At 40.0% G+C, this 144,179-nt stretch overlaps 8 protein-coding genes across 10 annotated transcripts; 4 read left to right on the forward strand and 4 right to left on the reverse strand.

Moving 5' to 3' along the window:
- The first annotated feature begins 22,709 nt into the window (after positions 1 to 22,709).
- LOC112196957 (zinc finger CCCH domain-containing protein 40) lies at positions 22,710 to 24,958 on the forward strand. Its single transcript, XM_024337460.2, has 3 exons — positions 22,710 to 23,139; positions 23,227 to 23,450; positions 23,843 to 24,958. Exons 1-3 carry the CDS (start codon positions 22,765 to 22,767, stop codon positions 24,726 to 24,728), a joined length of 1,485 nt encoding a protein of 494 aa, XP_024193228.1. The 5' UTR covers positions 22,710 to 22,764; the 3' UTR covers positions 24,729 to 24,958.
- A 785-nt stretch (positions 24,959 to 25,743) lies between these two features.
- Positions 25,744 to 33,167, reverse strand: LOC112196958 (uncharacterized protein At3g49140). Of its 3 annotated transcripts, none has more exons than XM_024337463.2 (13): positions 32,939 to 33,167; positions 32,388 to 32,511; positions 31,638 to 31,857; positions 31,353 to 31,455; positions 31,195 to 31,259; positions 30,450 to 30,566; positions 29,720 to 29,815; positions 28,929 to 29,082; positions 28,489 to 28,598; positions 28,105 to 28,254; positions 27,142 to 27,237; positions 26,217 to 26,362; positions 25,744 to 26,075 (listed from the first exon to the last, which is right to left on the reverse strand). In XM_024337463.2, exons 1-12 carry the CDS (start codon positions 32,970 to 32,972, stop codon positions 26,249 to 26,251), a joined length of 1,383 nt encoding a protein of 460 aa, XP_024193231.1. In that variant the 5' UTR covers positions 32,973 to 33,167; the 3' UTR covers positions 25,744 to 26,075; positions 26,217 to 26,248. The 3 variants fall into 3 exon arrangements, with proteins under 3 accessions (XP_024193231.1, XP_024193230.1, XP_024193229.1); XM_024337462.2 differs by having other exon boundaries at positions 25,744 to 26,092; positions 31,638 to 31,869; XM_024337461.2 differs by having other exon boundaries at positions 31,638 to 31,869; positions 32,939 to 33,166.
- Positions 33,168 to 37,188: 4,021 nt separating this feature from the next.
- LOC112196960 (tropinone reductase homolog At2g29290) lies at positions 37,189 to 38,909 on the reverse strand. The gene is made up of 5 exons (XM_024337466.2): positions 38,760 to 38,909; positions 38,381 to 38,591; positions 37,983 to 38,202; positions 37,783 to 37,889; positions 37,189 to 37,647 (listed from the first exon to the last, which is right to left on the reverse strand). Exons 1-5 carry the CDS (start codon positions 38,858 to 38,860, stop codon positions 37,459 to 37,461), a joined length of 828 nt encoding a protein of 275 aa, XP_024193234.2. The 5' UTR covers positions 38,861 to 38,909; the 3' UTR covers positions 37,189 to 37,458.
- A 16,350-nt stretch (positions 38,910 to 55,259) lies between these two features.
- Positions 55,260 to 57,717, forward strand: LOC112197082 (protein WHAT'S THIS FACTOR 9, mitochondrial). Its single transcript, XM_024337644.2, has 2 exons — positions 55,260 to 55,398; positions 56,058 to 57,717. The coding sequence occupies exon 2, from the start codon at positions 56,156 to 56,158 to the stop codon at positions 57,431 to 57,433; it is 1,278 nt and encodes a 425-aa protein (XP_024193412.1). The 5' UTR covers positions 55,260 to 55,398; positions 56,058 to 56,155; the 3' UTR covers positions 57,434 to 57,717.
- On the forward strand, positions 55,262 to 63,183 carry LOC112197081 (2,3-dimethylmalate lyase). The gene is made up of 9 exons (XM_024337638.2): positions 55,262 to 55,398; positions 57,967 to 58,357; positions 59,501 to 59,712; positions 60,110 to 60,391; positions 60,888 to 61,010; positions 61,672 to 61,822; positions 62,173 to 62,390; positions 62,835 to 62,871; positions 62,975 to 63,183. Exons 1-9 carry the CDS (start codon positions 55,387 to 55,389, stop codon positions 63,091 to 63,093), a joined length of 1,545 nt encoding a protein of 514 aa, XP_024193406.2. The 5' UTR covers positions 55,262 to 55,386; the 3' UTR covers positions 63,094 to 63,183.
- A 16,866-nt stretch (positions 63,184 to 80,049) lies between these two features.
- LOC112197083 (2,3-dimethylmalate lyase) lies at positions 80,050 to 83,452 on the forward strand. The gene is made up of 7 exons (XM_024337646.2): positions 80,050 to 80,308; positions 80,451 to 80,662; positions 80,829 to 81,110; positions 81,619 to 81,741; positions 82,400 to 82,550; positions 82,901 to 83,023; positions 83,131 to 83,452. Exons 1-6 carry the CDS (start codon positions 80,116 to 80,118, stop codon positions 82,984 to 82,986), a joined length of 1,047 nt encoding a protein of 348 aa, XP_024193414.1. The 5' UTR covers positions 80,050 to 80,115; the 3' UTR covers positions 82,987 to 83,023; positions 83,131 to 83,452.
- A 322-nt stretch (positions 83,453 to 83,774) lies between these two features.
- LOC112197080 (clathrin interactor EPSIN 2-like) lies at positions 83,775 to 90,511 on the reverse strand. The gene is given in 15 exon segments (XM_024337636.2): positions 83,775 to 84,363; positions 84,366 to 84,626; positions 84,748 to 85,660; positions 86,128 to 86,318; positions 86,745 to 86,971; positions 87,066 to 87,155; positions 88,074 to 88,109; positions 88,331 to 88,687; positions 88,791 to 88,936; positions 89,059 to 89,142; positions 89,369 to 89,447; positions 89,522 to 89,601; positions 89,716 to 89,767; positions 89,928 to 89,991; positions 90,264 to 90,511. Coding segments are annotated over 14 exon segments (2,772 nt in total). The 5' UTR covers positions 89,963 to 89,991; positions 90,264 to 90,511; the 3' UTR covers positions 83,775 to 84,142.
- A 14,773-nt stretch (positions 90,512 to 105,284) lies between these two features.
- Positions 105,285 to 110,880, reverse strand: LOC112195718 (mitochondrial import inner membrane translocase subunit PAM16 like 2). The gene is made up of 4 exons (XM_024335912.2): positions 110,725 to 110,880; positions 108,658 to 108,745; positions 105,726 to 105,859; positions 105,285 to 105,629 (listed from the first exon to the last, which is right to left on the reverse strand). The coding sequence occupies exons 1-4, from the start codon at positions 110,725 to 110,727 to the stop codon at positions 105,498 to 105,500; spliced, it is 357 nt and encodes a 118-aa protein (XP_024191680.1). The 5' UTR covers positions 110,728 to 110,880; the 3' UTR covers positions 105,285 to 105,497.
- Between the last annotated feature and the right edge of the window lie 33,299 nt (positions 110,881 to 144,179).

A 144,179-nucleotide genomic window follows, 5' to 3' on the forward strand; every position in this document is an offset into this window, starting at 1 on the left:
CTAGTCTGTTGGGAACACTTGAAGCATCTTTATGCGATCAAGTAGCATATTTCAACTGCTTTCCAAATTTCACCACCAGTTTGAAAGATGCAGCTCACTGTCTACGATTGAGAATCAAGACAGATGACATATCCATGAAAGAAGATATGCAAGAACTCGCAATAGTATATAGAATATACTATAAATTGATGAGCACTACAGTAGCCCCCAAGACCAAAATAACAAATATTCCGGGTCTTACTACTGATTTCCTCACCAATCAGAAGAACCATTCACAACAGATTCACAAAGTTACTTGGAATGAAGTGACTTTTCCTCTTGAGTGGAAATTATCCGGTCCAAAAAAGCTACCGGAAAGAGCAAAAGCAAAAATTTATGAAAGCAGAAAAACTGGAGAAATCAGTCTCAATTTTGACAATCACAGAAAAAGTGATGTCTGTCTTGAGAACCTCAGGGTACACAAGAATCTTCTGAGAAGAAGCTATAGCACTAGAGAAGCTAGTGTTAGTGGTACAAAACCCACTATTGAAGAACCAATATCTGAAGAAGAATTGGAAGCTAATCTAAACAGACCAGTCCATATGTTCAAAGCTGAGAGGCTCTATGAACTCTATGAAGAAGCAGAATCTTGTAAAGATCCTGAACGATTATAAAAACTAATCGAAGAAATGAAAGAATTCAAAATCAGAAAGACGATAAAAGTCTTTCCTTATCAAGATATTGAAATGGAAGAAGGAGAAAGCTCCAGAACTTTCATTAGCAGAGAAAAAGGGAAAACAAAACTCCCACTTCAAAAAGCCCCCACGGGTAAAAAAGGGGAAAGAAATTCCCGAAGATTTGTCCCAGAGGACAATATGCCCAGAGTTCCTATCACGAACTATGGCATCTGGTTAAATCTAGACAAGAGTCTAGACAAAAGAAAAACTATTGACCAATGGGTAGACAGCCTGATGATGGCTTCTGCACTTACCCTTGGAAAATTTGAAGCACCAGATTTGCTAATGTACTATGAAACTACTCTTACAGGTGTGGCAAAAAAGTACTATCTGTCTTTCAAAGAAACTGCCAGAGGAAGAGACTGGCTTGAAGAAATCAAAAATTCAAAGTCTCCGTATGATTTTGCAGTACCCCTGTACGATCAGTTCTGTGGAGATCTCTCAAATCTGAGTGAAAAAGCCAAAGAAATGGTAAAATCGAATATCTATGCTCTCAAGACATGTGACATGAGATATTTTGAAGAATACTTGAATGAATTTCAAGAATATTACTGTACAATTGGTGAACTAGAGAATACTGATCTAGTTAATCTATTGCACAGAAAATTCCCTGAACCATGGAGAACAGCTGTGAGAGAAAGCATAGCTGAAAAACCAATTGAAAGATTTTCAGTTGGAGGAATTGCCGACAGAATCCGGCAATTACTAAAAGAGCAATGCAAAGCCAATCTTAGAGCTAAGCTGGCCAAGAAACAACTCAAAGGAGTTGAGAATTTCTGTTATGGAATACTGGACATGCCAACCAATTGGGGATGTCATGAATCCAAGTTCCACAGAAAAAAGAAAGAAAAATATTACTCTAAAAAATTCAAAAAGAGTAATTAGAGAAAAAATTGGAAATTCAAGAAAAGTTCCGATTACAAGAAGCAACAAGATGAAGATCCTAAAAAGAAATTCTTCAAGAAAAAGAAGAATACTCATCAGCATAAACAACCAAGCAAGAAAGCTTGCAGATGTTGGTTATGTAAAGCTGAAGGGCACTATGCCAATGAATGCCTGGAAAAGGGTAAAAGATCTACTAAAGCTCTCTTTGAAGAATATGAGCAAATAGTAGAAATAGCAAATATGAAAGGCTACGAACTAGCCTATTCTGATGATGAAGATGACGACAGGTCAGTTTATTCTGCCTGGTCTGAAGAAACTTCATCTGAGTTTGAGACAGATTCTGAAGTAGAGTACTTCGAATCCAGACAAATGAATGTCCTGAGAATCAAAAACTGGGAAGAAAGCAAGACAGAATCATTAATGTCTTCTTATCAGGTGAACCCTGGTACATTCGTTTGTGACTACTGCTTATGTCATGAAAAGAATGGTCTCCCTATGTTTTGTGAAGAGTCAAAAAAGACTTATCACAAAGAATGCTTCATAGTTGAAGCAAGAAGGAAAACCAAGAATGGCATTGTTAGCCAATTTGTTGAACAAGAATATGAAGAATATTTCTCTTAACAAAAGGAGAAAGAAGTAGAAACTTTGTTCCAAGAAATCATGGAACCATCTTCCTCAAAAACAAAGGAAGAAATCATCGATGAAGAAAAAGTCGATGAAAATATCGAACTGGTTGAACCACCAGAAATTGTTCTAGAAGAATGTAAACCATTCATTCCAAAGGAACAAGCTCAAGAAAATGAGCTTCAACAATCGAAAGTCGTCTCTACTAGTAGATACAGCAACTACATAGAGATTGGACTAAAATTCCTTGATCACAAAAAATATCATCTACATGCCTTTGTAGACAACGGATCAGGATTTACTGTGGCAAAGAGATTTGCAATTCCAGATGAACTCTGGAAAGAAGATAAGAAAAAATCTGCTACTGGTGTTACATTTGATGGAAGTCATCTCACCATGAATAAAGTAGCAAAAAATGTTCATATCACCATTGGTGGAGGAACATTTATCATCCATAATGTATGGCAATCTGAAGGCCAAGCCTCAGATTTCTTGTTGGGAAATGATTTCATCCTCCAACAGAGATTTATTCAGGATGAAGAAGCGATAGGCTTCAGAAAAGGAGAACGGGTGTTCTGGGCCGACCGACTCACACAAGCAAAAAGTGTAGTAGGTCCTAATTTTACTACGCAGTATCAGAGATCGCAACAGAATAGTGGTGATCTTACCTCCTACAAACCCAAATTTGAGCCTATACTCCAAATCAAACAACAAGAAGGATTACTTGTTGAAGAATCTTCTGAAGAAGAAGAAGAAGAAACTAGTGAAGATGAAGAAGCTAGTTTCATCCATGAGCATAACCTCAAGCACTTTCAGAATAAGCTTGAGTCTCAGAAAATTCCCACTCTTGATAAAATCAAGAAATTACTTGAACAGAATATCGATGTAGATCCTCAAAAGTTTTGGGAAAAAGACCCAGTGGTCTGTGAATTGAGATTGCATGACATGAATGCTATCTGTCATGTCAAAGCCATTCCTCAATACAAAGAGGAAGATCAAAAGGAATTCAGAAAAGATATTGAAGATCTCCTAAACAAGAGATTAATTCAACCGTCCACTAGCCCTCATCATGCTCCAGCATTCTACGTGAGAAATCATGCAGAAAATCTACGAGGAAAAGCTAGAATGGTGATTGACTACAGAGATGTCAATAAGAAGACTATCAAAGACGGTTATCAAATTGCTCAATTAAGAGTATTGATCAACCAGCTCAGAGGAGCTAAAGTCTTTTTGAAATTCGATGCAAAGTCGGGTTTCTGGCAGGTCAAGATGCATCCTAAGAGTGTACCTCTCACTGCATTCGGAACACCACAAGGCCATTATGAATGGTTAGTAATGCCTTTTGGTCTAAAGCAAGCTCCCTCAATCTTCCAAAGAAAGATGGACAACATCTTCAAGCATGTGGCGGAGTTCTGCGTCGTCTACATAGATGACATCCTGGTCTTCTCCAAAAACAGGGAAGTACACATGAAACACCTTCATGAGGTAGTAAAGCTGATAGTTCAGCATGGAATTATCCTAGGTGAAAAGAAAATCTTCTTTATCCTCGATGAAGTTGATTTCCTAGGAATAAACATCAAGAATGGAGTCATAAAGCTCCAACCTCATATCCTTGAGAAGATCTGGAAGTTTCCAGATAGAATTCCTGATGCTAAGAGTCTAGAGAGATTCCTTGGTGTCATAAACTATGGGAGAGATTTCATTCCCAAAATCTCAGGGTTAACAGCAATGTTATCTCCAAAGACAAGTTCCAAAAGAAAATGGAACTTCACAGAAGATGATGAAAAGATTGTGAAGCAGATAAAAAATCTCTGCAAAAACCTCCCTCCTCTTCAACAACTAGAAGAGAATGATGAAAGTATCCTCCAAACATATGCAAGAGATAATTATTGGTCCGGTGTGGTTCTGGCAAAAACGCCTGGAACTAATATTGAAAAGATCTGCAAATTTTGTAGTGGCAAGTTCAGCCCTGCAGAACTAAATTATCCCACAGGGGAAAAAGAAATTTTGGCTGTCAAAAAAAACAATTTTAAATTCTCCAGCTTTTCTTGGAAAGAAATAATTGCCCTTTACTGTCCGCACCGATTGTGCTAGAGTAAAGAATTTCAAAAATTTCAAACTTGATAAAGCTGCTGATAGAGGAAGATTAGCAAACTGGCAATTATTTCTTAACCAATATGATTATACTGTTGAATTAATTGCAGGAAACAGGAATTATCTTCCAGACGCATTGACCAGAGAAATGGCAATGTTTAGCCAAAGAGAAGACGACGATGGTCGTAATCCCAGAAGCAGAAGAACAGGGAAAGAACATGAACCTGAAGAGGATCCCAAAGAAACCAAAGAAAAAATCCTTAAAAGGTTTCTGCTAAGCCCAAAAGGCTTGGCCTCAACTGATCAATCCCAGGGTAAAGGGTTGGCTAGCCCGTCTCAAACGGCAGACGGTAAAGGCTCATCAAGATCGTTGATGGCTGCTGCTTTGCCAAAAAGCAGACCAACTCCAACTGGAGTTATAAATGTTTTTAATTATGAATTAAGAACCTTTGATGCTCCTGTGTTCAGAACTGGCAGGAGACTAGCTTATCACCAAAAGGCAATCCTGGATAATCTTTTATTTACCTTTCAAGAAAGAAGCAGTGGTCTGATGTTCCCAACTCTCTTTGCATTAGCTGAAGAACTCTACGAAGATGGTAGACCACAGTTTGAAGAAATTCATACACAGCAGAGTGCTATCAGAAAAGAGAAAATTCACTTCCTTGAAAGTCCAGAAAGTGCTAGGGTCCCTATCATGACACTCAATGAATCAGACTAGCATGAATTCTACAGTCTGATAGGAAGTCATAATTCTGAAGATAGAGTTCCTCCAACCCTCTTTATTATTGCAGGACCTTATGTTGGAAGATACTTAGTCAATGTTCAAAGTGAACATCCTCAAGAACACAAGCTCTGGCTTGTTGAAAATGGTTTTGTCCATAATCTGTGGACTAAAACAAATGATGATCTGAAAGGTTTGCCGCCTATCATTGTCAACACAGTCAAAAACATTAGGAAGAATGACTGTATGCTTCGTCTGAAGTTCAGATCCACTCCTCCAAAATGGATCTAGAAGGCAAACAGTGAGGTTGAGTATATTTCTCCATACCACTATGTGAGAATTATCCAAAGGAAATATCTGCAGCCTGCCTGTGTTGGGTACAATGGCCAACCAAACTCAAGCATCCCATGGATGAAGGCCATGACCCTGGAGTACATCAAAAAGATCATCTCTGAAGATATCAATAATACCTTCCTGGCAGCTGGAGAAAAAACCATTATCACTGCTTACGATCATCCTGACGTAGTCAGCAGTGACCTGTTCCTATCTCTTACCAGAAAAGAGATAGATTCGACACTGGCATGCTTACAGTGGGTGGAAAGACTTGAAACTGACAACCACTATAAAATGTGTGTTGATACAGATGTCGAAGACTATGCAACAACTGCTCGTATGGCCCAGGCAGACAACAACTCCTTTGTCCTTGGCCACAATTCTGAAACAGACGAAAACATGTGAAGCTACAGGTGAAGAATTTGCACCAACTTTGCAACTGAAGACTTTTAGACTTTTCTAAAAGCTACTTTTGCTTTCGAAGTCAAGAAAGAAATGTTTCACCAACTACTTTTCTGCTTTTCCCAACCAACCTCCATCATCAGGAGCACTCAGAAAAGCTGGAAGGTCACGGAGTTGTGCTGTACATTTTTATGTTTTCAATTGTAATTTGAGTTCCGCTCCCTATATAAGGAGCTTTAGCTTCTCTTTAAAGACATTCGAAAATTTCCATATTAGTTCAAAATTAGAAAATTGAGCAGAAGAGTCTTCTCTCAAGAAGTAGTAGCAGTGTGCTTCCTTTCCTATTTAAGTGTGTAGTAGTGTAGATCCATTACAAGTAAGTACCTGTTCTCATTCTTATGGATAGCTAAACAGCTTTTGCTGTTTACCTGAGAATGAGGCTCTGAATGTTTAGCATGTATGTATATTTGAATAAATAAATTCAGATGATTGCTCACCCACTTCTTCAACCAATATAGTTGGCATTACATTTTCATAATTATAGTTGTTGTTGTCATTATATTTTCATAATCATCGTTGGCATTCATGTTTCTAAATGCATGCATCCTATAGAAATCCAAAGTTCTAATAGTATTTTTTACCTGGAAAAAATCAGTCTTAGAACCAAAAATTAAACCAAGCAGCAGTGATTCCGCATGTTAAAGTAACCGTTAGGCAGGAAGCCATTAGGTGAAAAACTTAGGCATGTTGAAGGCTAGTCTTGTTTGTATTTTTGTCCTCTACGGCGAAGTTTCTTTTTGGTCAAACAATATTGTTAAAACCAAGGGTCAACATAGGATACAAAAGGCATTTTTTCAGAAAAACCATCTCTTTTAGTCTTTGTCTATCAGCAATATTGTAATACAAAAGTTTTGGGCAATTGAGAAAAATACAAGAGCTTTTTGGGTATACAAGAAAAGACCCAAAATTTTATAAAGGGTTAATGCTCATACACCCCAAATCCATGAGAATACTTCTTTTACACCCCAATGTCTTATTTTTATTCCTCTTTACACAAACTTTTCTCCCTTTCTTTCCTACCTACCCATCTTGTCAAATTTCCTACCATCAATACCATTCCTTTCGGTCTCTAGCAAGTTTTCTTTATTGTCTATGTATGTTAAAGTCTGCATATTAATAGTTTTGTTGAAAACGTGGTGGGCCCATCAGAGTTTCGTTTGTTTAAATATATATGCAGGTGGTAACAGATATCCTTATTTCAAAGGTAAACAGTACGTTTTACTATTCATAATTTCGATCTTTATCGCAGACAGACTTGAGTTAGTTGTTATCTGTAATAGTACTAGCAAAGAATTGAAAAAGGAAAACGAAAAGTTGAGAAAATTGAAAACCTATAGAGATAATCTCAATAGAGAAGCTCCCAATTATTGGGATATCATCTATAGACTTCAATCAAGAATCTATAAAATAGAAGAAGAGATTGAAAACCTCTTATATACTCTTAAAGAGGAACAAAAACCTCTTGATTATTTGAGCATTAGTTAGATCCGCAAATCACTGGTATCAGAGCTTGTAAAGAGCTCAGCAGGGGAATCCCTGATGGAGACAATTTCTGATTTAATAATAGAGAGACTGAATTCTCTATTAGAATCTTCTGATGAAAAATATCAGATCCTGCAGTAAGAATTGACTAGATGTCAAAATCATCTAGTAAAAATACCTGCTATAATCCACCAATTAGAAAAATTGGAAAACAAACTGGATTATATCAAGGAACTTCCAAAAACGGAAGAAGAAAAGCTAACGAGTGTTAGCAAAAAAATCAATGAACAGCAAAAAACGCTGGATTCTATGAAGAATATACTGAGGGACAAAAAGTGCCTACAGTAAAAAAGAAAGCTAATCGATTTAAACCATTAGAAAGACCAGACAAGAATCCTGTTCCAACCATGATTTTTCTGGATCCATCAACTAGTTCTACTAGTATTCGGTATGAAAATCCGAAAGAAACTCGAGATGTTAAAATGATGAGCATCTTCGGAAAAAAGAAAGGAGTACAACTCCTAAATGCTGAAGAATTCGAATATAATGAAATTGAGCATGAGGTAAAAAATGCCTCAATTCCAAAGCTAGATTTCAAACAGATCTACAAAAAGGGAACATTTGACCTGATGGATAGCCATCATTTCAAATTGCTTGAATTCACAACCCCCTCTACAACAGGAGAAACAGATCTCTTGATGATCACTCCTGCTGAAGTCGCCAGAGCACAAGCAAAGAAGTATCAATTTATGCACATCGGAGCAGTCCAAGTAGGCATAAAACTTCTGGCAAGAGAAGGCATAAACTGTTCAGTTCTATGTGTCCTACAAGACAATAGACTAACAGATTTTCAAGCTAGTCTGTTGGGAACACTTGAAACATCCTTATGCAATCAAGTGGCTTATTTCAACTATTTCCCAAACTTCTCAACCAGCTTGAAGGATGCAGCCCACTGTCTCAGACTGAGAGTCAAGACAGATGGTATATCTATGAAAACAGATATGCAAGAATTGGCGATAGTATACAGAATATACTATAAACTGATGAGCACTACAGTAGAACCAAAGACACGGATATCAAACATCCCTGGTCTTACTACTGGATTTCTAACCAGTCTGAAGAACCATTCACAACAGATTCACAAGGTTACTTAGAATGAAGTAACTTTTCCTATTGAATGGAAATTATCTGGTCCGAAGCTACCAGTAGAAAGTGCAAAAGCTAAATTTATGAAAGTAGAGAGATTGGAGAAATCAGTCTAAATTTCGACAATCACAGAAAAAGTGATGTCTGTCCTGAGAACATCAGGATGAACAAGAATCTTCTCAGAAGAAGCTATAGCACTAGAGAAGCTAGTGTTAGTGGTACAAAAAACTCTGTAGAACGATCAGAGTCTATCACTAAAGAAGAACTAGAAGCTGAACTAAATAGACCAGTAAATATGCTTAGAGCACAAAAGCTCTATGATCTTTATGAAGAAGATGAGAATTGCGAAAATCCTGAACAATTAGAAAAACTAATCGAAGAAATGAAGAAATTCAATCCAGGAAAGGAAAGAAAACTCCTTCCCTATCAAGATATCGAAATGGAAGAGGGAGAAAGCTCCAAAACTTCCATCATTAGAGAAAAGGGAAAACTTAAACTCCTTATACAGAAGGCCCCTACGGGCAGAAATGGAGAAAGAAATTCTCAAAGATTTGTCCCAGAGGACAAGATACCTAGAGTACCAATTTCCAACTACGGAATTTGGCTAGATCTGGACAAAGCTCTAGACAAGAGAAAAACTCTTGACCAATGGGTAGACAGCCTGATGATGGCCTCTGCTCTTACCCTTGGAAAATTTGAAGCTCCTGATCTGTAGATGTACTTTGAAACTACTCTCACCGGAGTAGCAAAAAAGTATTACTTCTCTTTCAAAGAAACAGCCAGAGGAAAAGAATGGCTAGAAGAAATCAAAACTTCGAAATCTCCGTATGATTTTGCAGTACCCCTGTACGATCAGTTCTGTGGAGATCTCTCAAATTTGAGTGAAAAGGCTAAAGAAACGGCCAAATCAAATATCTATGCTCTCAAAATCTGTGACATGAGATATTTTGAAGAATACTTGAATGAATTTCAAGAATATTACTGTACGATTGGTGAACTAGAGAATACTGATCTAGTCATCCTGTTGCAAAAAAATGAATAAAGTAGCAAAAAATGTTCATATCACCATTGGTGGAGGAACATTTATCATCCACAATGTCTGGCAATCTGAAGGCCAAGGCTCAGATTTCTTGTTGGGAAATGATTTTATTCTCCAACAGAGATTCATTCAGGATGAAGAAGCGATAGGCTTCAGAAAAGGAGAACGGGTGTTCTGGGCAGACCGACTTACACAAGCAAAAAGTGTAGTAGGTCCTGGTTTTACTACTCAGTATCAGAGATCGCAACAGAATAGTGGTGATGTTACCCCCTACAAACCCAAATTCCAGCCTATACTCCAAATCAAGCAACAAGAAGAATTACTTGTTGAAGAATCTTCTGAAGAAGAAGAAGAAGAAACTAGTGAAGATGAAGAAACTAGTTTCATCAATGAACATAACCTCAAGCACTTTCAGAATAAGCATGAGTCCCAGAAAATTCCCACTCTTGACAAAATCAAGAAACTACTTGAACAGAATATCGATGTAGACCCTAAGAAGTTTTGGGAAAAAGACCCAGTGGTCTATGAATTAAGATTGCATGACATGAATGCTATCTGTCATGTCAAAGCCATTCCTCAGTACAAAGAGGAAGATAAAAAAGAATTCAGAAAAGATATTGAAGATCTCCTGAACAAGAGATTAATTCAACCTTCCACTAGCCCTCATCATGCTCCAGCATTCTACGTGAGAAATCATGCAGAAAACCTCAGAGGAAAAGCTAGAATGGTAATTGACTACAGAGATGTCAACAAGAAGACTGTCAAAGACGGTTATCAAATTGCTCAAGTAAGAATATTGATCAACCAGCTCAGAGGAGCCAAAGTCTTTTCAAAATTCAATGCAAAGTCGGGTTTCTGGCAAGTCAAGATGCATCCTGAGAGTGTGCCTCTCACTGCATTTGGAACACCACAAGGTTATTATGAATGGTTGGTAATGCCTTTTGGTCTAAAGCAAGCTCCCTCAATCTTCCTAAGAAAAATGGACAACATCTTCAAACATGTTGCAGAGTGCTGTGTTGTCTACATTGATGACATTCTTCTCTTCTCCAAAACCAAAGAAGAACACATGAAACACCTCTATGAGGTTGTAAAGTTGATAGTTCAGCATGAAATTATCCTAGGAGAAAAGAAAATCTTCTTTGTCCTTTATGAAGTTGATTTCCTAGGAATAAACATCAAGAATGGAGTAATAAAACTCCAACCTCATATCCTTGAGAAGATCTGGAAATTCCCATATAGAATCCCTGATGCCAAGAGTCTAGAGAGATTCCTAGGTGTCATAAATTATGGGAGAGATTTCATCCCAAAAATCTCGAGATTAACAGCAATGTTATCTCCTAAGACAAGTTCCAAAACAAAATGGAACTTCACAGAAGATGATAAAAAAATCGTGAAGCAGATAAAAAATCTCTGCAAAAACCTCCCTCCTCTTCAACAATCAGAAGAGAATTATCCTCCAAACATATGCGAGCGATAATTATTGGTCCGGTGTGGTTCTGGCAAAAACGCCTGGAACTAACATTGAAAAGATCTGCAAATTTTGTAGCAGCAAGTTCAGCCTTGCAGAACTGAATTATCCCATAGGGGAAAAAGAAATTTTGGCTGTCAAAAAAACAATTTTAAATTCTCTAGCTTTTCTAGGAAAACCCTTTACTATCGGCACCGATTGTGCTAGAGTAAAGAATTTCAAAAATTTTAAACTTGATAAAGCTGTTGATAGAGGAAGACTAGCAAATTGGCAATTATTTCTTAACCAATTTGATTATGTTGTTGAATTAATTGCAAGAAACAAGAACTATCTTCCAGACGCCTTAACCAGAGAACTGGCAATGTTCAGCCAAAGAGATGACGACGAAGGTCGCAATCCCAGAAGTAGAAGAACTGGGAAAGAACATGAAACTAATGAGGATCCTACAAAAAAAATTCTCAAAAGGTTCCTGCTAAGTCCGAAAGGCTTGGCCTCAACTGATCAATCCCAGGGTAAAGGATTGGCTAGCCCGTCTCAAACGGTAGACGGTAAAGGCTCATCAAGACCGTTGACGGCTGTTGCTTTGCCAAAAAGCAAACATACTCCAACTGGAGTAATAAATGTTTTTAACTATGAACTTTGAACATTTGATGCTCCTGTGTTCAGAACTGGCAGGAGACTAGCTTACCACCAAAAGGCAATTCTGGATAATCTCTTATTTGCTTTCAAGAAAGAAGCAGTGGTCTGATGTTCCCAGCTCTCTTTGCACTAGCTGAAGAAATCTATGAAAATGCTAGGCCACAGTTCGAAGAAATTCATACACAGCAGAGTGCTGTTAGAAAAGAAAAAATTCACTTCCTTGAAGATCCAGAAAGTGCTAGGGTCCCGATCATGGCACTCAATGAATCAGACTGGCATGAATTCCATAGTCTGATAGGAAGTCATAATTCCGAGAACCGTATTCCTCCAACTCTCTTCATTATTGCAAGACCATATGTTGGAAGATACTTAGTCAATGTTCAGAGTGAGCATCCTCAAGAACACAAGCTCTGGCTTGTTGAAAATGGTTTTGTCCATAACCTGTGGACTAAGACAAATGATGATCTCAAAGGCTTGCCTCCCATCATCGGCAACACGGTCAAAAATATTAGAAAAAAATGACTGCATGCTTCGTCTGAAGTTCAGATCCACTCCTTCAGAATGAATCCAGAAGGCAAACGGTGAGGTTGTGTATATTTCTCCATATCATTATGTGAGAATCATTCAAAGGAAATATCTGCAGCTTGCCTGTGTTGGTTAAAATGGCCAGCCAAACTCAAGCATCCCATGGATGAAAGCCATGGCTCTTGAATATATCAAAAAGATCATCTCTGAGGATATCAACAATACCTTCCTGGCAGCAGGAGAAAAAACGATTATCACTGCTTACGATCATCCTGACGTAGTCAGCAGTGACCTGTTCCTCTCTCTTGCCAGAAAAGAGATAGATTCGACACTGGCATGCTTACAGTGGGTGGAAAGACTTGAAACAGACAACCATTACAAGATGTATGTTGATACAGATGTCGAAGATAATGCAACAACTGCTCGTATGGCCTAGGCAGATAACGACTCATTTGTCCTTGGTCACAATTCAGAAACAGACGAGAACATGTGAAGCAGTAGGTGTAGAACGCACCGAAAGTTCTTTTGGACTTTTCCAAAAGATGCTTTTGCTTTTCAAAAGGTGGGTGAAAAACATTTCACCTAAAGGAATCTGCTTTCCCCCATCTGACCTCCACCAGTAGGAGCACTCAGGAAAGCAGGAGATCACGGAGTCGTCCTGTACATTTTGTTGTTTTCAATTGTAATTTGAGTTCCGCTCCCTATATAAGGGGCTTTAGCTTCTCTTAGAAGGCATTCGGAAATTTCCATATCAGTTCTAGATTCAAAAAACAGAATTAGAAAATTGAGTGGAAGAGTCTTCTCTCAATAGTATAGCAGTGTGCTTCCCTTCCTAAACAGCAAAAGGCTGTTTAGGTATCCATAAGAATGAAAACAGGTACTTACTTGTAATGAAAGCACACGCTTTCATTACAAGTAAGTACCTGTTTTCATTCTTATGGATACCTAAACAGCCTTTTGCTGTTTACCTGAGAATGAGGCTCTGAATGTTTAACCTGTATATATATTTGAATAAATAAATTCAGATGGTAAATCTCCCACTTCTTCAACAATATATAGTTGTCATTAAGTTTCATTGTCATTAAGTTTCATTGTTATTAAGTTTCATTATGTTCCACTATCTAGATGCATGTATCCTGTAGAAATCTAAGGTTCTAAATTTTACTATTCACCTGGAAAAAATCAGTTTTAAAACCAAAAATTAGGACAAGCAGCAGTGATGCCGCCTATTAAAGTAACCGCTAGGCAGGAAGCCGTTAGGTGAAAAACTTGGGCATGTTGAAGGCTAGTCTTGTTTTTGTTTTTGTCGTTTTAAATACTTTTTTCTCTCTGAAGAAGACTGCAAAAAACCACGGGTTAACATAGGATACAAAAAGCATTGTCTTGAAAAGACCATCTCTATTTGTCTTTTCCTAAAAGTAATAGTGAAATACAAAGTGTTGGGCAGTTGGGCAAAATACAGAGGCTTTTTGGGTATACGGGAAAAGACCCTTTTATAAATCATATTTTCTCTATGTAGGTTTGGTATTTAGTTTTTTTTTTTTTTAGTTAAATAAATTTCATTAAGAGCAACCTTAAGTGTGTGAATTACAATTAAAGTTGTAGGCATCCAGAATATATTCTGGTACCTCATTGAGCCAAAAGGAGCTAGAGCTAGCCTTATAAGCAATACTTGTTAATCTATGAGCAACTCCATTACAAGTTCTAGAAGTGTGGCAAATAGTTACACCATGCAAAGACCCTAGAATCAACTTTATATCATCCACCAGATTATCTTCAGCCAGAGCTTCATGAAGGGGGTTGTAGACATCTTGCTTGGCTTGCAGACATCTTTCAACAATTGTATTCCCTGCATTCAATGATTGGAGTAGCTTCACTCCATGTTTAATGGCATGTAGTTCAACATGTTTTGGACTGATAGATTGAAGATGGGAATTGCAAAAGCTGCACAAAACTGGCATATATCATCTCTCAGAATACCTCCTACACCCCCATTATGGCTATCAGGTAGAAAGCTGCCATCAACTTTGAGTTTTCAGCTCCCATGAGGATCTAGCTTCCAAACTGCTCTTGTTTTTTCCATAGTCGCTTCCACAATACCTTAAAAGGGTCACCATTAGAGGAGGATGCTAACACATTTTCTAGCACTTTTTTACGCGCTATCCAGTATGCAAATTTTACAAAATACAAACCATTGCGTTCTGGACTCCAACAAAGGCGGTCCTGGATGGTTATTTGGCTAAGAGGGATGCATGTAATCTGCCTGACAATTTCCAGACTGAAACACATATTGATGATGGGAGAACTCCACTGCTTAGAAGTTGGATCAATTAATTTAGAAACGTGCTCAAAAGAATAGTACTTTTCTTGACTCGTAAGCAATTGGTTGTAGCGTACATGAAGGGATTTTTGTTCCTCATACAAAGCAAGATGAATGCGGTTGTCCCATCAGGTCCCCTAACTTCTCTTGAATTACTCTCACCTCTACTTTCTGTTGATCAAAGTCTGAGACATGCCATTGCATCAAACTCCTTCCAGTACAAGCCATTTTATGCCCTAGCTGCCTGAGAGCATTACCTGTTGTAGGGCATGACCATTCTTGCTTGATTATAGCATCACATTCCGGTCTTCCCCACCAACATTCCTCAAAACGAAAGCGTTTTACGATTCTTTTTTGAAATAGTCTTTCAGCCTAACCTCAATCAGAAGAGGGCAGTGATCAAAGTTGGAGGGATCAAGCGTGATAACTCTGCTCATTGGGAAGAGGTGCCTCCATTGTGAAGTCTAGAATCCTCGATCAAGTCTTTCCCTTGTGTATCGATTATACCAAGTATACCTACTTCCTACGTATCCCATGTCAATAAGTCCACATCTAGCCATAGTCTTTCAGAATTTTGCCATTGCACGAGGCATTCCTCTTGTTTTGTCATCTTGACACATGATTTCATTAAAGTCCCCAGCCATTAGCCAAGGAAGTGAGCATGGTTGCACAGCCAATGTTTCAATTAATCTCCGGGTCCGGTCTCTTCCTCCCCTAGCAGCTACACCATAAATATCGATGAATCGCCATAGATCGGTTCCTGGTTTGCCTATTACTGCATCGATGTGGTTGGCTGAATACGTACGCAAATCCACATGTGTTTCATCATTCCAGAATAGCGCCAATACTTTAGAGTCTTCCTCATGAGGCACACAAAAACCTCCCTTGAATCCCAGGCTGTTTTTCAAAGAGTCAATCAAACCCTTTTTCGTTAGGGTTTCTGAGAGAAAAATAAGTGTTGGCTTCTTTGCATGCACCAGATCAATGAAAGCACGCTTAGTTTCGTAGTTGACTATGCCCCTGCAGTTCCACACAAGAACGTTTCCCTCTAATATGCCGGCGGACACGATCCGGTTTAGGGTTTGGTATTTAGTAATCATACTTAAATTAACTATATCTCAGAGCATCTCTAATGGAGATGTTACAAAGAGTGTGTCAAATTTGGTTTTGACAACTTATGTAGCAAATGTCAAATTTACATCACTCTCTCCAACTAATATGTCAAAATGTATATTATTTTATGAGTTTTTATTTTTGTTTATTTTATTTTATTTTGTTATGATTTGTTAGGATGTAAATGTTGATTGATAAGCTCAAAGCAAGCATATAATTTAACCCTTTAAACATCATTAGTAGTATAAGCAAATAGGGATCGTTCTATTCCGGGGATTGAGGGTACACCTGTCAATGTAGGACAATTTAAACAATTAAAATAAAACAAAGTATAATATTTACACAATATAAACACTATTCACGAAATTAGGGGGGGTTTTAGGTTTTTGGTTTTTCGAAAATTAAAACTAAGTATAAACAAAAACACAAATACAAGAATGAAATGTAAGAAACAAAGATTGAAACCGATTTTATCATTGAATTTGAATAAAACCCTACATTGTTCTTCCAAGTCATGTGAAAAGAGTTGATCATGTGAAACATTAGAAAGCAAACGATTTCCCATATTTTACTTTCAACGCTAATTAATCTAAGTGAAAGCACAAAGACTAATCCTATCAAACATGTAATCAAGCCCTAGAAAGCTAGTCAGTCATACATGTTCAACGCAAGAAGTTCAAGGAAAGGCTATCAACTCAAGTGTACAACTTAGTATGAATAAGTTCATCTAATTGCAATCCTTTTCAATTGAATTTGATTTTTGTCCAAAACCTTTACTACTTTTGATTTAAGTTCATAACACAAAAAGTTGAATCATGTTCTTAAATCTATCACCACTCATACATAAACCCTAAAAGTTTCGAACCAATTAAGATTAACATACAAGAGATATCTATAAAGCAAATTCAATCGAACAATCACACATAAGCAACTATGGAATCACAACATAGAAATCGAAAATCCTTTATTCAATCATAAAATTTCAGATTATAAACCTTGTTCAAACATCAATGTTAACTAGAACAACATCCAACGAAATCAAACAAGGAGAATCAAAAGTGATTACAAGAAAGAAGGTTGAATTACACCGTGAATGGAGAGATGGATGAATGATTCGAATGATGAACTAATGAAACTTGAAAGCAAGCTTCAAAGTGCACGGCTTCAAGGTGGAATGGATGATGATGCTCACGGCCTAAGCTTGCTTCTTCCTTCCTTGCTTGAAAACGCCAAAAGTTGAACTAGAGAATGGAGAGAGCTTCCGCGCGTAGAGAGAATTTTCTGAATTGTAAAGTGGTGTGAGACGTCTAGGGGTGTGGAGTTTATATAGGGGACGGCTATGATTGGTCTCCAAGCAGTGAATTTCTGATTTTCTTCCAAGGAATTAAATTAATAATTCCACATAGCTTCCACCAATGAGAAATTGCCAAGTAAGCCCTATTGTGTCATCCAACCAATCATAAAACTCCAAGAGGATACCCTAATATATTCTTGCCGAAATTCCTTGAATATTTTCTGATTTTCTTCTTGATATTTCGGCCAAAGCATGCTTAGGGTTTCTAGGAATGCCTTCTTTCCATAAACTTCACCCTAGAAAATCTCTTGCGTAATCTTTTATTTTTCTTTTGATTTTCACGCCACCTTCTCTCTCTCCCCTTTGGTTTTCACGGCAATACAACCCTAGGGTTAGGGTTATGCGTCACAAACCCTAATGTCATGGGCTTTGATGGGCCTTGATCCATTTTGCCGAAAATCCAAAGAGTTCTTGGGCCTCGTTGCTTCATCTTCAAGCCTTCTCATCTTCTAACGCAAAACACATTATTTTTCCATTTCTTTTTCATGGTTGCATTGGAAACTTGCTAGGGAAGCCTTCCTCCATTTCGCAGGATTTCCTGGTTGGACTAGGAAAGCTTATTTCTTCATTTCTGCTCAATTGTGTGACCCTTTTCGTCTCATATTTGTTCGCCTTAACGTTCGCAAGCTCCTCTTTCCATTCGTGAGTTCATTTCCACTTTTTAGCTCGGAGGTCCTGAAAATAGAAACTATACTGAAAATAGAAACTTTCTAAAAATGAAAATAGAAACTTACTAAAAATGAAAAATAGAAACTTACTAAAAATGAAAAATAGAAACTTTCCTAAACTGAAAAATGGAAACTTGCCAGAAATGAGAAATGAAAACTACAAAAATGGAAACTTTCTACAATAAGAAACTTTCCCAATCAAAGAATGGAAACTTTCCAAAACAGGGATTTTTCAAGGAAATGGCGCAGAAAAATGTAGGGAAATGCAGTTAAAACGTCGCATTAAAATGCTCCTATCAAATTCCCCCACACTTAGCTTTTGCTAGTCCCTTAGCAAAATCACAACACAGACACGACTACGACTCAGCGAAAATTTAAGACTCGATACATAAAGACTCTATTGCCCTTTAACTTTTTGTCTCAGCAATCTCTTACTTTCACAACACCAAGATTAGCACTTCACCAAGATTCAATGTTTAGGCATTCGAGAGTTAATTAAAACACATAATTCACATATACACAAGTAGGACTTGGTTGGAACAGTGGTGATGGTTTCTGTTAAGCATGCTTCAAACAAGTATGATTCAAATCCTCACAAGGTATATCTACTCTTTCTTCTCTCAGATCATGGCAATGCTTAAAAGCTTATACACTCAAGTATATGTGAAAGATTGCAAGTATATCACATAATGCAAGAAACGAAAGCACAAGTATATTTTTTTCTTTTTAAAGATCTCATGAAGGATATCAACTATTTGCACAAATGGACCCAAGCCATAGGTTCAACTCTTGTAACTCATCTCCACATCAAGGGCTGTCCCATCTTAAGGATCAAGAAGGTCTTCTCAAGGGTTGTAATGGGGCCATAGCTCAAGGTTTAAAGAAACGAAGGGTAAAGAATTTAACAAAGTGTCCTAAAAACCTAGTAGAGCTCATGTAAATGTAGAGAGACTTCTAGAAATCCACCAAGTATGCAAAAACGTCACTTTCCCATGGGGGTGTTATAAATGGGCCTAATGTCTTCATGTTGGGCCCAAACTTCACTCTAAACTTCCTTTGGTCACTAATGAGTTGGACAAAGGCCAAATTTTTTTGTAATGGGCCTTCAAATCAAAGTAAACTCCAAACTCACCAAGTATGGGGGACTAAAATCCATAGATATTTCATCTTTTTCTTTCCTTTTGTTTTCTAGCCGTACACTTTTTCTTTTTCACTTTCTTTTTCTCGGCTTTTTCATACATTTTTCTCTTATGGACAAGTCTACCCCCACACTTGAGCTTTCACCTCTTCTTATTCTTCATTATGGACGCCAAAAATCTTCAAGTAAAGTCTCAGTTTAGCTCCACTAAGTTCTTAGAACAAAGGGTAGGGTTATAGCTATACTAAGGTTTAGGTTAAAGATTTTTAAGGGTGATGAAAGAAAAGGTTTAATGTAGGCTCAAAGGGGTTTATCTAGGGGAGTCCCACGACGGGCACAATAAGGACACAGGTTTATATGGCAATGGTGGTAGTTCCTAGGTTGCCTCTATCCTTTCCAGAATCAAGGCCATGTATTGATATAACGTCTCAACAAGCACAAGAGTGAATTCTAGCATTCTCTAGTCCATCAAACTTAATCTATGGCAAGTAGTCAATCAAGATAAAAGAATAATGATATCATCAAAACATCGCCAAGAAAATAAGAGTATATTTTTCATTTCACTCCAAGAAAAAGGGACATGAGTTCAATTATTTCACATGGGTTTTTATGAATCAAAACTCATCTTAACATGCTCATATTCTGTACCAAAGTTCACGAATTCCATATCCACTACAAGGCACACATTTTTCATATATCTCAATTAACCAAAGAATACCATTTTAAAGTCATCTCAATTTTGTGATCCTCTTTTAGTCATAATTTCAGAGATATAGAATCATCCTAGACAGTTGAAAGGGCATCCTAAGACTCAAAACAAAAACAAAAGCAACGAAAATTTTATGAATTTTTGACATTTTTCGATTTTTTTTGTATTTTTCAATATATATGACTCAAGATAAAAGTGTAAATCCCTTCTCCCACACTTAAATATTGCATTGTCCTCAATGTAATCAATCATAAGCATGCAATGAAACACTTAAGCATATAGGCTAGAGATTTACGAAAAGAGAGACCAAGTACAAAAGAAAACATGAAAAGAAAGAGAAATAGGGAAGGAGAGATCAAATCTGCGTGTGTAGACTCCTCCATAGCTATTTCGGAATTGGGTTGCCTCCCAAGCAGCGCTTAATGTTTATAGTCTTTCAGCCTAGACTTGTACCTCCATTTAATTCTCAGGTTGTGGAGCGTTTTGGAGGGGTACATCCTCCACATCATGCTCCACAAACGTCTCATAGTATGGCTTGAGGCGATGACCATTCATCTTGAACTCGTTACCTGTTTGTTTACTCTTTATCTGCACAGCTCCATGAGGAAACACATGAGTAATAACAAAAGGTCCAATCCAACGAGAACGAAGTTTACCTGGAAAGAGTTTAAGACGAGAATGGAATAAAATGACCTTTTGTCCCACAACAAAAGTCTTCCTACGAATCATCTTATCATGGAATGCCATAGTCTTTTCTTTGTAAATCTTGGCACTCTCAAAGGCGTCATTCCTAATCTCCTCTAACTCTTGCAATTGCAATTTTCTATGAAGCCCAGCCTCATTTAGATCCATGTTAAATTGCTTCACAGCCCACCAAGCTTTGTGCTCTAACTCCACAGGTAAATGGCAAGGTTTGCCATAGACAATTCGATCTGGGGACATACCTATGGGAGTTTTATATGCAGTTCTGCAGGCCCACAAAGCATCCTCCAAACGCAAGGGCCAATCCTTTCTGTTAGGATTCACAGTCTTCTCCAAGATCCCCTTGATTTCACGATTAGAGACCTCAGCTTGCCCACTTGTTTGGGGATGATAAGGGGTAGAAACCTTATGTGTCACATCATACTTCTTCAAGAGAGACTCAATCGTTCGATTGCAAAAGTGGGAACCACCATCACCAATAAGAACTCTAGGCATGCCAAACCTGCTAAAGATGTTAGACTTGATAAAATCTGCAACAACCTTAGAGTCATTAGTTCGAGTGGCTTTTGCCTCCACCCATTTCGACACATAATCCACAGCAAGCAAGATATAGAGAAATCCGAAAGATGAAGGAAAATGTCCTATGAAATCTATACCTCAGACATCAAATATTTCAACAGTTATGATATTAGACAAAGGCATTTGATCTCTAGAGCTTAGATTTCCGGTTCTTTGGCATCTATCAATATGCATATGCATCCTTAAATAACGTTGGCCAAAAGAACCCAGACTCTAACACTTTAAACGCAGTTTTCTTGGACCCAAAGTGACCCCCACATGCTTTAGAGTAGCAAAAAGAAAGTATAGCATTATGTTCATGTTCAGGCACACATCTCCTAATCAGTTGATCAGAGCAATATTTTCACAGATAAGGTTCATCCTAAACATATTGCTTAACAGTTTTCTTAAGCCTATCTCTATGAGCACGTGACATGGTATCAGGAATCTTCCTAGAAACAATGTAATTCACAATATCCCCATACCATGGTTCACTTACCTGGATTCCAAAGAGTTGTTCATCTGGAAACGTCTCCACCAAAGGGAGAGGGTCTCCTGTGTGCACCAAACGACTCAAGTGGTCAGCTACCACATTTTCACTACCCTTCTTGTCCTTGATTTCAACGTCAAACTCTTGTAAGAGTAGGATCCATCTAATGAGCCTTGGTTTCGCCTCCTTCTTGGTCATCAAGTACTTCAAAGCTGCATGGTCAGTATAAATAATCACCTTGGTACTAAGTAAGTAGGAACGAAACTTCTCAAGGGCAAAAACAACTGCAAGGAGCTCTTTCTCTGTAGTGGAGTAGTTCAGTTGTGCATCATTCAGAGTCCTTGAGGTGTAGTAGATGGCATAAGGTCGTTTGTCCTTTCTTTGCCCCAAAACAGCTCCAACTGCATAGTCAGAGGCGTCACACATCAACTCAAAGGGCAAGGACCAATCTGGAGGTAGCATGATAGGGGCAGACGTCAATAGTTCCTTGAGCTTGTCAAAAGCCTCTTGACACTCCTTGTCAAACACAAACGCCACATCCTTTTGGAGTAGTTGGCATAGAGGTCTCGAAATCTTGGAGAAATCCTTGATAAATCTCTTGTAAAACCCTGTATGGCCAAGAAAAGATCGAACCTCTCTCACAGATGTGGGAGAGGGTAAGTAACGCACAAGGTCTACTTTAGCTTTATCAACTTCAATTCCCCTAGAAGAGACAATATGCCCTAAAACTATACCTTGTCTAACCATAAAATGACATTTTTCCCAATTTAGCACAAGGTTAGTTTCCACACAACGCTTTAAGATAATTTCCAGATTATTAAGACAATCATCAAAGCTTTTTCCAAAAACAGAAAAGTCATCCATAAATACCTCTATGATTTTCTCAATATAATCAGAAAAGATACTTACCATACACCTTTGAAAGGTACCTGGGGCGTTGCATAGTCCAAAAGGCATACGACGATAAGCAAATGTTCCAAAGGGACAAGTGAATGTCGTCTTCTCTTGGTCTTCATTGGCTATGGCAATCTGATTGTAGCCTGAGTAGCCATCCAAGAAGCAGTAGTAATCATGTCCAGCCAATCGCTCAAGCATTTGATCAATGAATGGAAGAGGAAAGTGATCTTTCCTTGTTGTTGCGTTGAGCTTTCTGTAGTCAATACAAACTCTGTGGCCAGTAACTGTCCTTTGGGGCACCAGTTCGTTTTCTGCATTCTCAACCAAAACAAATTAATACATTTTAAAGATTAAAAAGGGAAATTGGTCCTTACGGTACCTGAACTTTTGCTCCTTATAAATTTCGGTACCTCACGTTTTGAAAATATCAGAACGATACCTAAGGTTATGACTCCGACCGAACATTAGTATTTAGAGCTGTTAGCATGTTGCCAGCTGACAATTTTTCAAGAGCACTTTTGTCCATTCGTATTTTAATTATTTTTTTCTTTAACCAAATACGATTTATCAACAGATTTTGAAAAAAAAGAATTGATATAAATAAACGTCATATTTACTACGCGAGATTAAAGTAGTAGTCAAAGTGTAGTCTTTGGAATTTGGGCTTAGGTCATATCTTCGATGGCGCACAGGTTGCTAAGGAATGTGGAGGCGGACGGTTGGGAGCGATCGGACTTCCCCATCATCTGCGAGTCATGCCTCGGCGACAACCCTTACGTTCGCATGACCAAAGCCGATTACGACAAAGAGTGCAAGATCTGCACCCGCCCCTTCACCGTCTTCCGGTGGCGCCCCGGCCGCGACGCCCGCTTCAAGAAGTCCGAGATTTGCCAGACCTGCAGCAAGTTGAAGAACGTCTGCCAAGTCTGCCTCCTCGATCTCGACTACGGCCTCCCCGTCCAGGTCCGCGACACCGCCCTCGCCATCGGCTCCGACGACGCCATTCCCAAGAGCGACGTCAATCGCGAGTTCTTCGCCGAGGAACATGACCGCAAGGTAATTGGTTTATTTCAAACCCTAATTCTGAAACTGAAACGCTGGTTTAGATTTTTGGATTGGGTTTAATTGGATGGATGATATTAGGCTCGGGCTGGGATTGATTATGAATCGTCGTACGGGAAGGCGAGGCCGAATGACACGATTCTGAAGCTGCAGAGAACGACGCCGTATTACAAGAGGAACCGGGCGCATGTGTGCAGTTTCTATATTCGGGGCGAGTGCACTAGAGGTGCTGAGTGCCCTTACCGGCACGAGATGCCCATCACTGGCGAGTTGTCACAGCAAAATATCAAAGATCGATACTACGGGTATACATGCTTTTCCTAATTTTTCATTTTTATCCTTGTGCATGATTGACTATATAGTAGTTACTTGAAGCTTGTAGTTACTTGAAACTTATGCTTTCGTGTGTGGCGATGATCATTGTCTCTAGTTTTTAGTGTTGTTCCCACTCGAAGAAATTGAAATTGCAAGTGTCAAATAGTAATAGTTACTTTGCATTGTTAACTGATGAAGTCGTCTTTTTATTCAAAGTTGGAGATATGCATTTGAACATAGAATCGTTTTTAGGTTTGGTAGGTGATAGATGTGAAGCCTGCAGATGAAATTTGTATTTGTAATATTGCAGTCACTTTTTTACACGCACTGTTTGGATTTTTAAATATTATGGTGTTCACTTTTAGTCTTAATTTATTTGCAGAGTCAATGATCCTGTGGCAATGAAGCTACTTAACAAGGCTGGAGAGATGCCCTCCCTGGAACCGCCGGAGGATGAAAGCATTAGAACCCTGTATGTGGGTGGGATTGATGCAAGAGTCTCTGAGCAGGATTTAAGGGATCAGTTTTATGCTCATGGCGAAATAGAATCTGTTAGGATGGTGCTCCAACGAGCGTGTGCTTTTGTAACATACACAACAAGAGAAGCTGCAGAAAAGGCCGCAGAAGAACTCTCCAATAGGCTGGTAGTGAAGGGTTTGAGGTTGAAGTTAATGTGGGGTAGGCCGCAGGCACCGAAACAGGACTTGGAGGGCACAGATGAGGCTAGGCAACAGGCAGTGGCTCATAGTGGCTTGTTGCCTCGAGCGGTCATATCCCAACAGCAGAGCCAATTACAAGACCAATCTGCACCACCAGTGCAGCACTACTACAACATTCCACCTCCAGCTTCGCAGGAGAGAACGTATTATCCATCCATGGATCCTCAAAGAATGGGTGCAGTTGTTCGATCGCAGGATGGAGCTCCAAGTGGCCCCAGAGGGTCAGGTGAGAACAGTTCTGGTTCCGAGAGGCAGCATTATGCTTTTCAAAGTATGGCTCCCCCACATGGTCAATATAATCAGCAGTTTTATCCTCAACCATACAGCGGTTATATGCCTCCACCACCTTATCAGCAATACCCTCCGCAATATCATGCTGCAGTGCCACCACCATCATCCTTGCCAATGAATCAACATTACCAGCATTCTGCAACACCAGGGACTGCACCCTCAGGTTCTACATCGTCTGTACCTGCACAATCAAATTCTGGACCTTCTGAGTCTGGCTCTGGCTCTGGGCCTGTGCCAACAGGGTCATCACAGCAGTGACAGTACCCTTGTATTTGTGCTTTAATATCTTCGTGTAAACACAGTTATGTGGGAAAAAGTGGCCTTTGTCTTCTGGAATCATTTTTTTGTACGATTCTTCAGGGAAGTAATCTGTTTCTTTCTTATACTTTTTACCTTTTCCAAGTTGAGGATCCCCTGTCAATACTGGTGCATTTACTTGATTCTACGAACTACATATGATTTGGGAACTAATTCTATATTTTATTGAAGCATCCTTCTCCCTAATATGAAACAGAATAACTCTTGAATATCGGTATGTACATATTGGTAGAAGCTTCAGTAGCGGATTCTTTACATATGATTCTTCTTAATAATGTTAGTTGACTGGTAGTTTATATACGCTTGACGTTGGCAGGGCGGCTTAACGAACTGTGGAGTTACCGTGAGTGAACAACTGAGCATTGGAAGCCGTTGTCTGGAATGCATGTGGTGTAGATAGTCCGGTGGCTTTGCAGGCACTCCGTGGTGTCTCTCCTTTTACGGCCGAGTTATTTGCTTTAAAAGCATGTCTTGAATATCCATGGATGAGGGCAACTCGGTTTTTATAGTTGAGACTAATTCTTTAGGGGGTCCAGGCTACCAAATATTAATGTCATCTCATTCTTCTGTGGGAAAGTGAGGAGTTCTGTTGCCTATAGCTTGCTGTCTGCTTGTACATTTTTTGTTTTGTTTTTTTGGGCAAAGTCTACTTATACTTCAGAGTTGAAGTAATACTTATACTTCAGAGTTGAAGTAAAATGTTTCATATTAGGAACAAATTAAGACGCGTCTCAAATTAGGATTAAATCTTAATTTATTCTTTGACGAAACAGAAATTTGGGATGACAATTATTCTCAAGATCAAAAAGCATTTGTAATTAAGCCGATTTCTGATCAGTTAGCTGGGTCTAAAATATTGTCCAGGGTTGAGGCAATCATATCTTCAGACTTCAGGCATCTAGTAACCTATATTCACTTAAAAATAAATAATAAAGGTTGCCCTTCTCATCTTGGATGTAGATAATATGTCTGGGTAAAACTGAGCATTAAAAAAATTGTTGCTCGTAAAATAATTGATGAGCAAGATTGTCTTCCCTCAATGAAAATGCACCATTTCTTTGATGAAAAATAGATAAAAGAATAAATACAACAGTGGACAAGATTATTGTTGTTTACATTGTCGCGTTTTATTCTGTGATCTCTTCCAAAAAGTACCTGGACAATCTGCTATCCCCATTTTCCAGCTTTGCCTTCATTTTGGTGTAGATTTAAGCAGATAATCATTAGAGCATTAACAACGGTGTTCCAGGTCAAAGGAGCTACAGGTTATTTATCATCTTCTTTTCCCTATGACCAAACATTTTCTGTGAGAAATAAGATTTTCTTGTCATGATGCTAAAAATTGAGAAAATAAATCAAGGCAAAGAGACATACCCAGAGTGAAACAGCGAGAAAAAAGATATCAAAGCTAAGAGAACAAATAAATACCTTTCATTCAAGACTGAAGCACAATGATCGAATTAGTACGACTCCACACCCTGAAAATTATTTCCTTGACTTCTCAACTTTTTACGGCGAGAGCGTGGGAACAAAAGTTGCTCAATCTGTTTTTCAGCTGCAACTTCAGACTTGGCCTGCACATCCATGCAGACAAACCCTTTAGTGATATGTTCAGCTAAGTTCGATACTATTTTTTCTTTTTTCCCATCCTTTCTAGATGAACCATCAACCTGGAGTTGAAAATTTTTGTTTAAACTGTATGTTCAGTGAATGTATATGAGTAATTGGGTTAAGGGAGTCCTGCATACTACAAGAGTGGATAATAAATCCACAATGTTAAAGATACATTTGTAACGCCAAAGATGCCATTCCCACCTCCCTTTTGTGGGGATCATATTAATCAAGCTCAGAGTTCTTAAAATATCCTTGAAAGCAAAAGGGTAAAAGGCTTTTAAGCTATCTCTGAAAAAATAGTCTTCACCCCAAAAAAAGAAAAGAAAAAGAGTTTATATATGACAAAATCAATGAGATCTTTCTATCATGAGTATATGCCCATCACAACTAACTGAAAACTATTGTGACCCAAAGTGAGATGAGAAATGAGTTCAATTTCCAAGGGAGAAAGGGGGTAGATAAATAAATTGAACCTTCTTTGTTGTAAATTTGTATTGAATACCAAGTATTTCAAGATTTAAGTAAATAAAAACTTAAGCGCCCACCAGGATAAAGCTAAGTCAGTAGTCAAATAAAAATTGCATGCATAGTGAGGAGAAAACAGCATGATACCATTAGGATCAAGTAAAAAATCAAATATAACTATTAAGCCGAGTGCATTACTTCAAGTACATAGAGCCTGACGTGCCCATGTACAGTATGTACCTATGTTAAATACGATTAACTGCTTACTGCTTACCCGGACTCTGAAGGGAAAACGATGAGTTTGTACTTCTGACCCTGAGAAGACTCTAACATCCATTCCTAGACTGTCAACCCCGATCAAGTGAGCTCCCTACAAAAGAGTAGAGTTATTCAACGACCACCTCAATTCAGTTATTTAAATCTGAATGTAGCAACTAAAGAATCTTTTTAAGAGTTTTGGTACAAATATAAGATATAAGTACACAGTGAGTCGGAAATCAGCAGAGACATTCTTCCTAAAATCCAGTAAATATCAAGCAGCCTCCATTATGAATATTAGCAATAAGAATGCAGGCGTACTCCTATTCAAAATGACTGTTTCAATTACAAACTTCAACCACTGAAGATATTCTAGGTATAGGGTTGGAAAGCTTGGCTGATTGAGACTCTTCTCTACCTGTACATGTTCTTGTGCTTTTTTTTTTTGTTTCAAGTTGTAGAAAAAGATACCAATTAGTAACCCAGAAAAACACAAAAACAGAAGCAATCAGAAAATACTAAAAGCCAGCCCCACTTCACAACAGCCAACTGATTCATCATAATAGAAGAGATGGACTGGTTCCTAGAATAGCAGCAACTGGAGCCCATAATACACTTGATCCTAAAGCCATTCCACTCCCAACCTCTCTTCCCGTTTTCTATCACCCATTTTTAGGTAATTCATAATTCCAGACATAGTCAGAAGTTTAGGGCATATAGACTAATGTTCTCTTGACTGAAACCTGGAATGTTAAGAGGAATCCCCTGGTATTTCAACATTAAGGTTTCCTAGTAAAGTTCCCACAACTTCAATTAGTATGAATAAGTAAAATGAACAGGTTTGATTAATTTGACTCATATGTGGAATCCATCACACATTAATGGTCAATATATACTGTTTTTCAATAATTTTTTCCGTGTATACTAAAACTTTGACCCTAAATGCAGCTTATATACAAAATAGAAATCAATTAGTTACCTCAACTTGAAGTCCTTTTCTTTTGCATAAAGCTTTAAGAGCAACATCGCATCTAATACCTCTTTCGTTGAACCGTTCTACAATATCCGAGATAGAGTTTATAAGAAAATCAGGTTCCGCATCTTGAAAATCTTGTAGGTTAATTGTGGACTGCAAAGGTCATAAAATGAAAAATAACATAAGAAGACTTCAAACTATCTCAGTTCAAATTTGTAAAGAAAAGTTGCATATTTGTGTCCAATTAGCCAGCATAAAACACAGGCAACATCTTTTTGGACTTCAATTAAAAATGAAGATCATGTTATTAGCAGAACTTTCATATTTAAATATAAATAGAAAAAGTGAGAAAAGTAGAATAGATGGCAGTAAAAAGTTCACACATGCCTGAACACCATATACCGAGAACAACTCTATTCTCATTATCTCCAACCGGTAGAGTGTTGAGCAATTCTTGCTTCGGTCACTTTTGGAACTAATGCTCACTCCTTTTCCACCTAAACAAAAATTTAATTTTGGTTAACTTGAAATGGCCAGCTAATGTCAATTGTAAGAATGAACACGCCAGAACAAGATTTTCTCCTGATTGCAATTCATCAGCAGACTGATTGACAATGATACTCATCTAGTAATGTAGAAATTAAGACCACAAATATGGATTTCATGATACAAACGAGCAGTCGGAAAAGAAAATGGCAACAGAAAATACCAAATTGTTCACCCTACCCATCTAGAGAAAAAGCTCATTTTACTCAACCCACGGTCCGGTGTATGACCGTGTATCAGTTTAATTAGATACGCATTCCAGTACTAAAGAAAAAAAATACCTTTCTCATCCGAGTTGTAATAGTCGCTATCCTCATAATGAAATAGTCTTCTTACATAAAATTCTTCATCAGCAAAAGCAGGTATGAGGCATCCTAAAATAGAAACACCATTTGATGGGTGATCCATTTTTCTGTCATGTCTGATATTGATGGCCTGTGAAAAACATGCCTAAAGGTAAATGATCTATAATATGTGAAAGCAATGTCAAAAAGACCCGAATATTAAATGATTTTTTTCCTATATCATATCAATTTTTTCATAAGAGTTAAGACCATATCTATTCTATGAGCATATATTTTGAAACCAGAGTGTTTAAGTTCGTTCCAAATAGCCATAACTTCACCCAGCTTCTAAAAGTATGTTCCCCGCCATATAACAAAGAAGCAAGCCTAATATTTATTTATTTACAATAATAATAATTATTATTATTACTATTTTATATTTTTTTAATTTTTTGTAATGAGCCACAGAATATGGGATTTAAAGCAAGTCAAGATAGCACTGCTTGGCTTCAGAGTACCACTTATAGACATACAAGTGACTACAAAAACATAAATGGCTCATAAGAAAGTTCATAACTTTAGAACAGAAGGCCCTTGGTCCGAGTGGCATCTCCACAGGGTCCACACCATAGCTGAAAATGGAGCTACAACAACGGCTATAGCAAGCAATGATGAACATTATGCAATATGATCTTATCCAAATCCCTTGTAGAATATCTGGAACTACTCGCTCATGATTAACAATTTCAATCATCATACATCTACTGATCAAAACGCAAGGTAATCACCTTTGTTAAGCACTTTGCAAAATAAATGGGATGAATCAAGGTAGAAGCATCAGGTATCTCCCAGTCTAGAACATCAAAAGCTTCAGATTCTACAACCTACATGAGCAAAAGAGGCATGTGAGCATGAACTATAACTTAATATTGAAATTTAGAAATTTAAGCAACAGATTTAAGAAAAAAAAAGATAATTCTTAACAAGGAATCATGCACAAAAGTTTTGGTAGCCTTATTTATCCTGTAAACTATGCAACTATGTATTTGAATACCCAGGAAACTCATCCAGAGTTCTGTGTCATCAAAAAAAGACTACATGGTTAATGGGGTCAAGTTAGCCATCCAGCCCTAATAAAATTTATAGTCTTTGGCAGGATTTACGTTGGGGGCTGAAAATGCCCGGTAATCCACGTAGATCAAATTCATAGACAGATGTTTGGCATTATTCCTGCAATTTATCTTAAGTTTATTTGTCATTGTTAAAAGGGATTTCCTTGCTAACAATTTGAGGTCCAAGACCAATCACATGAACCATAAGGACATTCAGAATTTGTTTTACCATTACACTTCAACAGTACCATGTTCTCTTCATCAAACCAAATAAGTAATAAATTCTACTTTTCTTTTCTGCCCCCAACACCCACCCCCCCTATCTTCCATTCTGGCACCTCCATCCAATCTAAATAAAAGGGAGATTGTCATATTTGTTCTAAAACACACGACTATCTTTGCTAACCTCTAGATAATCATCATCAAAAGGAATATCGTCACTGTTCTGGTCATCTAGAATGCTGAATCCTCCAGTTATTCTTCCATTGTTGTGTACAGGGATATCCATTCCAAACAAAGCATTCTGAAGGCAATGCACTCATCATATTAGAAATGTCCAATTATCCAAAAGCATAAGTATTGATATGGGAAATATAAATGAATATTTAAATTTACAATCTCAACCAGAATAAGTCCCTATCTAGGCTGATATAGATGTTGACATAGAATTTCTTTAACTCCTATTGAAGCAACTTTTTTGCTGCACTATGTAAAATGCATATAATTAAGAACATATCAGTACCAAAAAGGGAAAATCCAGGATTTATATCCTAGAATAATTTTATAAAATTGACTTTATGCAATTACCTATAGCAGTCAATCTAAATATTTACTTTATATCAATGAAAAACTATGGTATTTAAAAATCTCTCAAACAACCTAATGAAATACAAACAAATGCAAACTATTGTGTATGAATGTCACACACTAGCCAGACACACACACACACACACACAGATTGCTGATCTAAGACCTAGAACTGGCACCAAAGAATATTTTACTAAATCACTTAAAACCTTTTTCCTTTTCCAACACACTTGAGGAGTGGAGGGTAATTGCCCTAGTTAAGAGTTACTCAAACTCTGAAAGAATTAGACCTGAAGGGTTTCCATTTATGTGAGAAAAAAACATATAAGCAAGAAAATGCTCACCACAGGGTTACTTGCTGTAGGATCTTCTAATATGTTCGCATCATCAAACAGTTCAAAATATAAATCTACAAAAGTAATTAATAAGATGGAATTAAAATCAAGAGTACAACAAAAACAAAATATAAAGTTATGCACTTCAAGATGAGGATTCACAAGACCTCCATAATCGTCGATAACATATTGAAACTCAGCCCAAGAAATTTGTTCATGTGGTTCAGAGTGTATCTTCCCAGGGAAAACCAGCAAAGCACTGTCGTTAGCCTAAGGCAGAAGGAAAATGTTTAACCATGGATGGTAATGACACCAAGTAGATTGATAGTTGACTCTAGGTATTTTGTCCCGCAAATAGATATAATACATATCATCATCATTGACCAACTAACTGAGATTTTGGAACTCAAACTATAAAAGTAGTAAACGGCCTTTCTCTAGAAAACAGAGACCTCGACTGTTGTTCTTGCTATTTCAGCAAAGGTGAGTTTAGTGTCTCGGACCATTTTGCACGCTTTCAACTCCTCAAGAGGATGATAACCCTGGTTAGTCATATAACTAGAAGATTCAGGAGCAGAATCCGAGAAATCCGCAGCAACCGAAACTTTGGAAAGGCAAAGACCATGTCCAATAGACAGCCAGTGGAATTGTGTTGGTCCAACTAACGGATTCCTGCACTTCAAACTGTAATAGAACTTAATTTTCTTTGTAACAACTAAAGGGTAAACTTTGTAAAAAAAAAAAAATGGTTTAAGATTATGACATACGGATGAAAATCTAATGAAAGTGTAGAAAATTTTGCTGCCAGGTTATGGACCTATGATCAGAGACTCACTCTTTTAATTACTCATAATTCCTTCATTTTCAATTTACACCTAAAACTCCATTTCTAATTTTAAAAACTTCATACCTAAATGCTGGTTAAATTTGTACAATATTAGGACTAAAGGAATGAAGTTCGTTAATCCCTCCATAAGAAATAAACATGCACCAGAAGATAAAACTCATGTTCACTCAAGTAGACTTAATTTCATCTAAAGGAAGGCATTCTTTTCATTCCTCTATTTCTCAGGCAACAGTTACATTATACTATTAAAAGCATATTATACTCGGTAAAGACTACCCCAAAACATACTACATATTCTGTAAAAAAAAATTAATGAGTCTGTAAATAAGAAAAATCTTCATAAACAAAGCTATACCTTACACCCAGAGGATCAGGGTATCTTCGACCATCAAAAGGAGATTTCATCCAACTGCTTGAGATCCCATGTCTTGTCGAACAACAAACTCCTTCTGTGTGGCATGAATGGCAATGCGAATGACCTGAAAACACCAATTACAACAGTTTCAAAAGTGTCCCGCGCTGGAAAATTGAAGGTTTCAAGTGGGAGCTAGTGCAAACAAGAAACCACTTGGTGAAAATAATTTACTATTAAATCAAGTATCCGACATGACAGTAACTATTAACAGAACAGGGCATGATTAACAGCATGAAACTAGTACTTGCAGCAATCAATCATTTTTTGCATGTGGTATTTCTTCAACAACTATAGCTTCCCACAAGCATTAAAGCTAGGCACTTTGGAAGCAAAAGGCGAAAAATCGAAATGGGTGTTGTGAAAGGCATGCAAATCGAAAAAGGGTATTTCAGGATTGGTGGGTTCAGTGATTGCAGTAAGGTATGATCCGACATATATTGAGAGAAAAAACAAGAAACCCAAATGGAAAAGAGGAGTGTGATCGTGATTACCCAAGGGAAGAGAAGAAGCAGCTGCAATTGCCATGAGAGAGACGCAGAGTGGCGGAGTGTGTCGTATGATGAACGGTTATTGGTGCCTGAGTGTGTCCTATTGTCGTTTGCTTGGATGGATTATACTTTATGCCTTTGACATCTTCCTCCTACCAAAAACTTCTGTTTTGTTTTCTCTTTTTTGTTTTTTGGGTTAAGAAAAAACTGATTTCGCTCCCGAAATTTTATTATATGCTAAATATTGAGTCTTAAATAGATTTGGCAAATTTCAACAAATTTTAGTTCATTTTGAATCCGGTGGAATTTCTGGAAAAGTCATTGTTGGTGAAGGTCTTGTTTCCTGGCAGCAGAATTCGACTTTGGAATATTATTTGGACAAGTATTTAGTGTTATTTTGACTTGATATTTTTACTGTAGATACTTGAGCATATCTAGTTTAATCCTATAAATTTTTAAAAGTTTTGGTTAATGGTCATAGCAAGTGAGATTTTTCAGTTTGACGTAGGTCAGGTTATAACGTTCTAGTTCGTGTCTCATTTTGAGTTTTTGTTTGCTTTAGGCCGAGAAACCGCAACTTGAGACGTTGTACCAGTTGCTTGTATTTGTATAGCTTGTTTAGTTGAGGTAAGTAACTTTTGTTTTCTCTAGAACCATGATAAATATATTTGATACATTCAGAACGAGTGTCAATTTAAACCCTGAAAAGAAACATTGTTAGTATAGACTAAGTAGGGATCGTTCAAACTGAGGATTGAGGGTATTTACATGCTATATTCAATAATAATCACACAACAATTGCACACGATATAGAGACAAAGAGACATAAAGTAAACGGCAACAACATATATACACACATACAATTCGAAATTAGATAGAGAAATACAACATAAAATGGCTTTTGGAAATCCTACTCCTACTTATATACATTTTACAAGTCATAGTTACATTAGGACTCCACATATAACAAGGATTACTAGTCATACGCTAATTAGGAAATCAAATACACATAGGAAACAAAATCCCTAAGAAACACCAAACAAAATCCCTAACAACATACAATTCCTAAAAAAATCACACAACACATTCCTAAAAACCACCAAAACAATTCCTACAAAACACCAAGTTAATTTTCGGCCAAGAATTAATACTAAAACAATATTTATGATTTATTAACATTATTTTCAGATTACTCAAAGTAATATTCACGGTTTCATGCTACCTAAAAATCCTAAATCGATTTTACATATGAACAAACACATAAACGTAAAAGATAGGGGGTTTGAAGATCAAATTCGAAATTTTCAGAAAACATAAAGTGAAGAAAGCATTTTTATTTACATAGGTGGGAAAAGAAGAATCTTTGGAAAGCAATTCATCAAGAACAATTCAAGATCAATCCATTCATGCATCCCTTAATCTTTATTTGTTACCATGGAAAATTATCAACCAAGAAACACGATCAAAGCAACCAATATCCCTTTTAACTTTCTTTCTTAAACCAATTGAATTAGCAAAGCACCAAGAGAACATCTTTCGAAAAGTAGACCTCACACAATCAAAGCAATGCAGTTTTCAAATCATTAAGTTCAAGAAAGAATTGATAAACATGCAAATCCAAGCACTTAAAGCAAGTCAATTCATTACATGCATAATCTGATTTCGACTCAAAGCTACTTATTTGAATTAGGGTTTACAAAGCATAAAACCTAATTACTAGCTAGCTCAATTACATGCAAGTATTCCTATGTTTCAAACCAAGAGAATAGTTAACATGCGTTAATCACAAAATCAGATTATTTATCCAAGCTTTCGGAAACTAATCAAGATCAAGAACACATAAACACATCAAACATTAAAAAGGACATCAAAATTGAATCCAAAAATCAGATTGTCAACTCATAGTTTCGGTTTACAAAACATAAATTCCAAAGTAGATTTTCTAACTACAAAAAGACTAAACCGTGAAAAATACATGGAAGAGGTGGTATGAACAACCCTTGATCACGTCCCAAAGATCCAAAACAGCTCCAAGGTGTCGCAACAAGTGATGATCATGGCAAGGAAGGTGGATGGTCACGGCAAAGCTCCTTGAAGATTGTGAAAAACCTGAAACTGGAGAAAAGACAAGTGAGAAACCGAAATTGTGGAGAAAAGTTGTAACTTTGGAACGTCAAACACACTAAGTATATATAGCGAGACGTCCAAGGCTTCTCCCAATCCGTTCCCAATTGGATTCTCCTAGTTCATGTTGATTCAGGCTTTCCTTCTAATTTTTTAATTGGTTGACACATCCCTTGACCAATAAAATAATTCCACATCACCAAGAACGCATCACATTCTCTAATCCTCTTTGCCTTTGTTTAAGTGTTGATATCAAGAACAATGTAAAAGCTTCATGAAAATCATGGCAAAATCCAATCCAAAACCAACTAGAAATCCAAACTCCACATTGCTTTGAAATCTGAATTCCTTGTGTATTCCTCTAAGTGTGCACGGCAGATGATCATTCATGCCACTTCTAGATGCTTCTTGAGTCTTCCAAGACGTCTTCTAGCTTCCACAGGACTCCTAGTGCAAGTAGAACTCCATATGCAATCAGGTTTCCTAGTTGAATACAAACTTCTTTCCCGAGATGCTTCTACACTCTTCCGGAACCTTCTTGAGTAATCCTTATCCAATAGGGACTCCTTGTCACTCTAGGTTTCCTTATCTGAGTAGAATTGAGTTTCCTTATTCAAGTAGAACTCTTAGTCCAAGTCAGCTTCAGACTCCTACAACAACTGGGATTTCTTTTCCTAGTCAAACTGGGAGAACTTCCATTTCTTCATTTTTCTCCATTTTCACGTCATTTGTGTCTTCCTTAGTCATTTTTGAACTTTGAGACTCCATTTTACCTATAAAATACTAACTAAGTTAAATTGATCATGTTAAAGGAAATAACTTAGCAAAATATAAGGTTTAAACATTATAAACATCGCATTTTATGCTCCTATCAATATTATGGATGATATATTACTATATTTATTATACACTACTTATGATTTTGAGTGCACCATTTTTGTTTCTGTTGTGATTGCTTTGGCTTATACTAATACATGTGCATCATGCAAAATTTGATACGTTTTTGAAAGAGATTGCCGCTAGGTACTCTCTTGGCATATCAAGACCAGTAGGCTGTCTAAAGAGAAATCTATTTTGTAAGTATAAGTTATGCACTATTCGATCTTTGCAGGTTATGCATTGTCTGTTATATGGCCCACATATTGGTCGTCATCGACGGGTCATATCTATCTCCCACCTCTGATAAGTTTGGGTCTTACTAGTATGTTATGTCCAGAGGGACCTAGAAAGTTTAGTTTGATTTGTTTTGAGTGCACTCCATGTATTATGCATTATACTATATTGTATATAAATATGAAATGCTTCTCTATTTGTTGCATGTGGTGTGTTATAGTTACTTACTGAGTTTGTATCTCATTAGTAATTTGTTGTGGTTCTAGGTACTGAAGATGAGTTGAATGCTTAGAAGACTTGGTAGGAGCTAGTGGTTGTGTCGGCATCCCTTAGAATAAAAGTTCAAGTTTCTTGTTTGAGATTGTTCTAAATTTTATAATGGAGCTTCTGCTACTTTTTTTTTTCAAGTTGTTTTTTTGTCTTCAAATGAACTAAAGTTTATTTTGAAGTTTTTCTTTATTTCAATTCGACTTAATAAAAGTACACTTTTCACCCCCAAATTTTGGGGCGTGACAGGGAGTCTCTCTTTTTTGCAGGTAATCAAGCAAAGTATCCCAAATTTAATCCCGTAAAAATGAAGATAGCATATTTCAATGGGCGATGACTCCCTTCTCCCTCTTTTTTCTCCACCTCCCCTCTCTCTCTCTCTCTCTCTCTCTGTCTCTGTCTCTCTCTCTCTCTCACGTCGGGAACAACTCCAAAACCCAAAACCGAAGCAATGGAAGAGAGACAAAACAAGAATGAGGGGTAGAATAGTAGTAAACACAACATTATGGGCAAAATAGTAAATCAATATGGGTATTACCATTCATTGAGCTAGAGCTTCAATATATGTGAGGAACAAACCAAAACCCAAAACCGAAACAGTGGGAGAGAGATAAAACAGGCATGAGGGGCAGAATAGTAATAAACACAACATTAAGGAAAAAATAGTAAATCAATATGGGTATTATTATTCATTGAGAGTTAGAGCTTTAGTACATATACTTGTTCTCCAGAAAATAAAAACTTAAAAGTGGAGTCATCAAAATGGCAAAGACTGCTCAAAGACACAATCCCTCTTAATACCATATGGAACTGGTCGGGAAAGGAAATAATCATTACATTTTCATAGATTACACATTATAATTATTGAAAAATTAAGAGAAAATATATCCACTCTCCCCAAAAAAATTTTGGGCTAGCTCCACCATTGAATGTAGATGCAGTTTAGGAAGTTGGGCTTTATGTCCTTACAGACAATACATTGATATTGCACTGTCAAGGAAATTTGTGCTGTTTCGAATTCAAGGTCCTAGCCTTGGCATGCCATCAACAGTCATCCCTCCATCAATGCAAATAGTCTGCCCAGTTATGTATGAGGCAGCAGGCAAGCATAGAAATGCCACCAAGGAAGAAACCTCTTCCGGCTCGCCAGGGCGTCCTAAAGGTGTTCCAGAGTTAATAGCCTCAAGCATCGTTTGGTTATTGAGAACCTGCGTATGTTAAAAAAGCGAAAAGCAAGAAGATAAATAAAGTAAATAAATGACAAGCAGAGGATCCAGATATATAACTGGAACATAATCTGCAAAACTAAGAAGTGCGTGAAAGAAATCAAGCATTGATATTACATCTTCAGATAAGGGAGTTCGTATGCACCCAGGTGCAATACTGTTGATCCTAATCTTGTCTTTTGCCCACTCGCAAGCCAAGTATCTTGCCAATTGGTTAATTGCTCCTGAAATATATAATGAAAAGAGCCAATAACCTTCAATTTCTGATAACAAAAAATTTAATATTGAAGAGTCAAAAAATTTAATATTGAAGAGACCTTTAGTGGCAGCATAGACACTTCCACTACCCCCAATTGATATCACACCAGCAATAGAAGATATCAGAACAATATTACCAGCTCCTGAAGCTTTGAGGAGAGGATGTGCAAGTTGGCACATATTGTAATAAGATTCAAGATTGGTTCCCATGAGAAATGAATAATCTTCAGCTGTGTAATCAGTTGTGGGCTTTACTATATTGGTTCCCACGTTGTTTATCTGTGCAGCCAAACATTGGGAAGTGGATAAATTAATTACATGTAAGGACGCCTATGAGATAAAACCTGATGCTTCTGTTAGACTCAACTTAATTGCGTTAGAATTAACCACACGGTTAGATAATTATAATATCGGTTGGTAATTGATATAAATGCAAATGATATAATGAAATACTTACAAGGATGTTTAGTTTTCCATTAAACAGTGATGAGACCTTGTTTATGAGCTCTTCTCGTTGGGGCTTTGAGATCAAATCACATACAGAACCAGTGACTTGATGAAAACCCTTGGCCTTCCATTGACTCAAGCTCTCATTGAGTTGGACTTCATTCCGAGCACAAGTATGGACCTTTGCACCTAGCCTCGCCAATTCCTCCACAATAGCATATCTAACAATGAGATGAGGTAGTAAAACTATATTCTATTAAAATTTGGTGTAAACTAAAACAGAACTATATTTCAGATAATTGAAAGACGGTGTTGTTTGATGCACAATGAAATTTTTAACTCATTCCAAATGACCATTTGAATATCGATGACTTTGGTTAATTTCTAACCCGATGCCTTTGGTTCCACCCGTGACAAGAGCGGTCATTCCCTCGAGAGACCATCTTCTATCTGAGCTGTCATTGCTAATAGGATTATTTGCTTGAGCCATTTGCCTAGCCCTCTCTGTTTCTATCTTTTCTATCTTGATGGCCAAAATTTGAAGATACATGCAAATACGGAAAGGATATATATAGACTTTCTCATCAACTTTAGGAAGTCAAGTCCTTGTTTTGCATGTCAAATTTGGTGTTCTCAATGATGGAGTAATAAATTGGTATTTGGAAACCTGTTTTGAGTTTTGACAATGTGACCAGTATGACTTTAACCACTAATACTTTTGGTAATATACAGAAAAACTTGCCAAAAGCAGAAAGGGGTTTCTCTGACCCGCAAAGAAGATAAGCGAATTTGCTCACCATCTTGTAGTGGTGATACCACCACTCCATGAAAACATGACACGTGTTATTGACAGTGTAATTATGGTTAGACATAGTTAATTAAATTAATTTAATAATAAATAATAGAGAAAAAGAATTTTAAACTCTCTCTCTCTCTCATATTCAATCAATAATCTTCCTTGACCGAAACAGAACCTCTTCTTCTTCTTCTGCTACACCTCATACCAGACACAAAAATCCCTAGTTCTTTCCCCAGAAGCCTAAATGATCCTCCTGCAATACTGGGTTCAAGCATCTCTTTCATCTCTGTTGCCTGCTTCTTTGTTTTCATGTCCCATCGTCACTTTTCTGCACTTTATTTTTTTTTGAGCTTGGGTAATTGTCTGCATCTCGAAGTTCATGTCGAAGTTAATTTCAATCAAATTGGCAAATCCAAATCCTCATGATGACCACAGAATCCAAATGGAAAAAGAAAATCAATGATTCAAACCAAGAGAAGTTTGATGATCATAGCACCAAAATTTGTAATTTCACTTTTCTGTTCCTTCTTTTCTCTAGATTTGGAGGGCTTTTTTCTTTTTTCTTGTTTTTGATAACAAACAGATCAGAACTTTGGTGTCCCAATATGATCTTAGCTCTAAAATGGAGCTAGAGAAGTATTTCAATGTGTCGTATCGAAACCACAAAGCTCCGCATCGCAACTGGATGTGGTAAGCCAATCGGTCCAAGATCTATAACATCAAGATATAAAACGTATAAGAAAAAAATCAATGCTGCAACTTTCAGAGAGAATAGGATCTCAGCCAGCCGCGAAAGCTCAAAATTATGAGGCTCGTTCATCCTCATACTCGATTTTCGGCTGAGCTTTGTGCCAGGCGGTGCCTCTGTAGAGTGTAGACGTTTAAAGATAAAGTGCCAGTGAGGTAGATGGTGGTAACCCCCGGCCTTGAATGCCTTGCATGCCCAATCCCCTGCCTTAGCCAGTATCCCCATCCTCTTTCTCTTCCTCTGAGACTCAGTTTTTGGTAAGCCAAATCTGTGAGGTCTGTGATCTCCTCCATTTTGGAGTGTTTAGGTGAAGGAAGATGATGGACTAGGAGGTGAGAGAGAGGAAGATTTAATTATATCTTTCTTTATTATAAAATTTATTTAGTTAAGTGGTTTTTATAATTTATATATTTAACTATAGTTAAATCATGGTTAAATCGGTAACAAGTGTGATAGAAGCATTTTAATGCGACGTTTTAACTGTTATTTCCCTACATTTCTTGATCCATTTCCTTGAAAAATCCTGGTTTAGGAAAGTTTCCATTCTTCGATTGGAAAAGTTACTTATTGTAGAAAGTTTCCGTTTTTGTAGTTTCTATTTCTCATTTTAGCAAGTTTCTATTCTTAGTTTAGGAAAGTTTCTATTTTTCACTTTTAGTAAGTTTCTATTTTTCATTTTTAGAAAGTTTCAATTTTTTATTTCAGGAAAGTTTCTATTTTTTATAATAGTTTCTATTTTCAGGACCTCGGAGCTCAAAAGTGGAAATGAACACACGAATGGAAAGAGGAGCTTGCGAACGTTAAGGCAAACAAAGATGAGACACAAAGGACCACACAATTGAGCAGAAATGAAGAAATAAGCTTTCCTGTTCTAACCAGGAAACCCTGTGAAATGGAGGAAGGCTTACCAAGCAAGTTTACAACGCAACCATGAAAAAGAAATGGAAAAATGAAGTGTCATGACGTTGGAGGAAGAAAAAGCTTGAAGTTGAAGCAACAAGGCCCAAGAACCCTATGGATTGACTTGGATTTTTGGCAAAATGGATCAAGGCCCATAAAAGCCCATGGAATTAGGGTTTGTGACGCAAAACCTAAACCCTAGAGATGTTTGCCGTGAAAACCAAAGGGAAGAGAGGAAGTTGGCGTGAAAATCATGAAGAAAATAAAAGATTACGCCAAGAGATTTTCTAGGGTGGAGATTAAGGAAAGAAATCAAGAAAAGGTTCAAAACAAGTCTAGATTCGTCCCCTATTTTCTCTAAATATATTGTTGCCGAAATTGGTGAAGAAAATCAGAAAATATCTCTATATATTTCGGCAATAATATATACTTAAGGGATTTAGACTTATTTTGGAGAGTTTTGATTAGTTGGATGACACACTAGGGCTTACTTGGCAATTTATCATTGGTGGAAGCTATGTGGAGTTATTAAATTAATTCCTTGGGAAAATAAAAAGAATATCACCGCTTGGAGACCAAGTTTGGCCGTTCCCTATATATACTCTACATCCCTAGACGTCAAGAGCCCCGGATATAATTCAGAAATCAGTTTATACGTGAAAGCTCTCTCCATTCTCTAGTTCATCTTCTGCATTTTCAAGCAAGGAAGGAAGAAGCAAGACCAAGCCGTGAGCACTCTCCCATTCCACCTTGAAGCCGTGAAGTGTGAAGCTTGCTTTCAAGTTTCATTAGTTCATCATTCGAGTTCTTCATCACCATCTCCATTCACGGTGTAATTCAACCTTCTTTCTTGTAATCACTTTTGATTTTCCTTGTTTGATTTCGTTAGAAGTTGTTCTAGTTAACATTGATGTTTGAACAAAGTTTAATTCTGAAATTTTATGATTGATTAAGGATTTTCGATTCTTATGTTGTGATTCCAAAGTTGCTTTTGTGTGATTGTTCGATTGAATTTGCTTAATTGATATCTCTTGTATGTTAATCTTAATTGGTTCGAAACTTTTAGGGTTTATGTATGAGTGGTGCTAGATTTAAGAACCCTAAAAGTAGTAAAGGTTTTAGACAAAAATAGAATTCAATTGAAAAGGATTGCAATTAGATGAACTTATTCATACTAAGTTGTGCACTTGAGTTGATAGTCTTTCTATGTGTTTCATGCGTTAAACGTGTTATGATTGTCTAGCTTTCTAGAGTTTGAATGCATGTTTAATAGGATTAGTCTTTGTGCTTTCACTTAGATTAATTAGCGTTGAAAGTAAAATATGGGAAATCGTTTGCTTCAAATGTTTCACATGATCAACTCCTTTCACATGACTTGGAAGAACAATTGTAAGGTTAATTCGAATTCAATTATAAACTTAGTTTTGATCTTTGTTTCTTATGTTTCATTCTTGTATTTGTGTTTTTGTTTATACTTAGTTTTATCTCTTTCTTTTAATTTTCAAAAACCAAAAACCTAAAACCCCCCTTTGAATTCGTAAATAATATATATATATGTGTGAATATTATACTTTGTTTTTATTTTAATTGTTTAATTGTCTTACAATGACAGGTGTACCCTCAATCCCCGGAATAGAACGATCCCTACTTGCTTATACTACTAATGATATTTATAGGGTTAAATTATATGCTTGCTTAGAGCGTATCAATTTTTGGCGCCGTTGCCGGGGATTGAACTGTCTAGGAAGGGGACAACGTTCATGACGGGTTTTGGATCCAGAAGTGCTTACAAATGGGCCTAAACCACATTGTGGGAGTAGCTCATGCCAAAATGGATTCTGCCTCTTGTGTTCGCCCTCCCCTACCTGGCCATTTCAGTAAGGTTGCCTAAAGGATGTAGGAGGGACTTTGTGTCTAGACAACTATACTTGGGCCGCACGTCCGATAAGCTGCCTCTTATTTACTTTACTATACAATTTACTAACTTCTTTAACTCTTAATGATATTCAGGATTTCATGAATGACCGAGTCTTCTAAACTCCCTACTAAACGAGAAATTGAAGAGAGACTTGCTCGTTTGAAGAATCCTCCACAACTCGAGTACAGAAAACCCTCTTCTTCGACATTTAAGGACTACATATTTAACGAGCAAGGGAAGAGGCTTTTTCCTTCTGAGGAGTCCGTATCACCTAGTGTTTCGTCTAACTCACCTTCACCTCTTTGCTCACCACCCCCTGAGAAAGAAGAGAATGAAAAAATGGCTTCTATTAGAGAACTCTCTTCATCTGTGGTTCAAGGAGGACTTCCCATAAGTATTGTGTACCCTGCCCCTGCTGTAGGGAAGACTGCAGACTTTGAGTTGAAGAGTGGATTACTTCATAGGCTCCCTATGTTCCATGACCTTAATATGGAAGACGCCAACAAGCATCTTCGAGAATTCCAGTCTGTGTGTATCAACATGCTACCACAAGGAGCAGATGAGAATCTCCTTAAGATGAAGGCATTTCCCTTCTCTCTAGCTGACCGTGCCAACGATTGGCTATATGAGATTCCTTCTGGGCGCATCACTTCATGGGATACTATGATGAAGGCCTTCTTAGAGAAATACTTCCCAGCTTCCAAGATCATTACGCTCAGGAAGAAGATAAGTGGAATAAAACATGCTCAAGATGAATCTTACCCCGCTTATTATGAGAGGTTTCAGTCCTTAATTGCCCAATGTCCTCAACATCAAATGAAGAAAGAAACCTTGCTTACTTGCTTCTACGAAGGTCTCCTACCTCTGGAACGTGACATGTTAGATGCTGCAGCTGGAGGAGCTTTTGTGGATAAGTCACCTGCTGAAGGGAGAGCTATGATTGAGAATAGAGCCAAGAACGCCCAACAATATGAGGGTGCAGGTCTCACAACTCGAAGGGTGAATGAGATAGGTACCAATTCGGTTATTGAGGAAAGATTGAACATGCTCACCCTTCTTATGGATCAAGTTGTAAACGCCAAGGGTATATTGCAAGCTTGTGGGGTATGTTCTATGCAAGGGCATGTGACTGATCAATGCCCTCAACTGACAGATAATGGAGGATGGGAATCCTTTAACGCCATAGGAGGATATCAAGGGAACCATGGGGGTCCCCCACGTCCAAGATATGATCCGTATTCGAATACATACAACCCTGGATGGAGGGATCACCCCAACTTCAAGTGGACAAACAATGAGAACACTCAGAATCCCCTTGGAGGTAATTTCCAACGTCCTCAAGGGCCACCATTTCAAGGACCACCATTTCAAAGGCCTTATATGCAAACCAACATGCCTCAGGGAGTTCAAATCTGAATCTCAACTATGACAAGATGTTTGAAGCTCTCACCAATTCGACTCAGGCCTTGGTTCAAGGACAACAGACCCATACAAAGGATATTACAGATCTTAAAACACAGATGGGCCAAGTTGTGGACTTCATGAGCAAGATTCATGAAACTGGGAAGCTCCCAAGTAACACCATACGAAATCCAAAGGGTAATGTGGAGAATGCATCTGTGGTGACTACTCAGAGTGGAAGAGTGTTAGTGGATCAACCTAAGAAATCCAAGGAGACTCAAGTGGTTATTGAAGTTGAGGAAGAACAAGAAGCGTCCAAATTGAACCTTGAGAAGGACCCTGCAACGTCCAAAGAAGAAGCAAGGACGTCCTCATCTCCTAAAGCAAATCCGAAACCTAAAGGTAACAACTCTAACTTGTCAAATTCGGTTATTGCTAACCCTTCTTCTTCTTGTATACCCTTCCCACGCAGATTTGCTAAATCTAAGAAGGATGAGAGTGACCAAGCTATCTTGGAAACTTTCAAGAAGGTGCAAGTGAACCTACCCCTCCTTGAGGCCATCAAGCAAGTGCCTAGATATGCCAAGTTTCTTAAAGAGCTTTGTACCACAAGGAGGATTAATCGTGAGAAAGAGGTGGTGAAGGTAAGTGAGAATGTATCTGCCTTGATTCAGAGGAAACTACCCCAAAAATGCAAGGATCCTAGAAGTTTCAGTATTCCATGCACTGTTGGTAACTCTAGGTTTAAGAATGCCATGTTAGACTTAGGGGCATCTGTGAATGTCATGCCCTATTCTGTTTATGAAACCCTAGGTCTAGGTGAACTTAAATCTGATAATGTTATCATTCAGTTAGCTGACAGGTCCAATGCATACCCTAGAGGTTTGTGGGAAGATGTTCTTGTGCAAGTTAATCATCTTTTCTTTCCAGCTGACTTTTATGTGTTGGAGATGGAGGACTCTCCAGTGAGTTCAACACCATTACTATTGGGTCGCCCTTTCTTAAGGACGGCTAGATCGAAGATTGATGTGTATGCTGGCTTTCTCACCATGGAATTCGATGGTGATGTTATTGGCTTCAACATATTTGAAGCCATGAGGTATCCTCTCGATGTTCATGACTGTTTTTCTATTGATATTCTGGACAATCTTGCGCAGGAAATGTTTGACATCATGAATGAGGATACTTTGATTACCACACTCGAGCAAGAAGTGGGCTACACCAAAGATGGCGTCACAATCCAAGAGGATGTGCTCAAGGAAACTTGTGAGGACAAAATCATTGCAAATGTGTCTTTCCTTGAGGCATCACCCTTCATAGGTAAGTCTACTGCACCCTTGTCCATTCAATTATTTGCTAACAAGACTCTACCTTCAGTGGTTCAGGCACCAGAACTTGAACTTAAACCTTTACCAGACCACTTGAAGTATGTCTACTTAGGGGACAAGGAAACCTTACCAGTGATTGTGTCTTCCTCACTGACGTCTTCACAAGAGGAGAGATTGGTGGAGATGCTAAAGCAACACAAGACCGCCATAGGATGGACATTGGCGGATATCAAGGGAATAAGCCCTACAACTTGCGTCCATAGGATACTTCTTGAGGAGGGGACAAAACCTACTAGAGAGGCTCAACGTCGTCTCAACCTTCCAATGATGGAAGTTGTGAAAAAGGAAGTCATCAAACTCCTAGATTGTGGCGTTATCTACCCCATTTCAGACTCCAAATGGGTGTCCCCAGTTCAGGTTATACCTAAGAAGTTAGGGGTAACTATTGTGAAGAATGCTGAAAACGAACTGGTGCCCCAAAGGACAGTTACTGGCCACAGAGTTTGCATTGACTACAGAAAGCTCAACGCAACAACAAGGAAAGATCACTTTCCTCTTCCATTCATTGATCAGATGCTTGAGCGATTAGCTGGACATGATTACTACTGCTTCTTGGATGGCTACTCAGGCTACAATCAGATTGCCATAGCCAATGAAGACCAAGAGAAGACAACCTTTACTTGACCCTTTGGAACGTTTGCTTATCGTCGCATGTCTTTTGGACTTTGCAACGCCCCAGGTACCTTTCAGAGGTGTATGGTAAGTATTTTTTCAGATTATATTGAGAAAATCATAGAGGTATTCATGGATGATTTTTCTGTTTTGGGAAAAAGTTATGATGATTGTCTTAATAATCTTGAAATTATCTTAAAGCGTTATGTGGAAACTAACCTTGTGTTGAATTGGGAAAAATGCCATTTTATGGTTAGACAAGGTATAGTTCTAGGGCATATTGTCTCTTCTAGGGGAATAGAGGTAGATAAAGCTAAAGTAGACCTTGTGCGTTACTTAACCTTTCCCACTTCTGTGAGAGAGATTCGATCTTTTCTTGGCCATGCAGGGTTTTACAGGAGATTTATCAAGGACTTCTCAAAGATTTCGAGACCTCTATGCCAACTACTCCAAAAGGATGTGATGTTTACCTTTGACAAGGAGTGTCAAGAAGCTTTTGACAAGCTAAAGGAGTTGTTGACGTCTGCCCCCATCATGTTGCCTCTAGATTGGTCCTTGCCCTTTGAGTTGATGTGTGACGCCTCTGACTATGCAGTTGAAGCTGTTTTGGGGAAAAGGAAGGACAAACGACCTTATGCCATCTACTACGCCTCCAGGACTCTTAATGATGCACAACTGAACTATTCCACTACAGTCCCTCCAACTAATTTCGGTATCACCACCCAAATAAAGATGGTGAGCAAAATCGAGTCTGATAAGCATGTATGAAGACAAACAATTTCTTCCAAATAATCAATAAGAGCAAGTCCACATGTTGGGAATAATTGTTATGGCCAAAAAGTCGAGGGGTTGACTAATCAAGAAACTGTTTATTGTCACTAGACTTTGGTTTCCACCTATTCTGTTTCTTGACCAGTCACTTACTGTTCATTGATTTTTTTTTAATTGTAAAATTGAAATATATTTGATGTAAATAGATGGTAATAATAGAGATTTATGGATAACCTACTAACAAAATTATTAATTATTTTAAGTGAATAAAATAAATCATCGAATTTATTTTATTTTTGAATCTTTTACAATTTTTTTGGTTACTGTTTTTTTATTACCGTTATATGTACACATATTTATTAATTGAATACTCGGGAATATTTATATGAATTTTTCACATGGTGAAAATGTGAAATCGATAATAAAGTATGCGATGCGACGAGTGCGAGAGAATTTTTGGGGAATATTTTGGATACTCAAACTAATTTCTATACATTTCGGAAGTTTTGAAATTTTGGAAAACATGTAAATGAAAAAGAAAATAGGTGTGGTGTGATCAGGACCATAGAATCTTCCAATGATTCATCTGAGCCACCCAAAATTAATTGGGGAAGGCTATAAATGGGGGTCAGATCAAGTCAAACCCGCTAGAACCCTTGACCCGTGTGATGACCTTGCTACCCGAAAGAAGACCCAACTGGAAATTCCTTTTCTAGCAACAAAAAGACTGCGGACCACCACAGTTGGATTTGGCTCGTCATCGCCGACTTCTTCCCGGTCACAGCTCAGCCATAAATGGAGCAGAGGGAGAATCAAGCACATGAGGTATAAACACCGCAGTTGGGTTTACGCTTTTTCCGGCTACTCTGATCATCATTGTTGATGCATGAGGTATAGACACTAATCTTCTCTTCACACTCTACACATTTATATACTTGGTTTCGATAATAGTTGAGTTTTGATGGAATTGATGTTTTGGGTGGCATCGGCTTGGCGGCCTGGCGTCTTCTCCACTACGCGACAAATGACTGGCATCAACTCAAAGAGGTCTCTCGGCCGAGTTGCTGATGTCAGCCACAATCTGGAGCTGTTGCCGAGCTAGCAATCGGCGAGCTTAGGTCAAGAAATTGGTCAAGGGCTTGGCCTTTTTCTTGGCCTCGATCACCAAAATTCAAGGTTTGGCCGGTCACTTCTCCATCAATGGAAGCAATTTTTTCTCCATGTCGGTCACCACCTCACCTTTGCCCAGCTGGAGACCGGTCAAGAGGGCACCGATGGACTTGCTCTAAGGAGCCTATTCAGTCCACTGTTAGTAAACCGTTCACTTGCACAAATTGGTAATGTGGCAGTTAAGGTTATCAAGGTCAGCCGTTAGTTAACATGCAGTAAGATGGTTAAAATGAAAATTACCAAGATCAATGGGAAACGAAGTTTGACCTTCGTATTCCCATACCAAAACACCAACAAAAATCAATCTACTCCTGATACTTATTCCTTTAGATTTCTATGACGAAAGCAACAATAACATAAAATTCTACTACATGAATCGGATAAAACTTAGTAATCAACACTATAAATTCCAAATATCTATTATGCAATTCAGAAAGATTTTTTTATTTTTTTTAATAATCAAAGGGCCCAATAATGTCTAAAAAAGGAAGTACACACTTTTCACCTAGAGTAAAACATACCCAAAAATAGTAAAGAAGTACCACCCCTTATGTTGATGCGGTGTAGGGAGCTGCTATCTATAGAGATGAGGAGGCTGGATGTTCTATACCGATATCAGCCAACATAGAAATAGGTCAGGGGGAGACTAGGTTTGCCGATCTATAACCCTCTGATGCCTAAGTCAGTATCTGCTTATGAGATAAGGACATGGAAAGGTATAGCGTGTAATAGTGAACTTACTTGATTGGTAAGGATTTCCCCTTTTTATAGGTGGTATTGGGTGGAGTGTTTATTCATTCTTCGATATGGGAGTATTTCCCCTTGTATGTCAGGCTTTATTGGTCTTTTAATTGCTTTTGGTGACTATTGAGCTGTACATTTCTGATGTTTGCACCTCTTTGCCCATGTGGCATCAACAAGTCCCCGGTCAAGAGTCTTCTTGGGTGGGGACTTTATTCCCTGGAAAACAACGGTGAGATGGTCACCTGGAGTCTTCTTTCGTGGGGCTCACCACCCTACTCCCTGGTCCCTAGGGGCAAGAGGATTCGAGGGCCGGGTCCCGTTGAGTGGGTGCTACCTGTGTCGTGGAGTATACTTGGCGTTTGTACTTTTCGTCAGTTGTTTTTGTCTTGTATGTTGCCTGTGGTACATTATGTGATAGGGAACAGCGAGAGACACGTGTTCCCTTGGGGTTTGTTAGTCGTGCGAAAGGGGGTGTCTCTTCCCATTTTGTAACCTTGCATTAATGGTTTGTGTAACTGAGGTGACGGCTCGTGTACAGGGGTGTACAAAGTGTCAACTTTTGGACACGTGTCAAGATCCTGGTGGACATTTCCTTTCGTTGCCGAACGGCTACGATGGTTTGCTAGGATCATCTGTCTATAAATGGGTTGGTGTGTATAAGAAGTCTCTATCAAACAGATCCTTGTCTTGTGCTTTCTTTTGCGAGTTCTTGTGAGTGTTGAGATTTCTGGAGTGCTTGGACTGGAGTGCTTGGATTTGTTCTTTATTCTTGTGAGTGTTGCTCTAGTGATCTGATGTTCTTATTCTTCATTCGGGATCTACGATTTGACGGTGCTTTTTTAGATACATACGGCTGTACTTTTTAGATCATGTTCTTTGGCGCCTTTTGTATTCTTGTTCTTCCTTCTGTTTGTGGCTTGATGCATGTCCGGATAGGACTCTGTTGGTAGATAACGAGCTTTTTTTGTGATTTAAGTGTGGTGTTTTGAGGTTGTATCAGATGTCTAGGGAGGATTATTTCTGTGTTTATCTTTGCTTTTGCATGTTTTTGTTGCGGAATGTGGGTTTATGGGTTTCTGGGTATGGGTTCATGGCTTTTGTGAAATATGGTTATTTTCTAGGTTGTTGCTTATGATGACTGTGCTGTAATATTATCATATTAAAGCTTGGTCCATTTTTTGGTGAAGAACTGATACTCATCTCTAGTGATGAGGTGAGTTCGAAGTTGAGTGGTTCTACTGGTAGCACTACTGATTCTCTGGATTTGGCTCGCTTTCAATTGTCTATTTCGTCGAGCCAGGATTTCAGAAATATTATCGATACTGAGAGCTTGTTCCGAGAGTTGCGAATGGCTGATTGTGAAAAGGGTGAGACTAGGCTCCCGTTGTTGGGACTGATACAGGTGGGCCCTCTAATGTGGTAACAGGTATTGATTGAGCAGGTCCCTCCGTGTCTAACTGACTCGTGTTGACCTTCCTGGTCATTCCATTACCAAAACTGAACTTAATGAGTTCAGAATGAACTAGGGTATATCCCCTGATGTTGAGTTGACCCCGTTGTGGGAGGGGTAGTTGGCGAGCAACCCACTTACAGGTTGAACCGCAATGTATGAGTATCAATTCCGCTACGGGTTGTCGTTCCTGTTGAAGGAGGCGATGCAGTATTTGCTAGCTTGCCTAAATGTAGTGGTGGACCAGATCCCGCCGAATACCATGAGGCAAATTATGGGTACACGAGTCCTGTGGAGGATTTGTGGTAAGAACTTTCCTACTTTTGATGAGTTCAATTCGTGCTACCATTTGGAGTATTCACAAAGGCTGGGAGCTCCAAGTGTATCCAACTAAAGTCTATTGGGAGGTTTCCCAAAATTGTGGACGATCTGCCTACGTCCATATATAAGCAATGGCGGGACAAGGTTTTCCTTGTTGGTGGTCGTTGGCAGAATCGTGATATGTCTCATCAGGTCCCGAACGTCTTTCAACCAATAGGTGAGTGTTGTGTCTTCTTGTTTTTGTATGCTGTTGTAGATACATGGTATCTGCCGGCTATAATCAGCACATATTAGTCCACTAAACATTGTTGGAATGGCCATGACGGTAAGACCTCCGGAAATATGGCAAGCCAATCTTCACCGACAAACCGACCTCAGGCCAAAACATACTCTGACGCGCCGCCCAAAGTTGTCCCTGCAGAAGAGACCAAAAGCCAGCAAACTGAGACATATCAATCCTACATTGAAAACAAGACTGAGGTTACTCACTATTTCACCTATAAAAGGATCATTTCTCTCTCTTCATTCATTATGCATTTAATAGCTACCTACCGCTACTCTGTTAATATAAACACATTGTTAAGTTTTAGCATCAGAGGAGCGAAGACTGCTAACTGCAGTCTCCCCTCTTGACTCCGTTGTATTTCTCTTGACAGATAGCGGGATCTCGTAAATTCACAACATATCGAACATTGAACCATTGTCCACGTTATCGGAAGCCGACACCTTATGGCTGTATTCTGAGCATTAACAGCTGTGATTCTTCTTTGTCTGACACTTGTTGTGGCTATATAGTGAAGGGATCATTCCATTTGTCTGAGTTGAATATGAAGAGGATCTGGCGAGTGCTGAAGTCTTTCGGAGATGACTCCAAGCATAGCGCGTATCGGTTGTGTAGGCTACCTGTGTATGGGCAGTGGAGGTTGCCAGTTTGTCCTTATAAGTGTCGTGCCTCACCTATGTTGCTTTTTTTATTTATTTATTTTTTTATGCCTTTGTGCTTGCAGAATCTATGCCATCGAGAATATCGGGAGGGAGAACCCGGGCCCCTTTGATGATATGTCCAAGTTGATCCCTATGAAGAAGGCGATTGATCTCTGGCTATTCGTGGATGATTATACCTTGTATTCTAAGAATGTGGATGCCCATCTTGGAATAAGCCCCCGGCTTCCTTCAGCGGAGGATGTTGAGGATACCTACGGGGAGGCTGTTGAGACCGAGGGTAGTGATCCCACTAGGTCAGAAGCTGGTACAGGTACCGAAGTTGTTACCGGGATTGAAATTAGCGACAGGGAGAGCATGGACCTTACTGACATGCCTTCTTTGCTTAACAGTTCCTTCGTGTTGGAGGAGCTGAATCGGGGTGTCGAGGTCAGAGATGGCTCTGTGGTACAGGAGACACCGTCAAATAAGCCCTCGGGTACCATGCCTGTGCGACTGGAGAATGGGCCCGATTTGGGGGTTTCCATGCTAGAAACGATGGGACCGATGTTTGAGGAGATGGTCCATGTTGGTGATGGCGACAGGGAGGGGGACCCACTTGCGCTGAAGAGGGCTCATAGCTCCGGGAGCCAGTCTAGTGGGCATTCTAGAGAGCCAAGAGGGCGAGGGTAGGTGGTTCTCCCTCGTGGGAGTGCCGGGCCCACCAAGCTGAGGAAGGCAAGGCTCATACTGCTGTGGTGCAAGCATTTGGGTCGGTTACTGTCGTTGACCCGATCGTGTAGGAGATGGTTCATGACTTCCATCATACCTCCCGTCATAGCCATTTTGTCAACACCGGCGATGTGATAGTGGACAAGCGTAATGCTATGGAAAGGATGGTGCGGATGAGTATTTTGTTAAACTGAGCAGTAGGTCTAATGGCTAAACCACCAGTTTGTTTTGCGGTACAAGCCTGAGTCCAAGCTACAGGGGCACTTAGCATTAGAGCCCCAAATGAACTCTCTAGCCTTCTTGTCAATGCTAGTAGAAAGTTCAGTTCAACACTTGAGATAGGACATAACATGATTTGACATACTAGAGAGGTTAGATTTAATAAAGGTTAACCTTCCAACCTTAGAAATAGTTCTTCTTTTTTTTCCAGCCAATTAGTTTATTGTTAAGAGTACGTGGTTCTATTCATACCTCCGGATTTAGTATATAACCTCTAACTTACTTTTTTTAAGGATCAAATATGCTAAATACACCTCCCTATCGATTCCAAAATACCTTTTATCTAATAAAAAGAGAAAATCTGAACCAATTGCATCAGCCTATTTTTCATCAGACCCAATGTCCTTTCCTTTCTCTAGATCAATGGTAATTGAACTTTCATATCAACAGTTGACGAACAAAAACGATGTTTAGTTTCAATTTCTGGCTTAAAACATATTAGATTGTTTGATTGTTGATGATGTGGAAAACATCTACCTTGCTAATGCTTTTATTGTTGATATCAATTTCTAGGGAAGATTCATGACGAAGATCAAGAGTTGGATTATTTGAGACCAGCTCTATGTGCTCTATAATTGTAAGATCGATAAGAGTTTGAGATTACAATTGTGAAGATATAATGATAGATATAGAGCTACATACGATCCAATATGGGTGATCTAATACATATATAGCATCCTATAGATTATACGAACTTATTCTTTGATGTACAGTCGAAGTGTAACGAACACTGCAAAGTTTTGTTTCTAATTGAGAGTGACGACACTAAGAAAGAAAAGAATGATTGTAACACAGTCGAAGTGCCTATGCGTTCTTATAAAAGTTTTAAAAATTAGAGTTTAGTTTGAACATGAAAAAATAAAATTGGTTAATTTTTTGAGTTTTTTTTTTTAGTAGGAGGAGGTCAGCCATTTTATTCAATAAGAAAAAGCAATATTACACAGTGACCAGTGGGGCCGTCAGAAAGAGACATCGCTAAACGCAATACCACTCCACCTATTGAGTGAAGCTCATGGGGGAGTAAACTAATAAGATACTAACAATAAAAATTTTCCGTAGAATCCATCAGTAGACTCACTGACAACCTCAGACCAATAAGCCCTGCAGTTCCTCGCGGGTATTGATCCCAATAAAAATAAGTAATTAGGTACCGAAATGAAAGCCGTCCCGAATCCCAAATTTTTATCAAAAAATTACCTGGGTCCCAAATCTGGATCCAAGATGTCGTAAGCCCAAATTCCTCTACTATGGTCCACCCAATAGCTCTCAGACCCAAGTCCAAAAAGCAGACTTGAGCCCAAGCCTAACTCGGGTTTTCCCTAGCAGCCAATTCAACTCCACATTCATCTCTGCCGCTGCTACCACACCAGACCACCGCCATGCTCAATGGTCTGTTGCCTGCACCACCGAAGAGAGAAACCTGATACCAAGACACGCCTGAGATCCAAAGCAATATCCGACATCAAACCACCATCCCAATTCCGACCATCTTCGACTGCAATCCATCTACAAGGCCAGATCTTGATAGCAGCAACCCAAGGCCAAAACAGAGAGAAAACTGTAAATCTAGCATGGGTGGAGCAGCACCACCACAAGGACGTGCCGCCACCCCCTCGAGAGTCAAAGCCACCTTGCCCAATTCATCGTTGGCAATCATCTTGCAGCACCCACCACCAAAAACCATCACCCAGCCAAGAGCTAAGCAAACTGCACCATCACCACCCGAGAAGCTAGTAAGAATAGCGAGAGACAGACCAAAGCCTGTAAATGACTCCATTGAACGGAGTAGGTACAGGGTACGATGATCCCACAAGGCGCCGTTACCCAAACCCTAGCAGAGCTAAGTCAGTTGCTATGGGGATCGAAGTTAACCCCAACAAATTTTGCAATGGCAAACCTATTTTTCCAATTTTTTGAGTTGACAAACTCCTATAAATTTTAGAGTTTTGTCTTTACTGATAATTTCATTTGAATTGACAAAGTCAGCTTTAACTTGAGAAAAAAGAGAGGTTCATATACCAAATTTAGGTTTGAATAGAACCAGCCTATCGTTAATTATCATAAAAATTTCTTTGGTATTTGAGGGTTCCTTCCAGAAAGTAAGAGTTCATTATGGATGCCCAAGTACTTGCCAATAGTGACTTTTTGTTGAAGGGAGAGCTTCTAATAAAGACCACTAAAATGATGACTAGTTGAGGATTTTTTTGTGAAACCCATTTTTCAATCACATTTCCACAAATCAACCGTTAGATATTTGAATATTCTTGTGTATTTTTAAAAAAATTTCAACCAAATTGAAAATCGTTAAAGCATTCATAATCGTGATTTATTAATTATGAACATAAACTATTCATGTATGACAAATTTAGTTCGTCCATTAATTTGATCTAATTCGGTTCCTTAATAATTGACAATTTGGAAGAAAATTTTCAGAAGTAATATACTCATACATACATAAACATCTAACGGTTGATTGGACGTAATGTAATCAAAAAGTGAATTTACCAAACTATTGATTAGAAAATTCTCAACTAGTGCTCTTTAAAGTTATCCACTTATCCTCGTTAAAATGGCTCCTTACGTCCAAATTTGATATTTAGACCTATATTTTGACATTAACCTTCCAATTTTACCCTTAGTTATCTCTAGGCACCTCCCTTCTTCTATTAACTGGATCAAACACAAAAAAGTGGTCGACGGTGAGCAGAACACAGTTGCAATTCGATCGAGAGAGAGAGAGAGAGAGTTTGTGGAGTCTGGAGAATCATTCTAAACTCTGAACCCCAGATTCATCTTGTTATCGGCATTGGATTGAAGGGTGCCCGCCATGGTTGTTGACTTAGAAAGAAGAAGGAATCAGCCATGGGTATTCAGGTATGCTTTCTAATCATCCTTTTACAATCCTGTTCCTTCATCCCCCTCCACCCTTTCCGGTAACACTTGTCGGTCTAATATAAGTATGCCCACACTTTACTAAAGCTGTTGCTGTTGGGTTTTCTTTGTTGCAATCTCGTTCATATGTACTGTGATTCTCCATATTCTAGTATCAGCATTCCAATTTCATTTGAGAGCTTTCAATATTAGAGAGGAAACCCATGAAAGCAAAGATTGATAATGTATACAATACTAGACTAACAACATGAAACTATGCCTGAAACAAAAAACAAAACGAAATCAAAACCTCCTCTAAATGTGTATTAACAAAATGCTTGATTTAATGACCTGTCGGATTCTGCTGTAGAGCAATGTCATTTGTTGTCTTTTTTTTCAAGCAAAACATTGTGGAAAGCTGTTTCTAAGACTATAAGAAACAATAGTTTCTGTTCTTGTTTAGTCTTCTTTCATTGTGGCATTGTCGGGAACAAAAATTTTTGTAGAAAAGAAAAATATCATAATCAACAGTTCTGGGGAGCATTCCCAAATACTTTAATAAGTTCTGTGCTTTGATGGCTTTTTTCTAATATTGGAATGACAAGAACTGTTTTGCTGAATGTTCTTTTTTGTATTCCTGTAATGACTCTTCCGTTTTGCAGTTCTACTGCGTGGGGAGAAAGTCTTCACTTCAGGTTCGCAAGACACAGAATGTAATGACAGGCAAGAATGCTGCTTATCTATTTACCAAGACAGAACCATGGTCCCGTACATGCCATTTAGTAAGGTTGGGGTTGGCTTCATCCGTGGAACACAAGTATTTAATTACCAGCACAAGCGTACTCTGGTGAATATTAGATTGAAATGGGTTAAAGATAGGGCACTGGATGCTGTTGTGACTGCTGAGAGGGATCTCAAAGCTGCGTGTGTTCTTGTTTCCATTATCTCCTCCTCGTCTGATGGCTGCCTCCCCATATACCATCTCACGTGTCATCGTGGACAACTTGATCTTCCTTATGACCTCAAGGTCTCTACTTTTATTAGGAGATACCCATCTGTTTTTCTAGAGTCCCACGTTCTTGATAGTGGTGGCACTCGTGTCCCATGTTTTAACTTAACTCCTGAAGCCATAAAACTCCACCAAGAAGAGTCCAATGTCGTCCATCAGAATCAGAGTGATATCCTTAATAGGCTTCGGAAACTGCTCATGCTCACTAGGGGCTGGAAGCTTCCTTTACAAACCATTGACCAGCTGAAATGGGACCTAGGTTTGCCATATGATTACCAGCATTCAGTAATTCCACATCACCCTGATCTATTCTCTTTCATCAGCTTACCTGATGACCGTGTTGGCTTAAAGCTTTTATCCTGGGATGATGACCTTGCTGTCTCCCAGTTGCAAAAGAATTCTGCTATACAGCAAGAGGAAGAAGATGTGAGAAGTGGCTGTTTAGCTTTTCCAATTGGGTTTACTAGGGGTTTTGGATTGAAGAGAAAATGCATGGAGTGGTTGAAAGAGTGGCAAAGCCTCCCTTATAATTCTCCATACTGTGATGCCTCCCATTTAGATCCTCGTACAGATGAATCGGAGAAGAGGATTGTTGGAGTCTTCCATGAGCTTCTTCATCTCACTATGCAAAAGAAAACTGAACGTAAGAATGTGAGCAACCTTCGTAAACCTTTGGCCCTACCCCAGAAGTTCACTAAAGTGTTTGAGCGTCATCCAGGTATTTTCTACATTTCCAAAAAGTGTGCCACTCAAACTGTCATTCTGAGGGAAGCCTATGATCGTCAACAACTCTTGCAGAAACACCCTATTGCAGAACTGAGAGAAAAATTTGCGATGCTGTTGAGGAAAGGTTTGCTGGATAGGAGCAAAGGTCTATACAAGAAAAGTCCAGGTGATGTATTTGAAGTGGATCCATCAAAAAATATCGTTGTTGATAATATCAGTGATTACCGATCCAGCTTTAAAGAGGATTCGGAGAATGATTTGCTTTATGAGTATGACTCAGATGAACAACACGACCCTTGCTGAGTCTGAAGTCGAAGTTAGCAGGGGAATCAATTAGTGTAATCAATTGATGTAATCATTGGTGTAATCAATTAGCAGATATGCATTTCAGGCAAGATTTGCAACCATTTTCAGAACAGGGAGCTGGACAGGAGCAGGGGAAAAGTGCAGGTGCTAGTCTAGAAGAAGAAACAGTGTAGCACATATTATGTCAAAGTTACTCTGTAAAGATGCAAATCATTCAAAGGTTGTACAATTTATTTTGTAGTTGCTACAAATCAGTTAGAGTTCATTAGTCTTTGTGGATGCATTGGAAAAGTCATTATTATTATTATTATTTTTTTTTTTTTGATGAAGCTATAGGGTTACGAGATTACAAGATGAATTCCGTGGATATATATGTAAAAGACGAAAAAAAAAAAAGAGTGTTGTTTTAGTAGTGTCTGCTTTGACAAAAATTGAGAAAAGAGGCAAATGGAGAGGGGGAGATGGAGACAAAATGAAAATGGTGTTGGAGTTGAAATGTAGCCAAGTAATATTAGACATAACGCCTTCAGTTGGGAAGTTGTGAAAACAAAGCCAAAGGCATCAGAGAGAGAGAGAGAATGAGTTGTGTGCTGCAGCAGCAGTATCCTCAGGTGGGTAGCAGAGACTGCAGTGTGTCTCTTCCCCACAGCTCCTGTTTCAATGTCAGCAGCTCGCCTTCAAACCTTACATTCGGGTCACGTCTTCATCAACGATCACTAACACTGCCCCACAAGTCAAATGCATCTCCTTTTCGTACCACAAGGATCCTCGCAGCTTACTCAGCGCCGCCGCCCGAGTCTCCGGCCAAAGCGCTTCGCCGGATTCTGGAGTTGCCGGGGGTTCACCAAGGCCCGGCTTGCTTTGATGGTCTCAGCGCCAAGCTTGTCGAAAGAGCTGGCTTCCAGTATTGCTTTACCAGTGGTATATCACACTTTCATTTTTTTTTTTTTTTAATCAAGGATTTATAGTGAAAGTATTGCATGTTTTGATCTGGGCTTGAAAGAATATGGTTTTTGAGGTAGGATTGGATTCATAAACTTGGGTTCTGAGCTTCATCAAGATTCATATATGCATTGTTTTATTTGACTCAAGTGACTGCAATTACGACTAGAGAGTTAGACATGATCATATTTCTTGGAGGCATACCAATTTGATCAATGGGTTAAAGTAGTTTATTTTTCTGTTTGATGATAAAATTTAATAATCTCAACTTTCTGAAGATTCTAAACAACTTCAGAGTACAACAGCGAACGCTCAGCTTCCACATATACTACATAAAAGAAAAAAATACAACAAACAGCAAAACTATAACCACCCAATTTTGCATAATATTCTGTTTCCTCAGAAAGCTTGAACCCTAAGAACTTGGATATGAATTCCATTCTCAATTTTGTATAAGAAGTGCATCTGCGTTCTGCACTTGGCTTACAATACTCTAGCATTTCCTTTTTCGCTAAAACATAATAAAGGTAAGCTGCAACAAGTGTCCTTTTAACTTTGTTGCCACCCATCACACCTTAGATTTGCAGCTTCCCAATCGTATGTTCGTCGAACTTAAATTTAGCAGCATAGACTGGATGCTTTGCAGTAATTGTAGTAACATAGATATGATCTCGGCTTTTCAAAAATCTTCTGCAGAAATGAAGAAGCATATAAGGTTCCTTCGTAAACCCAGTCGGGTCATCTCGGGTTTTCACAGCCATACAGCTTGATCTGGAGTAGTTAACTTTGACCATGAACTTATCTATCCTTGTGGTTTAGCTGACTGTTGTTTCAAGATCTTGTCTGTTTTAGATATGCTGTCTCCTTAGTTAGATATACATGATATATATACAGTAACTTGATGCAGGAAACTTGCTCACTGTCTATGTACTTGTTTTCTGGTGTAATAATTGAATAATGTCTTTTATCTAACTCTGATTGAATCTAATTACAGTTGAGGTACAGCTGCATTGCATTTGCATTAGATTGCTTTGTCATTTTATTGGTATTTCTTCTTGTTCCTGTATCACATATTCACATCTGAGAAACATGTTTAACAATGCCATTTTGTTCTTCCATCAGGATTTTCGATATCAGCTGCTAGATTAGGGCTGCCAGATACAGGTTTTCTATCCTATGGAGAAATGGTGGATCAGGGGCAACAAATTACCCAAGCTGTGTCAATTCCTGTCATTGGGGATGGCGATAATGGTTACGGGAATGCAATGAATGTCAAGAGAACTGTCAAGGGATATATTAGAGCTGGCTTTGCTGGGATTCTGCTTGAAGATCAGGTCATTATTGAAATTTACTTGGATCTTTGAATCTTCCAGTGTTATCTTTAGTTCTAAAATCATTCTAGCCATACTTCCAAATGCTTTTATTTCATGATTGTTAATGTAAAATCTAAAACTGTTGGCTATTGTGATCATAATATCTTTTAGCTATACTAGGTAATTAGTGTTAACCTTTGCTACACCTATTTAACCTTTTCCTACTTTTTCCAAGGAGTTGTTATTGGCAGTCCAACAAGTCAATCTACACACCAAAGTTAACATTTCCTTATTTCCGTACAGTTACAAAATAAGTGAATAGAAGTGCAGAATGAATTTCTGGGATTGCTAATAACATTTCCCCTTTTTCAATACCATTATCATCTGCCCATTTGACACTTATAAAACTGTAATCTAGGTGTCTCCAAAAGCCTGCGGTCACACACAAGGCAGGAAAGTGGTGTCAAGGGAGGAAGCTGTGATGCGGATAAAAGCAGCAGTTGATGCTCGGAAAGAGAGTGGCTCTGACATTGTAATTGTAGCACGATCTGATTCTCGTCAAGCAGTGTCTTTGGAAGAAGCACTTTGGAGGTCAAGGGCATTCGCTGATGCTGGAGCAGATGTTCTTTTCATTGATGCACTAGCCTCAAAAGAAGAAATGAAGGCTTTCTGTGGAGTGTATCCCCTAGTTCCAAAAATGGTACATTACATTTTCCATAGCACAAACCACAAAAGTAGAAAGCAACAAGTATCCCATGTTGCTGAAGACTTGGATTTATTACATAGCTATTCTACATTTTCATGCCCAAGGGCTTTTGCATACCTTTCGCTTATTGCTTCTATACATGTAGCTTTTGGTAACCTAGACAGGATTGTAAAAAATTGGTGACACTACTAGTTTTGATTTATCATGCCCATTTGCCCACATTTGAAAACTTAGATTAGCAGTCCCTATTCCCTTTTATTACTTAAAAAGGGATTGCGCACACACAATCGCACAGATGCACAGACACTCACAAAACCCAAACCCAATAAACCCTTTATACCATGTGAACTTAGGTGACATGTACATAAATTGAGATATGTCAATCAGCATTCAACAATCTAACAGAGAGTCATCAGCCTGAATTTTGTAACTCCAGAAGCGAGAAATGAAAATAATTTCTAGTGTTTGATAAAGCTTCATGTTTTATCAGGCGAATATGCTTGAAGGAGGGGGGAAAACACCAATACTCAGTCCTCTTGAACTTGAGGAAGTTGGATACAAACTTGTGGCTTATCCACTTTCCTTGATTGGGGTATCTATTCAAGCAATGCAGGTAACGTCCGCCACCTTTTCTTTTCAGTAAAGTTCATGAACAAAAGTAGGGGTAAACTGTTCTTGGACATCCTATAACTGTGCTTCCATTGCTATAAAGAGATTTAACTTCATATTGATTATGGATCTCTCTGATTTTCAAAGCCAGAATAATACAGAAGCTCACAACGATAAAATATTGTTATAGACTAAACATACAGTTTTTGAAGTGTTTAAATTGCTTCAGAATAGTAGACTCTCATCTTTTTGAGCTTCGGGTTCCATGGAAATGCAAAGGATTACAAATTATTAAATGAAAAAAAAAATTTATATATATATATATATATGTATATATTACATCACACAAGTTGTTCCCTTTCAGAGCATCAATTTGTGGTATACATATTTTAGCGTTTTCAATTAATTATGAGTGCTACAATCTATGATGTGAAATAGTGACAATGTATGATGTCATACTTCTAAAAATAAAATACTTTCACTTAACTTCACCTATTGCATGGATCCAAATTCCAATTTTGCTGGAGAATACTCAGCAAGTTTGCCATCAAGCTCATATTGAGAAAAACATTGCATTCTGGTTTGCTTTTCAAAAGTGTTACTTTCTAGATCCACTAATTGATAATATTACTTCACGGTTGAGAACTTATACAAATGAATTGCAGGACGCACTAGCTGCTATCAGAGGAGGTCGTATCCCTCCACCTGGAAGCATGCCATCTTTTGAAGAGGTTAAGGAGGTCCTAGGTTTCAACAGTTATTATGAAGAAGAAAAGCGGTATTATAGTAACAGCAGTCAGCTGTCTTCTGAAATATGTGAGTAACTGTTACAGTCACATAACTCACATCATTACTGTTATACCCACCAGGGATGTGATAATGATAGTTGTTTCTCATTAGGCATCTAAGCTACAGTTGTAATTAGATGGAAATCCAATGTCTTTCTACTATTAGAGTTGATTACGTAAACACAACTTGGCCAAAATTTTATTTAAACCATGTTACCCTAGGTGTCTGAAAGTTTTGAACATTGAGTTCTTTGTTGGTAACAACTATAGGTCAATACTTTGCTATAAGTTCATACAAATACTGCCAATTTTTCCTGTACCAATTATAGGTAAGCATTTTCTGTTTCTTGGTTCTTATACACAATGGTTATTTTCCAGTGGCCAGTAGTGTATACAATCTTCAAGGGACATCTAAAAATGCAGAACCAAAAGATCAGAGTCCTCAAGATCCCATTGTTGAAGTTATAACACCTGAAGTGTACAATAACTATGGTGCAGATGGTTCCAAGGATTCATTTTCCGGGATCTGGTCTCGGAAGTTGAGAATCAAAATAACCGGAAGAGATGGATTTGAGAAACTTGATGTTAGTATTCCTGTAAGTCATCTCTCCTTTATGGCCATATCTCTTACAGTAATTCTTCACATATTTCTTCTGCTGTTGGAACTGAATTGTTTTAGTAAAACAAGAAAAACAGATGACTGAATTGCATACTTGTAGTAAAAGTTTAAACAAAGTGCATCACAGAATATCACTGAATTTGCTAGCTATGTATAGCAATTTTCTGAATTGCACTTACATCTATAGCAATCATCATGCATCATGTTTGTTTGATCCGACAATAACATGTCACCTAGCATCAATAATTTTGTACGTTACTTCAGTGCATACTTCTTTGAGTACATAGTTATGTTGCCAACCCAGTCCAAGGATAAGAAGAAATAAAAATTGTATATACAACTCCTCTACATGCTAATTATGTTATTTCAGATTGTGGCTTATGTTGATCTGTCTTTTTATTTTGGCTGTAAACATTTATAGGCTGGATTCTTGGACGGAATCACCAATATAGTTCCAGGTATTGTTTGTGACTTCCAAAACTTATTGAAAATGGGGATTTTTTTTTTTTTCCAGACTAGTCCCTGATGTATAACTGAAAGTCTGACACATTTTCCATGCAGCTCTTGGGGGTGTAAACATCAAAGAATTGTTGAATGAGGCAGCTGATGAAATGGGAGGGAAGCAGCTGTTAGATTTTAATGACACAATGGGTGATAGAATTCAAGTTTTTCTAGAGTAAATCTCTTGTAGTTGATTTTTACAAGGATATTGTAAAAGATATACCCTATGTATATCAAGAATAGTCCTCCGAGAGGCTGTTTTTTGCAAACTAGACATGAAAAAGTGTACGTAGAGACTAAAAGGCATCAAGATATACGACGTTTTGGTTTAGAAGTAAGAGGATTTTTTTTTTTTGGCTGAACGGTAGAAGTACGAGTATCTGTTAGTATCTTTGAAATGGAAACTAAAAGTATTAAAAAAAAGGAAAAAAAATACAAAAAGTACCTGACATTTGACCCATTAGTAACTTTAGTATCTGACAAAAAAAAAATCACTTTGGTACCTGAAGTTCGAAACCGGACCCAACTTTAGTACCTAAAACACTGTTGGCTGTTCTGGCGTTAGCCACCTAACATAACTTGAAGGACATATAAGTAATTTCAACTCTAATTTTATTTATTTATTATTATTATTATTATTATTTTTTTTTTAATTTCAACGCACTCTCTTCTTCTTCCTCTCTCTCCCCCTCTCTCTCTCTGCTAATTTCCACACACTCTCCGTCTCTTCTTCAAGCTCGAGCAAATTGGGCTACTGGAGAAAGATTTTCCGAGAAGAAACACATAGCTGTTTGATCTCGGACTTGGAGAGATGGACCTGCTTCCCAGGCCTGGCCAATCGAACCTTCGTGCCCCTACGACGCCTTTGATTTAATTCTCAGATCCCTCACCAGTCGGGGATTTGACAATCCAGATTTGTCTTTTTGTAATTGTTGTGATCTTGGTCTGAATTGGTTGTGGCAGAGGTCGGGTAATCGATCCAGATTTGGATTGATGTTGTTTGATGTTTCCCAAGCTGTGAGGATCGGAGTTAGGGCCTTGATTGGTGGTGGGATTTGCTGTGACTTCTCTTTTTCTGGAAGATGCGACGGCTTCTGGGACGGTTTTGAACTACAGACGGCGACCGGGTTTTAGTTTTGTGGTCTGACTTTGTACACGAGATCGTTCCCGATTGTGAATTGTTTGGATTGCTTGGTGTGCTGCATCTTTATCGCCGTCAATGGTGATGGTAATATCGATGGCGTCCTACATGTCCAGTGTTCTGGGTATGCAATGGGTTTTCTGGAGGATCAGCGATGGAGGAGATGAAAAGATTGAGTTTGTGGCTGAATTGAAAGCGAGAGAGAGAGAGAGAGAGAGAGAGAGAGAGAGAGAGAGAGAGAGAGAGAGAGAGAGAGAGAGAGAGAGAGCTGTGTGTGTGTGTGGAGGAGTGCTATACAATGATGACGATCGTCTTGTCCAATTTTGAAAAATCAAGAAAGGAAAGAATTATAGGCAAATTGAACAAGACCAGATTTGGACGAAACCTTCTAGGGCCTGTTAGGAATCTAAACTCACAGAAGCACAATGTTAACTCAATAATGGCTGAATAATTCACACATATTGAATGACAAACGAGCTGGCTTAAATAGCCATTACAAAACATGAATTCAAAGTTGCATAAACATGTCTCAACATCCCTGAGATCGTGCTAAAGACTCGGTCTATCTAAAACAAACTTAACTCTCCTAAAACAAAGGAGTTTATTTTGACTAAGTAAAACAGTCCTAGACCAGCAAGAACACATCTCAAACAATCCTTCCCCTAAACTGAAACTGCTGAAAACAGTTCAGTTTACTTCCTTCTTGCCCGGAACTCCAAGCATCCCTCGAAGTCTTTCAAAGGCTTCCAGCTTCAGAGGCTTTGTCAATATGTCTGCTAGCTGCTCACTACTCCCACAGAACTCGAGTTTCACAACACCATCCTTTGTTAAATCTCGAATGAAATGAAATCTTACATGGATGTGTTTGCTACGACCATGAAAAACCGGATTCTTGGCTAATTTAATTGTTGAAGTATTGTCACAAAATAAAGTAACACACTTATACTTATCATAACCAAGACTAGTAAGAACTCTTTGCATCCACACACACTGACAGGCACAAGTTGCAGCAGCCACATACTTCGCTTCTGTAGTTGACAAGGTTACAATAGGTTGTTTTTGTGACGACCAAGAAACTGCTCCAGCACTCAACATAAACACAAAACCAGTTGTGCTTCAAGAATCATCGATATTCCCAGCATAATCACTATCACAAAAACCCACCAAGTCATCAAGCACTTCTCTTCTATAGTATATCCCCATATCAACAGTCCTTCTGAGATATCGTAGAACCCTTTTAGCTGCTGCCCAATGTGCTTCTTTAGGATGAGCCATGAATCGACTGATGAGACAAACCACATACATAAGATCCGGTCTAGTGGCGGTCAAATACATGAGGCTGCCAATGAGTTGCTTGTATCGAGTTCCATCAACCTCAGCTCCACCTCCTTCCTTTGACAACTTTGAGCCAGGCACAATTGGATTTCTCACCGGATTACTATCTGCCATTCCAAATCTGTCGAGTACTTCCTTGGCATACTTACTTTGGCACAAATGTATACCTTTCTTGCTTTGCCTCACTTCTACTCCCAAGAAATATTTCATCTCCCCCAAATCAGTCATCTCAAACTCACTCATCATGGAACTTTTAAATTCTTCAATCAAAACTCCATCATTGTTGGTAAAAATAAGATCATCAACGTAGAGACTAACGATCAGAATTTTACCTTCTTTCGTAACCTTCACGAACAGTGTGTGTTCATAGCTGCATTTTTCAAACCCTGCCTTGATGAATTATCCCTCAATTCTGCTGAACCAAGCCCTCGGTGCCTGCTTTAGACCATACAACGCCTTCTTTAACTTATAAACCTTCTGTTCTTCTCCTTTCTTTATGTAGCCAAGGGGCTAATCCACAAACACCAACTCACTTAATTCGCCATGCAAGAACGCGCTTTTGACATCAAGCTGAATACGGTCCAACCCTTCTGAGCAGCCAAAGCTATCACCATTCTTATTGTGTCCCAACGAGCCACAGGAGCATAGACTTCATTGTAGTCAATGCCATGTTCTTGGGCATAACCCTTAGCTACTAGGCGCGCTTTACACTTGTCAAGCTCTCCCCTTTCATTGAACTTAGTCTTAAACACCCACTTCACCCCAATTTTCTTTGCCCCTGTAGGTAGATCAACAAGTTCCCATGTATCATTCTTGACTATAGATTCTATCTCCAAGTCCATTGCCTTTCTCCATTTGGCACTCTTAGCTGCTTCCTCATAACTCGTAGGATCTTATTAGAAATAAATAAAGCCAAGTTTTCAAGGTCTTCAGCTAAATTCTCCACATCTTCTTGCTCTGAGAGTCCTTCCCCGCTTTCATAATCCACCATCCAAACTGGAGCTCTTCTGTTCCTCACTTCTCGAACTGGTTCTTCTGGTGGACTTGAAGTGAGTCCATCTGATGAACCCCCAGTGTTTGCTACTCCTTCGTTACTACCAGCAACTATTTCTTCTTGTGTCTCACCTGCCTCACTGTCATTTTCGATTTCTTCATCATCTCCCCATGTCAACACATCAAGCACTACCTCTTCTTCACTTCTTCCGCAGTCCCAACTCTTGTTTTCCTCAAATACAACATCCCTACTGGTCACAACTCGGTTCTTAATTGGATCGAAGAGTCTATAGGCCTTTGACTCTTCGCTGACTCCAAGCAACATAGCCTTAAAACTCTTGTCTTCAAGTTTCGTTCTCCTGGCATCCGGAATATGCACATGACAAATGCAACCAAAGACTCTAAAATAATCGACAATAGGTCTCAAGCCACTCCAACATTCTTCAGGAGTTTTCTCCCTCACAGCTACGGTAGGACTTCGATTCAAGATGTGCACAGCCCACCTTGCTGCCTCTGGCCAAAACGCCTTTGGCATTCTCTTTTCTGTTAACAAACATCTCACCATGTTCATAATGGTACGATTCTTCCGCTCTGCCACTCCGTTTTGCTGGGGTGTGTAGGCAGCTGTGAGCTGTCTCTTAATGCCATGACTTGCACAAAATTCGTTGAAATCGTTTGAGGTGAATTCACCACCTCTATCTATTCTAAGACAACGAATATAACATCCTAACTCCTTTTCCACCACACTCTTGAACACTTTGAACATTAAAAAGGCTTCACACTTTTCAGTAAGGAAATAAACCCAAATTTTTCTACTATGATCATCAATGAGACTCATTATGTACCTTTTCCCACCATTTGACATAGGTGTTATTGGGTCACACAGATCAGCATGCACGAGCTGAAGTCTTTCTGAGGCTCTCCACCGACTCTTTCTCGGAATAGCATCTCGATGTTGTTTACCAACCATATAGCTTGAGCACACTTTGCTAGCAGTTTTGAGTTGAGGTAGTCCATCTACTAGTTTTTTGTATTGCAAGGTTAGAAGATTTTTGTAGCTCAGATGACCGAATCTTTGGTGCCATAGATCCATAATGTCTTCAGTTGCAGCATTGAGGCAGGCTGACTGTTGGTTTGCTATGAGGGCAAGTACCACAAACATTCGATTAGTTGTCATCTTTGTTTCCATGATAAGGCCTCGTCTCTTGTGATAAACCTTGCAAGTTCCATCTCGGATCAAAATGGCTAGACCCTTCTCCTGTAATTGTCAGATACTAAATAGATTGTTTGTCAGATCAGGAATGTAATACACATCGGACACCACTTGCTTCATATCTCCAATTTGCAATCTCACACTCCCCTTTCCCATTACAGACATTCTCATACTATTTCCAAGCTTAACTGAGTGTCTAAAGCTCCATCTAGCTCAGTAAACCATTGTTTATTCCCTGTCATATGATTGCTACAACCAGAGTCAAGAAACCACACACCTTCTCGACTTGCATTGTTGCTTTCAACGTAGGCCATTAGAAGCAATTCTTCTTCTTCATCTAGCTTGGCATAGTTGGCTGCTTTCTCCCATTTAGGACACTCGTACTGAAAATGCCGTAATTGATGGCATTTGAAACACTCGATCATTGCCTTGTTAAAGGCTCTGCCTCTGCCTCTTCCCCTTGCTGCACCTCCACCTCTCATAATTCCTCGTCCTCTTCCTCGATTGCCAGCTTCATATGAGATTTTAAGTGCTTGCTCATCACCTCCATCCTTTCGAAACTTTTGTTCATGTACCAACAAGAATCTTTGTAATTCATCAACTGAGAGTCCTTTGATATCCTTAGACTCTTCTATCGAGCAGACTATGTAGTTGAACCTCTCTGTGAGCGTTCTCAAGATCTTCTCAACTATCTTTACGTCTGGCATGTCTTCTCCGTAATTTCTCATCTCATTGGCTACTGTCATTACCCTTCCAAGGTAATCATCTACTGTTTCTCCCAGCTTCATCTCCAAGACTTCAAAATTCCTACGAAGAATCTGAAGTTGTGCTCTTTGAACCCTAACATTTCCCTGATATCTGACCTTCATGCAGTCCCATATCTGCTTGGATGTTTCCCTCTGTTGCAGGGTCTTTAGTACACTCTTGTCAATGGACTGAAGTAGGTAATTCTTCACCTTCAGATCCTTTAGCTTCAACTCATCTAGAGTTTTTCTTTGACCCGCTGTCACAGCTTCTCCTTCAGCTGGTTCTCTGTACCCCGTCTCTATTAGGTTCCAGTACTCCCTGGACCTTAAGAGATTCTCCATGAGTAAGCTCCAATATTCATAGTCTCCATCAAACTTGGGAATACTCAACAAGTTCTGTCCTTCATTGGATATCTCTCTCCTAAGACACTCTTTCTACACTCACAGTGTTCCTCTCCTCTCAATTTCAGGCCCCTTTCGGGCTCTGATACCACTGTTAGGAATCTAAACTCATAGAAGCACAATATTAACTCAACAATGGCTAAATAATTCACACATATTGAATGACAAACGAGCTGGCTTAAATAGCCATTACAAAACAGAAATTCAAAGTTGCATAAACACGTCTCAACATCCCTGAGATCGTGCTAAAGACTCGGTCTATCTAAAACAAACTTGACTGACTCTCTAACTTTCCTAAAACAAAGGAGTTGATTTTGACTAAGTAAAACAATCCTAGACCAACAAGAACACATCTCAAACAGGGCCACGACCAATGAGTCACTGACCTCGCGTTCTCCCTTGACTCCCAGTTCATGGTCTCCGTCTCCGACGACAAAACCCCCCACCTCTTGGACTTCGAAACCAGCGACCTCATCAAAACCCTTCGCGGCCATACAAACCAAGTTGGGAGAAACAAGAAGACGAGGAGAGCTTGAGGAAGAAGAAGACTAACAATGAAGGGACCATAATACCCTTCAAAGTTTGCTAGGTGGCTAACGCTGTAACGGCCAACAATGTTTTAGGTACTAAAGTTGGGTCGGTTTCGAACTTCAGGTACCAAAGTGATATTTTTTTTTTGTCATATACTAAAGTTACTAATGGGCCAAAGGTCAAGTACTGTTTGCATTTTTTTCCCTTAAAAAAATAACAAAACACAAAAAAAAAAAAAAAAAGCTTTCTTCTGGTTAAATTTGTCTGTCTATGTACAAGTTTGAAGTTTGCAGGCTTCAACCCCGGGCAATGCCTCAACATGCGCTGGAGAGTAGACCTGAGAAACACTAATAGCTAAGCCCCATATAAAAGGCATCACGGACTACAACACCAATGTCCCCCTTAACGCAACGCTCGTCTTCATTAGAACCTCATCTTTATGGATGGTGCAGTACTCTTCCTCATCAAGAAACAAACAGAGAAAATTTGACGGACACAGATCCGATTCAATAAGAAGCAAAATGAAAGAAAGAATAAGCTATCATGTTATTACCGACTGCTATATATCTGGGAGAAAAGTGATAAAAAGAATATGCTCATAACGGAAACAGACATGATAACCCGAGAATGGTTATCTCCTCTAATACAAAAACGGGATAACAGCTGACACCACCATTGCGCCAAGGAGCTCTTGTGACCCAAAGAAACAATCGAATTACAAGGCACAAATAAAAATACATCACGCTAGGCCATATAAGATTACAAGACTCTTGTTTACAAATACAACCTCGTATACCAGATATTGGTCTAAATGTGAATTGTGTAAAATTTAACAGTAAAACTGGGCTTGCCATTCCAATCCTCAGACCAAACAAGTATTGTTCCCTTTGATCAATTTCATTGGTAGCCGCCATATGGTTGCTGAGGATAACCACCTTGACCCATCATAGGGCTATAAGAGCATCAGCAGTGGAGACTCATTTTTTAGACTCAAATTTGGGTCCAAATAAGCTGGAATAGTAATTTGAGTCCATCCGAAAAGTATACAAAATGACTTACTTTTATTGGGTGCTGCAGTGGTGCAAGACATATTTTAGGACCCATATTTTGGACTCATTTTTTTTAGACTCAAATTTGTGTCCAAAACACAAATCTTGCCACTGTGGAACAGATTCATATTTGAGTCTTCTACTTTATATTTGTTTTAATACACACACACACACACACACATATATATCTTTAATTAAGATAAAAAAATGCCTAACAAATTAGTATAAATAAAAGTTAATCATCAAACATTAAACATAACATTCATTAAATTTATTCATAGCTTATGGCCATTTAAACTTTTTCAACCCCTATCTTTGACAGTGTGAAATTAATTGATCGAGCATGCCTATCCAATCCAGAGGCCAAGTCTATTATTACAGCTTTATCACAAGGCCAGCCAACAAGAAAAAAAAATTCATTACAAAATGGGAGACTAACGTACCAGAATAGAATTTATGTTCCTGCTACCTCTGAATGGCACACAAAAATCCTACATGAGTACCATTCATTCCTCCAAGCAGGTCATTCTGGATATCTACAAACACTGGTACGATTGGCTCGAAATTTCGCTTGGCCTGGATTGGAAAAAGACGTAAAACTGTTTGTGGCATCTTGTGACCAGTGTCAGCGGCAAAACTATGAAGCAATTCATCCTCCTGGGTTGCTTCAACCCCTACCAATTCCGGAGAACACTTGGGAAGACATTTCAATGGACTTTGTGGAAGGTCTCCCACATTCTCATGGGTCCAACTGCATAATGGTGGTAGTAGATCATCTATCAAAGTTTGCCCATTTCATCCCTGTCTCCCATCCATTCACTGCACTGAAAATTGCTGACACCTTCATGAAGGAAATCTTTAAACTTCATGGGATGCCCAAATCGATTATCAGCGACAGAGACCCAATCTTTCTGAGCCAATTCTGGACGTCCTTCTTCAAGCTACAGGGCACCAATCTTTGCCATAGCTCCGCTTATCACCCTGAATCAGATGGTCAATCCGAGATTGTAAACTGCTCCTTGGAGCATTAACTTCGCTGCTTCGTCTTCAACAAGCCATCTTCTTGGAAGGATCTCCTCCACTGGGCAGAGTGGTGGCACAACACCACTTACCACTCCACCATCAAGATGATGCCTTTTCAGGCAGTCTATGGCCACCCTCCTCCCGCTATCTCGATGTATATCCTTGGAACCACCAATGTTGCTGCTGTGGACAAGACACGCCAAACTCGAGACCAACTGCTTCTCAATCTGAAATCACACATGGCTCAAGCACAAAACAGAATGAAGTAATATATTGACAAGGGGAGAACAGAACGTGAATTCAAAGAAGGTGATTAGGTCTTTCTCAAGCTGCAGCCATACAGGCAAAAGTCCCTTGTGCATCGCCCTGCCCACAAGTTGTCCCTAAGATACTATGGGCCTTTCCAAATTGTAGCAAAGATTGGCACAATTGCATACCGTCTGTGACTTGATGCATATACTCTTGCAAGCGTACACATGGTTATCAAGTAAGGGAAGTATTTGAACCTTGATTATCATACCTCGGGGATTAGGTGTTAGACCTAACCGAGGTAATTAGCGCTAGAATAACTCAAAAGCATACAATGAAAAATAAAAATAAAATAAAGTTAAATAATATTCACAGGGCACCAAGCCTCGGCAATGCTCGGCTTAGCTCACACTAAGCCCAATCAAAGCCACTAACTTGTAGCCGAAATGAGTTATGCACAATGGAAGGTAGAATTTTGTTCAGGAATTTTGAATTGAGAATGAACTAAATTCAATGCAAACTGAAATAAAAGCAAACAACTAATTATCGAGCAAGAAATTAAATTCGGATTTCAAATTCATGGAAACATGGGAGTGTCGGGCGATTCACACTAACCATCTTGTAAACATCGATGTCAATTTCATAAATGCATGCATTTCCTATATGTGTCGAGTCTCGTATCTAGAACCGGTCAAGGCTACTAAACCAATTATCATTTCGATGTATTGACTATGCCGTTTAAGGCCACAATCAACTCTCTAATTTGGGCATTACTCCGGTTAAGGTCGCAATATCCAAAATTAGAGGCCTAGAGATCAAAATAATAGAGACCCAAGCAAGCTTAGCTACAATTAAGCTAGATAATGGTCACCACACTTAAATCCTAGATGCCACAAGACTAATAAGTTGTCAATTTATCAATCTATTCATCACAATTGCCCACAACATAATTTCAAAGGTTGACAAAGCCTAGAAACATGGTTCTAAGGACCAATAAATTCTGATTTAAAGCAGACACAATGGAAATTGCATTTATTAAAAGTAAAGCATCAATATTTATACAAGATGAGTTAGGGCTTCACAACCCTAACTCCCAAAATTGAACTACTCACAACCCATTATCAAATACATCATCAAATACATAAGAAATTAAGAGAAATGATAGAGGAAAGAGGGAACACAAGTTAAGCTCACAATTTGCTATAGGCAAACACGAACTCAACTTGATATTAAGCCCCCACTCTTTACCAAAAGTAAAATCTCTTTGTGTTGATGATCAATTGATGGTGTGGGTAGTAAAAGCCCCTTGATTTTTCTTTGAAAAATGGTAGAGAATGATAAATTGGGAAGAGAAAGAATGAGAGAGAAGATGGAAAATGGAGGAGAGGTCTCTAAATTCGGCCCAAAGGCCTAGGATGTAGAAAAATGAGTCTTAAGCTTGTGCAATGTATGTACAAATGTGTTTAAATACCCCATTGGGTTCTAGGGTCAAGATTGAACTTGTACCCTAGATCCAATGGCTCAAAAATAAGTAGAAAATGGATAAAATGAAAAAACTAAAACAACCTAATAAAAATGCAGAGAATTAAAAGTGTAGAAAACATTTTGGAAAATATAAAGAAAATAAGAGGGCAAAAGTGTAAGTGAGTGTGTGTCTAGTGTGAACACAAATAAATATCTCCATCCACAACTTGTTCCGAAATCCACAACTCTACTTATTTATTAGAATATAAATAAAAATATATTAATTACTGTTTTAGGGAAACGAGAATTGAAAGGAATTTGCTGTGTATTCTCATTGATAATAAGGGCCTCTTTATATAGAGGATTACAATGCATAGAGTTAGAATCATAGAAGGAAAGATAATCTCTAGATTCTTCTAATTGAACCCTATTACCACTAGGTCAAGTAACCTAGAGTTTGGATTAAACACAAATAGAGATATCCTTAAACACTCCCCCTTGTATTGTCCAAACGCGGTGCTTCTTTCGTTGCCTCGTTAAAAACCTTGCCGAGTAACAAAAACCCAGTGGGACAAAAATAACCTCGGTTGAAGGGGAAAAAGAGCACAACGCACCCTTCACGTTTCGAGGTGAACATGTTGACATCTCCCCCTGATGTCTGCGTCTCCCCATGTTGACTACGATCATGGGAGTTCAGATAATTTCAGCAAGCCAATTCTTGCCACATGTTTCTCGAACGTGGATTTGGGCAATGACTTAGTAAACAAGTTTGCCTCACTGTCCTTAGATTGAACCTAGTTCACTTTGATCTCGAGGAGAGTCTGTTGTTGTTGATTATGCTTGGTGTTATCGCTTTTGATGTAGCCTTGCCTCATTTGTTCAAAACAAGCAGCATTATCCTAAATGCTCGTAAGCTCATCTGTGGTAGACTTCAAACCACAATTGTTCGAACATATGTAATTATGGATCCAATCCATATACATTCACGAACCACTTCGTGAAGAGCAATGATCTCTGCATTGTTCGAAGATATAGCAACTAGGGTCTATTCTGTAGTCCTCCAAGATGTCACGGTCTTTTCTCATGGTGAACACTTGACCGGATTGGGAATGACATTTGTGTGGGTCAGAGAGATACCCAACATTAGCAAAACCTTCCAAAACACATGTCGTTTTGGGATGGGGATAGTGGACGCAGGCCAGTGTTGGCGGCGTACCAGGTGTGTGATGGGTCCGAATCCATCATCTCTTTGTAGGGATAGAACAAGCCCATATCAATCATACATCTCAAATATCGAAAGATATCTTTTACATCAATCCAATGGCGTCGCGTTGACGCAAAGCTATATCTAGCTAGCTAACAAGTTCACAACATATGAGATGTCCGGTCTTGTGCATAGGGATAAGTACAATAATGCGCCTATTGTACTAAGTAAAGCACTTCTGCCTCTAGCACATCTTCGTCATCATCCTTTCGACGAATGGGATCCTTTTCAGGATCAAGACTATGGACGAATGGGGGTGCTTGAAGGCTTGACCTTGTCAAAATGCCTAAGCATCTATCGACACGATGCTCAAGTTCTAAACCGAGACATAATCGTGTTCTCCCAAAATCCTTCATCTCAAACTCGGATTTCAAGTGTTCAGCGGTTTCCCTTAACTCTTTAAGGGTTTCTAATGAAGATCATGTCTAACATGAACTGCGATAGAATCCGAAACTTGTTATAGAAACGCGTGGGCATATCCTTTCCCAATCAAGTAGTCACTTTAGTGAGCGTTTCAACCTTATTGTAAATGCACTCCGTGGTCTAGAACATCTTGACTTGGGTAAATGAAGTTCACCATGAACCTTCATGTATATTCCGTATCTAGATCCCTATAGAGATACGTAGTGACCACATTTGTAAGCTACATGTTCAGTTATTCGGAAACTACCAAATTGACAAGGTAGTGGAGTGCAATGACATCCATTACGAGAGAATATGTCTCATCGTAGTCGATTCCAGGGCGTTTTGTGAGAAGCCTTGAGCCATAAGGCGAGATTGCCATCTCTTTTTCTCATCACGCTTTCTAACGAAGACTCATTAGTCAACAGGTTTTATGTTAGGAAGTGTTGGCATCATTGGCTAAAAAAAAACCTTCCTCTTCGTTAGAGAATCCATCTTAACTTGGATCGTATCTTTCCATTTAGGCCAAATTTCTCTACGTTGGCATTCATTCATCAACAAAGCGTGGTTCGATATCATCTGACTCAACAAACTCATGCGCAACGAAATGCGCAACTACATCAACAATTATGATGGAGTTTCTATCCCACGTCTCATGTACACTAGTGTAAGTTTCATAGAGCTCTATATTCTCAGGAATAGGTTCTGACGTTGAGGCGTCCCCCAAACGATAACCCTAACCCAGAAGATTCTCATGAGACTGATTTTGAGTCTTGATGATCAAAGGATTGGAATGTGCCAAAGTATCCTTCGAACATATGGGCCTCCCACGCATCCTAGCTGGGGCCATGGCCTGTAACGCCAGAGTGCCACTCTCTTTGGCGTTGGCGCCATGCCTACCTCCGTGTAGGGTGGCGCTACGTCCTCTCGTAGGGACGTTCTTCCTTGCAGGCTTGTTTGCAGCATATTTGTGTGATCTCGTCACTTTAATAGGGATTGAGATTAGACATAGTGGGGACAGGCCACGACAATTCCTGTCGTTCCTACTGAACATCCGTGTTCTTATCTCCCCCTAATGATGGGAAGACTGTCTCATCAAAGTGACAACCCGCAAATCTAGCGGTAATGAGATCGCCTGGCAAGGGCATTAAGTGGCGGACGTAGTTGCCCATTCCTCTGTAAGGACCTATCATAGAGTGCTGTGGCGGCGTAATTTGCACATAAATGGCTCACTCAAATATGCGTAAGTACGATACTTGTACCCAGTCACTAGCTGTAACGCAGAGGTACATTGAGTGGCGGTGGGTCGTAGATGAATTAGCATAGCTGCATGCGATATTGCATCACCCCAAGCGGATAGAAGGAGATTGGTGCGCATTACCAATGTCTGGACTATCATCGTTGTCGTTTCCGCAAGACCATTTGGGTGTACATGGGAATGTGATGTCCAACATCAGTCCCATTGCAATATCCATCGAAAGTCTTTCGATGTAAACTCTCTAGCATAGTCAAATCCAATTGACTGAATAGGATGATCTGGGGAGTGAGCCCGTTGTCTTATGATATGTGCTATAAGCAGCATTTATAGGTGGACAATGGCACGACACGTGACCAGCGTGTTTGCATGTCAACCAACATCATGAAATATTTAAGCGTCCGCAAGTTGGTTGAATCAATCCACAGAATCCCCATGGATTCTATAGAAGAACATAATGAGTATTGTCATATCCTTTGCATAAGACGGTCTCAGTCTTAATTTTCCTAAGGAACGGGCTTTGTAAAACGAACGAGAGGCTTTAGAAGCAACCAATGAGAATTTTGGTTGAGCCTGAGCGTCTTAAACGCTATTCGAAGCAAGTTGGTGATTGTAGCATCACCTAGGGCTCCATCACAATGATGGACGCCATCCATGGCGTCATGGATAGGGACTGCGCCAGCCCTAGGCTGGTGGTGGACGGAGGCAGTGCCCTAGGCAGCAGCGTCGGTCACACTTAGTCCAGGAATCAACCTTTGATTCATGCTTCATTTCGCGTGAGAGAAAGGATGTCCATGTGAAGTCTTTGGTAACGGATCATCATATCATGACTAGGATGATCTATCCTATCGTGACAAAGCTAATATGTGTCTAAATCCAAGAGATCTTCTCTCATAACTTTATTGGATTAATAGCTCGAATATTGACATAGAGTCCACTAGAGAGACACATAAACTTCTCTAAGATGCGTCTTTGTTCGCAATCATTAAAGGTATTGCAAAGGAACTCATTTCCGTTCTCTACATGCATTTTCGCATGGAATTCGTTGGATATTCATAGGGTACGATTTGCCCTAAGAGCGTAGAGAGTTTTTGTGACAGCTGTAATCAAGGTGCCATTTGGCAAGTGGAACTTGGGCTATTCCATGTCCTTGAATTAATATTGATGGCCCAGCCATCGTAGTCACAAAGTCATATGCTCAGAATCAAAATTGAGTCATAATGAAAAGAACTCAAAATTTTATTCATAAGCCAACAGAGTACATCATTGTCTCTTAACCATTAGGAGAATCTAATCCAAATGCTAGCTAATGCAAAACAATGGTAGTCGTCTAACTTCTTTCGGTAATTCCAAAATAAATGTGACCAGGTGAGTAGAGAGATGTCAGTGGAGCAAGGCTCGCTTAAGTACCACTAATCTCATAACCTTCCTAGACATCACACTTACTTTGGGTGAGCCTACTTTGAAGAAAGACTAAACCATTGGCATTTACTACAAAGTATATGGCAATTGCCTATTACATCTCTTGGAAAAATAAAGACTTAAACAGAATTGGCGAGCTATTGATCCCAGCCAGATTTGTAGTCTTCAACCCTTCACTCTAGATCATCATCTTTTTTATCTTCTTGTTCCACATAGTGAGCTTCTCTTGCTTCACAATATGCTTTGTAGGCGGTGACAAGTTCTTCACGAGCTCTACAAATGTGTGCCCAATGATCAGACACTCCACATCGAGAACATACATCTCTTTGCTCGAACTCCATTGATTGAGGCACTTTGAAAGCGTCATTTAGATGGCTCTTAGTGTTGGTGGCGCCACCAACATGGCCAGAGGCGTTGCCTCCCTCTCTTTTTCCACGTTTACCTCTTCGCTTCCGTGTTCGCCTATTTTGGTAGTTACCTTCCCAAGTAGAGTGATTATATGGACCAGAATGTCCAGAAGTATCCCTAAGATTAGGGTTTCGCTCTTGGCGCCCTCTCTTAGAGGTGCGACTATAATTGGATTCCGGAATATGCTTTGTTTCCACGGATCTCGAATTATAGTTCTTCACAAGGATATTGTCATGCTTTTCAGCGACATTCATAGCTCCAATAAGCTCATGAAACCTTGTGATTCTTCTTGCATTAACATCGATTCGATAGTTCTTAGCAACCATCAATGCAGAGACGGGGAAGGTGGAGAGAGTCTTCTCAATCAACATCGCATCTGTGATCTCTTTACCACAGAATTCCATTAAGGATTTAATGCGAAGTGCTTCTGAGTTTAGTCAAGAACTGACTTGAAATCACAGAAGCGGAGGCTATGTCATCTCACTTCTAGGTCAGGAAGCAAGGAGTCACGGACGTTGCCAAATCTTTCTTCGAGTGAGACCCACAGCCTTCTGGGGTCTTCTTCATTCATACACTCGTACTGGAGCGAATCATCCATATGACGAGTCATTAGGATGATGGCTTTCGCCTTATTTGCCTCTAAGGCTGCTCTATTTGCTTCCAAAGCTTGAGCTTGCTCAACAGTTATCACGTCCTTGCTAGGTTCGAGAATCATATCCAGGATTCCATCAGCCTTGAGATGCTGGCGGATATCACGAACCCACCTGTGATATCCAAAGCCAGTTGTTCCCAATGGAGCAAAGTCCAATTTGTTCAGGTTACTCATCCTGAAAGAGAACAAGAAATTAGGGTTAGTTTCGGAGCGAAATAGGCTACCACGAAAACATATGAAATTTCTGAGTGTAATCGCTTCCAAGAAATTAGGAATTTCCGAGCATAGTCGCTTCCAAGAAATTCGATTCCAAGAGATATTGGATTAGATCGAAACAATGATGTAAGTGGTCGATCATAAATTCTCTACAAACTCTAAGTTTGGAGATCTCAACAAGCTCAAAGCTTGGAGTGAGCACGAACCCCCACAGTTCGGCTTAATTTGGTCTCCCCTATAATGAAGAAAGGGGGGTAGAAGAAGGGAGGTTGCAAGTCCCCAAAAAAGAAGAGAAATTGAATTTAAAAACTCTAAAAACGGGAACGTTTAATAAAATATACCTCGAAATAGGTCGTCGGAAAATTTGACCAGAAAAATTGGTCGGAAAATGTCGCCCGAAAAATGGTCGGAAAAGTTGCCAGCGGCGGCAGGAATAGTTGGCGGAAAGTTGACCGGTGCTAACGTGGCGCTGACCGCTGCTGACCACTTGCTGACTGTGCTGCTGACGTGGCTTGCGTCAGTGGGCCGTGGCTTGGGCTCAGCTTGGGCTGCCTCTTCCCCTTTTTTTTTCTTTTCTTTTCTTCTGCCGGTTTTTCTGCCGAACATTCAGTCGGCCGGTTCAGCAAGTTTTCGGTCGGTTTTCAGGGAATTTCGAATTTCTTCCGGTTCTGGATTTCTGGGTTTAATATGCTACTGCTGGAAAAATTTGGTAACAATTGGAAGTCCACAAGGTGGTGAACCGGTGAAATATTTATTACGAGTTGTATGGAGCTTCCGGTGGCCGGTTCGGTGGGTTTCCGGCCAGTTCTTGGGGTAGGGTCGTCGGTTCTGGACTCCTGAGATCGAGTTCTTCAAGGTGTGAGGTGGAGGCAGAAAAGGCTTCAAGGTTTTGTATTCGGATTCAAGGTTTTTAGCTTCTTGAACCAGGGTTCGGCTATTTGTTTCAGGGTTAGGACTTCGTGCTGATAACGTGTTTTAGGGAAACGAGAATTGAGAGGAATTTGCTGTGTATTCTCATTGATAATAGGGGTCTCTTTATATAGAGGATTACAATGCATAGAGTTAGAATCATACAAGGAAAGATAATCTCTAGATTCTTCTAATTGAACCCTATTACCACTAGGTCAAGTAACCTAGAGTTTGGATTAAACACAAATAGAGATATCTCTAAACAATTACATAATAATTACTTTAGAGATTAGTTTAATTCTAATGTTTAGAACGTAATTACACACATAAAACTGTTGGTTCGCAGCCCACTTAATTATATCCCTTTTGATTTGTGGTCCTATGACACGACACGTGCTCACCATCTGTAATGTCAAGGACAAGTCTTCAACTTTATATGCTGTACTCCTCCTCAAGTCTTCTTAATTTGCTTGCTCTCTATTTCCTCTCAATTGATCTCTTCTTCTTCTGTTCAAGCCCCAACAACAATGGGAAGCCCCAACAAGTCAGATGCGTCTCCTTTTCTTACCACAGGAGAATCAGCGCCGCCGCCCGAGTCTCCGGCCAAAGCGCTCCGCCGGATTCTGGAGTTGCCAGGGGTTCACCAAGGCCCTGCTTGCTTTGATGGTCTCAGCGCCAAGCTTATTGAAAGAGCTGGCTTCCAGTATTGCTTCACCAGTGGTATATATATCACACTCCTTTTTTTTTTTTTTTTTTTTTAAATTAAGGATTTGTAGTGAAAGTATTGCATGTTTTGATCTGTATTACACATTCACACACCTGAGAAATATGTTTAACAATGGCATTGTTATCCTTCCATTAGGATTTTCGATATCGGCTGCTACATTAGGGCTGCCAGATACAGGTTTTCTATCCTACGGAGAAATGGTGGATCAGGGGCAACAAATTACCCAAGCTGTGTCAATTCCTGTCATTGGGGATGGCGACAACGGTTACGGGAATGCAATGAACGTCAAGAGAACTGTCAAGGGATTTATTAGAGCTGGCTTTGCTGGCATTCTGCTTGAAGATCAGGTCATTATTGAAATTTACTTGGATCTTTGAATCTTCCTTATTTCCGTACAGTTACAAAATAAGTGAATAGAAGTGCGGAATGAATTTCTGGGATTGCTAATAACATTTCCCCTTTTTCAATACCGTTATCATCTGCCCGTTTGAGACTTACAAAACTGTAATCTAGGTGTCTCCAAAAGCCTGCGGTCATACACGAGGCAGGAAAGTGGTGTCAAGGGAGGAAGCTGTGATGCGGATAAAAGCAGCAGTTGATGCTCGGAAAGAGAGTGGCTCTGACATTGTAATTGTAGCACGGTCTGATGCTCGTCAAGCAGTGTCTTTGGAAGAAGCACTTTGGAGGTCAAGGGCATTCGCTGATGCTGGAGCAGATGTTCTTTTCATTGATGCACTAGCCTCAAAAGAAGAAATGAAGGCTTTCTGTGGAGTATATCCCCTAGTTCCAAAAATGGTACATTACATTTTCCATAGCACAAACCACAAAAGTAGAAAGCAACAAGTATCCCATGTTGCTGAAGACTTGGATTTATTACATAGCTATTCTACATTTTCATGCCCAAGGGCTTTTGCATACCTTTCGCTTATTGCTTCTATACATGTAGCTTTTGGTAACCTAGACAAGATTGTAAAAAATTGGTGACACTACTAGTTTTGATTTATCATGCCCATTTGCCCACATTTGAAAACTTAGACTAGCAGTCCCTATTCCCTTTTATTACTTAAAAAGGGATTGCACACGTGCGCACGCACACACACAATCGCACAGATGCACAGACACTCACAAAACCCAAACCCAATAAACCCTTTATACCATGTGAACTTAGGTGACATGTACATAAATTGAGATATGTCAATCAGCATTCAACAATCTAACAGAGTCATCAGCCTGAATTTTGTAACTCCAGAAGCGAGAAATGAAAATAATTTCTAGTGTTTGATAAAGCTTCATGTTTTATCAGGCGAATATGCTTGAAGGAGGGGGGAAAACACCAATACTCAATCCTCTTGAACTTGAGGAAGTTGGATACAAACTTGTGGTTTATCCACTTTCCTTGATTGGGGTATCTATTCAAGCAATGCAGGTAACGTCCGCCACCTTTTCTTTTCAGTAAAGTTCATGAACAAAAGTAGGGGTAAACTGTTCTTGGACATCCTATAACTGTGCTTCCATTGCTATAAAGAGATTTAACTTCATATTGATTATGGATCTCTCTGATTTTCAAAGCCAGAAAAATAGATAAGCTCACAACAATAAAATATTCTTATAGACTAAACGTACAGTTATTAAAATGTTTGAATTGCTTCAGACTAGTAGACTCTCATATCTTTTTGAGCTACGGGTTCCATGGAAATGCAAAGGATTACAAATTATTAAATGAAAAAAAAAAAATATATATATATATATATATATTATATCACACAAGTTGTTCGCTTTCACAGCATCCATTTGTGGTATATATACTTTAGCGTTTTCAATTATTTATGAGTGCTACAATCTATGATGTGAAATAGTGACAATGTATGATGTCATACTTCTAAAAATAAAATACTCTCACTTAACTTCACCTATTGCATGGATCCAAATTCCAATTTTGCTGGAGAATACTCAGCAAGTTTGCCATCAAGCTCATATTGAGAAAAACATTGCATTCTGGTTTGCTTTTCAGAAGTGTTACTTTTCTAGAACCACTAATTGATAATATTACTTCACGGTTGAGAACTTATACAAATGAATTGCAGGACGCACTAGCTGCTATCAGAGGAGGTCGTATCCCTCCACCTGGAAGCATGCCATCTTTTGAAGAGCTTAAGGAGGTCCTAGGTTTCAACAGTTATTATGAAGAAGAAAAGCGGTATTATAGTAACAGCAGTCAGCTGTCTTCTGAAAGATGTGAGTAACTGTTACAGTCACATAACTCACATCATTACTGTTATACCCACCAGGGATGTGATAATGATAGTTGTTTCTCATTAGGCATCTAAGCTACAGTTGTAATTAGATGGAAATCCAATGTCTTTCTACTATTAGAGTTGATTACGTTAACACAACTTGGCCAAAATTTTATTTAAACCATGTTACCCTAGGCGTCTGAAAGTTTTGAACATTGAGTTCTTTGTTGGTAACAACTATAGGTCAATACTTTGCTATAAGTTCATACAAATACTGCCAATTTTTCCTGTACCAATTATAGGTAAGCATTTTCCGTTTCTTGGTTCTTATACACAATGGTTATTTTCCAGTGGCCAGTAGTGTATACAGTCTTGAAGGGACATCTAAAAATGCAGAACCAAAAGATCAGAGTCCTCATAAACCAAAACATTTATAGGCTGGATTCTCGGACGGAATCACCAATATGGTTCCAGGTATTGTTTGTGACTTCCAAAACTTATTGAAAATGGGTTTTTTTTTTTTTTTTTTTTCAGACTAGTCCCTGATGTATAACTGAAAGTCTGACACATTTTACATGCAGCTCTTAGGGGTGTAAACATCAAAGAATTGTTGAATGAGGCAGCTGATGAAATGGGAGGGAAGCAGCTGTTAGATTTTAATGACACAATGGGTGATAGAATTCAAGTTTTTCTGGAGTAAATCTCTTGCAGTTGATTTTTACAAGGATATTGTAAAAGATATACCCTATGTATATCAAGAATAATCCTCCGAGAGGCTTTGTTTGCAAACTAAAGACATGAAAGGTATCAAGATATACTACGTTTTGGTTTAGAAGTAGGGGCATCTTTTTTTTCTTTTGTATTTTTGGCTGAACAATAGAAGTACGAGTATCTGTTAGTATCTTTGAAATGGAAACTAAAAAATAACAAAAAAATAAAAATAAATAAAGCTTTTTGGTTAAATTTGTCTGTCTGTGTACAAGTTTGAAGTTTGCAGGCTTCAACCCGGCAATGCCTCAACATGCTCTGTCTACTCTCCCTGAGAAACACTACTAGCAAAGCCCCATATAAAAGGCATCACGGACTACAACACCAATGCCCCCCTTAACACAACGCTCGTCTTCATTAGAACCTCATCTTTATGGATGGTGCAGTACTCTTCCTCATCAAGAAACAAGCAGAGGAAGTTTGGCAGACACAGATCGGATTCAATAAGAGGCAGAAGGAAAGAATAAGTGATCATGTTATTCCCGACTGCTATATATCTGGGGAGAAAAGTGACAAAAAGAATATTCTCATAACGGAAACAGACATAATAACCCGAGAATGGTTATCTCCTCTAATACAAAAACAGGACAACTGACACCACCATTGCACCAAGGAGCTCTTGTGACCCAAAGAAACAATCAAATTACAGGGCACATATAAAAATACATCACGCTGGGCCATATAAGATTACAAGACTCTTGTTTACAAATACAACCTCGTATACCAAATATTGGTCTAAATGTGAATTGTGTAAAATTTAACAGTAAAACTGGGCTTGCCATTCCGATCCTCAGACCAAACATGTATCGTTCCCTTTGGTCAATTTCATCGGTAGCCGCCATATGGTTGCTGAGGATAACCACCTTGGCCCATCATAGGGTTATAACCATTGGGCATGTTTGACCCGGGAGGTAATCCAGTTGGCCGTTGCATGCCCATGCCCATATTCATTCCCATCCCCATATTCATACCCATGTTCATCCCCATTCCCATTCCAGCACCCATGGGTTGATTCATGCCTCCATAACCACCCATGCCCATTCCCCACCAGGACCACCACCCATGCCCATACCCATCCCCATCCCCGGACCTGGACCCATGCCCATGCCCATACCAGAACCCACCATAGGGTTTGCTGGAGCCCTAAGAACACTTGCACCGGCACGGCCCATACCAGAACCAGATCCCATGGCTTTACCCATGGAAATAGTAGATGTTGCAGAAGTTGCTGGCTGCTTCTCCATCCTCTTTTCCTTCCGATTAATGGCATCAAAATCAATTCCAATATCATTCAACGGATTAATCTTAGCTGCAATAATTGATAAATAAAAGCCATTACAAATCCCCCATAAAAACATAGATATTTTGCATTTTAAAAGATATAAGTTAGTAGTCCAAAGAAAAAAAGGCAGAAACTTCTTTTTACTTACCTCCAGATATGTTCAAGTTAACTAGCCCTCTACTCAGTGTATCAGCCCAAACTGCTGATTTGGTCTCAAACTTGTTTTCTTTAGGTGGTTGTTCAACTAAAGCTAGTGCCCCTGTTGTCGATGTCAGAGTAGTTGATCCTCCTTGGGGAAGAAGGTTACCCAGAGCATCAATGTTGTGTTGCAGAGCTGGCCCAGTTGGAGCTTGATGAGAAACCTGTGAAGCGACGGAACCTTGTTGCGCAACATAGCTTCCACCACCATACTGGGCGGCTGCTCCAGTTTGACTTTGAGAAGCAATGTAAGGAGTGATGGGACCAGTGGATCCTCCCTGCTGTGAATAGTAGTTTCCATTGTTAGGAGCTGCATATCCACCTTGTTGTGACATGAAATTTCCATTATTATACTGTGAAGCTTGTCCTGCTGGCATTTGAGGAGCCGCATGTGAAGTGATGGGTGCTGTCGGTCCTCCCCGCGATGGAAAAGCCCCATCACTGTGTTGTCCAGAAAATCCAGTTTGAGTCTGAGGAACCATAGGTCCTGGCTGCGATTGAAAGTTCCCATATATATTTGCAGTTGGCTGTGAAGGTTGACCTGCGGAACCTGGAAATGATGGCTGTGAAGCTCCAGAAGGTGGGAGAATATCGGCTAGAATATCAGTGTTCTGGTCTTCAGTGGACGGATCTTGAGGTAAAAACTGGGAATCGGCTGGAGTTTGAACACTGGAAACACCAGAGGCAGAATAAGTTGCAGCGGAAAATGAGTCCCCAAAAGGAAAGTTGGAGACTGTATCTGCACTCTGGCTCGTGGTTGGCGGGAAAACATCTGCAGAAGTGGATGTCTGTGGTTGAGACTGCACAGTTTCACTGGAAGGGAAAGCTTTAAAGGGGGTTTCACCAAATGGATCTTCAAAAGACTGCATTGGAACAAAATACTTTTGAATATCAACTTTAATTCCAATTAAGTGAACAAACACAAAAAGGAAAGGGAGTCACAAATTCTATTATGTCAACAAACTACCCTAAGAAAGTTGGCTGTTTTAAACATTGTTGACATATGGAAAGACTTATGAAATTTCACACTTTTTTTTTTCATAAATCTCATTCGTCAAATTTAGAGGCAAACAAATTTTGCTTACAATAAGATTATGTTTGACCAGTTTATCAAATTTACTAATTGCTCCAAGAATTGATTTCTACGAAAGGCATATTCGTTTTCAAGAAACATTTATAAAACAGAGGGGAAATTGATCAGAAATAAATGCGCGAAAACCTGTTGGTGATATATGCCTAATACCTTCAAAACTGGAATCATAAATGGGAAGCTCCATAATTCTATTAAAGTGCAGGAGAAGTTTCTTTTAATACAAAAGAAAATGCCTACCTGATTCATGACATTAGAGACTGGAGGAGTTGCCATAAATGTGGTCACTGGAGCAGAATTTACAAGGCCATCAACTTCAGATGTAGTAGTAGTAGATGTAGTTGGCACAATGGCCAATGAGTTTGAAGAAAATGACTCTGATAGGGAACCAAGTAAGTCCATCTCAGCATTGTTTGCAGTAGTTGGGGCAGCTGCCAGAAGATAGACAGTGAGTTTCTAGTGCTGAATGTTTCAAGCAAAAATTAATTGTACAGAAAAAATATAAAAAGCAAAAAATTCAACCAATTAGTCCTTGAATAACCATAGCAGATATATGTTTCAAAGCCCACCCTCTTGCAACTAGTAAACTACCATAGTTGAAATAAAATTACATAAATAAACATATATACTTATAGTGTATTGCTTCTATTCCAGTAGAGCATCTCTGACAACACATGAACACTTCCCTTCACACAAGATATTAGTTCCTATTACAAGACAGTGGATAGAAAACTAAACAACCTTTACCTATACCAAGAACTTTCAAAACCCTAACCAAAGGCCCCTATCCCATCACATGCAACAAACATTTTACATTGAGAATCAACAAGTTATAATCATTGACAAGCTTTCTGTACCTGAAACGGAACCAAAAGGACCACCCGAAACAGAACCACGTGGATCAAATTCATCAAAAGGCTCCGGTTCCTGTTTTGCAGGCGATGCATAATTAACTGGAGCACTAGTTGCTTGGCTTGGATTATAGCTTGCAGCAGGAGCTTGAACAGTGGTTGCTTGGCTTGGATTACTGGTTGCAGGTGGAGAAGAAGCTCTGGGAGCAGAAACTGCTGGAGGTTCACCATCCCTGTAATCAAGATGAAGAGGTAAATGATTGTGCTACCAGTTATCATAGAGAAGCATAAAAAGAAAAGTGTATTATAACTTTTCACATAAATTACCTCTCACTATGAACAGGGCTTCGAGTTTCACTTACAGCCTCTTCGTAACTAGGAGGAGCAATGTTCTGTTCCGAAAATTTCCTACTTAGCCTGCCAAAAAATGATTGATCCTATTAATGGTAACTACCAATGTGATTATGTGACTAATATGGCTGAAGTGACATTACTGATTAAATACACTTAAATAATTGAAAGTTCTATATTCAAAAACAATTAAAATAAAGGGAAAATATCACAAATGGTCATTGAGTTATGACTCATTCGACACCTAACTCACTGTATTTTCAACAATATCACTTAACTCACTCACTTTTACATCCGTCTTTCACTTAACTCATTGTCGTTAATTCTACTGATAAAGCCATTAAAATTGAGGGTATATTTGTCTAAACACTAAAAAATTGCATTTCTAACTTTAAAATAAAAAATTCTACAAAAAAAAAAACAATTTTTTTTCTTCAAATTATACTTAAATTAAAATAAAATCCTTTTTTATTAGAAATTTCAGAAATTAAAAAAAAATTGAAAAAACATCTAATAAATTTAGAATTATTTTTAAGTCAAAAATGTATTTTGGCGTTTTGACAAATATACCCTCAATTTTAACGGCTTCTAACGGTAGAATTAACAGCAGTGAGTTAAGTGAAAGACGGATGTAAAAGTGAGTGAGTTAAGTGGTGAGTTAAGTGAAAGACCGATGTAAAAGTGAGTGAGTTAAGTGATATTATTGAAAACACAGTGAGTTGAGTGTCGAATGAGTCATAACTCGGTGACTATTTGTTATTTTTTGCCTAACATAAAATTATTAGCCCTAATATATAAAAAAATCATTCCATATTCATACAATACAAGTTGAGTTTCATCAAATGTTGTATGTAATTGCCTCTTCATTTGACAGAATCTTCTAAGGATCTAATTTTTATACCAATCTTTTAATATACTACAAATGGTTGGACCAACTGACAAATAATATCAGTAAATGAGTACTTTATCCACTAAAAGTTTTACCTTCCATCCTGAGATTGGTCATCAGCTCTAGCACCACTGCCACAGCAATAAGGACAAAGAAAATAAAAATTAAGTTCAAAGAAGGGCCAAAAAAAAGGCAGTCAACAAAATCTTCCCTATCAGAAAAGAAACCAACTTCAGCAAACAATATAGCTGAAGATGACAAGCCACAGAAAAATAATAAAGCCACAAATAAATCAAACTGTTCTTCATCAGCTAATTCAATGGTCTCTATGAAAATAAAAGTAGACCATTACCGAGATGAATATTGACCATCATCATCATATGCACGCTCTCTCTCTCTATCAGAGCTTCTACTTCTAGAGCCATACTGGTATTCATCAACACTTCGGCTTCTTCCACGGTAATCATCATCTCTGTAACCTTCTCTGCCATTGCGTTCCTCATATTCTCTGCCATAACGATCTCCATCACGACTATATGAATCCCCAGCTCTTCCATAACGGTCATCATCCTTATAACCCCATTCTTTGTCCTTTCCATAACCATAACCGTTCCTATCTTCTTCCCTGCCTCCATAACGATCATCTTCATATTTGTCAGAATAAGAACCGGGTCTATACATTCCACCAGATGACGGTGTGTTGCGAAACCTGTTGACAAAATGAAAATTAAAGGCACAACCCACTGTATAGGATCAACGACCAACATTACATTTGCAGTAACTTTGACAAAACGTTATGAAAGCATACTTACTTGTCCCTGTTGGCAGCTGCTTTCTGTCTAACCTCAATTATCCTTTCCCTATCATTCACAAGAGCCACAAGACTCTGAGACTTCTTTCTGACATTACTTCCCTGGTCCCTTCCACTGGAATCAATGTATTGAAAATCGGACAATGTCTGTAACATGGGAAAAGTACTAATTTAATTAATGTAACGATAAACGCAGATCATCTCAAGTTCTTCACAAGCTGCAGGAATCAATACAAAATAAAAAGCACTGAGAAAGCATAAACAGTTACCGATATTTGATATACATGCTCCTTGATATCATCAATGACACGCTCCGAGCCATGGGCCACCATGTATTCCAATACAGTTAAACCCTGAAGTTAAACAAAATATAATATATGAACCCCATGGTATAAAGTGTAGTTACTAATAGGTTGCCATATTGCTAAAATGCATCATGAAACAAATTGTATAAATCCTATGACAGATACGATAGGAGTTACTCATACATTACACAAGAAGAAGGGAGAGGAGAGAGAGAGAGAGGTATATCAAATTTTATCAGTGGGTTGCTGCTACAAAATGAATACAACTACAAACCTTGTAGACATGCCGCCAGTTTTTCCCAGTATCACTAAGCCGCTTCCAAATCACGGCCATAATCATTTGGTACTCATGACTGCATAAACAATACTTAATGAGGTTCTTTCAAAGATAGTACGTCATTGAAGGAACAGGAGATGTCTGGCTTACTAGTTTCTGGTTGCTTGTGCAATATCAGCAAGAAGTGATCCATGAGGACCCCACGGCTCATTACTAGTAGCATCGAGAACCTGAATAGAAAATGAGAGAGAAATCACATTCCAAGGCTAACGAATTCATGTGCATGGGTATTAACAAATTACTTTTGCATAGTTACCAGAATTAGCAAAGACAAATTCAGTTACCTTCTGTTCAATTCCAGGAACTTTAAGCACTTTCTTGTTCACCCCTCTCTTTCTGCAAGAATCAATAAACAACATTAGCACTTGGCCATTTCGTTGCAAAAGTAAAACGAAAAGGCAAATGTATGTAAACAAGATACAATTATTTCTGGCTCAAACAAACATGCAACATTCAGATCATTCTCGTAATCTCGAATATAAAATTGAAGACTTACAGGTCCCTGACAGTTTGATCAAAGACTTTCTTCATGGCAGCTCGTTTTCGGAATCAACCGCGATCTGTAACAGCACAAAACTTACCCCATCAATTTCAAAACGGAGTCTCAAAGATCAAGACTTTACAGCCAATAATAGAAATTGAACCAAATCCCAAATCCACGGAATCCAAAACATTTGAGGCAGCAAATATTGAATCAATAATTGACAACGCAGATCAACAAATCAAATTCGAATCCAAATGCGCAGCTGAATCGAAGATGATAATAATCAAAGCAATGGAACAGATCTGAAAATTGAAGACGAGACCCAGATCTAAACAGAAGGAAGCATACCTGATCCGATTGAGGCGTTTATTGGAAAGAATAGTGATTACAAAAAAAAAAAAAAAGAATTGGATCTGTTTACAGACAAAGGAGGAGGAGGAGGAGCAGAAAGAGAGAGAGAGAAAAGAAGAGCTCCTCAAATCTCTGGCGATTGTCTTCTTCTTTCTTCTGGAAATTGAAACAAAAATAGGGAGAGAGAGAGAGAAGGAGGAGGGTCTCTCTTCCCTTTTGTGTCTTAGAAAGTCGCAGTGAAGAGAAAAATAAAAAATTAGCAAAATGACAGCGCAAGTTATACGCAGCGAATTAAGGACTTTTCTAAATGGTAATAACGTAATAATAATAGTTAGATAATTCCATCTCGACTGCTCAAATGTCCCCCTCTCTCTCTCTCTCTCTCTTGTCGGTGTTGGTGGACAAATCAAACCAAACCCATTTTTCTTATCCCCGGTAAAACTGTTTTTGGATCTACTTTTACCATAAAACCTTTCTCCTCTTTTTTCATTTTTTTTTTTCCTTGTGGCCTTCCTATGATGACGACGACCTCCCAAGGACGCGCCACCAAACAAACACCGCTGGAAGCTTGGAAGGTTCAACTGAGCCAAGCTGCAACTGAAAATTTATTTTGGAAGATTAAAATGAAAAGTCAAACTAATTGAGAGATAAGACGGAGATGAATGTCCGTAATTTGGCCAACTCACGTACAACAAAATTGGCTGTTACAAACACATAAGTAAATAATGTAGATGCAAATGGCAAATATTGTCAATAAGGAGGTTGGAATCTCCTTCAACTTACCTTTGTTGAAAACCTCGAGTTGTTGCAATATTGATACCATCCCTTTAGGGTTAATTATACCCTCATTTATTAAAAAAGAAACTTCTTTTAAATACACACCTCATTCTCAATACACCACCTATTTAATTTATTATTCTAATATTTTACTAAATACACAACTCAAAGTACCCAAAATACCCAATCTCAAAAACCATGAAATATTCTATTATTTGACTATATTAAGCTACTATTTAGTATGATTAATATAGGTTGACGATTTGTAAATGCCCATATTGATTACTTGTGTTAAATATTGGGAAATCCTTAAATATTTATTATTGTTCCCTTCAAAAGATTTATTATCGTTCCCTTCAAATCTTTAAACATGAGAATAATAAACAAGATGAAGAACACACACCTCAATGGTGTGTTTGGATGAAGAAAAAAAAGATGATATTTAAATGAAAATAAGCAATTCACAACTTCTTAACATGAATTACCTTGTTTCACATTCTATACTTAGAAATTATGAATTTCTCTGTGAAAAGAAATGAATGAATTGATTGTCCGAATTCTTCACTTCAATTTTCATCGAAGCATGTGTCATTTCGAATTTCCTTACAAAAGTTTACTTTTCTTACTTTATTAGTTTCCAAAACAAGATCATTTTCATTTTTAATATTTTAATTTATTTTAAATTTTCTTAATTTATTACACATTTCAAATTTTGAATAGATATAACCAAACAATGAAAATTGCAATTTATGGAATTCTAATTGATGGAGTGGTAGATTTCATTTTTTTTTTTATTTCTCAAGAATTTATCGTACTTATCTCATCCAAACACGACACGATTGAAGATTGTTGAGTGAGGTCTTAAGAATTCATGTCAATGGTCAAAATTGATATGATGAAGTGTGGAGAAAAAAGATTTATTGCAGCGTCTAGAGTTTATAAGAAGAGACGTAAAAAAGAATATAGTCGTGATTCAATTTTTTTCTTTTAATACATAGATATCTGTTTTGGACATTTAATATACCTATAAAATTTGATTTGAAATATAAAATAATAGGGATGTGTATTAAATAGTTAGGGGTGTGTATTTAAAATTTTTCTTGTTTCTATTATGTCAAACAATCAAATACGATAGTATTTCATTAAATTTAAAGGCAGAAAGTTATTATGATCAGATGATGAACGAAATGTGTCTAACTATTGAATGAAATATTTATTCCAATTTGAGAGATTGATGTCAATATTTAAGTTCCCCCAACTTTCAACTTTAAAAGGGACAATGTATAAAGAGATGATTTATAGATTCTTCTTCATTGAAACAAAAAGAAGAAGCAAGAGAAACTTCATTATTTAAACATACATGCAAGTCTTTGTTTAGTTTGAAGCCTACTTCTGATAAAGATCCAACTTAAAACCTTTTTTATTTTTGTGAGTAGAAATGACAATTTTTGTCTCACTCCACCCATTTTCATAATGCTAGTGAAATTTGAACTGATAACCTCCATAATATCATTTTTTTTTTAATAACCAACTGGTCACAGCTCACCAGCATCCTACTTCAAACCTTTTTTTTTTTTGTATTTTTTATGAAATGTTTAGCTTCCACATTTTATTAACAAGTTTGGTTGTGGGATAAACCTCTTGAGATTCAGTTATAAGCTAAGATGTAGATTTAATCAAGAATTTGTTATTTCCAGCTAAAACCATAATGAAGTCATCTACTATAGGAAACATAGCTAAATGGATATAACAAAAGTTACAATATTAGTAAGAACATGTCTATATTCCAAGCACACAAGTAATAAGAATAAGATAATGAAGCTAGAAAGCAAAAATCTAGGTAAATGACCAAAAATGAATATTATTACAATCACATACTATCCAACACATTGCAATGGGTAATTAGCCGTGTTTTTGCTAAACTCTAAAGAGGTATATAGAATTGTATAAGTCTGTATATAGATATGATCTTGTAATCCTTGATACCTACAAAGAAGGAACATAGATCAAGGGATGGTCAGTATATACTGACCAATAACCCTATGATGCTCAAGTAGGTTGCGAGTTGATTTTGACAAAGTAAGGGCAGTAGAGTAAAAAATCTTGCCAAATGGTGATATGAAGCAAGTATTTATAGAAGCTTGTGTTAAGGGTATCATGACCTTTACTAATTGTGGAATCTTGAGATTAGGACATGATAGTGGGAGTATTTCTTCCAACTGTTTAGATGTTATGTGGATGTGCTCATAGTACTTTAGCATCTTTTTGGATACGCATGTGTCACAGCCTGTCGTGGACGGATTGGTGGAAGTTGTTGGTTAGGATCGATTGATATCATATCCATGATGATGGACTCTATATTATGGAAAAATTCTCATGCAAGGGGGGGGGGACATAGAGCCTTAACCCCATAGTACAATAGGCATTGAGAGAACGTCCCAGAATAATATCAGGAGTCTCCAAAAAATCTATGTATTCTAACATGCACCAACTAACGAAGAGTGCTCTACTGGCTACTCCATTTGCTGTGACATTGTTGTGACATAATGGAAAGATAACTCAAAATCAAAGCATCAATACAAATAGTGCAGCTTTCCAAATATGTTGCCGATCGGAATTAAGACCGGTGACACTTAGTTCCATCCTACCACTAGGAGGTTGCGACCATTTGATGAGGCAAAGAACTCGCTGCCTAACTAGGGTAGACAATGCACACAAGGTGCACAAACTGGGACAGAGCCCACATCGCCCTATCACAAAGAGATAGGGACTTATTATCGGCATAAAGCCACCTCTACCTAATATAAATAATGATAAAACATAAAAGTAAAATAATATGGGTCTAAGGCCAAAGCCTAGGCCCAACAATCACCAAGCCCAAGTAGAAGCTTGCAATGAGCCCAACACCACCTTCTCGCCGGAAACCTAACCATGCCTATACCAGTGCTGTCACTTCCACCATCACCCACCGTGAACGTTGCGCCCCCCTCCCCGCAATTCGATCGCAAATCCTAGATGGCCAAAAGTCGCCTCTGATCTACCTCCTCCCTAATCCTTCCTCTAAAACCCCTTACTTTATCTGAACACATATCAAAAGTAAACCCCCAACATCCACTTCGATCTGCACACTGATTCTCCAACCTCCACCAGAGAAGAAATTTAGGGTCCCATCACTGGACGCACAACCCCATCCACCTGCCTTCAAACATCCGCTGAATTCCTCCACAAATCCCTGCAATCTCAGACGAGAACAACATGATGTCGTCCCCATCACCTCCTCCACTCCAACTTGATTTGTTTCGGGAGATCCCACCTTTGTTCATTAAGGAACCAATACACCAGAGGTCCCATCCGGCTACACCCGCAGTGTGTCAACTAGGCCAGTGGCCCAAGCAGACTCGGAAGGCCGTCAGACAAGAAGGGGAGAAGGTTGAAAGAAGTTTTGGGTGAGGTGCGTTCGGCGCGTTCTAAAAAACCCGCTCTGGGAAGGTTAGGGTGATAGTATGCGGCAAAGTAACTTAAGTAATAGCAAATTGCACAAAATTCCCTAATAACACTTCAGTTTGATCCTGAACCTAAAACATTGAATTCATGCAAATAAGTAAATTCTTTTACTATTAAGGGCTATAGCTTATCCAACTAACTCTACGACCCACACGTCCTCACCATTCCACCCACATACACACTCTTTATAGACCGTCTCCTCTTCTCTCAGGTTTCTATGACATGAGAATAATCTTATTAGCTGAGATGAACGATCAATTTGTTAAGAAGCAATATTCGGAATTGAACCCACATTCCAAGTTTAACTAGATGTGTCACCATAGCAATCAACATCATTGCGATCTAAAGTTCAAATATTTTCTATTTATTTGTTTCTTGTATTGCTCATTTTGTTCTTTGGTGGTTTAATTTAAAGATTTGAGCTCATTTTAGATTTTTCAGAGTGATAATGGTGGAGAGTGAAGCTTTCGATATTATGGCTTTGCATCTTCTATATATTGTCAATCTTTTCATTTCAATTTTTTTTTCTACTTAATTTAACTTTGGATTTATTATTTGTTGGGTTTGACTAAGTTGTAATTCTTAGCAATTTGGTCATGCTCTCAATTCTTAAATATTGCGATTACTATAGTTGATTATGGTAGAAAGACTCTAGCAATTAGGGGTGGGCAAAAAAGCCCGTAAGCCTGAAAAATTGACCAGGCCCGGCCTGTTCGGTCCGGGTTTTTTTTTTAAATTTGTAAGTTTTTACTAGCCTGGGCCCATATCTATAAATTTCGGGCCGGTCCCGAGCCTGGGATTCCACCAATCACAAAACTCGGAAAACCCGAAAGTATGCATATATTCCACATGTCCTTCATTTATTGGGTGTCTAAGCAAGAATTATAGACCTTACCACATGCAATCCCTTACTCCAATATAAATATTCCATTACTCCTCTACCTCAAAAGCAGCACAATTCCTCTCTTCTTCTTTCTTCTTCTTCTCTCTTCTTCAGTTCTTCTGCTTCTTTTTCTTCTTCCTCAGCCAGTCAACTCCAACTATGCTCCTTCTCCAAAAACTAGAGATCGACCTTCTCCCTATCGTCATCTTATTCTCCTTCTCTCTTCAAGTTCAATTTCAGCATCGCCGCTATGTTCGTTCTCTTCGTCCTCCTCTGTCGCAGCCGGCCGCCTCAAGTCGTGCAACGACTGCGAATCAAGAACTGGAAGAACCCAGGACCTTTCTTCTCTTTTCCCAACAATTCAAATCTCTTCTCCCAGCAATTCAAATCTCTTATCCCTTTGATTTTTCAAAGCCAAACTCCTTTATTTCTCTCTGTCTCAAAGCCAAACACCATTTCTCTATGTTTCAAAGCCAAAGATTTCAATGCTAAGGATGAGACCACGATGGAGATCTGCACATCTTTTTTTTTTTTAATAACCGATTGGGCCCAAAAGCCAGAAAAGCCGGCCCGTTTAGCTGCGGTCCGGGCTCAGTGCGGTTCCTAATGTCTAAAAATGAAGGCCCGACCCGAATTGAGCTTGCCGGTCCTGGTCCTAGTCCCTGGAAAAACGGTGCCAGTCTGGAACCGTGCCCAGCCCTACTAACAATAGCTGAGGTTTTTATTATTATTATATTATTATTTTTTATAAACAGTGTTGGTGCGGTTGCACTCAACTCTTGATTAATGAAACTGCAAAATGCAAGAAGGGACATAACACCTGAACCTCATATTACAATAAGCATCAAGAGAACATTAAGAAATAATACTGGGAATCTCCACAAAATCTATGTATTCTAGCATGCACCAATTAGCAAAGAGTGTACAACTGGCTACTCAATTTGCTTTAACAAAGCGGTGACATGACATAAAGATAACTCTATCACGAAGAAGCATAATTACAAATAGGACAGCTTTCATACTATTTTACCACATGAAAATAAATCTAGCAACACTCCATTTCATCGTGCCACTAGAAGGTTGCATCCATTTGATCAAGTAAAAGGCTCACAGCCTCGCTAGGCCAGACAAAGCAGATTGAGTGTACAGTCAGATGCAGAGCCCACATTGCCCTACCAAAAAATAGCTGAGTTTATTTGCTGCAGGTGTTGGGTGATACCATTTGCATTAATTGGTCTTTGGATTAATATAGGACCATGAATAAGAGATAAGTCTAATTAATTGAGTTTATAATAATTATAAAAAAAAGCAACAATATATGGCCTAGTGAAACTTTGCTGATTTGATGACTCTAGTCTTAGATTTCAGTTCTATGGTTAAGTTATGCAGTTCTCATGTCACACTTATATGAGTGTCTGAGAAACTTTTGAGATAATCATATAACTTCTTATGCTTAGTGGTAATGTTTAATAGTTGATATTGCATTACAATAATGATTTTAGCAATTTTTTTTTGCGCAGGTATGCTGCATCGATCAATTTCACAGAGGTGCTTTTGCATCACACAACCCCCGGATTTGTTTACACTCTTCACCCAATCTCATAGATGTGCTACTACCCCTAACAATTTTATGGAGGGGCATGCTATTGCATTTATAATATGATATATTTACTATTGTACTACCAATCCCGAAAGTGCTACTACACCTAAAAATTTGATAAATATATTTTTGCACCTTGCAATCTCGTTCTCCGACGTGCCACAACACCAAGCAATGTCGCACACAAAATACTATGAATTTAGCATTCCCACAAAAGACGTGATATTAACATGCTACTAAACGCATCAAGCAATGTATCTCATTGCATCGAGAACTCATATAGATGTACTACTGCATCAAGTAATGTGACAAATGCGCTCCTTCACGCATAATCAAACTTATGAAATGCCACTACACAAGCAATTTTGCATGCAAATTTGATTACAACAAGCAATCTTGCAAATACTACACCGTATGATATGATAAAAAGTTGTTACTGCACTCAAGAGTGTTACACCATCTTAGAATTAATAGTGATGAGTGACTACTACTGTACTTTTATGTCTAATTGTTACTATATATAGTATAGAATCACACAAGGTTACCAATTGTAGATGTTCTTCCATAAGATAATATATTCAATAATTATTTAATTACAATTGATATGTGGGTTAGTAGTTGTGTTGCCAATTCTTTTGAGTATTATTGTAAGGGGTGCATATATACATTTAATACTAACCCATGCGAATAAAATGACAAATTGCATTGGTGGTGGAAAGTGCATGCACGCGGTGAATGGTGTTTGAGATTTTTTAATTTTGGGATAAAAAGAGAATTTTTTAAAATTGCAAAGAAGTTGGGAGATTTAAATGTTACTTACTCAAAGGACTGATGATTCAAACCTCCGATTGAACATCAAGTTCTTGTCACCTTTGAATCAATAAACCTAAAAGCAAGCTCACCCGTTGGGTCAGGGTCACTGGCTCACTGAGTCAAGACACTATTCATTGTCATTGGACGTGTGTTTTCCACTCGTTATGTCTGGGTCACTGAGTCAGTTACTGTTTATTGAATATTCTATTAATTTATTTATTGTAAAATTGAAATCTATTTGATATAAATAGATAGTAGTGAGGGACATTATGGATAACCTACCAATAATATAAATTTATTTATTGTAAAATTAAAATATATTTGATGTAAATAGATAGTAGTGATGGATATTATGGATAACCTACCAACAAAATCATCAATTATTTTAGGTGAATAAAAAAAGACATTGCATTTATTGTGTTTGGGTAGACAAATTATGAGTCAATGCTATTTACTGACAATTTTTAATTTTTTTGAAAAGAGTGAAGCAACCACCAACGACTTTGAACAAACCAGATCACTTGCATACTATTCAATCTAACAGTTATCGTCAATGTAATATTATCTAAGATTTTGGATAAGATTACAAGGAACCAAGTGTTGACACGTGTCCTTATCAATTGATCATGTTTGGCCTTAAATCTTAATGCACAATGCTACTAATAGAGTTCTATCTTCAAATTTTTCCACCTCTCCATAGAAGTTGAACTTGATTGGACACTTCCACTCCAATTTTCAGGATAGTGTTGCCGAACACCCTCCCATAGGTCGTCTTTCTTTCCATCTTTGCCCAAAATCGAATTTTGGCTAACATGTTTCCAAGACTTGCACAATTGAATATCTTATGCAACTGTCCATCTCATCCCTGATTCAACAATTTGCTCTACGCTTTCTATGCCTTGTACTCCTTGTGTGGCCATATTGGAATAAAAAAATTTAGGAAGATGAAAGCTATAGGAGGAGGAAGAAATTTTTTGTGGAATTATGAAAAATAATTTTTTTGGGTGTGGGGGTAAAATAGATTGTAGTGTTGTAAATATTATTATCTATATGGCTGTTCACGTAAATACTCATTAGTTATGTACTTTGATGTAAACTCCACTTCTATATAAAGGAGGCTAATGAGACTGAATGAGAACACTTCTACTTCCTCCCAACTATTTTCTCTCCATCTTCTCTCTACTTTATAACACGTTATCAGCACACTTGTTCTATTTTTTATAAACTCTATGATGATCCTAGAATTTTTGGTGTAACGTTGTTACTTCTGACCATAATTCATGATCTATGAGTTCATCCCATGTTTGGCGTTGCCTAGCTATATGCTTATTATCTCTTATATATAATCACTAGCGAATCAATATATTTGCTGTTCCTTATATCTTATAATGGCACATGTAATCTAATGATCATATATGTTTGCCATGATAATATCTCCTCTGTTTTTGATGGTGGGTGCATGGAATTCTCCACACTATAGTATATCGTTAATATTGTCTTACCATGGTTATATCTTCTGTTCATACCTACAAAGCTATTCTGGCTTTTTGAGATCTTCAGTGACATTTAACGGTGAGCAATTTCAATTACTAGTAAATAAGGTATATATGTTTTGAATTGAGTTTTCAATTTGATCCTTCTTCTTTTTATCTATTAGATAAACTGGTACATCAAACTCACTTTTACATATATTTTTTTTTGGCTGGAACTTTTACATATATGTGGTCGTCAGTATTATAATCTCGTTGGCTATAACATATTTTAATAATCCAGTTACGGAATTATATACATATATATGATCGGTGCATATTTCAGTCTTTCAATTGAAAGAATTTCATGTATATATTTATTTGTTTTGACCATTGGATTCACCTTCTTCTTTCATTCAATTTGGAAAATTGATATGGTGGTGAACTATCTATTTTTTTGTAATCAAAATAGATCGAGACTTGAAGTCTGTTGATTCGATTACAGAGGGCTTGAAGTTCCTCGAAAGTTACATGATCAAAGCTGTGACCTAATTTTTTTTTTCAAAGCTTATACAATTAATGAGGGCAAGAAGTTCCTCAGAATTATACAATGATCAAAATCGCATGTTGCTTGATCCCTGATCATATGGGGACCTGAAGTTCCTCTAATATCATGAAATGTAAATTGGAAAATTGTGACATGAAGCTCTTCAGAACTTATGCAATTACGAGGGCCAGAAGATCCTCAGAGCTATATAATCAAGTATATGAACTCAAATGTTTCTTAATCCCCAATTATAAGAGGGCCTGAAGTTGCTCTAATTATCTTTTGATGTTGGGGTTCCTTCCTCCTTATGACTATTTTTGAATTTGGAATTCAAACCATCTTTAGAACCTGCAGTTCAAAGTTGGACAATCAATCGAAGCCAGAAGCGCGCTTCTGACTAGCATTTAGATAGAGGACTTGGTTCTCCTATTGTCTTTTGTGATATGAGATACAAGATTATCATATATTGTGAAGTTAACCAGACCAGAAGTTCAAAATACATTTGATGTTAATCTACATCAGACAACAATACAATAATTGAACGTCATGTTTTAACTGTATAACACGGACCAGAAGATTCGTGTATATCCTATGAGATCCACTGTTCAATTCTTACAAATTTGATTTGTGTCATCTTCAAACTTATGTTTTGAGTGACTTTCAGGCAATGCAATTTTATGCATGGTGTCCAGAAAACATTATTAAAGCTTATGCTTATGAGGCTAATATAACAATCATCTCAGATCTTACATATATATCTGATTGATGGCTCCAGAAGAGCACACATTATTGTCCATTTGCATTATGTGCCTCCAATATTACTAGAGATGTATAATCTCCCCGTCTTATAGATCTCATTGTATAGTAAGAAAGCCGATTGACATGGCTATACCATGAAATGCCACCAGAAGTGGATCATGGCAAGAGAAAAATCAGGAGTCAATGTAAATATTGTCCTAACATCCACATATGTGAGGAAATTGTAAATTGGGTGTGTGTCGCCTATGGTACACTATATGGTGGATGATTATCAAGCCACTTTCGAAAGGGCACTGGTGAAATTAAATTACATTGACTAGTAAGAACATTGAGATTCATCTCACATGCCTGATGTCTTTTGCTTACAATAAGCAAAGTTGAAAGCACTATTGTGTTATTCCTCATATTTATTGTAACCTCTTGAGTTCCCATTGAAACTAAATATTTCTTAATCTGATTATGTAGGAACTTGATGTTCCTTAAGAGGTTGTTGTAAATTGAAAAAGTTGAAACCTCAAGTTTTTTGGATCTCCAATTATATGAGGGCCTGAAGTCCCTCCTCTTTATGACTACACATTTATATGTGACACAAAACTTGAGGTTCTTCACATGATAAAGTTACTTGTTCTTATGGATTGTAGTCTTTAATTCGAAATTTTCGAGTATATCATTTTGGCCAGCAGTTCAAAATGAAGTTGGTCCATTCCAATAATCAGTATTTCACAATTAATGTTTACTGAAACTAAGGTAACAACCATATCAAGAGTTGTAGATCTTGATCTATGGCTCCAAATGAGCTACTATCATGTTACCGAATTTGAAATATTGTTGCATTATTAATTGCTTACTATATGGTTGGAGAAGACTTTATGTCATTTGATATATACTTTATCGAATTTTCTACAGTAAATTAAGGCATATGATGTCATGAACCTGAAGTTCCTTGAACCAAATACACTATTTTGGCATGACCGGTTACGTCATCTTTTGCAACATGGTATCACTTACAAGTTTGATGATTGCTAATCTTACTCACAAGCAAATTGTTTATTTATATATTTGCGAATTGTCACTTTAATGAGACAATCCTCCTGCAATGAGGGGGAGAAATATTGTTCCTGAAGAACGATATGAATTGGTATGAGATATTTATCCACCGTCTCATTTTGACTTTGAGAAATATCAAAACTAGTGAATTGATAAAAGAAAGTGACAAAATTATATGCTAAATGCAAATGCATCTGCTTCGGTTAAAGTCCTTGAGACCGACCATATTAATACAAATAATGTAGAATCCATTTGATTTGTGGGATGCAAGTATATCCAATTGACATGGTTCTCCTGAAGAGAATGTCATTAAACAATATCACAACTCCTAATATGGCTACACATACAAAGGGTGTAAGTACGCCATTATGAAATGATGTCTTAGTGATACAATAATAAATCAATATGGTTGATGCTAATGGACAAAACGTTTTTGACCTAAAACTTGGTTTGGGTTCGCCACCAGCCAATGAACATCTTCACTCCAAAGACAGTGATAGATTTTCGAACGCATCTTTTGAGCATGGTCAAAATAAGACAGTCTTCCCGCCGTTAGGAGGAAGAAAAACTACTGTTATTTGAATAACGTCGTGAATTAGTGTGGATTATATCCACCAGGTCTAAAGTTTTTAACTCCCAAAAAGGAAAGATCATACAAGTCCTATAGTGCTCGACACGAGATTATAAGTAAAAAGATCCACATTCGCTACATGACTCATCTATGAGAGATGATTGTCCTAGAAGTAACAATATATGCCCCAGAAGTGGCATGGGTACCCAATATCAATAAGCTTATTATAGCTAATGCATGCATATAAGAATGTGTGGGATTTATGATTAATGATCATCGATGATAATTTACATTTGGTAGCTACCAAAATTCATTAAGGGCTGTATTGATGCTATACCATGTTTCATTATGAATGTCGACAAAGTATATTATTGGCCAAATTGGAAAGAGGCAATTCTAATGAAATTGAATATTTGAAACGTGATGAAATACTTGGACCTTTAACCCTACAAGTTACAAAACGGTATTTACTAAAGTGAAGATAAATCACTACGATACAATGTCTATTTATAGAGACATGAGATTGTGAACATCTTCCCTTATACGAATGACAATTTTCTATAAATACAGTGTTACATATAGCTGTTATATTGACGAGAGATTTATGGCACGTTGTCATCGTATATATGAAGATCTTAAAGACACATTGCTAAAAGCAAAATCTCAAAAGTAAAGTGTCATTGTAAGCATATTGCTTATCAAATCCCTAAGGGATTCAAATACATGAATAATTCAAATGCAAGTCCATGAAAGGTCAAAGGAGCCTGAAGCTCACTCATGGAATCAAAGAGTCTTAAGTTAGCTCATATGTACTCATTCCGTTATAGTTAACGTAACCTAAATTGCCTCAATGAGTAATATAACAAGACTACGAAATTGAATTCGAATTATGATTATAGTGTTGCAACATATTCTAACTTTCGCAAAGTTATGAATTACTTAAAGCTCTTGAAGAGCTTATATGAGACATATATATCAATACATAAAGATATTGATATTTATGGCTAGGTATGTCATGGTGATTTTTCCTATGTTTTAAACTATACAAAGATAAATGTATCAATTTCTTTATATTGTCTATCTCTGTTAGTATTGCTTTAACTTTGCAGGTATGCAAATTTGTGATGAGCCCCTATATGCAAAGCACACATAGTCGCACCTCAGTGATAGACACATCAAACCACTATACATGGCACATGTTGCTTATCACATACATAATTGAGGCTTGCAACAATCATGGGAAGATTCTCATCAGGGGGAGCATCCGGAAGTATGCTACCTAGGACATATGCGCGTTGTGCTCTTTTTGTCCTTCGACCAAAGTTATTTTTGTCTCACTGGGTTTTTGTTACCTGGTAAGGTTTTTAACGAGGCAACAATAAGCGCGTCCAATATCCATTATTCATTAGTGGACATCTAAGGGGGAGTGTTGTAAATATTATTATCTATGTGGCTGTCCACGTAAATACTCATTAGTTATGTACTTTGATGTAAACTCTACTTCTATATAAAGGAGGCTAATGAGACTGAATGAGAACACTTCTACTTCCTCCAAACTATTTTCTCTCAATCTTCTCTCTACTTTATAACATGTAGGTATTTATAGGAAAATTTTTACAATTTTTTATAATTTTTTTCTTACCATTTTAATTTCAACGGTCATATATACATATACATTAATTACATACCATAGGATCTGATGTTTAATTGAAACCAACGGTCCAGATTAAATGATCGTTCGTTTCAAATTTAGAAAGAAACCAACGGCTAGCTAGCACATGGAACACTATTCTCGTCCATATCCCTTTGCTACGCGACAAAAGAGTGCATCAACGCCCGCCAAAATTTTCCGCCGCTAGAAGACAAAAACCGGTCATGCACATGCACGCAAGTCGCGTCCCTCTCTGCGTTATGGTTGACGTCGCCCGCATTTAGGCTTGGGCCAGCGTGGCTGCCAGCTTCTCTGGGTAACTGACCGGATCAAGAAATTGGCCTGCTTCCTGACCTTGGTCAGAAAAGGTCAAGAGGATGCTGATGTGCTTTTTGCTGGTGGAAGCAAAATTCTACTTCACCACTGAACTTGCTCTAAGAGATTGAATCCGATGAAATTTTTATAAAAAAATACACAGATATTATAACCCCAATATTTCTTAATATTATTTTGTACACGTATTTTTGGTTTACTCATTTGTAGAATTTTCATGTTTACAGCTTCTTATTACTTTTGTCCACAAAAGCTATGAGATCAGACATAATTCATTAACTAACTAACATGAAGCGTATTCTACATGCCAATGCATTATAGAGAGCTTAACGACATCCATCGGCTGTACGAGTAAAGCATCATGACCAAGAGATTTTTCTCTTTCATCACTGGTGAAACTTGCTTAAGCTATTTATTAAAGAAAAAAAAAAATAGCTTGCCAACTTTTTTTGGACTAATAGTTTGCTTGCTTAGTGCACAAGAAATAGGAGAAAGTGAACCCGCCTGCATTAGTTACTATGCAGCACTTGTCATCCTCTAAAGGCAATAGTGTCTTTATTTTACGCCAAAAAGGAACGGTATAAGCACACCAGCATGAAAGCCTCTTTTTATTTTTCTACTGTCTTAGTGAAAACCGACCAAAAGGCAAACAAAGGAAAAGCCGTTATGATGTGCAAAGAGTATGGAAAAGAAAAAAGCAAGAGAAAAAATAAAAATAAAATGAATGCTCTAAGAGAGAGAAAGAGGGATTGTTCCAGAATATAATCCCTTGCAAAGCAATATTTCAAGAAACATAAGAAGATTATTTTTATTTACCAAAAAAAAAGAAAAGAGGAGGAAGCCCTGTGAACACATAAAAAATGCCTAAATAAACACTTTTAATTGCTGGACATCAACCCACATTTTAAAAATTGAGTGTGCGGGTATATATTCATATTGCACTAATGATAAAGTGATGTGCTTTTCCTTGTCAATCACAGTTGGCCAAAGAAATTCTTTCTTATATTGACAGACAGCTTGGCCACCCATGAAATCAAGCCCTCCATTGAAGACCCCTTTGCATGTATGCCAACCACTATGCTTTGTAGCATGTATATTATTGATGAAATGTATGTGAATACAACTTCAACAAACATATACGTATTAAAAAGGCAATGATCTAAGATTCTAAATCAACATGTGCATACATTCTCAATCTTCTCGATCTTTCAGGCTTGTCCCTCAGACTTCGACACTAATTATACAATTAATAGATGGACAAAAAAATTGAAGGACTCTCAACTTGGGGTAGGGGTACCTTGACCTTTATCTTTATAGGCAGCTTCTAAACATTCCTTGGCCCTGTGAACTTTTGACTGGAGGTAAAAGCTCCCGTTCTTGGCATTGTTTTCAAATAATGTGTCGTATCTCTGTGCAGGTTTAGCAAGTATATTTTAGAACCCCTGTTCACAATGTGTATAAAAGAAGGATAACAATGAAAGTGATGACAATAGAAAAATACTTGCCTTCACGACTTCCTCCCAAGTGGTTCCCTCTGAGATACCAAGAATCTGCCTAGCTTCTTGCTCCGTCATGACTTTGCCTGCTTTTCGAGCAGCATTTTGTAGCGTTTCTTGGGCAACACCAGATTTCGAGGCATCTGCAAGAAGCACAGATGATTAAATACTGTATAGATGTCTAAAGTTGGTATCAATATTTATTGCTACCAGATCTAACACTCGTAAACAAATACAGCATCCTTAAAATAAAGTCTAAACCAGGAAGAAAGAGCAGACAAGTGACCTAAAAAACTGTCATAGCAATGTAGCAGTATAGCACCCAAACACAACACTAGAAAACTTCTCATTCAGTAATAAGTATAAATCACTATTCTATGAATATGTACACGTATAATTTTTTCGTTGAATGAAATGGTGCTATTTTTGATCGATGCCCAATAAGAAACAATACGACCAAACACTAATATATTAACAAAGTTCAAAGTCCTTCATCAAGAAAGAAACAAAGTTCAAAGTCAGGAAAGTAACTAGCAAAGTGCAGCAAACAGCCATCACAAACCAGCTGATAAGGAATCCCCTTTAGATTTGCAGAGACTTACAATGCTGACCAGAAGTTAACCCGAACCCAAAGATCCTCACAAAATTTATCAACCATTGATTGTTGGTAAAAGTAATCTGGTTAATGTAAGTTTACAGACAGAATCTTATTCATTTACAAGTTAACGTTCTTTTTTGAATTAGTCAACTAGTTCAAGGACTTGATCAAACAAACCAATTTTACTTGACAAATAGAAATGTTAATAAGAGAGCTATACCTACATAGCGCTATTGCAAATTCTATAGTTCCCATGTTTATGCATTTGCACTGGATGTCAATACAAGTCTAAACAAAAACATTGTTACTTAGGAAGCAGTAGAAATTCAGAATCTTATGCAGCAGTAAAGTACTTCAGAACACCACTGCAAGTAATCAAGCAAAAAAAAGAAATAAAAAAAGAAAATACAAGACACCTTGGACAGGAGAAAGGTTTTAATGCTCAAACCAGGGAAACCATACCACTGATCCATGAACAGGGCACATCTTTGTTTACTCATGAAGAATGGAGATAACTTGAGGTGATTGTAATGAATACAGTGTATAAGAAGGAACTAACAAGTAGAACAAGATGAAGTGACCAAATGTGTTTGCTAAGTTGACAAATATTGTTTATGCATAGTAGTGTGGCCTTGAAACACGAAAAGAAAAAGTCCTTTTCTAGCAGAGCCAGAACAAGCTAGAAGACCAGTATTGCAGCCTCGTTGGGTAAGGATCCAGTACGGGCAAATCAGGGCATTCTATACCACATCTAAATGAGGCTACAATATCATCCTCCCATGTCCACAGTCATGGATCAACCCTCCCTCCTCCACCCAACAATGCCAAACATAAGAGTAAAACAGAGATTCTGAGTTTATTGTTGCTGCTAAAGTTGTGTTCTCCAAATGATGATTTCTTGAACCTTTATTGGGCTGGTAAGCTACGATGTCTTATTGACATTGAACAGTATGGTGTCTTATTGAGATTATACCTAGAGGGGCCGAATAGATCATCCGTAACTGGCATGCATGAGATTATACCTAGAGGGGCCGAATAGATCATCCGTAACTGGCATGCATGAGATTATACCTAGAGGGGCTGAATAGATCATCCGTAACTGGCATGCAGAGCAATGCGGCTGGGGTAGGGTTAGTCAGTTAACTAATTTGGATCATGACAAGGGATTACAATTCCAATGAGGATTCGTAAGATAGGTATATTTTTAACCAAATATATAAAGGATAAAGAATCTGTTAACTGTTAATCTATATAGTATGCTAATGTACTATAGAGCAACCATCCTGGTATCGCTGCCCGCTTTGGGTGTATTTACCACCTTAATTACTATATTCATTTTCTTGATGACTATTCCATTTGGTTTACTATTGATGATTCAAAAGAAGCATATTTGGTGTTTTTATTATATGTTTGGTTAGTAGTAGTAATAAAAATGGTTCACTAAAAGTAATTTTCACAAATCTGCTCAATACAGGTGGACTGAACAGAAGAGTGAGATTCGTTAGGGAGCCCATTAATTTATTTATTATCACTAAAATTAACCAAACAGCTTCAAAACATAACCTGTTTGCCATTCAAAAATCAATTTAGGTTCAATGATAGACCAACAAAAATTGCGATAAGCTATTTGTAAAATTCAGTATAATATAACACAGATACCTAGTGCATTTATTGCAGCGCAGCACACACGCAACACAAAAGTGAAAACATCTATTCACCCCCTCTCAATAAGGTAAAGCTACCAATTGGTAATATTAGGCTGTGCAACCCAATCTTTCAAGATCTAGAAAGTGAATCATGTATATGCCAAAATCATTAGAAAAAAAAATAGAAACATTTACTGGAAGTGTCAATAATGGAAAAACCTGAATAACAACTACGAAGGAAGTTTCGTTATTTTTATTCACATATGAACAAGATTACTTTTTTGTGGTACAAAGAGGACAGTGATTATAAAACATTAAATGCGAAGGGAATTTTACATTGATAAACGAGAAATTCAAGGAAATTTCCCATTTGACACTCTCAATGGCCTCATAGATCAGAAATTTGTACAAATGCTTGACCAAATGTGCTGTATTCAAATTTTTCAAGACAAAATAATTTAACTAGTACCAGGTTTTATTTTATTTTATACTAACATTTATCACACTGTTAAATACAACTTTGAAGAAAACTCTGACCTTTACAAACATACTTACATGAGTCAGAACCCTCAAACCTAACCATGGCAGTAAAAGTGAATACTGTAAAGAATCAATTACCAATCATCTATTTCTAATGAGAAAAGCATACGAGAGCTGCAAGCCAGGCATTGAGATACAATGATAAGAGAAAACATACTTGCAAGTGCTTGACGATATGCCTGAACTACGGCCCTCGCCAGTATACCGGAACCCATCACAATTAAGTTAGCAAGAATCTTTGCGGCCTGAACACATGAATGAAGAAGTGAGATAAACAACACAATCTAATCAATAAAAGATCCAAGATATATTAATATCATTTAAACTTGTATGCTCTCTCTCACACGCTATGCACATTGCATATTGCAGATACTAAACTTAATGAACAAAGAAAACACAACGAACCTGTGATGGTGCTCCCTATGTTCAGATGAATGACTGAACTTTTTATTCCATATACTTCTATCATATTACTAAACAATCTTCAAATGTTACATACATACATGTAAATATATTTGTTTACGAGAAGCACATATTTTACTGGTAATCCGATAAAATGAAAGTAGAATCTATTATACTGAGCTGTCAATTGCAATGCACATAAGATCCCCAACCCAAAAAAGCGTACAGTGACTTAAAAAACTAGAGTAAAAGTATAAAAAAAAACAGCCCCAACCAAAAGAGGGTTAAGAGACAATCATCGTCAAATCTGCATCATAAGGACTAATTGCAGCTCCCAAAAAGAAGCCAGAAAGCAAACTTTATGCCACAGGTCTCCATTTCCTCATCCCTAACAGTTTCAAAATCTCTTTGTTGCTTTGCATCCACACTATGAATGGAACTTTTCCAATAACAAAATGCTTAAGAATGCATAATTAGAGTAGGTAATTGACTTCAACTATCTAACAGAACTTATAAAAATATTGAGTAGCTGATGGACTTCAAAATCTATACTTTTCTTTCATAAAGTTCCATATAACTGGGGATTTCTAGCTCTTGTAATTATTTACTCCATCACCTGAGGTCTCGAGTTCAAATACACCTGCAACCTCGTATTGCTAATAATCAAGTTGGCGTTTGTAGCTGTAGTTAACTTCCCCTCCCTCAACATTGTTAATTAACAGGAAAACAAAATAGTTGTACATATATAGTTGAAAATGACTGAGTGAGAGAGATGAAGTTTGTGTTAATTATGGAGAAAGCAAACAGAGTAGTAACCCTTTTTTCTATTGTTTTTCTTTTCTCTCGACGGACAGAAATATAGCTGCGATAAATAAAAATATTATTAATTATCTAAGGTGACAAGGTCTGTAAGCTCTCTCTCACACGCTATGCACATTGCACATTGTCAGTCCTGCACTTATGAAAGCTCATTGAACCTTAACCACATCTTAGTCAGATTATTTTACAATTGGCCTTCAGCCATACATCCTACAACTACTAACCTGAACAAAGTTCCTAAGAATGAATGACGAGAATACATGTGTACTCAAACTCCATTCTTTATCATGGGAGCCTTGGAAATAAAGTAAGCATATTCTGCGTTATAGCTCTAACGAATATAGATATACTTGCATATCATCAAGAGTAATCCTAAAACAAATCACTTATAGACATATAGTAGTGTTCACTTTTTGACAGATAGTGGAAGTCTATTCCCAAAAAACGTGCATGAAAGGCAACTGCATATCATAGAGCTTTATCTCTTGCAATACACACGCGGTGAGAACCTGCAACTAATCTTTCAATTCAAACCTTCCGACCATTTTTTCCTTTTTTTCAAGTTCAGACAATTTCACTAAAAAGAACCATTTCCTTATTGTTTAGAATAACTGCAAGGTATCACAAATAGCTAGCATGAAATTACACAACTTTGATCAAATTGAAACCAAATTAAACATGAAAATTCGTTTACATTTTCACAAATCACACACAAAAAAAAAAAACTCCAAAATCTGAGCACACTTGGTTCGCTCTGGTCAGAGCAACTGAACAATTCTCAGAAATCAAAACACGATCATCACATCATTGGAAACTACAAGAAATTCAAAATTTTTACATGATAAAATTCCGAGATTTACAATTCTAAAGCCTTTAGCTTTTCAAATGCAGCCACCTACCCAGAATAATACGAGCCTAATTAACAGAATAAACACACACAAAATTGTAAAATTCGGTGGGAAGATGAACCAAGAAGAAAATCAGAAAGAAGAGAAAAACATACCATAGGTGAATAATAATAGATAGATGGATCAGTATTTGGGTTAATTTCGTATTCGTTGTTTTATTGATGGATTCGAGCGCAAACAGGTTGCTGCTGCAGGGAGAAACCGAGAAACGGAAACGCCGATGTTTTCGTTGTCAGCTTTTATATTTAGAGCTTTTTACCAATAACTACAAAATGACACTACTATTTACCAATAGCAGACTCCAAAACCAATAGCCCATGCGGCCAATAATTGAAACAGGCTGTCAGCTCATTTATAAAAAAAAAAACACTCAAATATTAAGAAAATTACGAAATATGCCACTGAGACTCACATAACCCATTTCTCCCAAAATCAGATCGGTTCCAAAATTGAAACCATCCCAAAATCCAAATCCTCCCTAAATCGATCTAGGGCTCCGACGAAGGTAAGGGACGAAGCAGCTGGCGGATCGAAGGCGGCGAAGGGAGGCTGCAAATCCGGCGAAGTGAGGCGGCGAAGGGAGGCTGCAAATCCGGCGAAGTGAGGTGGCGAATCCTGCGAATCGAGGCTGCAAAGCAACCGGCGCGAGGCTGCGAATCCGGCCAAACAAGGCTGCGAATCAGGAGAAGCAACCGGCGAATCGAGGCTGCAAAGCCAGCGAAGTGAAAAGCCGATGTTTTCGTTGTCAGCTTTTATATTTACCATCCATTTTTCCCCCTACCAATTTTACTATTCGTTGGCACCCCCTAATTCATTTTTTAGCAAATTATCACAAACTACAAACTCAGCCCAGCTTTTCCCATGCGCAGGCCGTGTTTTGAGGAAATCCATACGGAACTGTAGCTTACCAATACACAAAGGCCAAGCCCATGAGGGCTAACCTCTGTCTTCTTTTAAATTTTCTGTTAAATAATATTTTACTAAAATACCATTTGCTTAGACTTGGATGTGTTTTTCGTTTAGTTCAGTTTGGTAGATATGATTTCCTCTTCGTTCGAAACGAGCTATGATTCTCTTCATTTTGAATTGAATCAGTTCTATCTTCATGGACAATCAACCCATACTTTTTTCTATTTATGCTCATGTCTTTGCTATATAAATAGTATTTTTTTGAGGTTGTGAAATATACAAAGAAACAGAGAACTATTACATTTCATCTTGACTTCTCTAATAAACTACTCATTTATATAATAATATCTCAATCTAATAAACAAAGAATTGTATGTAATTCGGTCTCTGTGCTCTTATCTTCTTTGTTCCAATCGATACATCCTTTTGGTCTATTGCAGCAACCATCCTCTTTTGCCATTGCGATTAATGTGTGCATTATGAGAAATGCAAATATATGAGTACTGACCCTCAATTTGACTAAGAAAATATCCACAGAGCAATACTAACAGCAATAATAAGGTCAAATATCCACAGAGCCTATAGGTAGATATAATTGCAATGACCTTCCCATAAAGTAAAGCTAAGAAACCTGTCTAAAAATGCAAGCTCAACTGAACCCATAATATAATTGAGTTGAATAGCTCATGCAATCAAGCGAATGCACTCATGAAGCTAAAGCTATTGATCCTCATAAATAAAAATCAAATAAGGTTGTGAAAATACAAGGACAGAATATGATTTTCTGGAAAACGGGGATTGCAGTGCACTGATCAATCCTTACTGGGCAGCAGAAACCAAAATAACAAACTAAACACCAGATTTTAGTTACGCAGTGAAAACCTCAAGTATGAGATTAAAAACACTGCGGGGCTCTTACTCTTGAGAACCCAAAATAAAGATCATCATATTGAAAAGGATATGTTCTTTTACAAACTTTGAATAGCACTAGCTCGGCTATAAGATTCACACAAAATCTAATACAAAGTTTGTCTTCCTTCTAGAACTCCTTCACTTGAACGATCTTCAAATCTTGTTTTTCTTTCTTCACAGTCTCCCTATTGATCTTGAGAGAGTATTATGCATATGAAACTCTGATCACAAACACTTATACATGGACCAAGTGTTTTGGCTCTTTGTGAAGACAAACTCAAACAAACATGCAAGACTCAAACCAAAAATTCTTGCGTATATCAAGTACCCTTTTGCCGAGTATATTCTTGCAATATATATTCAACCAGTGGCTACCACTCAAACAAACCAGAAACAACCCTAATTAGACTTCTATTAGGAAAGAGCTTTTATTCCAAGATATCCACAAAATCCTAAAAACCCTAGGGAATCAAATACACAATTTCATAAACAGAAAAATATCTTTAAATAAAGAAAGTTAAACCTCAAAGATATTTTCCCGTTTTGTATGGAATGCCAACACACCAAGTTAATTAAAACTTGTACCTACAATCTCCCCCTTTGGCATTCCTATACAAAACATAAATTAGGACAAACTCTCCGAGGAACATCACAACTCTTCATCCATTCATTCCTGAAACATTTCTCACACATTGGTTAAAATGCATAAGATAGAATAACGTTATCACAGTTATGAATATGCTTTCTCCCCTTTTTTGAATAGGAATGACAAAGGTAACTTACGTAGCGGAAGCGATGTAGAAGGATCACAAATAGAAGGTGCACAATAGACACTAGCCCAAGGCGAATCAATCAGAGGAAGATAGTCCAAGTATTAATACTCCCCCTAAGTGTGATCATGTGATGAGAGATGCAAGAATGAAATGCAAACACACAATGAGTGGGTTGTATCCAAATGCTAAGAACAGATTTAATTCGCATAGCTTTTCCAACAAGAGCAATACCACTTAACCATAAACAAGAGTGCAACAAAATAAGTTCACACGAGTGAATTTATTCCGACAATCACAAGGTAAGATAGAGGGTGATCAAGTATTCTATACCTCTTGTTGAAGAGTGAACATATCTTAAGATGGGGTGTGTAATATTTGTGGAAACCTGAAAAGCAAGGCTCACATACGAAACACATTTAAGCACATAAACTTTATTCCCCCTTATAACACCGTGTGGGCATGATTTTGAATTTTTCTTTTGGCCTTCCACACAAAGTAACATTTTTGCTCAAGAAGACTACGACCCTTGTAACGAGTATTATGCTAGCAGCTCCCAAGTCAGATGACTTTAGGGTACTAGATGTAACAAGGACATCCCAAAGAGCACATCTACTAGAGTCAATAGTTTCACAATCCACCGGGGTGACCAAACCATTCCCGTTTCTTCCCAATCCTCATATCGTTCGTCACGACCGAGGCCTGTTTACTTTGGGAATAGCCTGGCAATGCTCCATTAACCAACTACATATTTTTTTTTTTTTTAATATCAAGGAGCAACCAACAAGAGTAATTTCGTACATGAGCAATGAGAACAAGCCAACCATCAAATAAGACTTACCACCACTTAGAGTATGTGTGCATGTGAGGTTTCAAGATTGTAAAGACAATGTTGATCAAGCTCACAATTACAGAGTGACGTAAGTACAAGTTCAAAACGTGCTAGGCACCTTATTTCACACATATTTAAAGAAAAGAGTATGGCCCTTGTCAATCTAAGTTCAAAATAATCTGTCAGACACTCAGGGATACAAACCACTATTTTTAAATCCTAAATTTCCAGAAACTGAACCTAACAATGCAGAAACGTAAAGAAAATGCACCTATACTATCATGAAGACATACACCATGAATGCATGCAAAATGAATCAAGCGAAGTGAGAGTATCAATACTTAGAGCATCCACCAACGGTGCTTCTAAGTGATTCAAATTGAGTTATGTCTAAAGGCCTAGTAAACGAATTAGCCAATTTGTGATCAGTAGGAACAAAAGCACGCTCAAGCATATTATCAAGATTATCCATATGAGTAGAAAAACGATTATTTGAACCTTTTTTAATCCAGATTTTCTTCTGCTTCGTTTTTGTTTCCAGATCCACGGGGATTGAAGCTAGCTTTGCAATCCTGGCGATCAGATTCAGACCCTCTTTCAACTCAGCTTGCAGCGAAGCAGGTGAGTTAATTCTCAACGTTTTCCTTTGATTTTGAGTAACCCTGCGAAGCATATTACACCTAGGACGTATGTGTCCCAATTTTCCGCAATAATGACAAGTGGGAATGAACCTTTTAGAGTTATGAACATACCTGGGCTGACGCACAGAGGTGTGACTGTCAGAACTTACCTGAGCAACTTTTTGATAGGTTTGAAGGTCCAATTTACGTTCTAGTCTTTTGGGCAATTTGGGACCAGAATCAATGTCATCTGATGCATGTGATTGACTCAACGAATTTTCACCTTTTACAAAGGTCATAGGCTTGCACGACTCACCTTCAAACCCTAACCCTTCTTTGTTGCCATGAGTTTTACCAAATCCTATCATCTTGGAGACCTTTTCAGACCCTATGGAGAACTTGTTGAAGCTTTCCTTGACTTTAAGCAACTCATCCTGCAATTTCTCATTTTCAAGGGTTAGTGAAACATTTAAAGTGGATTGAGCCTTAACTTCAACCTGCAAAACTTTAATTTTATTAATGAGATCACCATGTTCCTTGTCCCCAACTTCAGACTTAACCTCATCCTGCAAAACTTTTATCTTATCAACAAGGTTAGTACGCTCAACATTCCATTCTTTTAGAGAAGTTTCAAATTGTAGCTCAATTTTCTCTTTTTCTTCTCTTAAAGAATCAACTTCTTTTTCAAGTGTATAATTTTTTCGAAGAACAATTTTCGAAGCATGATATAATTGCTTACACTTGACATTTGTTTCTTCATCAAGGGTATCATCTTCTAAGTCAGAATCATCAGAAACATCAATATTAAGAGAGGAAGTAAGAGCAAGATTTACCTCTTCACCATCTGACTGAGAGCCTTCATCACTATCACTCCAAGTAGATTTTAGAGCCTTGTTTCCATGCAAATTATACCTTTTATTGTCACAATCGGCAGCAAGGTGACCAATTCCACCACACTCAAAGCATTTAGGTTTGTTAGGCAAAATTTTCGAAGAGTTTCCAAAGGATTTTTTATTTTTCAGAAAATTTTTGAACTCTTTTGTCAACAACTATAAATCCACATAATCATCAACAACATCTTTCTTTTTAACAGAAGAGAAAGCAATATTTTTTACCTTTTTCTCGGGCTTGATCCTCATCTCAAAGGTTTTGAGATTACCTATAAGTTCGTCAAGAGAATAGGTGTCTAGGTCTTGAGTCTCCTCTATTGCAATTTGCTTGGCTTGAAATTTTGAAGGAAGAGCTCTGAGAAATTTCTTGACTATTCGATGCTCCTCAAATGGATCATCAAGGCTACAGCATTGGTTTGTCACATTGAGAAGTCGGGCATGAAAATCATCGATTGATTCATCTTCCCCCATGGTCATGTTCTCAAATTCCAATACGAGTCTTTGAAGCTTTTGACCTCTAACCTTCTTGTTTCCCTTATAAGTAACCTGAAGTAGATCCCAAGCTTGTTTGGCTGTGTCACAGTGGCTAGTTCTCATCCTCTCTTTCTTGGACAAAGCTGTGAATAGTGAATTCCTTGCCTTAAAGTCACAAGTTCTATCACGAACTTCTTTTTCTGTCCATTCCTTCCTAGGTTTGAGAACCCTTGCAGAGGACCCTTCTACTTTCTTTGATTCTTCGGCCTTGGTTGGGTGTTCCCATCCATTCTCAACTATATTCCACATGTTTTCATCTTGAGAGTAGAGAAAAGCCCTCATCATAATCTTCCATTGTGAATAGTCTTCACCATCAAACAAAGGCGGGCAATTTATAGAACTAGAGGCTCTGTTATATTCACGTTCCATCCTTGACCACAGATCAACTAAAAAAGCTTTAGAACCTGCTCTGATGCCAAGTGAAAATACAAGGACAGAATATGATTTTCTGGAAAACGGGGATTGCAGTGCACTGATCAATCCTTACTGGGCAGCAGAAACCAAAATAACAAACTAAACACCAGATTTTGGTTACGCAGTGAAAACCTCAAGTATGAGATTAAAAACACTGCGGGGCTCTTACTCTTGAGAACCCAAAATAAAGATCATCATATTGAAAAGGATATGTTCTTTTACAAACTTTGAATAGCACTAGCTCGGCTATAAGATTCACACAAAATCTAATACAAAGTTTGTCTTCCTTCTAGAACTCCTTCACTTGAACGATCTTCAAATCTTGTTCTTCTTTCTTCACAGTCTCCCTACTGATCTTGAGAGAGTATTATGCATATAAAACTATGATCACAAACACTTATACATGGACCAAGTGTTTTGGCTCTTTGTGAAGACAAACTCAAACAAACATGCAAGACTCAAACCAAAAATTCTTGCGTATATCAAGTACCCTTTTGACGAGTATATTCCTGCAATATATATTCAACCAGCAGCTACCACTCAAACAAACCAGAAACAACCCTAATTAGACTTCTATTAGGAAAGAGCTTTTATTCCAAGATATCCACAAAATCCTAAAAACCCTAGGGAATCAAATACACAATTTCATAAACAGAAAAATATCTTTAAATAAAGAAACTTAAACCTCAAAGATATTTTCCCGTTTTGTATGGAATGCCAACACACCAAGTTAATCAAAACTTGTACCTACAGGTTGCAATACACATAGGGTTACTGACTCAATAGCATACTGACGCTCAATAGCAATACACATGGTTCTTTAACTTCAGTTACACCATTCACAATCTCAAACCTTTTAAATCAACTATCACATACAGAAAGGCACATATGTCATCATTGTATATATATCAGAAACTTAAAGATGTCACTCAAAGAATGATCTTGACATGGTAATAAAGTAATCATTATGGAACAAAAACTAGATACGATTCAGCATCATTATTTATCCAACATTTTAAGATCTATCTAAGTAACACCATAATGACTCACAACAACATTTTCCAACAGAGCATGTCATTTATGAAGATCACAAAAAAAAAAAAAAAAAAAGAATGAATCAGCCTCTCTATTCTACAAAGCTCCAGCAAATATATGAGTACTGATCCTCAGTAGTTTACTGACCCTCAATAGTTTATTGACCAGCAACATCATCATGCCAATTCAAAACACTCAATTACGAAAACCAGAACCAATATCTATTCTTCTAGCTAACACAAGTTTGAGGACAATAAACATAGTGTTGGTAAAATCATGAAGCTAAGGCTACTGATCCTCAGAAACTAAAGCTCATACAATTCATTTTGTACTATTGAGTCACAAAACTCATCATCTTCCATCAGAACAAGCAAACCTCAGAAACTAAAGTACTGACCCTTTGAAACTAAAGTTAATGATCCTTAGAAGGTCAATATAATCATAGATTGCACATATTGCAGCATTTTAATGCTATTGACTCTCAATAATCATAGATTGCACATATTGCAAGCATTTTAATGGTATTGACTCTCAATAAGCTCATACAATTCACATCAGTCACATAAAATCAAGTTTCGCTGCTTTGCAACTCATCTTAATTGATACTGACCTTGCTCTTTTGTGGATTTACAGGCTGAGAACAAACCTTAGCTTCGCCGAGTTCCTTGCCGGTAGATTTGCAGGCCAAGACCAAAAAATAGCTTCTTCGTCTAGCTTTGCCGCCTCGGTTCTCCGATCACTTCGCCACCTCGCTTCTCCGCCTAGCTTTACCGCGTCGCTTCGCTGCCTAGCTTCACCATCTCGCTTCTCCGATCGCTTCGCTGCCTAGCTTCACCATCTCGCTTCGCTGCCTAGCTTCACCATCTCGCTTCGCCTCGTCACTTCATCGCCTCGCTTCTCCTACTAGCTTCGCAGTGTCTCTGCTCCGGTCGCTTCACTGCCTAGCTTCGTCAGAGCCCTAGATTTATAGATCTAGAGAGGATTTTGATTTTGGGATTGTTTTGATTTTGGGAGAAATGGCTAATACAGGTGTTAATGGCATGTTGCCTAATTTGTTTAAACTTCGAGCGCTCTTTCTCTCATCAGGTTTAGATGGGCTAACAGCCCGTTAGAATGTTTGGTCACACGGGCTTCCAGAGTACTGAGCCTGCTCTTGGTAAATATATGTAATTATTTGTAGTTATTGGTAAAAAGCTCTTTATTTTTTGGCTTAATAGACAATTATTATCCTATGTTTTTATTATAATGTCAATTTTCTACCCTAGATTTTCATAATTAGTCAATTTGCTATGCTAAGTATTATCTCTGCTATTTTGCTATCATAAGTTTTTAAAATTATCCAATATACTCCCCCTTCTGTGATATTAATTTGTTCATTCCTTTATCCAAACATTGATTAATGTTGAACATTTAGTAGCGAGCAAATGATTAAATTAGAAAATTTAGGAAAACAAATTGATTAAAGACTTGTTTGGGATTGCTGTGACTTATGAAAAAAATTATTGCTGCTATATTATGAAAATAATTAGCTATGAATTAAAATAGTTTTGTGTTTGGTAAACAATATTCTTAAAGTGTTGTCAGTATGTAAAACAACTTCAGAGCGTTTGGTAAAATTCTAAGTAAAAGTGTTGTAGATATATTTATTGACCACAAAGGACATGATTTCAAATATTTTTTTCTTTCACTCCTTAACAAGTCGATCTTGTCCATTTATTTTTTTTTCCCTCCAAAAAGAAAAAAGAAAAGAATCAAAATCAATATCTTGTATATGGGCCGGGTATAAACACAGAAAAAACAATAGAAGAAAAAAAAGAATCAAAATTTATGTCAACAAGTCTCGTGAAATTCATTTTCACAAGATTGATGCCATGAGTATATACACAGATCAAGGGAAGCAATAGAAGAAAACAAAAAAGAAAAGAATCAAATAGGTGTTTAAGGAAAACTGAATTGGGAGAGAATTGAGTCGTACTTTTATTGATAATAGGGGCCTCTTTATATAGAGGATTACAAGACATAGAATCAGAGTTGTACAAGGAAAGATAATCGTACAATTAATCGGATATCTATGAATATCTTCGAGAATATCTCTAATTCAAAACCCTATTGCAACTAGGTCAAGTAACCTAGAGTTTGGGCCAAACACATATTCTGAATTTACTTGAACACTCCCCCTTGTATCGCCTAAGCGTGGTGCTCCTCTCTTTGCCTCATTAAAAACCTTGCCGAGTAACAAAAACCCTGTAGGACAAAAATAATCTCGGTTGAATGGGAAAAAGTGCACAACACACCCTTCACGTTTCGAGACCATACATGTAGACATCTCCCCTTGATGTCTGCATCTCCTCCTGAGGACTACGGTCATGGGAGTTCAGATAACTTCCGCAAACGATGCTACCAACATGTTTCTCGAAAGTGGAATTTAGGCAATGACTTAGTGAGCAAGTCTGCCACACAGTCCTTAGATCGAACCTAGTTCACTTTTATCTTGAGGAGAGTCTGTTGTTGCTGATTATGCTTGGTGTTGTCGCTTTTGATGTAGTCTTGCTTTATTCATTCAAAACAAGCAGCATTGTCGTAAATACTCATAGGCTCATCTGTGGTAGACTTCAAACCACAATTGTTCGAACATGCGTAATTATGGATCCAATCCATATACATTCACGAACCACTTCATGAGCAATAATCTCTGCATTGTCCGAAGATATAACGACTAGGGCATGTTCTATAGACCTCTAAGATATTGCAGTCTTACTCATGGTGAACACTTAAGCAGTTTGAGAATACCTTTGTGTGGGTCAGAGAGATACCCAACATCAACAAAACCTTCTAAAACACATGTTGTTTTGGGATGGTGATAGAGGACGCAGGCCAGTGTTGGCGGTGTTGCTGGTGTGTGATGGGTCTGAATCCATCATCTCTCTATAGGGATAGAACAAGTCCATATCAATCGTACATCTCAAGTATCGAAAGATATTTCTTACACCAATCCAATGGTGTCACATTGGTGTAAAGCTATATCTAGCTAACAAGTTCATGATAAATGAGATGTTTTGTCTTGTGCATTGAGCTAAGTACAATAATGCGTCTATTGTTCTTAAGTAAGACACTTTTGCCTCTAGCACATCTTTGTCATCATCCTTTGGACGAAGAGGATCCTTTTCAGGATTAAGACTATGGACGATCATGGGAGTGCTTGAAGGCTTGACCTTGTCAAAATGCCTAAACATCTATCAACAAGATGCTCAAGTTCCAAACCGAGACATAATCGTGTTATCCCAAAATCCTTCATCTCAAACTCGGATTTCAAGCGTTCAGCGGTTATCCTTAACTCTTTAAGGGCTTCCAATGAAGATCATGTCCAACATGAACCGCGATAGAATCCAAAACTTGTTATGTAAACGCGTGGGCATATCCCTTCCCAATCAAGTAGTCATTTTAGTGAGCGTTTCAACCATATTGTAAACGCGCTCCGTGGTCTAGAGCCACTTGACTTGGGTAAATGAAGTTCACCATAAACTTTTATGTATATTTCGTATTTAGATCCCCACATAGATACGTAGTGACCACATTTGTAAGCTGCATGTTCAGTTATTCGGAAACTACCAAACTGACAGGGTAGTGGAGTATAATGGCATCCATTACGAGAGAATATGTCTCATCGTAGTCGATTCCAGAGCGTTTAGTGAGAAACCTTACGCCATAAGGCAAGATTGCCATCTTTTTTTCTCATCACGTTTTCTAACGAAGACCCATTAGTCAATAGGTTTTATGTTAGGAGGTGTTGACATTACTGGCTCAAAAACCTTCCTCTTCGTTAGAGAATCCAACTTAACCTAGATTGCATCTTTCCATTTAGACCAAATTTCTCTACGTTGACATTCATTCATCAACGGACACTACAACAAAAATGCTAATTTGCAAGGAACAAATTAGTCCTCCAGGATAGTGCCCAACTAAAAACCCCTAATCTTGAAACCCAAATGTAATCATATAAACCCTAGGCAAATTCAATTCAAAACAAACCAAATTATATCCATAAATCAAAGGAAGAAAAACTAGATCTATTCACAAGTAAACAGGGGAATCAAAATGCAATCATATATAAGGAAAACAAAACCAGGTGTATTACTAAAACAACATTTGTAGTGAAAGACCCTGTACTTACCTAAGCATTTTCCAAGCATAATTAGCTCTAATGAGCCACGCTCATGCTACCACTAGCGGTACCAACTCCCACCAGCGGAGTGACCTACGGAAGCACAGCCAAGCAGGCTACCTCCTGAGCCCTGGCTCACCCCCAGATCACCACTGACGCGCCACCATGTGCCATGTCAAGATGGCATCAGAAGCTCCAGAAGCTGGGAAATGAAGCATGTCAGTTCCACATAGAAAACATGGAAGCGATCAGCCTCTTCCCCACCTATAAAATACCTACTGTTATTTTGTCAACATAAATATATTGACTAACTTAGGCATCAGAGAAGAGAAGACCGCCCAACACGGTTTCCTTCTTACGCCCTTTTATATTTTACTTGACATGTAGCGGAAGTATCGATCACACCATGAGTAGCGGTCCGCCCATCGGACCAGCGTTAACCAAAGGTTTACCCACTGCTAAATCTTAAACATTAACATTGGCGCCGTCTGTGGGAATCCTTGAACAAATGGCCATCCCACCACAACAATCACCATAACTAACGGGAGCCGCGAAAACTCTGAGGAGCAAGCGGATCAATCTGCCAACCACCATCCCACCAACCCCGTGGCTAACATTAACCCAGCGGTTAATGTTAACAGAGCACCATTCAACACTCCGGTCAACCCCAGGGCTCATCCCAGGTCCCGCTGACTCAAATTGCAGTGGAGACCCGACCGGGCAGCAGTCACCCACTAGGCCAAGATCTCGCCGCTATGTATGAACTGGCATTGGCGGACCTCCACAAAGCAAACAGAGAGCGCGAACAAGAGTGTAGAGAGAAGGCTGAGGCCCAAAAGCAGGTGGCTACACTGATGTCAAAATTCGACGAACTAAAAAAGGCGCTGGAGGAAAACACTAACCCAGCGCAGAGCGAAGGCTGAGGCCCAAAAGCAGGTGCCCACACTGATGTTAAAATTCGACTAACTAAAAAAGGCGCTGGAGGCAAACACTAACCCAACACAGAGCGAGCAATTGCGGAGCACCAGACGTAGTAGACCCAACACCGGCGGATTGGTACCCGAACCAATCATACAAATGCAGGTACCGCTGAACCCACCAGAACTATTGGGAATGGGCCCACCTCCCCTGCCCCACCTAATGATGGAACAGGAAGCAGAGTCACAGGCACACACCAACAGCTCGGCAGCTAGGGCTAGAACTGAAGGTAATCCACCTGTCCCCAGGCGGGAACTGGTCCATAGGAATCTCCAGGCTGGGCCCGCTGGCGACGCAACTGCCCTAATCCTAGAAAGGATGCAACAATTAGAACAAAGGCTAATCTGGGCGGAGGCAGGCGCCCTACCGCCAACACCAAATCAGCTCTTCGAGTCCAGGCTAGGACCATTCACCGCAAGGATCTTGCAAGCCGTCAGACCAGCACATGCAAAGACACCAAAGATTTCACATTACAGCGGCATGACTGACCCCTTCGTCCACATGGACACCTTCAAAAAAGTCACTAACAACAAGGGATTTGATGATGCCACCCTCTGCCACTTATTCAGCGAAACGTTGGACATTGAGGCAATGAGTTGGTTCTTTGAGTGCCCACTAGGATCCATCGACTCATTCCACGCACTATCGAACGATTTCCTTTCTCGGTTCATCCTGTCGGCTGCCGGACATCACAACACAACTCATCTGTTCAACGTCAAGCAGGGCGCAGAGGAAACATTGAAGGCATTCGTCACCAAATGGCGAGCGGCAGCATCTCAGTGCCGTGATCTTGATAAAACAATGACATTAGCGGCCTTCAAGCAAGGACTCCTAAAATGACCATTTCTCTATCATCTCAATTACAATCATCCAAATGCTGCATATGACCATGTCATGAGCGAGGTGGTCATTCATGCACAGGCAGAGTTCATCACATATATAGAAACCCCGCCATCACCGCCAACACCTGCAAAGTCCACTCCACCCTCCTCTAGCCATCATGAGTCTGCTAACAAAACCTCTGCTACGCCGCCAACTGATAAGAAGAGAAAGTGGCAACGTGGAAACTACCAGAGCAAGTGACAAAAGGACCAACATTACCACAAGGGCAACCGCTCATCCCACGGGGATAACCGTAACAAACAGACAGAGTCCTTCCAGCGGTATGCAATGATTACAGTCCTCACAGCCTCGTATGAGGAGATATATGACAAGTGCAAGGACTAGATTCCGCCACCACCCCCAAGAAAGTACCCAAGGGTGGGAAAGCCCAGGAACACAGGCAAGTGGTGCAAATACCACAAGGACAACGGTCACAACACCAACAACTACAACGCTCTCAAAACGGCAATTGAGACTTTATATCGCGATGGTAGGTTGGAACAATTCAAGGTGCATCAGCTGCCACCTGTGGTCGCCAACATTGAGCCCATGCGCCGCATCAACACTATCGACGGTGGTGCTCCGATCACCAATATGTCTCACAAGGCAAGAAAGTGCTATGCACGTGCTAACCACCCCAAAGAAGTTTGCAACATCCGCTATGAGAGATCCCCTAAACTCCCAAAGTCTGGTTGGGAACCCATTACCTTCTCGAAGGAAGAGGAGCGCGGAGTGCATCTACCCCACGACGATCCATTCTTGATCGATGTCATGCTCGATAAATGGTCAGTGGGAAGGGTCCTTGTTGACAGTGGATCCGCTGTCAATGTCATATTCAATAGTTGCTATAACCAACTCCAGCAGAATAGAAAATTACTCCAAGATCATGAGCCAATGCTCAGCTTCTCCAGTGACGTCACGTAACCACTTGGTTCTAACTACATGCAGCTAGTTATCGGCGCTAGTCCATGTACAGCAGAGATACATACAGAGTTCATCGTTGTCGACTGTTTCAGTACATATAATGCCATCATCGGTCGACCGGCGCTCAACAAACTAAAGTGCATCATAGCCGGATACATGCTTCTCATGAAGTTCCCTACACCCTACGGGATAGGCAGTGTGAAATGAAGTCAACAACTGGCACGAGAATGTTATTCAATGACTGTGGCACTATCGACGCGCCGCCATGAGATCCTAACAGTAGGAAACCATGCACCGGCACCAAACATTTTTGAAGACCCTACAGATGATGAGGACAAATATGTAAAAAAAGAGTCTGTCAACCCAGAAACATCCTTGAGGGTTATCAGCATCTCTGACGACCACCCTGAGCGGACAGTCCGCATAGGCGCTCAGCTAGCCCTAGAGATAGTGGCAGAGCTCACTCAGTTTCTACGTGACAACGCCGCCGTCTTTGCATGGTCCTATGCTGATATGCCAGACATATCCTTTGAAATCATTACGCACAAGTTGAGCATAAAACCATCCTTTTATCCGGTCAAGCAGCGGCGGAGGGCATTCGATGAAGAGAGATATTGTGCAATAGGGGAGGAGGTTGCAAAGCTTCAGGACATTGGGTTAATTACCCCCAGTGGATTTCCAATTTGGTCATGGTCAAGAAGCCTAGCGGAAAGTGGCAGATGTGTGTCGACTTCAAGGGTCTTAACAAGGCATGCCCAAAAGATAGCTTCCCGCTACCCCGCATTGATCAACTGGCCGATGCAACCATTGGACACGAGCTGCTCAACATGATGGACGCCTTCTCCGGCTATAATCAGATCAAGATGCACCCCAACGACCAGGAATGCACCACCTTCACCACTGACAAGAGCCTATATTGTTACAATGTCATGCCTTTCGGTTTGAAGAACGCCAACGCAACTTACCAGCTATTGATGAATGCCATGTTCGCTGAACATCTCGGCCAGATCATTGAGGTTGACGTAGACGACATGCTAGTCAAGAGCATCAAGGCCGCGGACACGTGGTAAACCTCAGAATCATATTCGCCATTCTCTTGGCTTATGGTATGCGCCTCAACCCAGAAAAATGTTTCTTTGGCATCACTGCTAGCAAACTTCTGGGCTACATTGTCAGTGAACGGGGAATAGAGGCCAATCCTGACAAGGTACAAGCCATCCTCAACATGAAGGCTTCGGAATGGAAGGTGCACGTTCAGAGCCTCCAAGGCAAACTAACCGCCCTCTCTCGGTTCATCTCCAGACTCACTGACAGGTGCCTCCCATTTTTCAAAGTTCTAAAGAGGACCCACAAGAAAGAAATTGACTGGACACCAGACTGTGAAGCAACGTTCCAGAGCTTGAAGGAATACTTGGCAACAGTCCCACTTCTTTCCATTCCTGTGCAAGGGGAGATACTGTACATCTACTTGGCGGTATCCCCATCAGCGGTAAGCTGTGCCATTGTACGACCAGAAGGCCAGGAAGAGCTCCCAGTATTCTACGCCGGCAGGGGTATGAACGAGGCGAAGACAAGATATAGCCCTCTGGAGCAGCTCGCTCTCGCACTCATTGTCTCTGCTAGACGTCTCCGCCAATATTTTCAGGCCCACACCATTCATGTCTTAATAAACCAACCACTGAAGCAGGTAATACAAAACCCTGAGCACTCTGGGTGCCTCAACAAGTGGGCCATCGAGCTTAGTGAGTTCGACATTGACTACATGCCAAGGACCGCTATGAAAGGCCAGGCGGTGGTAGATTTCATCGCTGAGCTTACCGAGCGTCAGGATGAACCCAACCTAAGGGCAGAGGAGGCCAAAACATAAATAATAACCGCTGAGGAACCAACCCCCCAGCAGCAGTCAGATTGGAACCTCCACGTGGATGGCTCCACTTGCGCTAAGGCCTGCGGCGTCGGAGTCATCTTAAATGGACCAGGGGGACTAAACGTGGAATACGCATTAAAGTTCAATTTCAAAGCCTCAAACAACATGGCGGAGTACGAAGCACTCATTGCCGGCTTACTCTTCTCCATTGACTCAGGTGCTGACAGCGTCAACATATTTAGCGATTCCCAGTTAGTCGTCAACCAGGTCAACGACAGTTTCCAGGCCAAGGACCAACAGTTAGCGGCATACTTGGGCTACGTCAAGACGCTTCTCAAGAAATTCAAATTTCACACCATCACACAGATCCCAAGAGAAAAGAACGCCAAGGCTGATTCTCTAGCAAGACTAGCAACCGCTCAACCACACCAAAGTCCAGCGGACACAAGGGTAGAATGCCTTGACAAGCCAAGCATCATATAAACCCTAGCGGAGATCTTCAACATTGAGGTTAATCCCAGCTGGATGGATGAAATCATAGAATACAAGCGCAATGGAACGTTGCCCGCTGACAAGATAGAAGCAAGGCAACTTAAGCAGAGGGCAACCCGCTATAACATCTAGAATGTTAAGCTTTACCGCCAGGGGTTCACCGTTCACCGTTCACCCACCCCAACCTCCGGTGTCTGACCCCAGAGGAGGGAAAGGTCGTTCTTGCAATGATACACGCTGGGGAATGTGGAAACCACTCCGGCGCCAGGTCTCTGGCCAATCGCATGATGCGACAGGGCTACTTCTGGCCCACGCTCGGTTATGACGCCAGAAGGGTGTCAAGGTCTTGCCACAAATGCCAACAATACGCTGACCTCCCCCATGCCCCGGCGGAACCTCTGTCAATCATCATTGGCCCATGGATCCACTTCACATGGGGCTTGGACTTGCTTGGAAAATTCCCAACCGCCAAGGGCCAGTTCAAGTACATCATTGACGCCATCGACTACAACAGTAAGTGGATAGAGGCGGAACCGCTGACGGTAATAACTACCGCCAAGGTAACTCACTTCCTCTGGAAGAACATCTATTATCGCTACGACGTCCCCTACATAATCATCACAGCCAACGGCACGCAATTCAATAACAAGGAACTCATCTCTTTCACTGCTAACCTGGCCACCAAGATGAGTTTTATATCTATCGCTCACCCCCAAACCAACGGCCAAGTCGAAGCAACAAATAAGATAATCAAGAGGCTGCTAAAGAAAAAGCTCGACGACACCAAGGGTTTATGGGCGGAGAAACTCCTGGAAGTTTTGTGGGCCATCAAGACTACCCCAACTTCCCCCACTAGTGAAAACACCATTTTGCATGATGTTCGGAACTGAAGCCGTCTTACCTATTGAAGTCACCCAACCTACCGCCAGGGTCGTGGGTTACTGTTTCGAGACCAACGGCGAGGGCATCAGCCTTGACAAGGACCTCCTCGAGGAGAAACGACACAAGGCCCATTTACACAACTTGGAAAACAAGCAACGGGTGTCACATTTCTACAACGCCAGAGTCAAAACTCGGAACCTCCAACTGGGGGACTGGGTAATGAACGAGGTTATTCCACCACCAACGGCACTCCGCCCAACTTGGGAAGGACCATACAAAATAATGGAAGTCGTCAGCCCTGGCACCTTCTACTTAATGGACAAGGATGGCATCACAACGCCCCACCCTTGGAATACCGAACACCTTCGGTATTACTATAAATAGTTATGCTGCTACCTAAGAGCATCTTGACTTAGCTAAATTTTTTTCCAGTATTTAGCTAAGGGAAGCTACCCAACGGGTTTTGTAAACGCTGATATGTCAGCTATCAATGAAACGAGGAATTATTCAAACCATTGTCACCAAGTCTAAGCACAAGAGTTAACTGGCAACGCCAACAATATTCGGTGGACCACGTCCGCTACATCGTGCACTTGGAACAATTTTAATTCTTTTAATGGTTTGTTGATTAGCAAAAACACAAGTCAAGGCTCTGGCGGTATAGCAACATTAAAACAATGCAACCATTACACAACTCCAAACTTGGAAAAATTTCAGAGGCAAATAGCAAATACTTCATATATTTAGGGTCGGGACTCCCCGCCCAAAATATTGTCAAAATTACAAAAGAAGCCTTAGCGGCACTACAAAAAAAAAAAAAAAACAACAAGTGCAAGTCCATGACTCGAGTAATCTTCAGGGATTGTTGGGCTCAGCTGCAACTTCTGCACCATCCACCGGTGGTTGTCGATTTGCCAAGCGGCTCGTTTGATCAGACCCACAAGTGGTAGGGCTCGGCGTCACCATGGTGCTATCCGAGCGAGTGTGAGTCGCCATAAAGTCAGCATGGGAGACTTCTGATTGAGTTGGAGGCGGAGTCTGCTGACAGTCATCCACCGTACGGTCACCGCTCTCGCCACTAACCTAGCGGACACCTTCAGGTTGAGTGGGGACCACACCGCTCGTAGGAGGTTCCTGCTGACCTGACGGCCCGGCAGACCGGGATGCTTTAACCCAGTCAATGGCGCCTTTCTGGTTCAGCAACTCCAGGTTAGCGGTGGCACCAGCCTTCGCCGCCTCCATCATTGCTTGCTTATACTCTGCTGACTGCTTGAACGCCTCCACGGCGGAGACCTCCGTGCGGCTCCTCTCAGCTTCCAGCCGGGTAACCTCGCCCTCCAGCCTCTTCACCTCTACAGATTTGGCGGCAGAATCCCGTTGAAGGATCTCAACTTTCTTAGCCTTTGCCGCCAGTTGATCCTTCAGCAGAGATATATCTTGCTCCAACTGGGATACGTGGTCATTCCACTTGAGGTCTCGCTTAATGGCGACATTCAACTTGCCGCAGGCATCCATAACGTCGCATTCTGCCTTGGTCAAGCGCTGCTTGACATTCGCCAACTTGTATTTCGCCTCCTGCAACTCCCTTTGGAGACCTTGGATCTCTTCCCTCAGTTGCCGCTCAACCAGAGGTTGGCTCGACGCCCCCAAGAATAGCTCGTGTAGCCCAATGGAGAGATGTCCAAACGTTGAGCTGAACGACAACTGCTGAACGGTTGTCGAGCGAACGGTCCCATCTAGTCCGCCGAAACCCGAGCCGCTCGCAGAGATGGAACAGGAATTCCCTCTCGAGATCAGTCAGAAACTCTGCATAAGCAAAAAATGAATGTAGACAGCCCTGTGGCACCTCCCTAGCAACAGCCACAGTCACCAGCAGCACGGCTTGCTTGGCCTTCTTCTGGTGACGGGCCCCGATAGTCTCCGCATCGGCTGCCTCATCTGCCTCATTGGCATCATTCTGCTGGCACTTCCTTTGAAGAACAGCCCGTGTAGCACCAATGGCGACAAGTCTAGACTTTGCATGTCGCTCCAACCCTGTAATAGAAATTGATTCTTTCGTGGGCACCACCCTTTCCTTTTGGGACCCACACCGATTGGCAGGCACTCTCTCCTTCTACTGCACAGGAGTGGCAGGGACCTGGCTCCCTCCAGAGGCCCCTTGCTCGCCGCCACCCTTGACCGACAATGCGGTCTGGCCAGCGAAAGTGAGATGGGAGTGGTGAGGCATTGGCATCATCGTCGGAGTCACTGACTGGCTCACAACCAGTGTCTGGGGATCGACGGCGGATCGCTGAGCTGCTAGTCCAACGACTTACATGCCCTCCAAAAAATTATTAATTTCTGCATGGTCCATAGCCTTGTCGAATGCCTTGCGACTAGCCTTGTTGCCTGGCGGTGTATCTACAACCATAATGCTAGTTAGTAGGAAACAAGGTGAGGTAAGGCACAAGTCGGCAGAATATACTTACCAACGGCGCGCGTCAACCACAGGTAGACCAACAACTCCCACCAGGTGTTAATACTCAAGTCCGGCGGTAGCCGATTCCTTGCTTAACGCGGTTCTGGTAGCCGACTCCTAGGATCAGGTGATTTCTGTTGGCTGCAACACGATAGACAGGGCATCAGAGGGAGACCGCGTTGGGCGGTCTTCACTTCTCTGATGACTAAGTCAGTCACTGTATATGCGCAGCATAACAATAAATGAGTAGTAATTGCGTAATTAATGAGGAGAGAGGAGAGAACCTTTTATAGTTGAGGAAGAGGTTGATCTTCTTCTTGTTTCTGATGTGGGACTGATATGCTTCGATTCCCAGAGTCTGGAGCTTCTGATGCTATCTTGACGCGGTGCGTGGCGGCGCGTCAGCGGTGATCTGGGGGCGGTCCAGGGCTTAAGCGGTAGCCTGCCTGGCCGTGCCTTCGCAGGTCATCCCTTTGGTGGGAGTCAGTACCTCTGGCGGTACAATGAGCGTGGCTCTTTATAGCAAATTATGCTCGTTCCGGCACATGTAAGTACAAGTCCCCCAAGTCCCCAGTCAAGGAGGGCAATCTTGGTTGGGGATTTGATCGGCGGTGTGAAGCGTTACTTCCGCTAGACTTGCAACAGCATAATTAGCGTCAGTGCGTTGTCAACCATGGATTTACTGAGCAAACGCTTTATACCCTTTCGGGTGGGCCCCTGCCAGGCCCGCCAAGGAGTCCCCCACTCCCTAGCCAAGATGGACCTCCGGATGGTCAGCAAATTGTTTGTTGAGGGGAAGCTGCGCGGAGCAGAGGGTGTTGGGTAGCGAGCCCAATCTTAGTACCCAGGTGACGGTAGTCAAAGTCCCTGATCAGGGTTGTCGTAGACTGTTGACAAGTCCTTGTGTTCCGTAGGGACGATCTGATCGTAACGCCGCGTGGCGGTCGTTGTCAGAGTGAGGCGTAGCCTCGGGATTAGCCGCTGGCGGATACCCCCCTCTGGATGTAGCAGGAAACAGTGTCGCGTAGACGTGTTTGGTGGTAGTTAGTGAGCGGAGTTGCGCTCAGCAACGCACATGTTTTATAAGATGGAAGGGGTTTTGTCGGCGGTGCCACGTATAGCTGAGGCTGCCCCTTGCGAATTGACAAGTGGAAGTTTTCTAGCGGGGATCCGCTCATAGGAGAATTCGATAGGTGTCAAGTGAGAAGTTCGACTGGCGGGGTTTCGCTCAGCGGACTTCGACAGTTGGAAGACGACAAGTGAGAAGTTCCGCTGGCGGGGTTTCGCTCAGCGGGCTTCAACACGTGGAAGATGACGAGTGAGAAGTTCCGCTGGCGGGGTTTCGCTCAGCGGGCTCCAACACGTGGAAGATGACAAGTGAGAAGTTCTGCTGGTGGGGTTTCGCTCAGCGGCATCCGCCGACGATTGGTGCCTTCCTCCCAAAAGTTGTGACTTCTACCAGACGCTTCGTCTGGTGGTGGTTGACACGTGGCGAACCCCTAAAGGGTTAGCGTGCTGAGGCGTGTCACCTCTGCCTAGCCGTCTCCTCATCATTAATGTCAGTAATGATGGATTTTGTAACCGAGTTCCTCAACGACAGTGAGCGGCTGGGGTTCGGCGGCTTGGAGGGGATTGTTCGGTCGACCGCCGTCCTTCAGCACAGCCTTTGGGCACGTCGCCGTTGGGCTGCATGAGATGTTCCAGGCGGCGTCAAAACAACCCCTGGTTGAGCGGGAGCTCAGGGAGGAGGTGGCAGGGCTACAGAGGGACTTGGGGAAGACCCAGGAACAGTTGGCTGACGTCGAGCGACGCTTGACGAAGGCCTACTGCGATACGGCAGACGCCCGTGGCAAGCTGAACGTTGCCATTGAGAGGCACTTGGAGCGGAACGAACAGTTCGCCAAGTTGGAGCAAGACATGTCCCTACTGCGGGATCGGGTGGCCGCCAAGGATAAGAAGGTTGAGATCCTTCAGTGGGAGTACGCCGCCAAACAGGTCGAGGTTAAGCGGCTGGAGGGTGAAGTCGCTCGCCTAGAGGCTGAGGGGAGCCGTGCTGCAGCCGCTGCTGTTGAGTCGTACAAGCAGTCAGCGGAGTACAAGAAGGTGCTAACTGAAGCAGCGAAGGCTGGTGCTCTGGCCAACGTGGAGATGCTGCAGCAGAAGGGCGCCATCGACTGGGCGAAAGCATCGCAGCCGGTCGTGCAGCCATCCAAGGAAGCTCCGCCGACAACAAGTACCGCTCCTACTGCCACACCTGGTCACGTTGAAGGAGCCTGCTCGGGTAGAGGGGAGAGTGGCGGGTTTCCAGAGGGCGACTCTCAGCAGACGCCTACGCAGTCCGAGGTGTCCTGCGCTGGGTTCTTGGCGGCCCACACCCGGGCGGATGGCACAATAGAGACCCCCAGTCCCACAGCCCGAGGGTCCGACCAGACGAGTCGTTCCCATCCGCCGCTGGCCGCCAGTGGAAATGTAGAAGGTAGCGGAGCTGACCTCGCCAACCCTGCCAACCCCGCCAACCCCTGTAAATAGGAGTAGGAAAGTTTTTGTAGCCGTTGAGGCATAAATATCTTATGTAATTCAGTTGGGATATAAATGAAATTTTGGAACCCAAGCTCCTATACTTGTTTTTCTTTTTGTTTGTGATAATGTGTGTGCCGCTAGAGGTCTTGATGCTTTTGGTCATGAATGAAACATTAAAGGAATTAAAATTGGTCCAAGTGCACAATGTAGCCGACGTAGTCCGCTAACTGGCGTTGCCAGTTGCCCTCAGTGCTAGACTTGGTAACAATGGTTTGAATAATTCCTCGTTTCATTGATAGCTGTCTGAACAGCGTTTACAAAAGCGGGGTCGTACCCGTTGGGTAGCTTCCCTTAGCTAAATATTGAACAAAAATTTAGCTAAGTGAAGATGCTCTTGGGTAGCGGTATGACTATTTGTAGTAATACCGAAGGTGTTCGGTATTCCAAGGGTGGGTCGTTGTGATGCCATCCTTGTCCATTAAGTAGAAGGTGCCTGGGCTAATGACCTCTACAATTTTGTATGAACCTTCCCAAGTTGGGCGGAGTTTTGTTGACGGTGGTATGACTTCTTTCATTACCCAGTCCCCCAGTTGAAGGTTGCGGGCTTTGACCCTGGCGTTGTAGAAACGTGATACCGGCCGCTTATTCTGGAGATTGCGCAAATGGGATGCGTCTCGCTTTTCCTCTAGTAGATCCCTGTCGAGGTTAACGCAGTCGTTGTTGGTCTCGAGGTAGTATCCTTCAACCTTAGCGGTTGGTTGGGTTACCTCGATAGGCAGGACAGCCTCAGTTCCGAACATCATACAAAAGGGGGTTTCATCTGTGGCGGAGGTTGGGGTTGTTCTGATGGCCCATAGAACCTCCGGGAGCTTGTCCGCCCACAAACCCTTTGCCTCATCGAGCTTCTTTCGTAACAGTTTCTTAATTATCTTGTTTGCCGCTTCGACCTGGCCGTTGGTTTGGGGATGGGCGACCGATGCAAAAAGCATCTTGGTGCCCAGATTGGCGGTGAAAGAGATGAGTTCCTTATTGTTGAACTGTGTGCCGTTGTCTATGATGATTGCATGCGGGACACCGTAGCGGCAGTAGATGTTCTTCTAGAGGAAGTGAATTACCTTGGCGGTAGTCATTGCCGTCAAGGGCTCTGCTTCTATCCATTTGCTGTTGTAGTCGATGGCGATAATGATGTATTTGAATTGACCTTTAGCGGTTTGGAATTTTCCCATCAAGTCCAGGCCCCACGTTGAGTGAATCCAGGGGCTGACGATAACCGACAGAGGTCCCGCCGGAGCATGTGGAAGATCAGCATATTGTTGGCATTTGTGACAAGATCTTGATATCCGCCAGGCGTCATCACCAAGCGTAGGCCAAAAGTAGCCTTGTCGCATTGTGCGATTAGCCAAGGATCTGGCGCCTGAATGATTTTCGCATTCCCCGCCATGTATTGTTGCCAGCACGACCTTTCCCTCCTCTGGGGTTAGACAGCGGAGGTTGGGGTGAGTGAATCCTTGGCGGTAAAGTTTGCCGCTCTGCATGTTGTAACGGGTTGCTCTCTGCTGGAGTTGTCGCGCCTTGATCTTGTCCTCTGGCAATGTCCCGTTGCGCTTGTATTGGATAATTTCGTCCATCCAACTAGGATTGGCCTCAATGTTAAAGATCTCCGCCAGGGTTTTTGTGATACTTGGCCTGTCCAGAGACTCTACCCTTGTGTCCGCTGGGCTCTGGTGTGGTTGGGCGGTTATCAGTCTTGCCAGTTAATCAGCCTTGGCGTTCTTTTCCCTGGGGATTTGTGTGATGGTGTGGAACTTGAATTTTTTGAGCAGCGTTTTGGCGTACCCTAAGTATGCCGCTAACTGCTGGTCCTTGGCCTGAAAGCTGTCGTTGACCTGGTTAACGACCAACTGAGAGTTGCTGAAGATGTTGACACTGTCTGCCCCTGAATCAATGGCGAGGAGAAGGCCGGCAATGAGTGCCTCATATTCCGCCATATTGTTAGAAGCTTTGAAGTTGAATTTCAACGCGTATTCGACGCTAAGCCCCCTGGTCCTGTTAAGATGATTCCGGCGCCGCTGGCCCTGGCGGAAGCGGAACCGTCCACGTGTAGGTTCCAGTCTGATTGTTGGGGAGCCGGCTCCACGGCCGTAGCTATTTCCATTCCGGGCGGTACATCGATCTTGGTTTCGGGCTGACGCTCGGTGAGCTCAGCAATGAAGTCTGCCACCGCCTGGCCCTTCATGGCGGTTCGTGGTTTATAGTCTATGTCAAACTCGCTGAGCTCAATGGCCCACTTGCTGAGGCGCCCCGAATGTTCAGGGTTCTGCATTACTTGTCTCAACGGTTGATTGGTTAACAAGGATTGTATGGGCTTGGAAGTACTGGCGGAGGCACCTGGCGGCAACGATGAGTGCGAGAGCAAGCTGCTCCAATGGAGGATACCGTGTTTCTGCTCCATTCATGCCCCTACCGGCATAGAAAACTGGGAGCTCGTCTTGGCCCTCCCGCCGGAAGATGGCGCAGCTCACCGCTGATTGAGATACCGCTAGGTAAATGTACAACGTTTCTCCTTCGACAGGAATGGGGAGGAGTGGAACTGCCACCAGGTATTCCTTCAGGCTCTGGAACGCCGCCTGGCACTCTGGGTTCCAATCGATGACCTTCTTGTGGGTTGTTTTAAGGACTTTGAAAAATGGGGCACACCTGTCGGTCAGTCTGGAGATGAATCGAGACAGGGCGGTTAGCTTGCCTTGGAGGCATTGGACGTGCACCTTCCATTCCGGGTCCTTCAGGTTGAGGATGGCTTGTACCTTGTCAGGGTTGGCCTCGATGCCCCGCTCACTGACAATATACCTCAGAAATTTGCTGGCGGTGACGCCAAAGAAACACTTTTCCGGGTTGAGGCGCATGCCGTAGGCCAAGAGGATGGTTATTATGATTTTTAGGTTTGCCACATGTCCGCTGGCCTTTATACTCTTGACCAACATGTCGTCTATGTAGACCTCGATTATCTTGCCCAGATGTTCCGCCAACATGGCGTTCATCAGCCGCTGATAAGTTGCCCCTGCGTTCTTCAAACCGAAAGGCATCACATTGTAACAATACAGGCCTTTGTCGGTGGTGAAGGTGGTGCATTCCTGGTCGTCGAGATGCATCCTGATCTGGTTATAGCCAGAAAAAGCATCCATCATGCTGAGAAGTTCGTGTCCAGCGGTTGCGTCGACCAGTTGATCGATGCGGGGTAGTGGGAAACTATCTTTTGGGCATGCCTTGTTAAGGTTTTTGAAGTCGACGCACATCCTCCACTTGCCGCTAGCCTTTTTTACCATAACCAGGTTGGAAATCCATTGGGGATAGATGACCTAGCGGATGAACCCAATGCCCTGGAGCTTGTCAACCTCCTCCCTTATAGCGCGGTACTTCTCTTCGTCGAAGGCTCTGCGTTTCTGTTTGATAGGGTAGAAGGATGGTTTGATGCTCAACTTGTGTGAGATGATTTCAGGGGAGATACCTGGCATGTCTGCATATGACCAGGCAAAGACCGTAGCGTTGTCACGCAGGAACTGAGTGAGTTCCTCTGCCAGCTCTGGGTCTAATTGAGCGCCTATGCGGACTGTCCGCTCAGGGTGCTCGTCCGAGATGCTGACAACCCTCAGTGATGTTTCTGGGTTGACCGGCTCCTTCCTTACGTACTTCTTTTCGTCCTCCCTGGGGTCCTCAAAAATGTTTGGTGGCGGTGCCTGATTGCCTACCGCTAGGATCTCATGGCGGCGGGTTGATTGTGTTATGGTAGTAGAATAACACTCGCGTGCCAACTGTTGACTTCCTTTGACACATCTTGTGCCAGCAGCATGTACCCGGCGATGATGCACTTGAGTTTGTTGAGCGCTGGCCGACCAATGATGGCGTTATATGAGCTGAAACAATCGACAACTATGAACTCCGTATGTATTTCAGCCATACATGGACTAGTACTAATAACTAGCCGCATATAGTCAGAGCCCAGCGGTTGCGTGACGTCACCGGAGAAGCTGAGCAGTGGTTCATGATCTTGGAGCAATTTTCTGTTCCGCTTAAGGTCGTTGTAACAACCACTGAATATAACGTTGACAGCGGACCCGCTATCAACCAGGATTCTTTCTACTGACATTTTGCCTAGAATAGCGTCGATCAAGAAGGGATCGTCATGGGGCAGATGTACTTCGCGTTCCTCCTCCTCTGAGAAGGTAATAGGTTCCCAACCAGACCTTGGTAGTTTGGCGGATCTTTCGTAGCAGATGTTGCAGACTTCCTTTGGGTGATTAGCTCGCGCATAACGCTTTCTAGCTCTGTGAGACATGTTGGTGATTGGAGCACCTCCGTCGATTGTGTTGATGTGGCCCATGGGCTCAATATCGGCGATCATAGGTGGCGGTTGGCGCACCTTGAACTGCTTAAGCTTGCCGTCACGGTACAAGGTCTCAATGGCTGTTTTGAGGGTGTTGCAGCTGTTGGTATTGTGACCGCTGTCCTCGTGGTATTTGCACCACCTGCGGGTGTTTCTTGGCTTTCCCGTTTTTGGGTATTTTCCCGGGGGTGGCGGTGGGATCTGATCCTTGCACTGATTGTATATTTCTTCATGCGAAGCCATAAGGACTGTAAATACTGCATACCGCTGGGAAGACTCCGTATGTTTGTTGCGGTTGTCCCCATGGGATGGGCGGTTTGCCTTGTAGTGTTGGTCCTTTTGCCGCTTGTTTTGGTACTGACCCTGCTGCCACTCCCTCTTCTTGTTAGTTGGCGGTGTGGAGGTTTTATTAGCGGTCCCCTGCTGACTGGAGGAGGGTTGTGTCGACTTTGCTAGCGCCGCTAGTGGCGGTGGGGTATCCCCATATGTGATGAATTCTGCTTGGGCATGAATGACCGCCTCACTCATGAGGTGGTCGTATATCGCATTTGGATGATTGTACTTGAGGTGATAGAGATATGGCCCTTTGAGGAGTCCCTGCTTAAAAGCCGTCGAAGCCATTGTTTTATCAAGATCAAGGCACTGAGATGCTGCCGCTCGCCACCTTGTGACGAATGCCTTCAGTGTCTCCTCCGTACCCTGCTTGACATTGAACAGTTGGCTTGTGTTGTGGTGCCCGGCGGACAGTAGGATGAACCGAGAAAGGAAAGCGTGCGATAATGCCTGGAATGAGTCAATGGATCCCGGCGGGCATTCGAAGAACCAATTCATTGCCTCATTGTCTAGCGTTTAACTGAACAAGTGGCACAGGGTGGCGTCATCGAATCCCTTGTTGTTGGTGACTTTCTTGAAGGTGTCCATATGGACGAAGGGATCAGTCTTACCGCTGTAATGTGACATTTTTGGGGTCTTTGCATACACCGGTCTGACGGCCAGCAAAATTGCAGCGGTAAATGGTCCTGGCCTAGAAGCGAAAAGTGGATTTGAAGCTGGTGCTGGGGTGCCTGATTTCGCCCGGACTAACCTTTGTTCCAACTGCTGCATCCTTTCTAGTATTTGAGCGGTTGCATCGCCGGCGGGGTCTAGCCGGGTACTCCGCTGAACTGATCCTCGCCTGGGAGCAGGTGGGTTTCCCTCTGTTCTTGCCCGAGGTCTCGAGCGGTGGGTGTGCAGTGATGATTCTGCCTCCTGTTCCAACATTAGCTGGGGTACAGGGGGTGGTCCCATTCCCGCTAACTCTGGTGGGTGCAGCGGGACCTGCAGATGCACGACTGGTGCTGGTATCAATGCTCCGGTACCAGGTCGGCTATGCCTGGTGCTTCGTGACTGCTCGCTTCGCGCCGGGCTGGCGGTTGCCTCCAGCGTTTTCTTTAGCTCATCAAAGCGTGACACAAGCGTGGCCACCTGCCTTTGGGCCTCGGCCTTTTCCTTGCGCTCTTGTTCACGCTCTCTGTTCGCTTTGTGAAGATCCACCAGTGCCAGCTCATATAGGGAGGCGAGGTCTTGGCCTGGTGGGCAGCTGCTACTTGGGTTTGTCTCACCGCCGGTGACCGGGGTGGTAATAATGCGCGGCTGATGCCTACCGCTGGGTTGGTGGGTTGGGGAATGGCGGATTGATCTGCTTGCTCCTCAGCGTTCCCCCCGCTATCGTTAGTCATGGTGATTGTGGCGGGATGACCTTTTGTTCAAGGGTTCCCACAGACGGCGCCAATGTTAATACTCAAGTCCGGCGGTAGCCAATTCCTTGCTTAACACGGGTCCGGTGGGCGGACCGCTACTCCTAGGATCAGGTGATTTCTGTTGGTTGCAACACGATAGACAGGGCATCAGAGGGAGACCGCGTTGGGCGGTCTTCACTTCTCTGATGCCTAAGTCAGTCACTGTATATGCGCAGCATAACAATAAATGAGTAGTAATTGCGTAATTAATGAGGAGAGAGGAGAGAACCTTTTATAGTTGAGGAAGAGGTTGATCTTCTTCTTGTTTCCGATGTGAGACTGATATGCTTCGATTCCCAGCGTCTGGAGCTTCTGATGCTATCTTGACGCGGCGCGTGGCGGCGCGTCAGCGGTGATCTGGGGGCGGTCCAGGGCTTAAGCGGTAGCCTGCCTGGCCGTGCCTTCGCAGGTCATCCCTTTGGTGGGAGTCGGTACCTCTGGCGGTACAATGAGCGTGGCTCATTATAGCTAATTATGCTCGTTCTGGCACATGTAGGTACACCAGGTAAGTAGGCGGAGATCTAGCAGGTTATGATTCTGCCAGCAGCCTTTGATCCTTGCCACGCGTCACTCTTCCTCTCGTCAAGTTAAAACGCAGACCCGCTGCACAGAAACAGAAACAGTGATTAGGAAAAAGATATAAAATACAGGCATATCATACATACATTTTCAGCCAACTTTAGTCAGCGGAGGCTAGAGACAACCTCAGAGTAGTTGGAACTCCAATTTAATCCTAAACGTCGGGGCCCCATCATTTACTCTCGCATCGTACTCCCACCACAACGTCGCAATGTAGAAAGTCGCCCACCAGGGAGACATCGAATCTTTCAAGTTCTCTATCAACTTGGGTGCCCCTTGTCGGCGAGTGAGGTTCACCTGACCACTGCATCCTTAGCCCCGCACATAGACCAACTCATAAAAGTGGAGTACCTCTACTAAGGTTGGCCCTTCGCACCTAGATAAATGCCAAAGCGAGTTCAGCGCCATCAGCAACTGCCACATGTTGGGGCAAATCTACCCAAAGGCGAGGTCAAACTCGCACACCAGGATCTGGAGGTTAGGGATTAGCGAAAAGGTGACACCTTGGCAGAAGATGGCCTCATGGACGGCAGCACACCCCGCTGGCAAAATGGAAGCCTTCTCATCAGCGGTTGGCTGGCGCAACTTTACCACGCTTGGAAGGCGGAACACCCACTTCAGACAGTTGAAGGCGGCCACAGTCACACACCAGGATTTGGAGGTTTGGGAGTAGCAGAAAGGTGACACCTTGGAGGAAGATGGCCTCATGGACGGCAGCACACCCCGCTGGCAGAATGGAAGCTTCTCATCAACGGTTGACTGGCGCAACATCACCACGCCTAGAAGGCAGAACACCCGCTTCAGACGGTTGACAGCGGCCACAGTCATCGGCCCTCCCGCCTCATCAACTGCTGTACCGTCATGTAGAACCCAGGCAGACTCTATCTCTTTACCGCCTACCTCTCCCCCCTCAGCGGAACCGCTAGCGGCGCTATTGCTGGCTAGCCTCTCTTCACGACGATGGCGGGCGACAGTCTCCTCCCTTATCCTAAAACTCTTGAGGAGCCTGGCACGACCCATTGCCACTTCCCAGGGTATGGTTTGTAGAGGCTCGATATCTAGCGGTTCGGACAGTGAGGTTCTTGCAGGGGCAGATGGACGCAACGAGTCAATAAATATCCTATCAGCCACGCTGAGCGACACATCAGACCCGGAATCCTCACTACTCGATATCTCTACAACGCTAGCCATCACAAACCCTAAAACACAAACCAGTCAGTTCCAACAAGATCTAAGCTATCCCTATGTCAGTTTTTCATCCAAGAACATCAAGAATAGCTACCCAGAAAACCCAGAAATAACCAAAACAAGAACAGAGGCGCATATCCATCCAAAAGCCCATATTCGACCATCTAGCAAAGCCAGAAACCTCAATCCTCTTTCAAACACCTAAACCCATCCCTAAACATCATTCTAAACCTCAGAACACACCGGGGAAGGGTAAAAATCACTCTAAATACCAAAAACAGAAACTGCCAGAAAAAAAAAACCACAATAAAATAGGACAAGATTCAAACTACCAACCTGAAAGATGGGAACGCTGGTGCGCGTGATGATGCTCGTCTCCGCTTCAAGAAGTCTCCATCCTCCAAAGATCGGTAACCTCACAAATTGCAGAATCTTCTTCTCGGGTCTCAGAGCGAATCTTGCAGACGAAGATATTAGTTCAAAGTGCAAAGTGTTTAACCATTGAGGTTTCCCTCTCTTTTATGTCAACATCAAACAAATCCAGGCTGTCTCCTGATAAACGACATCACACGACAGCCGTACACGTGGCACATAATCGCACTTACTCTCCAGATTAACTGAGGCGATGCCTCGGTTACAAAATCAATAATTACTCGAATTAATGGCGAAGAGATGGGTGTGCTGCGGTGGCGTGAACTCACATGCCAACCCAATGCATGAGCGCCATGTGTAAGCAGCTGTCAGACGATGTGTCTATCCGAAGTAACCGTCCACAAAGCACGTATACTAACAGTCAAGCGAGACAGTCTCCGCTAAGCACAACTCCTCTAGCGGGACTTCTGCCTTCGTCTTGCAAGCGACACAGTCTCCGCTAAGCGCAACTCCGCTAGAGGGACTTCTCCCTTCATCTTGTAAGCGAGTCTCAGCTAAGCGCAACTCCGCTAGCGGGACTTCTCCCTTCATCTTGAAAGCGACAGTTCGCTAGCGGGACTTCTCCCTTCATCTTTTAAGTGATTCTCCGCTAGCGGGACTTCTCCCTTCATCTTGAAAGTGACAGTCCACTAACCGCAACTCCGCTAGCGGGACTTCTCCTTTCATCTTGCACGTGAGGCAGTCTTTGCTAGAGCAACTCCGGTAGGTGGACTTCTCCCCTTTTATCATACAAGCGAGTCTCCGCTGAGCACAACACCGCTCACCGGGCTACAACCAGGCAGGTCCCCGCGACACTGCTTGCCACTTACTATCAGCAGAGAAAACTTCAGTCGACGATGACTCCTGAGGCAATGCTTCATGCTGACGACCACCGCCATGCTGCGTTGTAGTCACGCTACGTCCCTCCAGGACAAAGGACACGTCAACAGTCTACAACAGCCCTGATCAGGCACGTTGACCCCTGCCACTCGGGTACCAAAGATTGGGCTTGCTACCCAACATCCTTGGCTCAGTACAACTCCCCTCAACAAACAATACACCAACCAAACGGAAGTCTATCTTAGCCGGGGAGTGGGGGACTCCCTAAGGGGCCTAGCAAGGGCCCACCCGAAAGGGTATAAAGCTTTTGCTCAGTAAGTCCATGGTTGACAATGCACTGACGCTAATTAGGGTATAAAGTATCGCTTCAAACCGCTAGGCAACTCCCCAACCAAGATTGCCCTCCTTGACTGGGGACTTGGGGGACTTGTACTGACATGAGCATTTGCCAAGCATAATTAGCTCTAATGAGCCACGCTCATGCTACCACCAACTGTACCAACTCCCACCAGCGGAGTGACCTACGGAAGCACAGCAAAGCAGGCTACCGCCTGAGCCCCGACTCACCCCCAGATCACCGTCGACGCACCGCGTCAAGATGGCATCAGAAGCTCCAGAAGCTGGGAACTGAAGCATGTCAGTACCACATTGAAAACATGGAAGAGATCAGCCTCTTCCTTACCTATAAAAGGTTCTCTCCTCTCTCCTCATTAATTACGCATTTACTACTTACCTACTGTTATTCTGTCAACATAAATACATTGACTAACTTAGGCATCGGAGAAGAGAAGACCGCCCAACGCGGTCTCCCTCTGATGCCCCTTTATATTTTACTTGATACGTAGCGGAAGTATCGATCACAACATAAGTAACGGTCCGCCCATCGGACCAGCGTTAACCAAATGTTTACCCACCGCTAAATCTTAAACATTAACAGATCCAAATGAAAGTAAGCCAAAGAGATAGCAACTTGGACACGCAAAGGTCCCAAATCCCAGAACAATCAAAGCATTGATAGCTCTACTGGTCAACTTATCCAAATCATCCTCATACTCCATTTCCTCTAGAACTAGACAATTCTAGAAGACTCACTAATTCTTTAGACCCATCAACCAACAACCGGCTAACTATTTATTTTTCACTAAATCACAGACACATACACATACACAAAATCACAAAAGCAATACATAAATTCATGGAGTCTGTATAAAACTGAAACAAAGCAAATTGGGGGAAAACAAAAGAAGAAAAAATTAGGAAAAGATAGTACCTTGGCTAGATCTTGAGCTCTGTCAATGCCTTCGACTTTCAAAAAGGTCGAAGCTTCCCTGAAAATGAAACCTGAAATAGCTTTGAGAACGGCACCCGGAGGCGGGCCTTGTTCATCCTTGGAGAGAGCGGGTTGGTTTTCGTTGTGGGAGCAGCTGAATTGGGTCCGTTTGAAGAATTGGCGGGTTAACTGCGGAGAGGATAAGCCATTTTGGGTTCGGAGTCATTCAAAGAAAAGCAATGGCGGGTTTTGATGGGAGGGAGAGAAGAAAGAATAGGTTGAGTGGTTGTAGCTCTCTTCTTCTTTTGTTTTTTTTTTTCTTTCTTTCTTCCGAACATATGGGTTTGGTGGCCATAATTTTAGTTCATCCCACAACAGATAGTTAAAAAACTGTTGTAAGAGAGTATACATAAAATGATATGTGCCAAAAGGAGGGAAATTTGTTGCCTGCCTAGGTTTGGTGGGATGATTTCAAATCGATTTGAGCCAAAATGAAAACATTGCTGCTGCCTATGTTCCTCATTCAGACAACAAAATGACAATACCTGTTGTACAAGATTTTTCATATTGCCCTAGGTATACCTAGTAGAAATTGTCAAATTGTCATACAACAGAAACAACTAGACTGTTGTACCATGCAGCACATTTCCACAACAGAACATGCATAAATCTGTTGTGTGATAAAATTGGTGAACTTGTCTTCAGAGGGAATTTTGAGTTCAGTGATGGCGGGATATCTGCCTCTAAATTTTGTGTCATTCATACAACAGAACGTGCATAATTCTGTTGTGTGATAGAACTCTGAAGAAAAAGTTCTTAATTTGGTAGCATTCCCACAACAGAACTTCATTAATACTGTTGTACAATCGAGTTCACGTTATCAGACGACGGTCAACTTTTATTCTCTTGTCTGATAGGTATTGTGTGATGCACTTTTTGAAGTAGTGGACCATTCATTCGACAAATCATTCTCACTAATTCAAGTAAGCCTATCTAGCTATGAAGTAACATAGTAGTAGGCC

Source organism: Rosa chinensis, chromosome 4, assembly GCF_002994745.2.
Source record: "Rosa chinensis cultivar Old Blush chromosome 4, RchiOBHm-V2, whole genome shotgun sequence".
NCBI lineage: Eukaryota > Viridiplantae > Streptophyta > Magnoliopsida > Rosales > Rosaceae > Rosa > Rosa chinensis.

What these genes read in the sequence shown, in the direction of transcription:
- LOC112197082 (XM_024337644.2), top strand. Translation starts at nt 56,156, where the DNA reads ATGGTCCCGTACATGCCATTTAGTAAGGTTGGGGTTGGCTTCATCCGT.
- LOC112197081 (XM_024337638.2), top strand. An exon ending in AACTTGATGTTAGTATTCCT is followed by an intron (nt 62,391 to 62,834) that starts GTAAGTCATCTC and finishes AAACATTTATAG; the next exon opens with GCTGGATTCTTGGACGGAAT. An exon ending in AATCACCAATATAGTTCCAG is followed by an intron (nt 62,872 to 62,974) that starts GTATTGTTTGTG and finishes TTTTCCATGCAG; the next exon opens with CTCTTGGGGGTGTAAACATC.
- LOC112196957 (XM_024337460.2), top strand. Translation starts at nt 22,765, where the DNA reads ATGGCGCACAGGTTGCTAAGGAATGTGGAGGCGGACGGTTGGGAGCGA. An exon ending in CCGAGGAACATGACCGCAAG is followed by an intron (nt 23,140 to 23,226) that starts GTAATTGGTTTA and finishes GGATGATATTAG; the next exon opens with GCTCGGGCTGGGATTGATTA. An exon ending in ATCAAAGATCGATACTACGG is followed by an intron (nt 23,451 to 23,842) that starts GTATACATGCTT and finishes ATTTATTTGCAG; the next exon opens with AGTCAATGATCCTGTGGCAA.
- LOC112197083 (XM_024337646.2), top strand. Translation starts at nt 80,116, where the DNA reads ATGGGAAGCCCCAACAAGTCAGATGCGTCTCCTTTTCTTACCACAGGA. An exon ending in CCAGTATTGCTTCACCAGTG is followed by an intron (nt 80,309 to 80,450) that starts GTATATATATCA and finishes TCCTTCCATTAG; the next exon opens with GATTTTCGATATCGGCTGCT. An exon ending in GCATTCTGCTTGAAGATCAG is followed by an intron (nt 80,663 to 80,828) that starts GTCATTATTGAA and finishes ACTGTAATCTAG; the next exon opens with GTGTCTCCAAAAGCCTGCGG.
- LOC112196960 (XM_024337466.2), bottom strand. Translation starts at nt 38,860, where the DNA reads ATGGCTCAAGCAAATAATCCTATTAGCAATGACAGCTCAGATAGAAGA. An exon ending in TGTCTATGCTGCCACTAAAG is followed by an intron (nt 37,890 to 37,982) that starts GTCTCTTCAATA and finishes TATATATTTCAG; the next exon opens with GAGCAATTAACCAATTGGCA. An exon ending in GAACTCCCTTATCTGAAGAT is followed by an intron (nt 37,648 to 37,782) that starts GTAATATCAATG and finishes TAACATACGCAG; the next exon opens with GTTCTCAATAACCAAACGAT.
- LOC112195718 (XM_024335912.2), bottom strand. An exon ending in ATATCGTCAAGCACTTGCAA is followed by an intron (nt 105,860 to 108,657) that starts GTATGTTTTCTC and finishes TGCTTCTTGCAG; the next exon opens with ATGCCTCGAAATCTGGTGTT. An exon ending in CTTGGGAGGAAGTCGTGAAG is followed by an intron (nt 105,630 to 105,725) that starts GCAAGTATTTTT and finishes AAACCTGCACAG; the next exon opens with AGATACGACACATTATTTGA.
- LOC112196958 (XM_024337462.2), bottom strand. Translation starts at nt 32,972, where the DNA reads ATGGCAATTGCAGCTGCTTCTTCTCTTCCCTTGG. An exon ending in TGTTATCGACGATTATGGAG is followed by an intron (nt 31,260 to 31,352) that starts GTCTTGTGAATC and finishes TTACTTTTGTAG; the next exon opens with ATTTATATTTTGAACTGTTT. An exon ending in TTGATGATGATTATCTAGAG is followed by an intron (nt 29,816 to 30,449) that starts GTTAGCAAAGAT and finishes TTGCTCATGTAG; the next exon opens with GTTGTAGAATCTGAAGCTTT.